The 124,831-nt window shown below is 39.3% G+C and overlaps 8 protein-coding genes and 1 pseudogene across 12 annotated transcripts; 6 read left to right on the top strand and 3 right to left on the bottom strand.

Moving 5' to 3' along the window:
* The first annotated feature begins 10,771 nt into the window (after positions 1 to 10,771).
* Positions 10,772 to 17,309, top strand: adprhl1 (ADP-ribosylhydrolase like 1). The gene is made up of 7 exons (XM_044029739.1): positions 10,772 to 11,184; positions 13,127 to 13,291; positions 13,399 to 13,524; positions 13,680 to 13,820; positions 14,843 to 14,970; positions 15,310 to 15,442; positions 15,523 to 17,309. The coding sequence occupies exons 1-7, from the start codon at positions 10,971 to 10,973 to the stop codon at positions 15,690 to 15,692; spliced, it is 1,077 nt and encodes a 358-aa protein (XP_043885674.1). The 5' UTR covers positions 10,772 to 10,970; the 3' UTR covers positions 15,693 to 17,309.
* On the top strand, positions 14,064 to 14,129 carry LOC122772904 (annotated as a pseudogene).
* Positions 17,310 to 23,569: 6,260 nt separating the features above from the next.
* Positions 23,570 to 32,639, top strand: grtp1a (growth hormone regulated TBC protein 1a). Of its 2 annotated transcripts, none has more exons than XM_044030429.1 (9): positions 23,570 to 23,651; positions 24,088 to 24,196; positions 27,103 to 27,254; positions 27,346 to 27,504; positions 28,928 to 29,052; positions 29,855 to 29,951; positions 30,849 to 31,021; positions 31,615 to 31,800; positions 31,884 to 32,639. In XM_044030429.1, the coding sequence occupies exons 2-9, from the start codon at positions 24,126 to 24,128 to the stop codon at positions 31,974 to 31,976; spliced, it is 1,056 nt and encodes a 351-aa protein (XP_043886364.1). In that variant the 5' UTR covers positions 23,570 to 23,651; positions 24,088 to 24,125; the 3' UTR covers positions 31,977 to 32,639. The 2 variants fall into 2 exon arrangements, with proteins under 2 accessions (XP_043886364.1, XP_043886363.1); XM_044030428.1 differs by having other exon boundaries at positions 23,573 to 23,918.
* A 192-nt stretch (positions 32,640 to 32,831) lies between these two features.
* lamp1a (lysosomal associated membrane protein 1a) lies at positions 32,832 to 40,447 on the bottom strand. Its single transcript, XM_044030430.1, has 5 exons — positions 40,060 to 40,447; positions 36,581 to 36,687; positions 36,286 to 36,505; positions 34,854 to 35,015; positions 32,832 to 33,374 (listed from the first exon to the last, which is right to left on the bottom strand). Exons 1-5 carry the CDS (start codon positions 40,112 to 40,114, stop codon positions 33,235 to 33,237), a joined length of 684 nt encoding a protein of 227 aa, XP_043886365.1. The 5' UTR covers positions 40,115 to 40,447; the 3' UTR covers positions 32,832 to 33,234.
* A 2,526-nt stretch (positions 40,448 to 42,973) lies between these two features.
* On the bottom strand, positions 42,974 to 55,007 carry cul4a (cullin 4A). The gene is made up of 20 exons (XM_044029894.1): positions 54,410 to 55,007; positions 52,928 to 53,043; positions 52,380 to 52,483; positions 50,294 to 50,363; positions 50,113 to 50,186; positions 49,873 to 50,035; positions 49,685 to 49,774; positions 49,497 to 49,579; positions 48,825 to 48,892; positions 48,554 to 48,672; positions 48,215 to 48,407; positions 47,994 to 48,098; positions 47,558 to 47,668; positions 46,443 to 46,528; positions 46,248 to 46,355; positions 44,918 to 45,031; positions 44,726 to 44,831; positions 44,462 to 44,634; positions 43,930 to 44,082; positions 42,974 to 43,821 (listed from the first exon to the last, which is right to left on the bottom strand). Exons 1-20 carry the CDS (start codon positions 54,549 to 54,551, stop codon positions 43,726 to 43,728), a joined length of 2,274 nt encoding a protein of 757 aa, XP_043885829.1. The 5' UTR covers positions 54,552 to 55,007; the 3' UTR covers positions 42,974 to 43,725.
* Positions 55,008 to 55,289: 282 nt separating this feature from the next.
* tgfbrap1 (transforming growth factor, beta receptor associated protein 1) lies at positions 55,290 to 66,989 on the top strand. 2 transcript variants are annotated; one of them, XM_044029892.1, is made up of 13 exons: positions 55,290 to 55,499; positions 56,582 to 57,292; positions 57,867 to 58,061; positions 59,073 to 59,227; positions 60,185 to 60,267; positions 60,863 to 61,043; positions 61,130 to 61,290; positions 61,584 to 61,641; positions 61,736 to 61,879; positions 61,962 to 62,105; positions 63,060 to 63,219; positions 63,591 to 64,057; positions 64,517 to 66,989. In XM_044029892.1, the coding sequence occupies exons 2-13, from the start codon at positions 56,596 to 56,598 to the stop codon at positions 64,703 to 64,705; spliced, it is 2,634 nt and encodes an 877-aa protein (XP_043885827.1). In that variant the 5' UTR covers positions 55,290 to 55,499; positions 56,582 to 56,595; the 3' UTR covers positions 64,706 to 66,989. The 2 variants fall into 2 exon arrangements, with proteins under 2 accessions (XP_043885827.1, XP_043885828.1); XM_044029893.1 differs by having other exon boundaries at positions 55,322 to 55,499; positions 56,577 to 57,292.
* A 6,135-nt stretch (positions 66,990 to 73,124) lies between these two features.
* Positions 73,125 to 84,707, top strand: LOC122772135 (F-box/LRR-repeat protein 3-like). Of its 2 annotated transcripts, none has more exons than XM_044029841.1 (6): positions 73,125 to 73,409; positions 77,776 to 77,980; positions 79,642 to 79,806; positions 79,938 to 80,060; positions 81,558 to 81,729; positions 82,826 to 84,707. In XM_044029841.1, the coding sequence occupies exons 2-6, from the start codon at positions 77,777 to 77,779 to the stop codon at positions 83,464 to 83,466; spliced, it is 1,305 nt and encodes a 434-aa protein (XP_043885776.1). In that variant the 5' UTR covers positions 73,125 to 73,409; position 77,776; the 3' UTR covers positions 83,467 to 84,707. The 2 variants fall into 2 exon arrangements, with proteins under 2 accessions (XP_043885776.1, XP_043885777.1); XM_044029842.1 differs by lacking the exon at positions 73,125 to 73,409 and adding an exon at positions 75,244 to 75,438.
* Positions 84,708 to 85,749: 1,042 nt separating this feature from the next.
* LOC122772136 (LIM and senescent cell antigen-like-containing domain protein 1) lies at positions 85,750 to 96,959 on the top strand. 2 transcript variants are annotated; one of them, XM_044029844.1, is made up of 10 exons: positions 85,750 to 85,923; positions 87,012 to 87,168; positions 87,299 to 87,365; positions 89,705 to 89,825; positions 90,648 to 90,797; positions 90,893 to 91,043; positions 94,234 to 94,326; positions 94,465 to 94,513; positions 94,604 to 94,679; positions 94,889 to 95,051. In XM_044029844.1, the coding sequence occupies exons 1-10, from the start codon at positions 85,895 to 85,897 to the stop codon at positions 95,025 to 95,027; spliced, it is 1,032 nt and encodes a 343-aa protein (XP_043885779.1). In that variant the 5' UTR covers positions 85,750 to 85,894; the 3' UTR covers positions 95,028 to 95,051. The 2 variants fall into 2 exon arrangements, with proteins under 2 accessions (XP_043885779.1, XP_043885778.1); XM_044029843.1 differs by lacking the exon at positions 94,889 to 95,051 and adding an exon at positions 95,787 to 96,959 and having other exon boundaries at positions 85,751 to 85,923.
* On the bottom strand, positions 96,937 to 114,061 carry nkpd1 (NTPase, KAP family P-loop domain containing 1). Its single transcript, XM_044029839.1, has 6 exons — positions 114,036 to 114,061; positions 112,990 to 113,045; positions 102,770 to 102,886; positions 100,448 to 100,770; positions 98,622 to 100,061; positions 96,937 to 98,204 (listed from the first exon to the last, which is right to left on the bottom strand). The coding sequence occupies exons 2-6, from the start codon at positions 113,006 to 113,008 to the stop codon at positions 97,917 to 97,919; spliced, it is 2,187 nt and encodes a 728-aa protein (XP_043885774.1). The 5' UTR covers positions 113,009 to 113,045; positions 114,036 to 114,061; the 3' UTR covers positions 96,937 to 97,916.
* Between the last annotated feature and the right edge of the window lie 10,770 nt (positions 114,062 to 124,831).

Raw genomic sequence — 124,831 nt, 5'->3', positions numbered from 1 at the left:
CCTCTGGATTTCCAGCTACTCTTCGCCAGATCGTACCGTTTCTACAGCGTGGCCCAAACAAAGAGACACTGATTCACTCGCCACCTTCACCAAACCACGTGGGATTCCAGGATTCTCCAGCACTCCTCCCCCTGCACATTTATTCACCGTGTCACAAATACACATTAACTTTTACTGCATTACTGAGTTTGGTGTCTTGCATTTGGGTCCGGTCCCTGTTGTAACCATAACAAGGTATTCAGTATTATGTCAACAGATAATCATCTTTACACTTCTTTATATCTACTGTTCTCAACCGTTTTTTACTTTCATTAGATGGTCCTGACACACATTTACTAAGGATGGCACTTTTTTGTGTCCGATACCGATACAATCTCAAGTATCTACCAACACTGATATCAGTCTGGTACAGTAATTTTAGACCTTTTAATCTATGAAGCTGTTAACAAAAACAATTTTGCCATTTCAAGCTATTTCAAAGGCAATATGCTAACTGTGTAATATTCTTCTCCCATAGTGGAAGGAATAAACAGCCTGCAACATGACTCAGCTAAAATGCTGTTACTGATTTTTAGATTTTTGGATCATATAGGATTTTACCGATACTGATACTGAGACTCTCCTGCACGATTGGTCTTTTAGCTGTGAGCTGTTCAAACCAGACGTGTCCGATGGAGCTGTAGCATTGTTATCTTTTTAAATTATGGTTAATAATGCTAAAGTAGTATTTCTAGTCAACAGGCTCTTTTGTATAGGCTTGGATTATAATCTGTAAAACACACTTTCTACTGGCAGTTGATTGAACATCATTTATCAGTTGCATTTAAGTGTCAATACCTGTTGATTACTAATAGTCAACAATGGATTAAATAATGGATCAAAATAAAGTGCCACTGTGATCAACTGCAGATGAACAGCAAAGAAATCTGCTTCATGATGATTGATGAACAGTTTCTTATCAAAAAGGACATGATGTATGTGAAAAGCATCGAGTGTGTAAAAAGCTTCACACGATTGTTGTCTGACTGTGTGATCTGATGTCTGTGTTTCAGGAGTGAGAACATGTGACATCCTTTTAATGTTCATTATGCTAATATGGCACGTGTTTGTTTGATTTGAAATTGTGTGGTCAACAGTCTCCAGTCATGCATATCATAAATGCAGTGTTATTTTTGTCACCAAGAAAATTATAGCAATTGTTTATGTTAAAAGAGTTGTTAATCATCAGGTTTACCTCAATCTTTTCAACTTTACATCCAATACTCAAAATGACTAAGAGTCCCCATAACTGTCATTACATTACATTACATGTCATTTAGCAGACGCTTTTATCCAAAGCGACTTACAAAAGTGCATTTAAACATTTGGGTACAACTAAGAGCTAGAAGTAAGTAAGAGCTTCAAGTAGATCCAACTATGAAATGCTAGTCATAAGTGCGATGTACTAGTTTTTTTTTTTTGTTTGTTTGTTTTTGTTATTTGTTGTCGTCTTAGTCGAGGTAGAGTCGGAAGAAATGTGTTTTTAGTCGGCGGCAGAAGATGTGGAGGCTTTCAGCTGTCCGGATGTCGATGGGGAGATCGTTCCACCATTTGGGAGCGAGGACAGTGAACAGTCTCGAGTTCATGCATGTCATGTAAATGCTTGACTGAGCACAGTAAATATGCATGTCACAAGCAAGTGAGTGTCTGTCATGTTGCAGTAATTTAAAGAAGTAGCAACAGCATAGTGTAACTGAGTCATGCTGCGGGAGATAGTTGTTTTCAAGGTCTTGCACTCTATTGCCTTATGTGGTGTTCTGCAGAAAGGGGTACATTACAAGTCAATTTATGTATCTCAAGGTACAATTTAGGCAAAAATAAGCCCTTTGGGGCTGATAATAATTGTACCTAAGTGCATGTACCTTTTTCATTGGCCAAAAAGGTTGCCAAACAATGAATGTGTACCTTTTAGATGTACAATATGTTTAAATGTACAAATATGTTCCAAAGCAGTTAAGGATACACAAATGTACCATTTCCTCAAATAAAGTGCAATATCAGGACACTGTATGTGTTAAAATCCCAGGTCTCCACCTCACCTGTCTCCTCCTCACCTGCCTCGTCACTGCCACACCTACCTGGACCACGCCCCTAACCCTATATAACCCGCCCCTTCCTCCCTTTGACCCCCCTTTTCTTCCCTCCAAACAAATCCAGGAGAACAAAGGAACACTGCTATTCCTGTGTTTAACCCTCTGCCTAAGAGAGGAGAGTAAGAGTGGATGCATTACTGATGTAAGTCTAGGACAACTTAATTTCTCATTGTATATTTGATATTTTCTATATTGTAATATTTCCTTTATCATTTTCATAGACAAAATCATCCACCATTACCCCTCATTACCTGTTTACAAATAAAATATTGGAATTTGGAAAGCTGCCTGGATCCTGTGTCTAAATGTGCACCCAACGTATGATGTTCAGCGAATCACCGCCAATATAGCCTACAGTTTTTTCATGGTCCTTCGAGCCAGAGTGAATATCTATGTTGGAAAATGGATCCACATGCTGTTTTACCTGATGACGACGACGACGACGACGGTGATGGCAGACAACAGGAAGGAAGGCCACATCGACAGAGGGCGCCACCGAAATATCTACAAGATTACCAAACCGAACTTTATGGCCGGCCCCCCCCCCCACAAACAAAAGCATGTGCAGAACCTGGAGTAGAGACTTCAGACACAGCTTTATTAAGACAGGAAGTAGCACAGTTAAGGAGTATGGTGCAAGAGTTAACTGGAAGAGTTCAACAGTATGAACAGAGTTATTCAGAGGGAGGTTCAGAGGAAGAGTTTGGCATACAGTCCCAGGAATCTCAAGCAGCATATGAATGGAACCAGCCTGTACCGACTGACACAGGAGCTCAGTGTGAGAAAGCCCAATCTGAACCTAACCTAACCGAATCAGTACCTGTGTTAAATCCTGGAAAGATTTCCCAATCAGTCCAAACACTTTTTCCTTGTGTCCATAAACCCTCCACCTTGAACGTAGAACGTGAACAGAAGAGACCTCCCTCAATTACCTTTGTGAGACATGAGCCAGAGTTTCGACAGCAGGAGCCCTCGAGTCCATTACCTTCAGTTTCATTAGTTCATGTACCACCAAACCCAGTAACTGCCTCATATATGCCTCAAAGCTCAGTCTCAAGAGCTTCCGAATCTGGTCTCTATGTGCCTGTAAGATCAGCCCTATCTTCTGATGCCCCTTCTACCCACATGCATGAAATTCGCCCTCCTTTGTCTCAACCAACACCTAGCATGCCTCCTCAAATGCTACCAACCCATATGCCACAAGCCTCTTCTTCCTATGCCCCCCCCCCTCAAACATATCCCACAGTACCAACTCTTGGGGCTGGCATAGCCTTAGCTGGCTATGGCCTCCACAGTCAGTGGCCACCAGCTCAGGGGACTCTGCCCCCCTCACGTGCAATGCAGCCTCCACCTATCCCTACACCTCAAGCTCCATCAGCCAGTTCAAGGCCGTCTGCATACCACCCAAGTAATGTAGTTTCATACCAGCATCATCATGTGCCTCACCAGCTTGTGCAACAGCCTCAACCTCAATACTCTGTATCCCAGTCAGCCCCCGTTTCATATGCCCCCCAGTTTACAGGAATTCCCCCCAATCCGAGTTTCTTGCTACCGGCGGCTCCTGTACAGCAAACCGTGAGTTACAGATATCCATCACGAGTTGAGGGACCCTCATTCCCTTATTTAATTCATAATGATCCTCATGAATTTGTAATGTTAAAGATGGCTTTTACTAATCTGCTACCTGCAGAGGAAACTGAACTGTACAAATTCCATATTCTATTGGATCATTTACGTCTCCCCTCTGCTCGCCATATTGCACTTTCCTACGCCCATGACCCACAACCTTTCACCAAGGCGCTGGCAGCCTTAGAGCGTCAGTATGGTCAGCCACATCAACTGGCCTTAACAGAGATCCAGACCCTATTAAACCTCCCAAAATTAGCTCGTGGAGATGCTGAAGGGTTTCAAAACTTTGCCGTTAGAGTGAGGTCATTGGTTGGCATGTTACAATCCCTAAAATCAAGAGAAGGTGATGCAGAACTGGCCTGTGCTTCACATGTGCAGCGACTGTTGAGTAAACTCCCAGTAGAGCTAGTTTCCAACTTTGCTAGACACACCCGCTCAGCCTCTTCCAATACTCACTACAACCTGGTGGACTTTTCTGCATGGCTGGAAGGAGAGTCAGAATGTCAGGCAGTAGTGGCACAAGCTAACAGCCTTCAAATCAGTGGTCCCCAAATTCAAAGGAGAGATGCAGGTCAAAAATTCAAATCCCCATCGGCTACCATTTTTCACAGTGCTGAACGGAGGTCACCACGAGGACAAGCTGCATCAGGATATCAGCCACAACCCCAAACGAGGTATCCTTGTGCATACTGTCAGTCAACCTCCCATTACCTCACAAACTGTGAAAGCTTGAAAGATCTGAGCACCGACAAAGTGACAAAATGGTTGAAGGAACAAAACAGATGCTGGAGATGTGGGAGGACCCACAAAGCAGCGGATTGCACCCTGAGGAAACCTTGCCCCAAATGTAATGGCCGACACCTAGGTGTATTGCATGATGTAAATAAAGTCCAAACAGTATCAAAGGTGCTGTATGTGAACCCACAGAGTACGTCACCCAAAGTACTACTAAAAATAGTTAAAGTGAGACTTTTCCACAGAAATAGGACATTTGATACATATGCCATCTTGAATGGCATATGTATCAATGCCATTCAATGCAAAGACCAGACGATTACACATAGGAGGAACTCAACGTTATGCAACCCCTTTGCTGAGGAAGAAAAATGCACCACAACTGACTGCCCCATTTGAATCGGTGATGCCACTTCTACGCCGAGCAGAGCGCAAACTTGAGAAAAACCCTAAATTGGCCGATATCTACAATAATGAGATCAACAAACTGAAGGAGACCGGTTATGTTGCAGAGCTTGATGCTGGACAGATTACAGGGTCACAAGAATCATGGTATATTCCCCATCACTTGGTAGAGCATAACGGTAAACACCGTGTTGTATTCAACTGTTCTTTTACATATGAAGACCAAACACTAAATGACCAGCTCCTCCCTGGCCCGACATTAGGTCCATCACTGCTTGGTGTACTACTGCGTTTCCGCCAACATAGAGTTGCTATGACCGGAGATATTAAAGGAATGTTCCACCAAGTAAGACTCTTACCAGAGGACAAACCACTTCTCAGGTTTTTGTGGCGTGACATGAAACGGAAAGAAAACCCAACAGTATATGAATGGCAAGTGCTCCCATTTGGTACAGCCTGTAGCCCCTGCTGCGCGACATATGCCGTCCAAAGACATGTGCAGGAGCACAGTAAAGGGAACGAGGAGGTGGTTGAAACTGTTCTCAAATCAAATCAGTTTCAGTGGTTGAAACTGTTCTCAAATCTATGTAGATAACTGCCTTAGATCACTCCCCTGCCCCAACAAAGCAAAGGAGCTCCTCCTGAAAATAAGGGCCCTGTTATCCACTGGTGGATTCGAAATTAGGCAGTGGGCAAGCAACTTTCCATCTGTTGTTGAACACCTACCAGCAGCTGCCAGATCAGACAGTGCTGAACTCTGGCTGACCCAGAAGCGGGTAGATCCTGTAGAGGGTGCTCTCGGACTCAGCTGGCATTGTGTTTTTGACACCTTGGGCTATAGGCACAGACCTATCTCCTACCAAACTCTAACCATGAGAAATGTGTATAAAGTGCTGGCCTCACAATATGACCCGTTGGGCTACATTACCCCATTTACCACCAGAGCCAAAGTCCTGCTCCAGCAGCTCTGGGTAAATAACAAGCAATGGGATCAGCCAATACCTAAAGGTGACTTACAACATGCCTGGGATGAGTGGGAGAGTGAACTTCCAAATCTGGCCCACATCTCCTTTCCCAGGTGGTACGAAGGTAACAACCCCCATGCTTCATTAACAGTAACAGAGAGAGAACTGCACATTTTTTGTGATGCTTCAGAAAAGGCATACGGTTCAGTAGCATATATGAAAACAACAAACGAGCTGGGGGAAACTAATGTCTCACTTGTAATGGCCAGATCACGTGTTGCCCCCCTGAAGCAGCTAACTATACCCCGCTTGGAGTTATCTGCAGCCCTGACTGGAGCCCAGCTAAGTAAACTGATCAAATCTGAACTAACGGTCCTCATTGACAGAACTTTCCTGTGGTCTGATTCCACTGTAGTATTAACATGGCTTTACTCTGCAGGTATAAGGTATTTGTGGCCAACAGAATTGTGGAGATACTTGAACTAACCTCAGCCAGTGACTGGAGGTATGTTGACACCAAACAAAACCCAGCAGACGATATTACCAGAGGTAAGCCGCTCAAAGAGCTGACTAGCATACATCGATGGCATAACGGTCCTGCATTCCTTCACCTCCCTTCTAGTCAATGGCCTGTCTGCCCAACCCCAGCTAAAGAGATAACCACAGAGTTGAGAAAACCCCTTTTCTGTGGTCTCACACAAACCGCTAAGCCATATGACTTACCCAATCCAAAGGAATACAGCTCCTGGACAAATCTGTTAGATGCCACCTATCAAATAATGCAAACCGCAACCTGTCTTTCAAATTCTGACCCTACAAGCATATCGAGAACCAAAGTTGAAATTGCACTAATCTCTCATGCCCAATCCCAGAGTTTCCCAGAGGAATTTCAAGCACTGAAATCCGGTAAAGAAATTTCCCCCCATAGCCATCTGTTATCTCTTTCCTCCGAGTTTGATGAAACACTGGAAGTGATAAGAGTGGGTGGAAGACTTAGACAGATTACAGATCTTGATCCTGATACTATCCATCCCATAGTACTTGACCCTAAACATCCTCTAACACAGCTTCTGATTCAGGACTATGACATGAGACTCTTGCACCCAGGACCTGATAGAGTATTTGCCGAAATACGCCGTGCTTACTGGATCCTCCGAGGCAGACAAGCTGTTAAAAAACATCAATGGTCATGTACTGAGTGCAGAAAATGGCGGGCAAAACCAGTCTATCCGAAAATGGCAGACCTACCTTCCTCCAGGCTGAGGTTATGGAAACCCCCTTTCTGGTCTACAGGAGTAGACTGTTTTGGCCCCCTAAATATTAAACTGGGACGACGGATAGAAAAAAGATGGGGAATACTGTTCAAGTGTATGACCACCAGATGCATTCATATTGAACTATTGAATAGCCTTGACTCTGACAGTTTTCTTATGTCCCTCAGGCGTTTTATTGCACGTAGAGGACAGCCCTTTGAGCTCCTTTCAGACTGTGGCACCAACTTTAAAGGAGGAAACAGAGAACTGAGAGAGGCATTTGCTGCCATGAACCCACACCTGAGAGAACAGTTAAGTAAATCCCAGATACAGTTCCACTTTAATTCTCCAAATGCCCCTCATTTTGGCGGAATGTGGGAAAGAGAAATCAGGTCCATTAAAACTGCTCTCAGAGTAACTGTAGGAAGTCAAACCGTTTCTGACGAGGTCTTGCACACAACCCTAGTGGAAATAGAAGGAATTCTGAATTCTAAGCCGATTGGATATGCATCCTCTGACATTGCAGACCCTGACCCTATAACTCCAAATATCCTTTTGATGGGGCGGCGAGACGCTTCCCTTCCACAGGCTGTGTATGCAGACACTAACATGCTTGGACGGAGACGATGGAGGCACAGTCAAATATTAGCTGATCAGTTTTGGTCCTGTTTCATTAGAAACTACCTTCCCAACCTACAAACACGGAGTAAGTGGCAAAAGGACACCCAGAATCTGAAGGAGGGGACTGTAGTACTCTTAATGGACCCCCAGTTGCCTAGAGGCTTATGGTCTGTAGGAGAAGTATCACGCATCCTACCCAGTCATGATGGAAGGACCCGAACTGTAGAGGTTACATCTAAAGACAAGAAGTTTCTTAGACCAGTGGCCCGGCTCGTCATTCTTCCACCACTTGAACCTAACTCTCACCACTAACTTGTGATTTGTAGAATTCAAATGTACCATTTGAAGGGGTGGCTGTTAAAATCCCAGGTCTCCACCTCACCTGTCTCCTCCTCACCTGCCTCGTCACTGCCACACCTACCTGGACCACGCCCCTAACCCTATATAACCCGCCCCTTCCTCCCTTTGACCCCCCTTTTCTTCCCTCCAAACAAATCCAGGAGAACAAAGGAACACTGCTATTCCTGTGTTTAACCCTCTGCCTAAGAGAGGACAGTAAGAGTGGATGCATTACTGATGTAAGTCTAGGACAACTTAATTTCTTATTGTATATTTGATATTTTCTATACTGTAATATTTCCTTTATCATTTTCATAGACAAAATCATCCACCATTACCCCTCATTACCTGTTTACATATAAAATATTGGAATTTGGAAAGCTGCCTGGATCCTGTGTCTAAATGTGCACCCAACGTATGATGTTCAGCGAATCACCGCCAATATAGCCTACAGTTTTTTCAGTATGTATGGAAACACCGGACAAGTTGAGACCCTGCATGCAGTATTGCCCACTTAGTGACTCAGTTGCTATATTTAGCGAGTATTCAGACCTCTAGTGACTCTTTTTCTAATGACAAATTTGGTGACTTTTCCTGGTGTTATTGGATGCTTTTGGAGACACTGTTGTGAAAGCACATATACTTCATGTTTTCACACTCAGCTTTTTAAAATGAAACCTTCCACCCAACAATCCCTCACCTCTGTCCATCTAAACTACAATCGCTCAGTCTCTCCTATCTGACTGACTGCAAGCGAGTGACTGAAGTAAATACCAGAAGTAAACAAATTAGTTAATTTATTTTATCGCCTAAAGAGAAAGCCATTCAGTGTGAACATTGCTCCACACATCTTGTAATTGTTTTATAGTTTTTTTTGTTTATTAAAAAGAACAGGGTTTTGGGAAACTAAACCTCACGGATCTGCTGCCGCTTTAAATGTTTTGACGGTACTGTCATCAACAACACTCATTCTGATTGGTTAGCTGTGAATCCATCGACTGTACGTCATCAACAACAATAATCGACAGATCAAAGTTCATTTGTTGTTCTAAACTTATTTAGGGTGTTCTTTACTCACTTTTTTTCCTATCTCACAAAATAATTCCTCTCTCCTGCATCATATTAGGTGATGGCGTAATTTAGCGACTTCTAGCGACATTCAGGACAACCAATAGGTACTTTTCTTATACTGTGTAGTTTTTGCAGGACTGTAAGCTAAGAAAAAACAAAGAAAATAGCCAAACACAAACGGGACAATAGCCAAACACAAATGGGACATGTTGCCTACCTGCTAACATAGCTAACATAACGTTAGCCTAGCTCAATCATGTCAGCTAACAGCTGTAGCTTGTTAGTTAAAGTTTTTTCTCGTATATTTTCTCATAGTGGCTGTAGACAGGTGACCATGGTTGGTTGATATTAACTTAAAGTTATGCCTATAGCCTGCAGGCTAACTTCTTTTTGCTACCTCAATATTAAATGTATTATTTTACAGTTTACTGAATTAATTAAATTAAGGTACACTTGAGATACAACAATGGTCCACAAGGGTACAAATCGGTACTTTAGAGGTGACAAGCCATGTAAAGGTAAAACTATACCTTCTTTTCTGAGAAGGTTTATGTAAAAGTACTTCAAATATGTTTACTTCAGCCCAGTTCCATGTAATATAAACATTATTTGTTTATAACATTTGCCCTTTACTTCTTTTAGACCACATCTATGAATAAAGTACTTTTCGTTTTTGTAGGTATATGCATTAAAAAGGAAAATCAAGGCATGAGTAACATGCATGAATAAATATGAAACAAGGTTTTTCAATATTGTTAATGTTTATTTCTTTGAACTTTCAGATCAATATGAAACTAGGACCCAGGTTGAATAACCCTTTAAGCCTTTGCAGAAATTTGTGCTCCCTGAGTGCAATCGTGTCTGTTTTTATTAGAAGTGACATTTGTTTGTCAGCAGGATTAAACACTCACTCATTTTTGAGAAAAACAAAATTATGTGAGTAGTAAATGGAAAAAATATATCTGGGAAAATGTTGTCCTTGTGTTAATACCAGCTTGGTTACAGTTGTCCCTTATCAGCTTGCATTCCTGCTGCATCTCATCATCATCACTGGCTCTTCTGGTCATTCCTAGTCTACTGTTATGTTCAGGGCAACATTCACAGACAGGTCACACATGGACACACATTTAAGTAGAGAGTTGAGTGGTGCACTGAAAAAGAGGTAAAACCTGGGAATTAAAGTAAATAGGGAAACTTGTTGATACAGTTAATGTAACTGGAGAGTCGATTGGTGATGAGTGGGAGATGATTCATGAAAAAGTTTAAAATAGTGAGGATTAGAGGGGCTCACAGAGTGGGTGGAGGGCAGGAGGTGGAGTTATCAGCTGGGATGATGCTCCAGCCTTACCCTGCTCCCATGGGGCTGGTGGCATGTCAACAAATCTGTAACCAGCTGATTCCAGCCCAGCAACACATTAACATCTCTCCCAGTTCCTCTTCCTCCTTCATATCCAACCATTCAGCTCACAGACGCTGGGGCCATGGGGATTGCCTTTTTAGGAGACACCTGATCACAGCTGAGCTCAATGCTGCCCAACACAAAGAAGCTGCACTTGATAGTGCAATGCCTTGGTGTGGGTGGGTGGGTGGATGTGTGTCCACTGTTGGTATGACATGACAAACAAGCATTAAGCACTGTGGGCCTGAGGTAGTGTGATCATCTAGAGGAGGCGGCTGAGATTCTTCAGGATTTTTTCACAGCGGTCATTGTTCTGTGACAGAAAATCTGTTGGTTGTGCAAGAACACAGGAGAAGATCTTTTTTCTTGATTTATTTATTTTGATTAGCTGGGTGAGTTAGCGTGACCAGAGCCCAGTATCATGGAGAAATTCAAAGCAGCCATGGTCTTGGGTGCTGTCGGTGATGCTTTGGGCTACAGAAAGGGCAGCTGGGAGGGCTGCACATCGGGCAAGAAGTTCCAGGAGGAACTGGCCTCTCTCGGGGGACTGGGGACCCTGAAACTGGACCCTGATAATTGGCCCCTCAGTGATGCTACACTGATGCACATGACCACAGCAGAAGCTCTGATAACAGGTAGGGATGGTGGTATTTATCTAATTCAATACCCTTAATTATCTACTAAAAATTATATTAGTCCAATACAGTCTTTTTACCTGAAATGTTTAAACTTAAAAAATGTTCACTAATTCTACATTTAACCTTGTCATCATTGCAGTTATTTATACCTAAATGTCATATGTCCTTAAAATACGAACACACCTTCACAGCTTTTAATCTTTAGAAGGACCAGAATAGCTTCAGTGTAACCACGTCATGGCAGATCAAACCAGAATGACCAAACCTGCTGACATGATGAAGTGATGTCAAAGACAAATCCTCAGTGTGAATGTCCTCAACCAAATGCCATGTCATCAGGAGTGGCTGGGCGTCAACAAGAAAAAGAGACTCTAAAATTAACCACTTTGGAAAAGCTGATCCACAGTTCTCCTCTACTGAACAATAGCAGCTCCATAATCTGCCCGGGTCATGTTTGACTGCAGATGCTGTTCAAAGCTATAGTGTCAGTGGTCCATGGGAAATGGTGATGGCTTCTTTTGAGATTAGGAGGCTCTATTTAGCCACAGTGCAAGTATATTGCACTGTGGCTAAATACAGCTCAGAATGGGCTAGGGCTAACCTAAGCCTAACCCTATTGCTTATCACAAGACTTAATCATAACCAGTTAATCAGTTATGCCTAACCACAACCTTAATAAAACCACGATGCAAATCAGTGTTTATGTCAGAATATGTCATAGAGAGGTAAGACAGCACAAACTGAGGTTTGTGCAGCTATTCTGCACTACATTGACTTCCATTCATTTGGACAGCTTAACCAGTTCCTCAGAAATGAGCTTGGTTGTCCTGAAAGAAGTTTTTTATTGTTTTGTTTTTTAAATCAGTTGATATCCACAACTGTTGTGATAAATGTCAGAAAATGTAAGAGTTTGTGAATTAAATTTGAAAAAAACAAACCAGTTAATTGTAGTTTTAAAGTTCAGCATATTAGAGGGACAGCTCAGGTTGAACAGTTTGGAAATAAAGTGAAAGAGTCATGGTTAAGATGGTTGGGTCACATGCAGAGGAGGGATAGTGATTATCTTGGATAAAGGATGCTGAAGATGGAACCGCTGTGCAGGAAGATAAGAGGAAGAGAAGATTCATTGACGTTGTGAAGGAGAACATGAGGACAGTTGGTAACAGAAGAGGACATATGGGAGAGGACACGATGGAGGCAGATGATCTGCTGTGGTGACACCTAATGGGAGAAGCCGAAAGAAGAATAAGAAGATAGACAAAAATGACAAACACTTATAATACAGAAAAACATTGAACACAGGCAAAACATTCAGATTGGTAATGTGTTATATCTTTGCCTGGACGATATTGGTATTGGACGATCACATTTGATATACATCGTGATATAAGACTGGGTGATATGGTGTGTGGATATTTTTAGGTTATATCCTGATATACAAGAACTGCAGACTATAAATACACTCTAAATGATGTATGATATGTCAAATAATTAGGCTTAAAATGATTATTACCTTATCACAATATGATATCCAAAATCTAAGGCCATATCTTGTCTCATGTCATGATATAGATAAAATATCAAATTATTGCCCAGCCCTAGTTGTATCTCAAAGTGTGTTTGTGCAATAGAAAATGATTGTGTATCTATATTGGATTACTACTAAGGAAAGTTTTAACATGATAATCTGATACTGGATTATTTCCCAGCCCACCCGTGCAGCATCAACAAGAACACATTCTAGCAGGAAAGACTCACCTAATCCATCCCATTTGATCTCATGGAGTGCAAGTGACTCCACTCACTCCACTCCCAAGGCATGCTGGTCCTAATCTGTGGTGTAGCAGGCTGAGGCTAAACTTAGCTCACTACAGCACCACTCATCTTGCACTGCATGCCAGGCATGAATGACACTCAGTCACTTTGTGTGTGTGTCTAGATTACTGGTGTCTAGAGGACCTGTACCGAGAGCTGGTGCGTCTCTATGTTGACGCCATGGTGTGTCTCCAGGGCAGAGCTCCTGATCCTGCCACAGTGGAAGGCTGCGTTTACCTCAAACCTCACAACTTCCTGCTTGCCTGGCACACACCCTTCAATGAAAAAGGTGACTGAAGACTTTCACTACAGACTGAATAAACAGTACTTTTTTGTGTTTATGCGTCCAACATATAATAATGTAATGCATTTTGTGAAAATGTGTGTCGTGTGCAGGGTCTGGGTTCGGGGCAGCAGCTAAGGCAATGTGTGTTGGTATGAGATACTGGCAGCCTGAGAGACTGGACAACCTGGTGGAGGTCAGCATCGAGACGGGCAGAATGACACACAACCACCCCACAGGTGACAATGGTTTTTTAAGCTTATCAACTTTATATTTACATCTCTATTTCCATTTTACCTGCAAGAACAATGATGTTAGACTTTGTTATTTGACCTGATGAGGTGTCACGAGGCAGAAGTGGCACTGTGACGTTATTCATCACTATTTGCTTCAGGCTTCCTCGGCTCCATGACAACGGCACTGTTCGCATCTTATGCGATTCAGGGGAAATCTCTGGTGACTTGGGGTCGAGAGCTCATGAAGGTCATCCCTCGGGCTGAGGAATACTGCAGGAAGACCATACGACACATGAGTGGTTAGGCTGTGTCTCTCTCTGTCTAAGCCCTGTTCAGATCTGGTATTAAAATCCAGATCCCGTCACATAAAGTGTCCCCAAACCCTACCCTCGGTCTGATCAACCCAAGATAAGATAAGAAGATTGTGATTATTATTTTTAAAAGATTATTATTTAAAAAATAAATAAATAAACATATATTTTTAGATCTATAAATATTTCTGAATAAGATATTTAAAATATAGATTATAATTTACAATATATATCGCTTCTCGGCCTTTTGGCTAAGATCAAGTGTAGTATAATTTACAATATAGACAGAGACTTCCTCAAATGATCTGTGGCCAGAGCCGGATTAACGCAAAGGCAAACTAGGCACGTGCCATGCGCAGACAGAGGGAAAAATTTAAATTTAAAAAAAAATATATATACACATGTCATCTACAATTTCAGTGTTAATATATCAATATTTATTAATTCACAAAAAAATAGTGACGTCGTTTATCTTAACGTTTCGCTACGTTACATTAACGCCAGTCAGTTCAGTTCAGACTTATTTTGGCATACAAAGAACCAACTCGTAACCAAATGCAAAATGTGAATTAACTTTTAAGATTAGAAAAAAATCATTTTTTCAATACTTTCTGATTTGGTGGCCCTGTTTGATACCACTCGTGGCATAAATCTTAAAGATTAGTAACTTTGGTAAGTTTCAGATTTCAATTCATAAATAACATCGATGGAGGGGGGCACAAAAATTACAGTCTGCCTAGTATAGTCCATTTATTTAATCCGGCTCTGTCTGTGGCTTTTTTTTTTACACTAATCAGTCAAAATGCTCAGCCAATAAATTTAGTGACACACGCATGAACGCGCACACACACACATAGGATGGATGTTAATAGCAGGTCTGAACGTGGCCTTAGTGTCAAGGAGTCCTGGTATTATCTGTATGTTATAAAGTATGGTCATTTACAGTTGCATGCACATGTCTGATTCTCAGCTCATGTTATTGTTGTGTTTGATTGTGCATTCACATGCAGAGTATCAGGAAAACTGGTTCTATTTTGAGGCCAAGTGGCAGTTTTACCTTGAAGAGAGAGAAATAGACCAGGAAGGACAGAATAAACCCTTGTTCCCTGATTACTATGATGCTGAGGAGACAGACAAGGTAAGCCCAGCCTCTCTGACACACCTTTAATTACACATATGGCCAATAAATTATGACATTTTTAAGAAAGATACCAGAAGACGTTAATGATGTTCACAGATTAAAATATTGATTATCTTATTATCTTATTACACCAGGAAGCCAAACCATCACCAAATCAATATGTGAACCCACCCCTACTTCCAATAGCTATTGTTCTTTTTTAACAATAAAAACAAAAAGTAGAGGACTGGCATCATTTGAGAAGTGACTCAAAATAGTAAAATGAAAATTTAATCTTGTTAAAACATTTTTTACATAAAATTTCAACAGCTCTGTGTTACTTTCTGGTGCATACAGATGTACAAACGATGGAGTTCGGAGGGCTGTGCAGGCCGCAGAGGTCATGATGCCCCCATGATAGCCTACGATGCTCTTCTGGCTGCAGGCAGTGACTGGACTGAACTGTGTAAGCGAGGAATGTTCCACGGAGGTGAGAAAAGACACGGTCCACATGTGAGAGGTTTTTGTTTATGCTATGCCTACAGTGGACATAAAACACTGTTGTTCTAGGTGAGAGAGAAGCCACAGGCCTGATCGCAGGTTGTCTCTATGGCCTCATGCACGGCCTGAACCAGGTTCCTCCAGGTCTGTACCAGGATTTGGACAAACGAGTGCGTCTGGAGGAGCTGGGAGAGGCGCTTCACAAGGCGGCCTCTGCAGAGAAATGCATAGACAAGTAATCCTATTCTTCACTGGTCTGATTCCCACTTGCTGTCAAGGGAACTGCATCTGAATCTAAAACTGCTTCCCTTATGCCCCACACTACCCCTCTCTGTATAGTTCTCTTTGGTAATGCTTCAATAGCCCTAACTGGATTACTGTCCTCTGCTCACCTACTGTATCTTGAACTCTTTTCCTTAATTTGGTGCTCCACAAGCTGCAAATCTGACATGAATGTGAACTGCTAGATCATCTTTCCCTTTCTTCATCTTGAGTCTGTTTATGACAGAGAATAAGACACAGTTCACACACAGTGTAAGGCCACCACGCTAAACTTGAAAGCAACACAATGTAGGATTTCAACCTTCAAAGATTGTCTCAAAGGAAGCAATAAAGTTACACGGGTGCAACTATTAATTAAGTGGATGTCATGGCAGAGGCTGCACAAAAACCAAAGAGGGTTAAGGAGAGTAATAGAATAAGAGAAGATATCGGTCCAGCTTTCACTCGCTGCTAGCAGAGGGCTACTCAACCTAGAGCAGGCTAGTCAATGTGCATACAATGAACAATAGATTTTATGAAAACACTAGCTACGCAAACTATAGCACTGTGGGACTTTTTTATGTTTTTTTTGGGGTTAGTTTTGTTTCTAATATCTTGAAAAATAAAACACTGTTTTCATATTTGTATAAAATGCTATAACATAGTACCTGTTCTGAAGACATGGTTGACTTCTAATGAAGACATTAGAAGTCCAGCTTCAGACTTCACAGATATTGTTGGCTCTTCAACAAATGCACATGTTACCATGGCATATACTTTATGACGGTTGTAACAAACAATACCATTTAATAACTGTGGGGGGAACCCAAGAGCAAATCCTACATTGTGCTACTTCAACTATGGGAGGATAATACCACTTTTTGTGGTATCTTTTAACAATATTATTGTAATTACCTCATTTAATCACCTTAGCTGCAGACATTTGCAGCCCTCACTTACATCCACGTCACATTACAGTGGTGGTGTTGGTGTATCTGTTTTTACAGCAAGTGGCCTGTACTTATTGAGGCATTTCAGTCATGTGTTTATTATTTTGCCTTATCTTTTTCCAATATCCAATACAGTGATTTTGGCCAATATCAGACCAATACAGATATTGAGTATTGCAAAGGTTCATACCTAATGTAAGTGACACAATTAAAAGGAAAGAAAACTCTTAAAACATTTAACCAAGAAATGTTTTCCCTCTTTTCCTTATCTTTCTCTAAAGCTAACTTCTATTAACAGCACAAAGTTATGTTGCATCTTGTAATAATTTATAAGTATTTGTGCGAATATTGTCTATTGTGACACTCTGCAATGCATACTTTATTTCCTGCTTTTATCTAAATATATTAATTGAATCAAAGGTGCTTTATGAAATAATAGTTTGCAGTGTATGTTATCCTTAGTTTTTCCAGTGAGAAATGTGTTTATTTTTTTTACTTTTAACTGTTACACATACCAGAACTGAGTAACAGAGTAACAGTTATGTTTTGTTACTATTTGTTACTGTTTGCACTGTGATATCAGGTACAGGTCACATGGTGAAACATTAATATTACAATGGCAATTAAAATGGACTGAGATATGCATGAAGTCCCTGTCTCTTTTCTTCTTAATTTTCTATCTTCTTGTGCTTTGGTTGCACACTGTCCCCTTCAATTTAATAATTTAATATTCCCTAAACTAACTGATTATAACATGTTCACGCTGCTAAAATGCTTCACTTCAAGTAAGGTACTTATCCAGTATATCCAATTTAGTATTGTTTACTCACTCACATATGGTAGAAATGTTGCATTTGCAGCTTCATGGTGGTGCCAGTTTCAGAAAGAAAAGAAAGAAAGACCCTTGGCTTCAGATGGCAACAGGGATTAAGTATTACATGTCCTCTATTCTCCATAGACCAGATTCTCTGAACACCAGTATCAGCCCTGATGCCAGTACGCTGAGGAAGTTGGTAAGAGATCGCAACTGCCGTCCAGTGCTCCGAGGGATTCTTGAGAGTCTCCTGCATTATCTGATGGAGGATCTGCCCAAGTGGTCCACTAGAAACGGGAACCTGGGGAAACCAGGAACTGGCACAATATCAATCAGAAACAAAGGACCAGATGGTCCTGGTCAGAGAATGGAGAGTTCTTTGAAACAGACTCAATTTCATACAAATTCCACAATGGATCAGTTGTATGAGGCATATACTCCCAAGACTACTTCTATGTTCCTCAAACATTCCTGGTTGAATCCTCCAAAAGGCAGATTGCCTAGCAGGTGTGAAAACTACCAAATACCAGACAATGTAATACCTCGGCGACTGACCGCATTCCAGCTCCTCCAATCTAAATTTTTAAGGTCTACACCTAAACCTCCTGTCACCCACCAAAGGGAAGTAGGAACTCTCTCTTTCAACAGAGGAGTGGCAGCTGAGGTTACCCACAAACAAGGCAGTGAGCACAGCATGCACAGGAAAGACAGGGCTAAAAGAGGACAGAAGAGAGGAGGCAGTGTTAAAGACATGGTGGCCAAGTTTGTCATGGCTGAACAGAAAGAAGGGGCGGTGAATATGCTCAAGAAAGAGCCAGTCAAACCAAGAACAATTGGAAGAGGAATTATCCTAAACGTCTTGATGGAGAGGTTTGAGACCATGGCCATTGTATGCAAGGGAAGCGACTTGAAGGGTTCACAAAAAAGATCTTCAGGGGGAATTGACAAGGATGTGACAGGTAGTGTAAAACAGAGGGTAGCTTGTTATAAAAAAGGGCAACAACAGGTGGTAGATCAAACTCTCCATAAACAAAGCACACAGAAGCAAATTGAATGCAAATCTGGTAGAGGGCAAATGAAAAGAAAACAAATGACAGAGCAACGACCAGAGCAAGCAGAAGTCATTTTTAAAAAAGAAACTTCAAACCTGGGTGGACAAAATCACTTGAAAGAAGAGCAAACAGGGGAGCAGCCATCAGATCAAAGATCTCATGGATATTGTTCATTAAAACACACAAATGGTCAAGGAAATAATAACGGTATTAAGGGTTGGGAGTCATGTGAATGTGGTAAAGATCAGACCACAGCTGATGAAACTCAACACATCAACAACAGGTTAAAATATGGACAAACAGAGTCACTCTGTCTAACGTCTGTCTCAGAGTGGTCACTACCAGAACCTCACAGACTTTTTCCACAGGTACAAGCCTCACTTAGTTGGAATGTGGCAACCATCATGACTTGCTCTACTGTGTGGTCCATATGTGTAGATTCCTCTCCTACGCAACATTTCCAAGAAAACAAGAGGCCAGTGAAGAAACCAGATGTGAAGAACAATAGTCCTTGTGAAGTTCCACAATATGCTCAAAGTGAGTTAACTGAAAGTGAACCTTCCATGACAGAAGCTGATAACACCGCAAAACCCCAAATTCATGGGCTTTTTACCAACACAGACCATGACCTTGTGACCAAAGCAGAGGAGGATCTAAATTGCTCCAGATCAGAGATGACTCAAAGAAAGCACTATCAATATGTCATCCCACGCATTTACAGACTGGATTATCAACAAGGTCCTGATCAGACTGAGTCTTCCTCTCAGTCAGCACCAGAACATAAAACTACAACCGTACCATGGCAATCTGAGACTTCTCCAGCTGCTCCCCCTAACACTTCATTAATGACAATGAAAACTTGGGAAAAGGACATTGATACAAGCCTATCTCATGACATCGCTCCTCATAGTATAACCACAATTAAACCAACAGAGACTGACGTACAAGAAAAGGACAAGAAACCTGGAGAGGAAAGAGAAAAAGTAACTCTGGTGGACATGAATGACAGTAATATGCAGCAAAGGTTAAGACTTTCTGAATACTCTGATGATGTTCATTTAGAAGGCAGCAAGATGGTTGATGTTAAAATACCTGATATTAAACCTAACCAGGATGAGCCAACAGAGAAGCCAAAGTATACAACAATCAACTATGGGGATCCTTCAATCAAACAAACATATAAACCAAAAATCATACGTTTTACCGACACCTTCACTTTTTAGGTTGATACAGACATTGATGCACAAGCTCAGACAGCATTTCCTCTCTCAGATGCTCTGATAATTGATCCTAAAGGCCTGGACACACCACCCAGCCCCGCACAAGAATATTTTCTTAACCCAGTTACGATTTCCAGCCATTACCACTGCATGTCTATGTACAGTGCCTTGAGATAATGTATGTTATTATTTGGCGCTATACAAATAAAATTGAATTGAATTGAATTGAATGTGCCTGAAAGTCCCACACTTGTCCTGGCCACTCTCGATTGTGTCCTGCACATAAACAAAAACATTGCTTCTGGCAATGTTTTTGTGGAGGATACCACACATAACAGATAACATGATTTTGGGCCTTTCATCACCATCAGTCACAATTGAGAGGACTTTCCATATGTCAGACTTGCCTTTTTGAAGTCTTTTTTCTGTCTATTCTTGTTCTCAAATCTTCTCGACTTCACCTGTGGATTCAATTCTTCATTGGAATGCTATTTTTTTCTGTCTGGCCGCTTCTGCCTGCAGCATACCACCCAATCCTGCAAGACTGACCCAATCATTTTGTATACTGCTTGTATATGAACTTTATTTTCCGTATCTTTGTTTTATTTGGACATTTGTCATATTCATATGATGAAGCAGCAACCCAGTTCAACAGGAAGGTACTCTTCTTCTCTTTGTTTTAATTGGTCAATTACAATTGCAGCAACAAAATCACAGTAGAAGCAACAGCTAACTGGTGTTGTCTCTTATAAGTTACAAAAATACATACTATTGACACGCTGGCTTTAGTGTTTTTTATTTGTAATGACTTTGTATTAAATGCCATTCAGTGTATTTCCATAGAAATTCTTGAAAAGTGTAGAGTAAGGTAAGGTACAAGGATAAAGAAAAACGATTGTTGAAACTGATATGAATTGTTTCAAACTGAACTGTCAACATAATTGTAATTATTTTACTGCACAAAAAACATCATGTTCTCTCATCAACTATTGAACCAAGATTTCTTTCCTTTTCGTCTTTTCTAACTAAAGTATGAAGATATAACCCAGTATTATATTTCAATAAAAGTGGCTTGTTTGTTTTTTCTGATGCTGCCTAATGTATTCATTATTTGTCCGAGAGGAGCGAGATTGGTTTAGTTGATTTGCTAAACATGCTTTAAATGAATATGATTTTTTGATCCAGATTTTTGTCTATACAGAATCTGTAGGGGAAGTGTCTAAATATTTAAATTTAGAGAAACTTGTTTCCCTGGAATTAGTCCACAACCTCATTTCACAACATGTTCACACACTTAAACTGAGTTAGATGACCTTGCCTGTAGAACAGTGTTCAGCACACACCTACACAGACCTGTAGTTATCACAAGTAAAGACGATTGCTCGGAACAGATGAATAGGAGAGCCAAATATGGCAGTGGTTTTAAGTTAGGAATTTCATTTATATAACACTATTATTTTCTTTCATAAAGTGCATCTGTGAGGGTGGGTTGAAATCTTCAAAGGCTGACTAAGAAGCAGAGGTGGAAAGTAATGAATTACATTTACTTGCGTTACTGTAATTGAGTAGATTTTTTTGTGTACTTGTACTGTGTAATTGTAATTTTACTTTTACTGAAGTATGTTTTTGTGGAAGTACTGTACTTCACTACGTCCTAAATCACATCTGTTGCTGAGTAAAAAAATGTTGGCCTGAAATAAAAATAAAAATAAAATTAATTCACTCAACGGAAACTTTGGCAGTGACTGATGAGGATAATTGAATTGGTGCTAATTAAGTGAGAGACCTTTGACCCATTTTGACTAGATTTTGTCAGCACTTAATTTGTAATGGTTTGCCTTTAATTAAAGACAATGAATGTGAGATTTGTATCCCCTTGTCATTTTTCACTACACAAGGAAGAACCCCAACCTTGTTAAAAAAGTAACTTTTACTCATTTTAAGTACATTTTAAGCAAGCAACTTTTTTGCTTTAACTTGAGTACATTTTTAGACCAGTACTTTTACTTGAGTAGAATATTCCAGTACTCTTTCCACCTCTGCAAAGAAGGAGCAATGAAACTTGCATACTGGCATGCATTAGATTCAGCCTTTAGTGATACTAACTGGATACTTTAATTTCTTCTAGAGACATTTTTACCAAACATCTGCAGACGAAGGGGTTCGAACCCAAGGACATTCATGCTGACAGGGTTGCTACATTAGGTCATGATGCTCCAACTTTACCAACTGTGCAAAAGTGGGAAGGTGAGGGTTCACGAGGGTTAGTTAGAGCCTTGAAGATGACCCAAGGATCTCCTGCCATAGCCACAACCCAAGAAAACATTGATGGTGTGATACCACATGGTGATGGATGGACAGATATGTGACTGTTAATCAGAGAAACAATGCTGTATGCATCTCCCGTGAAGGAGTAGAGAACATTCTGCACAACAAACTTGGCATGACAAAGATTTCGGCTCTGTGGGAGCCACAGCTTTTGACCACTGAACAAAAGCACACCAAACTGGTCATGTTGCAGGAGAATTTGGCACATTTTGAAGCAGTTTTTTTTTACATGAAAACTTCTGTGACTTTCCTAAATGTGAATATTTTCTTATGTCTTCACTACACAGTGACTCTAACCTGAATATTTGTATATATATTTATATATGAATTTTTATATATAAAATATATATTAATTCCACATTTTTCACTATTGTCTGGCATTTTATGGACCACACAATAAATTAGAGCTGCACCAATTAATTGAATATTAATCAATTATTAATCTATTACTCGACCATCAGTAAACACTGGTCAACAATTTAGTTGTATTGTTTTTTCCACTCTGTGTCCTGATATGTGCTGTATGTTTTGATAATATTAGCTCAGGAAATTAAATAGGCCATATAGTTATTGAAGCAGGTAAGAGGTAACAGGTTGTGTACAGAGCTGCTGAGCAGATGCTCATGTTGACAGACGGATGCATTTACCCGTGCTACGTGGCTGATCTGAAGAAGGCGCAGCAAGCAACATATTTTTGCTGCCTTCATGTGTTACCAGAGAAACGTACACTGTGAGCTAGCAAAAAAAGCATGTTATGTCACAGTAACTCTCTGTGTTAAAAGTTGAAATCGGTGTCAAATGTTTTCTGCCAAATAAACACTGAATGTAGTTCTAAAATATTTTTTTTTGTTGCTTAATGTCAGACAAGGGTTGCTGTGTGGTCCCTGGAGCTTTAGTTTGTATATAAAGATAAATATTGCGTAAACGTGATAAATAATTAGAAACAGTACATGGAAATGATGGCCCACTACTTAAATGTTTGTTTATGCATCATAAATTTCTTCTCAATTGTGAATTTTTACCGTTGTGCATCAAAACAAATCATGTAAAATATTGTTACAAATGTTATTTCTATATCATGATGGAATATCATGATATCATTTTAAGCTAATATTGCTAATTCTCATATAAATCTGAAGTCATTATCCTATTTAGTTTGTATTTATTTTATTTGCTTTAACTTAGTGTTATATTTCAATAGTTTTATTTGTTCAATATTTATACTTCTTATCTCTTTAAATATTTCATTCTTTTATTGTTAATCTTTGTTTACCTTGTGTTGTAAAATGTATTTTCTAGTTTGTCTATGTCTCTGTGTTGAGTTTAATGTCTCTGTTCAGTGCCTTCAATCGACCTTTATGATTGTGAAGTTTCACTAAATGAAAATTGCCTTGTTTTGCCTTCTGTCCGATACTTCGTGAATGCACCACCGGTCACATTTCTAACCCAATGAGGATTTTACGTGATTCATTTGAACGCACCAAAGTCTGATTGACGTGTGTGTCCCGGGGCAAATACGTCACGAGTGTGAAAATCCTCCATGGAGAAGAAGTGGATACTGGAAGAGAAGAAGGTTGGACATAGATTTACATCCTTGTAGCGCATAGTTGTGTTAGCTAGTTAGTTAGCAGAGCTACAGGTCAGTTAATTAGTTAGTGGGTTAGGTGTTTATAGTTACAGTCCGGGAACAGTGGGAACAACAGCAGCAGGTGCATGTGGATGGCGATTAAAGCGAAGGAAAACTCTGCCCTCTTCACAACAGCCTGAACATCGGCGGAAACATCAAATATTTGTGGCATCTTTGCCAAAACTCTTTCTTGGTTCGAGTAAAAATGCGTCTGTGAGTTTTTCGCCGCTTTTTCTTCCTCGTGAATGAGAACAGCACAAACAAAGCTGTTGCGCCTACCCCCGTTCCTGCGCACTCAAACACGCGGAGAGTTTACTTTTAGTCAAACTTACTTCGACATGCGAGACGGTTTAAAATGTGAGTATTTGTTTTGTGACGGTAGAAACATGGTGAGAAAGTAGCGCGGCTTTTCTGGAGGAGATGGAGAAGAGGAACAAGGTGACCAGCAGGGGGCGCTCCATCGGCGGAAGAGCCAGCGACAGAGTGGACAGGTAATACATTAACAGTAATATTATATTACATAAAATATTAAACTGGCATTCCCAGACTCTTGTGGAAGTTTTCTGGTCTTTAAATGTAGTTATATAAGTTCATTTAAAATGCTTTTCCAGCACTTAAATTCAAATGTATCAAACAAGACATTCTGAAATTTCAGAATAATATTAGCTTCAATATAATCAGAAAACGTTATATTGTTATTGCCTTATCCCTAGCTCAATGTAAGATACTGTGGCTTGACCAGCTAACCAAGCCTGCTAAAACCTTTTAAATACCATATTTTTTCATCAGGTCAGTTTCCTGTTTTATTCTGATTTTTTTTCACTTGTGCCTTAAAAACAGAAAATTTGATAAAATCTTGAAATATCACAAACGTTTCTATGCTTGTGGGAGGTGTGATAGCTAGTGTATTGATTGACAATGTGGAATAGGACAGATGATGGGAGGAATGTGTGGACTACTGAGGAAACTACAACATCCCTACACTACATAAAGAAGCAAATGTCACCACAACAATAAATGGAAACATCTAGAAAATTCCTCTGTGTCAACACCTGCTGGTGCCCTTTATTAAAATCCTTCTTCGTGTTGACTCAGACAATAAATTTGCCACCCACTGCTTAGCTCTGTCAAATAACCCCCAATATTTGCTGAACAGCAGTGGACGTAACATAAAATTTCCATATTGAAAATGATAGTTTGTAGGGCTCCAAGGAAAGTGTTAAAACAGAATAAAACAAAACTTTAGTTTGAGAACAAAACTAGACTTTTGAGAACCTCATCAATTCCAGGTTTGGAAAACACAATCAGCATTTTTTAACATCATGGACCAAACAACTAATCAATGAATCAAGAAAGTAATTGACTCATGAATCGCTTATGAAAATAATTGTTAATGCAGGCCTAAAAATGTCAAAAATGGTAGATACTTAACATACTTAACCATAATTTAAAAAATGTATGTACCATAATATAAAACAAACTACAAAAATCTAGGTAATAAAACCTAATAAAACAACTCTGCTTTAAGAATATATAACAAATTACATTTGATTAATGTATCCACTTGTTTTCAAAGACTAGTCTAAACCTGGACTTTTGAGATACTTTATTTTCTGTGTTCTTTTGACAACTGCCCACTTTGTCTGGTTTAGTAAATTGCAAAAAGTTTAACTTAATTGACAATTTGCGTTTTGGTTTTGTCGATGGAATTAATACTTCACTCTTCCGTGAATACTATGTGGTTATTTCTAGTGAGAAAAAGGACCGCTGTGCTGTTCAAACAATAATAAGATTAGGTAGCTTCAAGTCCCCCATTTACACTTAAACATCTGCTTTTGCTTTGTCAACAAAGACACTCCCCTGATGAGGAATGCAGTGGTTACATAATAATGTCTTTATTTTAGCCTCACTGGTAAAACCTGGACTGTTTTCTGTACACAGTAAAAGAGGGGCGGGGTTTACTGGCTCTAGGGTCTTTTTGTTTGTACTTGATGTTGAAAACTACACCACATTGCTGGTCTGTAGGTACATTTCCTCTGCAGGGATGTCTTTGTGCAAATGAAAGGGTTAAGCTGCAGGAAGATTATGGTGTTACTTACGTCAATAGGTTGACACACAGAGACATAGTCTGGTTTCCATGACTTCAGAGGACACTACATTGACTTCCATTCATTTCCTGCACACTTACTCTAACCTTAACTACCACTGGCCTAACCTAACCCTTAACATCATCATAACCATACAACATGTCTTCACTTTAAAATATAATAATTACCTCATCGGGAGTCGGTACTTTATTTTTGTTACCATAAGGAAGACACGTCTCCATAAATGACTGTGTAAAGAGATTTAGGACCATACCACATGAGTAATACCTCAATAAAACCGCAGTGTAGCTGTAGGAAAACAGATTTTAACACCTACAGCACCCTACAGCCATTATACGTACTTCAAAAATACACAATTCGCATATTGTGATATTATCTTCAATTATATAGAAGCCATAAGAATAGTTAACAGTGTAGGATAGAGAATGCGTTGTATTTAATGTCCTTCACTTTGATGTTTATAGATGAGGTAAAATTTTATGATGACACAAATAATTTACAAAGCAAGAAATATACTTAATATATACTTAACAATATACACAAAATGTTCACAGAAAGAAAATGTATTTATTTTATGAAAGTAGATAGTTTGTGGTTGTAATTGGTTTTTGGAGTTATATACAAATTAGGGATAATAGTTTATATACAGTAATATTGGATTGTATATAGGCATAGTGTTTTTATTAGTACTGTATTGATTGATTGATTGATTGATTATTTAATGACCACACAGCTAAGCTGGTGGCATTTGTTTCAGATGTTTTCCTTAGCAGTTTCCAACAATAAACAGCATTAAACATGATGCTTAAGTATTTAAGTGGGTGTAAAAGGGGTAGGAACAAATGAGTGAAAAATTCCTCCTGCTTCTTTTTGAACATGTCATGTTTAATTTGTGTGTGTAAATACAGTATGTGTATTATTAACTGAAAGTATATTTTAATGCTAAAATATTGTTGTCCATGATTTTTCAAATGTACTGTTTTACAAAAAAACTGAAAATATATTTCTTGATTAATATGTCAAATTATAGTTATTTACATAGTTTAAGTGCTTCAATTTTATGTTTCATTCATTACTGACTTCTCAGAGAATCCCAGCGAGCTGGCTTAAATATGGGTATAAAAAGGTTTTTGAAAGATTTATAAAAGATTAGTTTTCTTGTTTTGCACTGCATATATATAAATTTGTATAGTTAGGTTCAATCTTTCTAGTAAGTGTATTCCAGATAAAAATATGATTTACTGTACTTTGATGTGTTTAATCAGTTGTTTACTGTTGTTCTGGTCCAGAGTGGATCCATATGGTTTTGAGCGCTCAAAAGACTTTGATTATGAGTCATATGAGGCGCTGATGTCCGAGTATCTAGTTATACTCACCAGGCGCTCCATCAAGTGGTCCAAACTACTGAAGGGCCAGAGAAAGGTGCAGAAGAATGTAAAATGTAAGTGTCAAAACCGGTAACACACACAAGGAGTTAGTTTTGCATTAAATAAACATGGGTTTTAAACTCAAATGTTTTCTTTCTCCTTCAGTAAAGCGTTATGTGCGTAAAGGGATTCCCAATGAACACCGATCTCTTATCTGGATGGCATCCAGTGGAGCTCAAGAACAGTTAGAGAGGAACCCAGGATACTACCAGTCCCTGCTCACAGCCCAGCACGACCCCAAACTGGTGGAGACCATCCGCACAGGTCAGTGTGTCAACAGTTTCAACTGTTGTCAGGCCAATTTTAAAGAACTAAGCAGGAAAAGAAACATAATATGATGCTGCACCATAAATCTTCAGCTCTAGTTACACATGAACCTCTGTCTGACCTGATCAGGGAATGTAACCAATCCACATCTGAAGATCATCATTTATTTGAGACCAATCTGTACTAGGGCGAGGCAATACATCGATATTATATCTATATGAGATGAGACAAGATATCCTGATATTATGATAAGATATCTGTGCTGACTTTTCCTGATTTTAAATGCTGTTGCATTGATAATCTATTATTATATTTGGAATACTACATTAAAAATAGATAGAATTAATAAAAGTATATTTTGACAAGTCACATTTAATTTCAAATCTAATGATTTGTGTTATAGCAGAATTTGACTATATTTATATAATTTCATTGTTACCAACACACATTTACATATTTACAAAGAGAGGAAAGAGAAGAAGATAGAGACCAGGAGCATTTAATTTAAAAATGAATAGCATTAATAAAAATGTTTATCATCACATTATCTACATCATCTGGTCCAGGGTGTGACATGCCTCTTGCTTGGTTCCAGCGCCTCATGTGACCCTCAGAAAAGAAAAAGCATAGAAAAAGGATAGTGTGTATATATATATATATATAGTATTAGTAATAGTTATAGTTGTAATATTTGTGCTGTGGTGGTCTGGATAATTAAGTGTGGTGATTAATTTGTCCAACAAAAAGAATTGAGAATTGAGGAGAAACCTTACTCAAATGAGTAAATAAATAGAATTTCTTTGAGCACCCTGTCATGGAATTATTTATCCGTAACTGCCGCATGCGTCAGTTTGCTGATTCAGCTCAATGGTTAATGCTGACTATAGTCAATTTAGCTGCACAACACTGCAAAAACTACAGGCAACAGTCAGACACACGGGACACGATGATGCTCAACAGTTTGCTGTTTGAAAAACACAGAGAGCTGTTGGTGTTACCTCATGTTAGATAGTGACATGACTTCTCCTGGTACTGATAAAACAAGTGATAGTAATGTGTTGCTGGGGCTCAGTGGTAGAGGTGGTTCTCCATGTGTGCACATGGGTTCTCTCTGCGTACTTCAGCGTCCTCCCACAGTCAAAAACATGAGAGTGAATGGTTGTTTGTCTCTGTGTGTTTGCCCTGCGATGGACTGGTGACATGTCCAGGGTGTGACCCCACCTTTTTCCCCTATCTCAGCTGGGATTGGCTTCAGTCTCCCTACTCCTTACTGCTTCACCTGTACCCACAACATTAACACATCCACAAACATTACGGTCGGCACATTAATGTGAACATATGACTGCAGACATTCTTTTTCCTGCTGCCTCTTTTTCATTCACATCAGAGTAATGATCGCTGTCCATGTGGTTTCTTTCAGACTTGAACAGAACTTTTCCAGACAACATCCACTTCCACAGGACATCCAACCCATGTCTGCAGAAAGCTCTGTACAATGTACTATTAGCTTCTGGTTACCACAATCCCACTGTGGGCTACTGCCAGGTAACACTGGACAACTTAACACCCAACTTCATACCTGTCCTCCAATTATGGATATTTTAAGTTAACAATAGTTACTGTGATTACATTTGCTGTTGTAAAGGACCTTGGGTTTATGTGTCATGTGGGGTAGAAGATCACAGTATGTCACAGTTATATTGACTTTCACTGAACTGCAGTGAAAGGTTTGGTGTGTTGTATTATTGGATTACAACACAACTGGAGTGTTTTCTTCTTTCTCTTCCTTTTTCCTCTCAACATTTCATTCAAGGAGATTATTTATTTTACTTACAGTGACCATTTAAAAAAAATAAAAACATCTGTTCTATGCTAGAGGTGGACAAGATATATAATTGAAGATAATATCACAATATGCAAATTACATATTTAAATGACTTTGCAAAATCCAATGAAACTTGACACATTCCCTGAATACATGCAGCAGAAGCCTTCCTTGCTGCAGCAGTGAGCAACATTCAGTGTCATATGACCAATACTGGACCTACATGGTCTATAAACCCTCTGGAATGTTACTTTCTTCCCAGTAAGCTTGGTTAGTGTTTGTGTTAGTGTGGAGAACCCTGTGGTATTTATATTTCATTCATAGGAGCACATGCAGCTTGTTTTGCAATTCAAATGTTTTTATCCAGTTGGCGTGCAGCCTATTTGTGTCTCATCAAACTCCAATAGCCTTCTTTATCTTATTTCATACATCCATCCACATACCCAGTGTGTTCACTCAGCAGGATGCTTTATTTCACTGTTCTCCTCATGTGAAGTCTGTGTGTCTCTCTTTTGTCTACAGGGAATGAACTTCATAGCTGGGTATCTACTTATCATCACTAAAGATGAAGAGAAATCCTTCTGGCTGATGGATGCACTCCTTAGCAGAATCTTACCAGGTGTGTGTGCGTTTGTATCTTTGTGAGGACCAAACCAGTTTAAACCAGGGATGTTGATAGGTACACGTCCAGCATCTTTTTCCTTTGGTGTGTGTGTGTGTAACAGGTGATCTTTATGCACAGTGTTCTGTCTGTCTACAAAATATCATCGGGATGTTATGAACATCAGGGTATGACCCTGCTTTTTTGCCCTATGTCAGTTATTTTATTTGATAAGTGATACCCTCTGGAAAAAAACTCCACAAAAACCCTTGTACACGGTACATACACCTCAGGATGAGCCACAGAGGAGAGATCCCTCTCTGATGCTGTAGGTTTCATATGTACAGAAACAAGTTGAGCAGATTACAAACAAAACTTTACATTTACAGAAAGATTAAAAGATAATAATCGAGCTAGGACATTTGGGGAAAGTGAGGACATTTTGTCCAGTGCTCACAATTTTAAAGGGCCTTTTGGGGGTTAAGACCTGGTTTTAGGGTTAGAAGAAAGTTTAGGTTAGATTAGACATTAGTTGTGATGGTTAAGGTTAGGGTAAGGGGCTATCTAATGGCATTATGTCCATAAGTGTCCTCCGTAAGAATGCCTGTGTGTTTGCATTGATTTTCTGGTTGTCCCTTTGCTCTAGGCTGAGAATAATGTTGTAACAGGTCACATGGTCTTAATCTGTCTGGCATGTTAGGACCTGCACTGTTTGAATTTATGATGAACACTTACTCAAATAAGTGATGTTGCCTTTAATAACTTACTTAAAACAATTTGACAGTTACAGTATAATTTTCTGCTGTCACTTTTGCATTTAAGCTATATATAAACCTCTTTCTCAACAGTAAATGAACATAGAGCTTCATATATATATATCTCAGACAGATGTACTGTATGTCTGTGTCTGTGTAGACTACTACAGTCCGGCCATGCTGGGACTGAAGACGGACCAGGAAGTGTTAGGGGAGCTGGTGAAAATGAAAGTCCCCAGAGTGTGGCAGACCATGGTGGATCATAACGTCATGTGGACTCTTGTAGTCTCTCGATGGTTCATCTGCCTCTACATAGATGTCTTACCAGTGGAGGTGAGTGTCATGATAAAAAAAAAATGTAAAAGTCAAACATATAAGAAAGCTTAATGACAGACCTAGGGGTCATTTTGTTGCTTGCTATTTGTCAAACACTGTTTTTATGATGGTGCGGCTTTTCAGACAAATGATTCAGCCCTATAATGTACAAAGGTCTACATTGTTGCTTACTATTGCTGTGTCATTTATCATTCACTATAAATTAGGTTTAAGTTCTAAACAATTTATTGTAGCTGAGTGATGATTCAGCATTTGGGGGCACACAATATATTTGCTAGCGACATTTTTATATTAGTAATAATTATACAAATTATATAAATAAATAGACATTTGGTTTTAATGATGAAAATTCTGTGAAATATCATCATGAATAATCTTCATTGCAATACTATGATGGAATATTTTGTTATAATTTTAAGATCATATTCCCCACCCACAACTGATCCTCGACTGAACAGTTGCTTTTTTTTTCTCAACCAGCCCCCTCTTGACCAGACTACACTGCTATTGGCCTCCAGGTCATTTGAGTTTGACATCCCTGCTTTAACTTTAATTGCTGGTGGAATCTTTCTTGTTGTTTTTTTCCACAGACAGTTCTGCGAATATGGGACTGCCTGTTCTACGAGGGCTCAAAAATCCTGTTCCGTGTGGCGCTGACACTGATCCACCACAACCAGGCTCTGATTCAACAGGCCCAGTCTCTGCCAGATATCTGCCAGATCTTTAAGCAGATCACACGTGATACATTTGTTGATGAATGCCACACTTTCATGCAGGTGAGTGATAAAGTGATAAACATGCATTTGTAGTTTGGTTTTCTTGTAATTCTGTAATCCCACAGTTTCATTTCCTTTCCCAGAAAATTTTCAAGGAACCAGGAAGTCTCTCCATGGCAACCTTGACGAAGCTGCGGGCGACATGTCGATCTCGCATCATTGCAGAAAAGTCATGACATTTAAAAGACTTTCCTGTAGTTCAACACACATTCCACTGGGAGAAGAACCCAGCAGCCTGTTTGCACCTTTTAAATAGAACTATTGTCACAATTACTATCAATTTTTATCATTTACTCTTTCCATACAATCTCAATGCACTGGATATATGATCATATGTTAATGTTCTTCGTAATTTGCTGTATGAGCTGATAATTCCATTTCAAATGAGTCTGTGCTATAGTTTAAAAATATTTTCTTTAGTGAAGATGTGGAATGATGCACTTTACTCTGAAGGGTTAGAGACGGTTAAGAAAATATTGTTGATTATGATCAGATTGACATAACACAACCAGAAGAAATTGTCCACTGTATTTCAGTTAGTAATAGGCTTCGCTCTTTTTTCCAACAATGAGTTTATGAGCTTTAATTTAAAGAAAAAAAAATCATATGAAACAATATAGTGAGCTAAACCTTCCTAGTGTGATACATCAATTCAGATGTTACCGAATTGGATGGGCAGCAAATGCTGTGGTGGTAGTCTTAAGACAAAAATTTATAACCCAAATGTGCAGTGCTGAATAAAGCCAGTGGGTGGCAATAGAGGTTTATTGATAAGATGGAGCCCATGAAGCGAGTCTACTGCCCTTGCTGTTTAAGGTTAATAAAGTCAATTCTGTGTATGATATGGTCATTATTCAAAATAACTGTGTCCTAATTCTGGAGTATCAAGAAGTTGTAGAAAAGAACCAGGTTTTTGGAAATCTGCAAACAGCCGGACAGAAAATGAAATCTGTGTAATATAAACTTGGTTTAACAAATTTGAGTAAACATTTTTCATATAAAACCAGATAAAAACAAACCACAAATTGTTCTATTATGTGAAAATAGCCCAGACTTTATTATCTTTCAGTAACAGATGCATCATTATGAAATTCTGTGTACAATGTGCGTAATTTTAATTTTTTTGAAAAATAATTCAATCTAACAACAAACTGCAGTTCATTGAAATTCAACTGATTCTAAAAACAGAGTAGAGCTGAGCAGCAGATTACCTTCAAAAAAGATCAATTCAAACTGCCTCCATCATTGATCACATGACTTTTAAGCCTCATCACTTAAACAAGTATTTTTCTTCTCACAACAGAGAAAAAAATTAAATAAAATCTCCAGACGTCACATAAAAACATGCTCAACATAGGAAAAACTGCTACTTCCATTACTCATGTTCATTAACACTTTTCAGTCAATCAGGTGCAAAAGGAATGGAAGGTTTATTTAGATGGTCTGATATCCAGCATGAGTCCTCTTCCTGCCTATTAGATACGCAATGAGCACAATCAGCACCAGACCAGCAAGAGCCGCTCCGACAACGATGGGAATGAGCATATGGTCTTGGTCCATCTGACACACCTCCACTGGAACCACAAAAACAAAGGGTTATTTTACAATTTTACCTTTTTGGTGGTAGTAGAAGTACAAGCACTACTAGTAGTAGTGGTACAAAGTTACATACTGTCGTTCTGTTGCTGCTAAACAAGTTGTTGTAAGTCGGCTTCAAGAAATAAATCCTCAAATAGACAGCTTGTTAGGGTCTCACTCACTCATATTGTACCACTTTATCCTCCATATGAGGTCACGGGGGCGCTGGTGCCAATCCCAGCTGACATGGGGCGAAAGGCGGGGTACACCCTAGACAGGTCGCCAGTCCATCACAGGGCCACATAGAGACAAACAACCATTATCGAAGCTGACTGAGGGAGTGCTTGTGTATATACGCCAACAACACAGGGGTGGGCGGATACAAGAGGCTTTTATCCTGTTAAACTGCTGAATTACAGAGCAGTAAATTTCACTTCTGAATCTCTATGCGGGCACTTCTCAGCGTTTTCAGTCATATTTGCACCTATGCAAATATGGGGTGCAGTTTGGAAAGTGGCTCAAGCTGAAAATAACGTCAACATTTTGTTACATTTAGCTCTGTTAATAAACGTGCTGTGAATGTCAACTTTTTCCAGATTATCACCAATATTTGTCAACTTATAAATATATGAAATAGTTACATATAAGTATAAATCTTCTGGGTGAAACACAATAATCAGCTAATATTCAAATTCACACAATCGGTAACCAGAAGTACCAAAATAAAAGCTTGAGATGGTCAGACTGTGTTTATAGAATCAAATAATGAATTAAAATAGGGGGAATTAACTAGGGTTTTTTTTACGTGTTCTATGTTTTGGCTACTTTGACCAGCAAGATGCACCCAGACCCACTCCTGTATACGCTGCACTGTGCTGTTAACACCATACAGCGTCAGTTTTATGTCAAAAGTCATGAGAGCAGTAAATAAATCAAATACAAGAATGTTTTACACGCGTGCTTGGCTATTTTCAGGCTTACTTTTAAAGTAAAATCTGCCCACGAAGTTCAAATCTGCTCACTTGAGTGACCAGGGGGTGGAGACCAAGGAGGGCACTGGCCCTCTTATGATTGGTCACTTTCAGTGCGATCACACCTACAAAGAACTTCATGTATTTGATTGACAGCCGTCCCTACGAGACGTCCGGAGCAGAGAGGAACTGAAGCCAAGAATTTGTAATGGCTCCAACTCCGAATAAACAATTGCACAGACAAGAATTCATATTAAAGCTTATATTTCACTTCAGTTTGGAGGGTATTCCAAGCAGAAGGGGCAAAGAAAGTGTCTGAACACGGGGAGCAGACAGGTACAAAATGTCATTGGAACCTAAGGCACAGTGGTCTTTTGTTCTCTGAAGAAAAGTGCATAAATAAGCAGGAACCAAGCCAAAAAGAGCCTTATAAACCAGAGTCATCCAGTGTGTGTAGCGTCTTACATCCAAGGAAGGCATGGAAGCTTTAGCATACAGTCTCACCTGTTGGACTCAGGTCATTTCCTGGCATGTAGGCCTCGAGCCTCACATCAGAGAAGGTGACAGTGTCTCCGCCCACTCTAACAGCAGTGGGACTCACACAGCGATAGGTGGTGTTGGTCGACGCCCACATCCCAACTGAAGTGGTAAACTCAAACACCACGACTGCAACACAATCACACAGACCACGGATCAGACAAAGCAAGAGCACTTAACACAAATCGACACAAAGTTAAAGGTCACAAACACGTTATGTTACGTAATATCAAATGATCATAAGAAAACTGGGGAGTTTGTTAATACTATGTTCAGTTTAAGTTTATGTCCATTGATTTTAAAACCTAGCAGGATAATTAGTGCATATTTGATTGATAATATTTTTGTAAATACAATGAATGTAAATGCAAAAAAGAAAACTGAAAATATTGAGAACATGTTTACAGTCGGTGTGTTAACTGATTTACGTCTTCAATTTTCTGGTTACTTCCAAAGAAATGTGAACACTATGGTATAAGAGGTCTTGCACAACATTGGTTAAAAGGTTATTTAAATAATAGATTCCAGTATGTCCAAATTAATGATATTAAATCATGTTCGAGAAGAGTAACATGTGGAGTGCCACAAGGTTCAGTATTAGGACCTAAGTTATTTATACTTTATTTAAATGATATGTGCACAGTATCAGACATTTTGTGATGTTTGTGGACAATAGTAATAGCAAAGTTATTTTGTTATTATATATATAATTGAATCAGTAGAAAAGGAGTGGATCGAATTGAAAATATAGGTTTGACTTCAATAAGGCATCATTAAATGAAAATAAAACAACATTTTTGGTGGCACCAAATTTTGACATAAAGTTGAATTTAAACGTTTTTGGGAGTCATTATAGACCACAAACGTTGCTGGAAACCACACATAGACGTAAGTTATGGGTTTAAAGGATTTATTGAATAAAAATGCCTCTAAAGAGTCATTAGAATAATAAATAAAGTTGAACATCTGGAATTTTCATCGGCTCTTACATGTTAAAATTTCTAGACAGTGTGTATTCTAAAACACTCAAGGTCATTTTTTGTGTGGTGAATAAAACTCCTACTGTTTGCATTCAGACATTCTTTAAACTAAGAAAAGGAAATTGTAATTCACAAGGATTATGAACTCAATGATTAATTAAAACTGTGTAAAACTCTTTTGGGGTTCAAAACAAGTTTGAAATGTAAAATGAAAGTAAAGTGAAAGTCCAGTAGTGTCATTTTGTCATGTATTTTCTATACATTTTTGATTTTCTTGGTTTTTCCTTGTATTGTACACGGGCTTGGGACCAGCGCTAGGAGAACCATCTGCTACAAGCCAAGTTCCTTTTCCACTTAACCATGGGCTGCCCAGCAAATAATAAATAAATAAATCATTTTTGTTGAGCGTTTGTTCTCACCAGAGCTGCTTGCATCAGGGAAGGAGACAGTGTCACTCAGGTTGTACTGCAGCGTCAGGTTAGTGACGCTGTACACACTCAAGTTGGTTGTAAAGCTCAGGCCGAGAGCGTGGCCTGGTCCAAACAGCACCACCAACCGCGCCGAGCTGCTGTCTGAGCCACATGTGCTTCTGCCGACGTCAACTGTGGAAGAGTCCGGCAGAGGAAGCTGCACCGTTCTCTGAGGAGGAGACACAAGTTATAGATAGGACTGGGGATCACAGGAAGCATCACTGTCATCATGGGCTGTACTTACTGTGCTGCTGGAGGTGTTGTAAGTGATGGAGAAGGAAACAGAAAGCTCGGCTTTAATACAGGTGGAGTTTCCCTCCTTGACCTCAAAAGTAAGAGCCTGGATACCACCTGAGGATGAGACAATGAAAACAGGAGAAAACAGCATGTCAGTAAATGTCTCAGATTTCACACATTTCCACGAGATAACCTACACTTTTACTATGGCCACCACATTACTCTGTATCTGTATTGTATTTATGTGTCACTTTATTATCCCTTCATATTTATATACTGCACTTCATCTCATGTCCTTAAAAAACCTTCTCATCCATCTCAACAATATCGTATCACCATGTGACTCACACTTTCCCAAAAGTCTGAAACTCAACTCTTCTTTGATCTTCATCAGCACAGACACATATTCATACTGTACTTCCATATTGTGTTTAGACTTTAATGACAAAGAACTTACCAACTGTTTGACGCTATAAACTGGGGCCGCAATTTAGGATTACATTGTTTCCCAAAACCTCGAAATAATGAGGTTCTTAAATGTCTAATATTATTCAGTTTTAATGATTTCTTTGTTATATGAAGCAAACTAACCAGAAAATATTCACATTGAAGAAGCTGAAAAATTATAAAATGTATTGATAATGTAGCAACTCATTTACAACCATACCTGTAACACCTAATATAACTTTGAACTGGTAAATTGGTAAATTGATAAAGTAATTTCCAAAAATTAACTGAAATGATAGCAGGTTACATTAATTAAACTAATTCCATCTATCCATTATACAAACAACCATTTACTCTCATACCTATGGTCAATCTAGAGTTACACACTCATGAAACGTTTTCTTTTAAGAAAATACACTCTAAAATAAAAATGTACTAATGTTTATGATCTATATTACATGATCTTAAAATACACTTATTCCTTTTCATAATACCTGCTATTTCTTTGGCTTTTTAACATTAGAAACAATGAAATTGCCTATAAATATGGCCAAAATCTGCTATAGCACAAATAATTAAGTGTTATTAAGTGATTTTATTTCACATATAATTTTGGTCGATTCCTTGTATTTGTTCATCAATAAATAATATTTCATTTAGGAATATTATTATATTTATAAATGTGTATAAAAAGTGTATTTCACAAATGTATTCAATCATGAATATGAGCCTTTAAAACCAGGAAAAGTCATCAGAGACCATATGTTGTCTCATGTCATGCTATAAATATAATATTGATATATGGCCCAGTCTTACTAGAGAATAAATGCTGCTGCTGGTGGTTGAGCGTTGACAACGTGGTCAAAAAATAATATTTGCTATTAGTTTGACGGATATTGCAATTGGGATACAGTTCAAAATTGCTATGACTTTTCATTTTTGCATCTGAACTGTCATTTTTACACGGAAAATGATATCAGCATCATGATGATTTTACATTTTTGAAACATATGTTCTAATATGAAGAGGGCATGGCTTTTGGGCCAGTGAATTCCTGCAGCACTGCACAATTACACCATAATGCTGTTTTGGTGATTTTTACACCAGTCAGACCTCCCTGATAATCAGGGAGGAGCCTATAGAATAGTCAGTATAAATCCATACAAATCCAATAGGATCCAAAAATCTTATAAATATAAATAAAAATCAACAACAGCATATTAGCAGAGTCATGTTGTGGGCTGATTATTTCTTCTTTGTGGGAGAAGAAATGTGTGGTTGTATTGTGATTTAGATTTGGAGGCTTTTATTTCTCACATGACCAACCCCCTCCTGACCACACTAGCGTCACACACTCAGTGTCCACCGAGTCATTTGAGTTTGAGACCCCTGGGTTAGGAATCAACTGGTTTGTCTTCATGCTCTGTTTAGACTGGAGGTCAATGCAGTGACCTCAGTGGAATAGATGCACAAACTTGTGTGTGTGTGTGTGCGATCATGGTGGTCACATGGAGCTCTCAAATGACACAACACAACAAATAGAATAGGTATAATAGAATAGAATCCAATACAATAGAATAGAATAGAGTGCAGGGTCTATTGTGGTCTTGTTTTGATACAGGTACCTGAGAAAACAATAAGGCCTTTGGATTCATCAACTTTAAACATATTATTTAACTATGAAACAACCTGTGTGTTGTTTAAATGCACACAAATACTAGAAATCTTCAGACTTATGGTTATTTCCATTATTGTATTATTACTAGTGCAGTGCAAAATCTGTTTTTGTGTGTGTTTTTAGTGCGTTACTTGCCAGTCGAGCACTACGCTTCTACGTGTGAGTGAGAGGGGGAGTGGCTGCAGTAGATATCTGACTTAGATGAACACAATAACACAGCTACATTCTGTCTCAAATGTGTTTAAGAGGTAAACTTCATTGCATTTGAGGAGCAGAAGCTTCCTCAGGATGGGACGGAGTTTGGCTTCACATGTACGTTATGTTTACACTGAAGAGTAGATGTACTGTATGTGTAGTATCAGACTCAGCTGAATTGTTAAGATGTGCATTCCATTGCATTGAAAAGCAAGCAGGAAACTCCTCATTGGGGTCACGAGCATTACCTAGGACAGTTTTACAGCACGTTTATGGGCCAGTCCTGGATAAGGCTTGTTAAGGAAACACAGATACTTCCTATATTGGAACTAAGTGGTCCCCATGTCAAACCTGTTGTTTATCCAATATTTACGATCATGTGTTGTATAGGAAGAGAATGTTAGATAACCTTTAAGAAGTGTGGTCCAGCTCACAGGGGCCAGAACTGTTCCCACACCATCATGACTAAAAAGACAATTACTTCTCCAAACAACATCAAACTTGGCACTGCACTTACTCGTGCCAAGTTTGAAATGACTCGGACCATCGGTTCTGGAATTTATAGATGGATAAAATCACACAAGACTTTGCAAAATTGGGATCTACTTAAAGGTTGTGGGTTTGATTCTTGGTTCTACTTGCCAAAGCATTTGACCCATCCTAGAATTAGGAGCAGTGGGCTGCCACACTGAGTACCGGGTTGGGTACTTTGCTTAGGAGTACCCAGCCCTTTTCACCGGGTGGGGACTTGAACCAGCGACCTTTCGGTTGCAAGCCAAATTCCCTTTCCACTTGGTCATGGGCTGCCCCCTGTACTCCTCACTATGGAAGTGTGAGTGAATGGGTGAATGTAGTGTAAATACAGACCATTTAAAATAAAAGCTTGCATTATAAAATTATAAAATATAGCATTATGAATGGGTTATAATTACAGTCTAGTCATTTGTTGTAGTTTAATATATAATTGTCAGGTTTTTACATTAGGAATGGATCATTTTAATATATTATGCATAGTAATGTTACAGTTGAGATTACTGAATACTTTCATTGTGGAGCTTTATTAGTTCTGATTAGGATTAAAAATACAGACTGAAAATGCTGTGTACTATCTTTTGTTGGATTTGAATATTGTGTGAACACCAGCAGAGTGTGAAAGTCATACTCACCTGGAAGAGAAACGCAGGCGAAAGTGAACGCAAGCAGCGCATGACACACGTTCATCTTTTCACGCTTTGTAAATCCTTCAAGTAGAAAACAGCTGATGCTGATGTTGTTGTTGTGGTCGTGTCACAGCTCTACGCGCAGCTCGTGTGTCGGTGCTGCGCAGAACTAACTTGCACTTGACGTGACAGAGGCGCTGTGTCGTCACTCAGTCCTCCGTGTTGTCGTTTATGTTCCTGTGAAGAATACAAATGATGAAAAACGAGTACCCCAGCGTTCGTAGAGCAAATCCCGCGGAGAAAACGCGTTAATGTTGGTCAAAGGATCTTTGTCTGAATCATAAACCATGTCTGGTCATGTGAACAGCAGCATTAAGATCTCACTCGTCACGTGAGACCCCAAACTGTAACCGACTACGTTCACATCATCAGGTTTAAAGCGACACAACCTTCAAATAATGTCTCCAAGATTATTTTGACTGGGTGAATGTTACTATGTAACCTCTGGTTGCAAACAGTGTGCATATGGTACATGTTACACCTGTTAAATGCAGGGCATGATCTGATCTACAGGCTAAGTGTGACGTCATAAAAGTCTCTTTGTGTGGTAAATTCACATGACGTCATTCAAAACCTCTGACTTACTGATATACAATAAACAATAGGTTATATCAGCAGTTTTGCAACTTTTTTGGGGGGGTTTGATTTTGTTTCTAATATCTTGAAAAATAAATCTATGTCATCATATTTGTATTCACCCAAATGACAATGTAAATATTGACCCGAGTAAATTTGTGCCTAATGCAGAGACTAATTTACAGCCATATCATAACAATAATCAGAATTTTAATTGGAAAACCCAAACCCGAAACCCGACCTACGTTCTGTATGTTTTGTCCAAGTCTGACCCAAACCTGACACAGTTAGAATAATAACTTCTTGAAACTATTTTTTATTAACGGTTATCGTAGCCCCAACAGAATAGTTAGTGGATTGAGGAGAGTGCAATATTCACAAAATGATTTAAACTGAAATGATCAATTACATGGTGTAGTTGATTTTTGAGGACAGCATAGTTTGCGGTGTATGGGAGGTGAACATGTGACACACACACACACACACACACACACTCACAGCTGCTGCATGTGTTGCAGTCAGTCAGCTGACACCTCCATCAGTTCAGGAGGGAGTGCAAACCCTGGAAGGAAACGCAGCAGAGGCTGCACACTGCTGCTGTCTATGACTTCTCACCAGCCTGCTACATTCAGACTGCAGTCTTCAACCAAACTTCTCAACAACTTTAGAAAAATACTAACACTAGAAAGATCATTCAAGATTCAAGATCTTTCTCATTTCTATCTTTCACTTGCTGGATAATACTGTAATAATTTGGTCCGTTTTCCAGTTCCTTTCCCCTTTCTTTGCTTCAAACTAAGGATGCATCACTAACACCTTTTTAAAACTATGTTGGAAAACAAGTTCTTACAATTTGGTACTTTATAATATCATTACAGTACCTGGAGTACAGCACTTAGAAACCAACAGCAGCTACTCCAAAACACCGGTTTCTTTGTCTTTGACGTGTGTTATTTTCAAGTTTGCGTCTTCATTTCTATTTATATCAAAACGGAATTAATAACTTAAGTTATATAACATAAACATGAAGGAAAGGAAATTATAAATAATTATATTTAAGAATTAATATCCATGGATGGATAATTATATTTAAAACACCTCAACACTGAACAACTTATACCATACATTACAAAAGTCTGAAACAATGAATTGATTATTAATCTACTTCTAATCAATTTTAATAATCAATTCATTCAATTTTCCAGCTTCTTATATGTGAATATGTTCTGGTTTCTTTGCTCCCTATGACAAGAAATTATTAAAAATTAATCATTTTGTTTGTGGACATTTGAGAATATCCTAATTTTCAGGTTTGGGAAACACTGATCAACGTTTTCTGACATTTTACAGAACACACTACTAATCAATATATCAACAAAATAATCACATTAGAAGAAGACCTGGGTTCATGACCCGGTCGGAACCAGGGCTTTTCTGCATGGAGTTTGCATGTTCTCCCTGTGTGTGTGTGTGTGTGTGTGGCGGGGGGGGTTATTGATACAATATCCAGTAAAAATGTTCAATATCAGCCCACAGTAAGTGGACCTGTACAGATATCTCAAGTTTGAATTTCTACCGATATCAGTCTATAGTCTTTTACTACTTTTTAACAACTCAGCTGTTACAGATGCATTTAGCACCTAGCTACAACCGGCCACTTCAAAAACAATGCTCCAGTGCAGTGAAAAACAGGCCATTTGCAGCTCTCACTCTGGTCCATACCTTTGACAACGGTGGTGGATCTCCAAAGTGAAGCATTCATATCATTTATAGCGTTTCACTTTTTGTTATTTTTTCTGATATCCCATCCAGTGATTTTTGCCACACAGCAAAAAGACCCAGTTTTAAAACCTGGTTATGGGTTTCCTCCCAGTCCAAAAACAGGGGCCACTCTAAATTGACTGTGTGAATATCAGAATATCAGTAGGTTTGCCCTGCAATGGACTGGTGACCTGTCCAGGCTGTGACCCCACCTTTTGCCCTGTGTCATTGGGATTGGCTCCAGCTCCCCTATGACCCTCATGTAGAGAATAGAGAGTCAAGACAATTAGTGAGTGAATTTGGCTGGCTCATCACTAAAAATGCTGATATTTCCGCCTGGTTTTCACAGAAGGCCAAGTTTTGTCCACCTTTAGTTTTGAGAAGCATTAACCAATTTCACATTTGATTTGACATACTTTCAGTCCTGCCCTAAATAAAATGTAAGAGTAACAGCTTCTTTTAGTGGTGAGCTGCTGCTAAATTAATGTAAGGGAAACAAGTATTGTTATCCATGAACCACCAATTCAATCATTAAATATCCATTTATTCAGGTTCACTTTTCTCACTCATACATAGAACACAACCTGACCTACAAAATAAACGTCAACACATGACATTGGACATTTGAACATTTTGGTCAAAACATACAGGGATACCCAAAGACATACCTGCAAATTATTTAGAGTCTGCCTTACCATTAATAACTCCTCCCTCTTACCTTAACACACCAGGATTCTCAGGAATAACTTCATCCATCCTTGATGGATGTCTCTCTCTGTCCTCAACAGCTGCTCCTCTGCCAAATCAAGCAAGCGACCAACCAGGTTCACACTCAGCAGTTTTCGCGGCCATTCATGAAGAGGACACATCAGAAACAAAATCCCCAAACGTTTGACAAACCAGCTACAGTAGAAAATATTTGATTTTAGAACAAATATGGTGCAGAAAGAAAAATCCCAATCCCGAAGAGGATAAGCAAAAAAACCAAACCAAAAACAGAGGAACGTGCCAGTTATTTTCTGTTGAGTTTTGCATGAGCTGAAGTCACATAAACCAAGAATCATCGACCTGGGTCACTCCTCCAGCACCATTTCTGAGTCTCATTAAAGATATCACAGGGTGGGAACAGTGTTGTAGAGAGTCTCTCCTCTCACTGGTTACTGAGTCCAGGATTGTAGATGGAGGGAAACAATGGGCACTAGAGGATGGGTGGATGAGGGGCTGCAACGCTGTATTGGGGGGCAGGCGGACACCTGCTGTGACTGTAAAAACCCCTCAGGCAACATAGTGGTACTGGTTTGGTGTCTCCTTGTCACGCTCCATGTAGTCTCTGTCAATGAGCGACTCGATACGCTTTTTTAGGTCACCCGGCTGAGGAGAGGAAAACAAGGCAGACTCTGATTAACTCTCCATGTCAGTGTGAATTATGAATGAAAACAAAATCCACACAAAGTGGATTAGAAGTTCAAGATGCGTTACCTTGACGGGGAACTTCAGCTGGTTGTAGATCTCTGATACGAGGAGGTTGTGACTGAGGGTTTTCCTCATCTTCATAATGCGCACCACAGCTGCATCAATCTGGTACTGCCTGTCTTGAAACACACGCTCTGTGGTGCTTACCTGCTCCTCCACCTGTCAGGAAAATGAGTTTTAAAAATGGCTTAAATGCATCACAGCTGGGCAGGAGCGGGTTTTAAGGCTTTCAGAATGGACTATTTTGACATGTATTTTCACCATTGTTCTTTCTCGTTAGTGGTCTTTCTGAAACTAAGAAAACTGCAGAGGAGAGAATCTACTTTTTGTTTTTATTGACTCATGTATTCCCAGTGTACCTGCGTCACATGATGTGCATTTTAAATGTTATTATGAATGCAGGTTACTACTGACATACATATCAGAAACCTTATGTGGATGCAGATCATTTTGATCTAAAAACACTGTTTTCAAATGAAACATAGCAGGATGTAGCCTGAGAGAGAAAGAAATGTGCTGTTCTGTTTGTTTTTGTTACCGTTTCCTTCATTTGTATCTGGTTGATCTTGATGCGGAACAGTTTGTGTTTAAAATCGTTGTTTAAATTGAAGCGGTCTCCATCCTCCACATCTTTCCCTCGAGGGTTCTTGTTAAGGACACGTGCTTTTCCACAGGCCAGCGACTGCAGTGTACGTCTGAGCTCTCCTTCCTCTATGCACAAGACAAATTGATGGTGGGATATAGTAAGTACCTCTGTCCCACAAAGAAATAGTTGTAGTACATATGTTAAGACGTGTGTAACCTATGCCGGTGGCCGTGCGAATCTCCTCCATGCTGAATTCTTCTCCCTCATTAAACATCAGCAGCACCAGTGTCTGGAACAGCGAGACCTGCAGCTCCTTCTTACCCTGCAGGAGAAAGTAGTCAGTAGCTCCAGTTTGTCCATCAGTTATTTCTCTTCTGTGCGCCCTGTTAGTTTTCTTCAAGTATTTACCTCTTTAAACTCGGATTTTAATACAGCATGGCCCAATGTCGGCTGCCACTGTAGCTTCCGTCCACTGTGCTTGCCCAGATAGAACACCTTAAACACCTCCTGGAGTTTTACCATCTACCAAAACACAGAGAAAGTCAATGTGTAACACAGGTGTCCTTAACACAGTCTTTTAAGGATCAGTTAATGACCAGATTCATTAGTCATTAAAATACAGCAGATTGTGGACACAGATGCTGTGGGTCAAATGTCATACTTAAATGTTATTTTGAGTGCATATTTTAATTCCAGCCTTTGAACACGTGATTTATTTGCACACTGTAATGCAGCCAGGGAATTTCAGTGAGCCATAGTGCGGACCAAGGTAGATTTTTTTTGCTTCTGGCATGTCTTACCGATCAGAATGTGTGTCACTGATGATGTGAAATTAAAAATATTCAAATAGGCAAATACAAACAGCTACGACTGGGGCCTACAAACAGGGCCTTCCAAATCTTCAAACTGTCTAAAAGTTCAAGCTCCTGAACCAAACAAGCTCTCCTCTCTTCTTGAGTGTAGACAGTACTCTGCACTAATGGCAGTTGGTAAAAAGAAGCTTCTGAAGTGAAGAGCTTCTGCCAATTTAGCCTTGGATGCTATTTATTAGGATAGTTGACACTTACATGCAGTCTTGCTTAAACGATTTCCCATTAAAATATTAATTGATGCTACTAAACAATATTCCCATTTGCTAGAAAATTACACCAGAAATACCAAAATTGTGGCAGATAGACATTCAGAAAGCTTAAACAGGCTTGAATTCACATAAACTCAGCCATACACGTCGCCGGCCATTTTGCAATTAAAACATATTGTGAAATACATGTTCTAATTAGATTTCATATCCTTATATACAGGATCATGTGACTTAGAATGACATTCTCACAGTTTGTAACTTTTCACTGATAGCAAGCAAGTTTTGACAAGCAAACTTTGACACCTTCCAACCACCAGTGTTGGCCTCATAATCTTTTTTTTTTTCTTGAGGAATAAAACCTGCACATGGAACACTGACAAGCTAAACCTGGCCGGTCAATCTAGAGACGGGAACAAGAAGGTGTTCAGCCCCAAAATCTTGTCTCTCACAAAGAGATTCAGCATATTCAGACACATAATCTGTTTACAGAGATGATGTAGCACAAGGGTGAGGACCAGAGAGAGGAGAAGATGTTATTGGTGCCGATGATATTGTGATTACTGTGTTGCATCACACGGAGGGCACAAACAGCAGAGTAAGCGACAGCCTTGTTTAGAACAACACAACTTGTCACAGTATATTAAAGAAGCAGCTTACCTCTGAGGGCAGGTGAACCTCCATGGGTGTGTATGAAGGCCAGTATCCCATAGTGAGGATGTTGACTGTAAGTTCTATGTTGCTTGGTTCACTCTGGTTCTGGATATACTAAGTAGAAATATCATACTTATTATGGATGACAAATTACTCATTTAAAGACCCAACAAAGTGTTTGTTGTTGTTGACTTCACGTACCTGTTTGAACTGGATCATGATATCTTTGGACAGTTCCATGTCCTTGAACATTCCCTCGAGCTTACTGGTAAATGCTGCTCCACATTCTGCAAGCACAATCAAATGCTAGGTTACATTTTAGAGAAAAATTCTGTATATATACAGTACAGAACACATTTTTCAATTGAGGGAAAAATAGCTTACACCAAACACGTATATAATAGTTCATTATTAAATGGACTGCATCAAGCTTCAAGTCCATCTGTATGTTCAATAGTGGTCTTCTTCATACCGTGATTCTAACTGTTGAGTGTTTATTTAAGTTTCCGTTGCCTTTTTTAATCATCTGGAACAAGGCTCAACATTCTCCTCTGAACTCTGGCATTAACCAGGCAGTATTTCCCACAGAACTGCCACTCCACTGGATATTTTCTCTTTTATGAGTCATTCTCTTTAAACCCTAGAGATGATTGTGCACAAAGTTTCTAAAATACCCAGACCTGTATGGCACCAAAAAAGATGCAATGTGCAAGTTGTCTTGACCATCTCAATTTGCCATATGATTGGTTGATAATTTGCATTTACAACCAACTGTTTATTTTATTTTAAAATGTTTGCAGGTCTGGCTGAGGAATAACGGTTCAAGCATTTAGTTGATAAGAGGCTCATTTAATCAATGTTTTGTATTTATGGCAATTTCAAAAGCATACCCTTTGTAAAACTAGCCTGGGTGAACCAAGTCTGCTAGAGATTTAGATTTTGCTCTGCAGACACATCTGACAAGGATGCCAGTTTGGCCAACAACGTTTGTGGACACGTTTTCCGTCGCTCTGCAGACGTATCAGACGGATCATTGGTCTGATTGGTTAATTGGTCTATCCTTTTGCGTACAAACACATTTTCACTGGTCACGCATCATGGAAGTGGGAGGTGAGTATACCAGCCAGGCTAATGAAAAACATATCAGCAAAACTCTTCCTGTATGAACAACAGAGGTACAATGTGAGGCCCAGCAGATCAGTCATCACACACTGTACACACACATCCAGTATGGCCCCTGGAACTATTTATATATCTATCTGTCTGTATTGACAATTAAAAAAAAAAGCCAAAAAGATGAAATATCAAAGATTTACCATGTTTGAGCTTGGAGAGCATGGACTTCTCAGCATCAACAGAGGCACTCTTTCCAACTAGCAGACGCTTGGCCAAATCTTTCTTATAAAACGCTTCAAAGACATCTTTTCCTAGAGGGAGGAAACACAAATCAATAAACCTCAAAGTGAAACAAACCTCAAAGTGATTAGTGATGGGAATTTGTAGCAAAAATGTTCAAATATTCAATGGCTTTATTCACTGCAGCTTATTGCTGCTGCCACCTTGTGATCTTAGTTGCACCACAAATTACGTCGTCACTGGAGTAGGAAGATTTGTTTTTATGATAAAAAACATTTGTTTTGTATCTTTTTAAAATAGGAATTATGGAATACTCATGTCCATCCTTAATTAGTAATAGTCAACTACTGAAAAAGCAAACATGCTAATAGACATGCAGTTCCAAGTGTAACTGACCATGTATGAAACGGAAGATTATCATAATCTTGTCCAGGATTCTCTCGAGCTCCTCCTCTGTAGCCTCCTTGTTCCCTGCTCTTAATTTAGAATCCACATATTTAGCTGGATGGGAAAAAACAGAAAGCAAATCAAAATCTGGCATTCACAAAACCACAATAGAAATGTGCTTTGGTTGTTCAAAATTAAATGAAATAGCATAATTTCTGTGACTAGCCTACCAATAAGCTCAGCCGGTTTATTGGGCCTTCTGTTGATAAAAGTCTCAAAGGCCTCCTTCATGGCATTAATGAATCCCTCATTCCGTGTGAAGCAGCTCTGTGTGACGTTGTCCATCTTGTCCTTGAAGTCCAGCAGGTCTTGCACCATGTCCTTGTCTTTCTCTGGAGTACATACAATCTCTCCACCAAAGCTCTATGACCACAGACAGTTAAGTATTATATTTAACAGTACACTTATCTGCATACACATATACTAAATGACCATGCTTTTTGTTTGTTGTCAACACACAGAATATGTTTGTTGAGCTACAGTGTGTGTGTATATAGATTTAGATCTACCTTAATGTAATCCCTCCAGAACTGCAGCAGTGTGGGAAGTCCTCCCTTCACCTTACTGAAGAGCTGGTAGAGTAGGGCTAACTCAGTCACACGGTTCCCATCCAGCAGAATGCTCAAACCTGCCACAAAAACATGCATATGCATATAGATTCTATATACTTTAAAAAATAGACACAACATTGATGGAACAAATACTGGTGTGGGAGGGTTAAAACTTTGTGAATCTATAAACTTCACAAATGTAACATGCTAATGTAACATACATACTTACCCTTTTGTAGCACTGCAGTCATATGTTCTCCTAGAAGTTGTTTCTCAACACAGCTAATAAGTGGTTTCCTGTGAAAAAAAAAGAGAAAAAAGCATGAAGAAAATGAAAAAGTGTATTCAAAAGTTAAAATAGGTGCATAGATATTTAACAAAAATGTGCACACTGATCTTAAAAAAATCCTCAACCAAATAGTTATCCATTAGTTAAGCACATGACAAATGGAGTATCAACATAATATCCCGGCCATGTGTTTACAGTAGACAAAAAAACAAAAAAAAAAAAGAAATAATGGCCTTGTAGGTTTTAAATTGTCAGTCATGTGAGAGAGTAAAAACATATCTCAGATAACACTCTAGGAGCTTAACATGAAAATATCTGTAATAAACACAAAGCATAAAGGGCATTTAATAAAGATGACCCTTGATACTTTTTGAGTGACTCATCAAAATTCAAATTCAAATATATAACAAAATAAAAGAAATCTTTCTTTTTTTGAAAAAAAAAAGAAAAAAAGGTACAACCCACGCAACATAAACTGACTGGGAAAAAAAGGAATTATAGCTCTTAACGTTTCCATTTAAATTTGATATGCATGTGAGCATTATTAGATATTATAACAGTGAAGTTTTTCCTCAACGTTAATATAACATAATTGAACATAAAGGAAATTACTGAGTGCTCTGGTCGAGATAGCTCATAATGCGATCATTCTCCTCGTCCAACCGTCGAGCCACATGATGGAGATACTCAGGCACCTGGACATATAAAAACACACCTATTCAGTTTGCCAGCTGAGAGCATATAACAGGTGACTGATGGATGATACTTGATAATATAACATGCAGATCTGGTTCACGCACATCTCTCTCCTGCATTAGCCTCTGCCCTTCTGCTGCATACAGACGATTGGTCTCGATCAAAAATCTCTCCTCAAAGGAATCTTTGTAAACCTGAGAGAATGTGAGACAAACAGGAGATCAAAAATGATGTCACATGAGTCACATCAGTCCATGTTCTGATTGATGATGATGAACAAGCAATTAGGTACCTGCAGGTCTGACAGCATGCCCAACAGGCTCCTGAGCAGACTGCGATCCACAGTCTCCCCATTCCGCTCCAGCTCTATCTGCTCCAAAATGCCATCTACAGTGCGCTTCTGCACTGCACTGTCACTCACAATGTGGGTGCGGAACAGTTCCAACCCAGTGTCCCTGCATCATATACATAACATTAGCCTCCAAAGTATAAATAAGCAAATTTAAGCAATTTAAATAACATGTTATTTTACCATATGGAGGGAAGAAGGGAGTTCTGAAGCACATATGTACGATCCAGAAAGAGGAAGATACTTCGGATCATTATCTGTAAAGACAAAAAAAACAGTCTAAATATTGGATTCTTTTCAAAACAGAAAACTAAACAAAGTGCAGTTTTGATGAGTATGTCTGATAAATATTAAAGCAGCTTACAGTTTGTCTGCAGTTGTCCTGCCAGCAGCGATTCATTCGCTTCAGGAAGGAAAGGTTGTCCAAAGACTCTGTGAAATTCATGTTAAGGAATTTTTGTCTTCCTTTACTCACTCATGCCATTAAATTAAAAATTTAAAACTTAAAGAGCATTAATCATGGCAAATTTCTGAATTGCATTGATGTTTTAATTTTTTAAAGCAAATCATAAAACCTACAACCATAATTATATGTCCATGAAAAAAAGATATTAAACATCAATAAATAAACTTGAGGTTATGAGGACAGTTGCAGTAACAGAAAAGGACACAAGGGACAGGACAAGATGATCTGCTGTGACGACCCCGAAAGGGAGAAGCCAAAAAAACAACATGTAAACATGCCAGAATGTTAATGGTAGAGCTAAACAATATATTGCTTTTAAATCCAAATTGCAAAATGAAGACTGACAGACACAAATATACAATATGGTACAAAAAGAACAGGGACACATCGGCATGTAGACTAGCGGAGCTTTGAATCTAACCCACAACCTTCCGAGTTGAATGACTCACTCTACCACTGAGCAACCGTCGGCCCACAAATGAATGAGTCCTCCTGTCAGAGAGAGGTGTAAGTGTGACAAGTTTGTTAGTGGAGACAAAGTGTAAATCAGTCACTACATGTTTTGATTGGCAGCTTCTGTTTTACAATAAGTGAAGCCTCTTAACAGCAACTGCGCATCACAGCTGCTGCTCAATTGTGCTGGATTAACTACAATGTACAACTGCCTCCTAGTTTTATATTTACCCCTTGTGGGTTCAGTTAAGTTACATTTCTATGAATGTCTGTAGCCTACATAAACCCTTTATCGAAACGAGATACCAGCAGCAAAGGCTATTCAACTGCAGGACACCTACACTACCAGTCAAAAGTTTGGACACACCTTCTCATTGAATAGTTTTTCTTTATTTTCATAACCATTTTCATTGTAGATTCTCACTGAAGACTATGAATGAACACATATGGAATTATGTAGTAAACAAAAAAGTGTGAAATAACTCAAAACATATAGGCTCAGCATCTCTGGGAACTCCTTCAAGAATGTTGGAAAACCATTTCAGGTGACTACCTCATGAAGTTCATCGAGAGAATGCCAGGAATGTGCAAAGCAGTCATCAAAGCAAAGGGTGGCTATTTTGAAGAATCTAAAATATAAAACATGTTTTTTGGGTTATTTCACACGTTTTTGTTTTACTACATAATTTGTACTTATAATGTGTTAATTCATAGTTTTGGTGCCTTCAACGAGAACCTACAGTGTAAATAGTCATATAGTATATGAAGGAATCCGGAAGTTAATTTCAAGACTTCAAGAATTTTTAAAGACTTTTTCAAGATCTTCTCAAAATATTTTAAGACCTTATCGCCACTTCAAGCTGTAATCAGCAACACATATTTAACTTACAAAACAGTTTTAGTTTGCAATTAAATCTATAGAGCACAACCATACAAAGGAACTCATAAACTGGAAAGGAACAAAGCTCGAACAGCATTGATGCCAATCAAGGCTACACTTATCTTCTTTCTGCAATATATACAAAATGCCTCCCGGTAGTTCTCAGCAACAGGCTTCAGCCATTGCTGAAATTCAGGGATCTCCAACCAGGAGTCTGCAAACTTACATTTTCCCATGTCTGATGATTTGGAGTTTATTTTGTGTGATTTCGGACATAATTTTGTGCTAGGAGGAGCGAGTTCACTGTCGCAAGATGCCTTGAGCCGATTTTGCAGGGCAAGCATGTGCATTGTTAATTTTAACACGGAGAGGAAAATTCATGCATACTTTTTGCAGTCAACCTCTATAGACAAAATGTAATACCTCATGAAATCGCGATTAATACTTTTTAATATTTTTGAAGGGCCTTAATTTCCCCAAAACGGATTTATCAACTTTTAATACTTTTTAAGACCCCACAGACACCTTGAGTCATGAAAATAAAGAAAAACCATTAAATGAGAAAGTTTATGTCTCCCATTCGTCCTCAGCTCAGTAGGCAGTGGATTTGACACACATCTCACCTTACAAAGCTCTTGACAAAAAGGATATTCTCTGAACTGGTGGATCTGAGCTTGCACGTGATCTTCACAGACCTGTCGTAGCTGCTTGTACAGAGTAGGGGAAACTTTATAAGAACACAGATTCTCCACTGCCTAGTTTCAGAAGAAAGGAGATAAGAACACATGAGGCACAGACAGTTCATAATTTTAAACAAACAGCAATAATGCATTGTAAATACACATAGATGCCTATGCATTCCATTAATATTTAGTAAATAGATGGTAAATACATTTGTATGCAGAAAATGCTGTGAAGACTTCTGGAATTCTTCACATTTCTGTCTGATGCTGCACCCCACAATTGACAATTATTAATCACAGTTCAATTTGTTTTTGTTTGATTTTGCTGTACCTCCCAATCACATTTTGTTTATCACAGTCCTACATGTTGCTTTTCTTTACACAAACCTGCCAATGCAAGTCGTGACCCAGTGAAAAGGTTTTCAAAAACCCCCCCAGAAAAGTAAACACTCTATTTCAACTGTTTGTTTTAATCATAATGAAACATGACACTGCGTTCAGAGAAAGACAGCAAACCTGATAGAGTTCTTCCAGGTTGTACTTTATAGATGTGCTGTTCTGAATGGCTCCCACTGCATCCCGTAGCTTCAGCCATGTGTCTTCAGTGTAATTCTCTGCTAGTTTTGGCCTGTCTGTTACAAAAAAGCCAGCAATAAAGTTTATATATAGATCCCACGCATAATAAGCTCAACATGTGGCAATAATCAGCGCTAATTGTTTATGGTCCAGTGACAGTTTTTATAATAAGGCCTCTGCCAAATGCTTAAAGTTAAAAACATATTTTAATAATAGTGTGAGATTACTTTTAAATTCTTTTGAGTTACATTACAACTGCTGCTGCACAAGGCAGTACTGCTTCTGTCTTGGAAAAATAAACATTAATAGAACAACTGACAATGAACTACGGCACATTACAAATGACAAACAGGTTAGCTTGTAAATTGACATTTTTATAGTGCACAGAGTCAGTTTTCTGTCAGGAACAAGGGCCTTTGAAGTTTGCATGTTCTCCTTATGTGTGTGTGGGTCTCCAGGTTCTATGGCTTCCTCACTCTAAATTGATCATAGATCTGAATATGATAGTGAATGTCTGTTTGTCTCTGTGTGGTCCTGTGATGGACTGGCAACCTGTCTAGAGTGTTCCCTGCCTGTCATCCTATGTCAGCTGGGATTGACACCAGTGGCACCACAACCCTCATGTGGAGGGATAATCCACTAGACTGAATGAATGAATTAAGACAAGTTCTCTTCTTTTTCAGCATCTTGAATGTGAATAATATTGTCAATCTCTGTTTTTTTGCTCCATATAACAAAGATATTTTTGTTAAAACAGAATGATATATAGAGATCTTGTAGAGAAAACAAAACAACTGAAAACATTACCACTGTGACTATCTCTTGCAGCTGTAATACTGGGAATTTCCCCTTTGTGGGACATTAAAGGGACAGTACATGGTATTCAGCATAACAGGATTGAGTTTTCTGGGGATGTAGGTTATCATCCAAGCAGGAAATTGTTACATTTTGATGGTGATCAACATTCAATATATATTTAAACCGATTGTTAACCTTGTAAGATAGAGGAATGTATTTGACACTTTAGGAAACAAGTGGCCTTGGTGGATGGTTGTGCTCTGTGAGTGTTTTCTCCAATTTCGGTTGTATGTAATCTGATTTGCAAACACTACAGGTGAAGTTTGTGCGAAAACTTGGGGCAATAAAACATAGACGTCTTTCAAAATATGGAAACTCTCCATTGATGACATGATTATTTCCATCACGTGGTCATTACCTGAGGGGATGATGCTTTGGACAGTGGCTACCTCATATGTGCAAAACCCAGATGTGCAAACAGATGTTGCGAGGAGCTTGGTTAGAAAAAAACACTAACCTGAGAAGTCAACTCAATAATTTGTACTAATAGCTGTCAAAACATACAACCAGAGACAGACATGTTACCTGAATGAGCCCAAAGTTAAGTTGCATGCTGAGTCCTACCTTTGAAATTTTTGATCACTAACTTCTTTGAAGCGCCACTTTTGCCGGAGGCCACAGCTGACGTTCTGGTCAGCCCGTTGGTGTTGTGCTCCGATAGAGAAGAGAAGCTGGCCCTCTTCTCCTGTCGGGTGTCCTCTGCCATTATCAGATTAGCACTTTGGCTTAACGATGTATAGTCCGTATTTCGCTAAGTTACTGCTAGGTCTTGCTGTCACCGCTGTTTATTATACAGAAACAAAATAGTCCCTTCGTAAGGCAAAATATATTTGTTGACGACTCAAACAGCCACAGTCTACTTAAAACACATTCAAACATGCACTGACTAACGTGAGCTCAATTAACCACAAAACATAACTGCGGTGTGCACATAAACAAGCTAACAGTATGATAACACTCTTTAGCTCAGTTTTCGTCTTCTCCAAAACACTTTGGCTTATTAGGCTAGACCATGCCAGTCTGGACTATTTCCAGTTTTAAACGAATTCAATGTATGTGTTAAGCGGCAGCAAACAAAATCCTATACGTGACATATGTAGCGTTGTTATAACAGATTAATATTTTGGTGGCTTTCTTTAGCATATAGCTAGCTAGCACAACAAAATGGCTTTTCTCAGGCAGTTGGACAGGTGCATCTTGGGTGAAAAGCGACTGAGTTGCGTTTGAGGACACTTCGGACTACTACTTTCTGCAACAATATTCTAACTTTCTGGGACAGTGAATGGGCGGATTATCCTCCTTAAATCCGTTTACACAGCCATATACGTATTTATATGTGGATTACTGAACATACAAGAAGCCAGTTTGAAATGTGTTAAAAATATTCAACTTCCCTGCTTTCTTGACAGTCTTGAACGCAGCTCTAAATCACAGGCAGCCAGCAGGAGTTCAGTGTGACTGGGCGGTGTTTAATTCGGCCAAGGAAGGAGCCAACGCTACCATTCAAGCCATAATTTTCGCTTGACTGCGGTGCCGACCACAACAGCATGGGTACAGCACTGTGCAGGTGTAACTATATGCTGTGCCTGCAGTAGCAGTAAGGCTTGCCAGTTAGCGGTGGTCCCGTCTGCTGTCCTGTGCGCTGTCTTCAGCGGTACGTATGCTAAAAGCTCCAGGAGAAACTAGGTACAGAGCTGTTGCACAGATCATCACGTTAAGGGAAGGGAGGTCGTTTGGAAATGAGTTGCTTTCCCCGGACATTACACTCCATCAGTGTTGTAATGTAGCATTGTAGATTGTATGAACACATTAATAATAAGCCTTTATTTAGGCGCACAGAGGACGTGCTGTTTCCTAGCTTAAATTAGCTTGATAGCATTGGCACCACTGGAGAACAGCCACTTTCAATTAACGTTAGCTTGCTTAGCTAGCTGGCCTAGACCTCAACTTATGTACTAGAACCGCCAATGGCTTCCTTAGCATGAGCAGTTATGTAGGGTTACATGCACGTCATCCCCCTCACTGTTTACCTGCCAACTTTATTTTGTTGCCGTTGTTGGCCTTTATGGGCATCGTAAGCAAGCTAACGTGAATGCTGTTAGCTTTCACCACATTTTAGCAGTGCTCTATGTAATGATATTTTCCAAATTTGTTAAACTTGATCCCATTTGCGTGCTAAGTTCACTTTGTTAAGCATCAACTAGCAATTAATACATATGCATCAGCCTTGCCCACTGAGGTAATTGTTTAATATGCATTAAAACCTACTGTAAGTACTATCAAAACATTGTCATTTGAACCATTTCTTAACTGTCTAATATGTCAATAAATGCTTGATAGGGGACTTAAAAAAAGTATTATTGACAGTATTGCCTTACTTGACATAAACCCTTACTGTCCATCAGGAAATTAAACTGAATGACCGCTGTTTGTGATATAAAATGTCCAGGGTAGTGATAAATTCTTATCTTGTATTCATTTCCTTATTAATTAATACTCATCACACTTATGCAAGCTGTTAGCCACAAATAAATAACTTAAAACCATCAAAGGTAAATAGCTGAAGAGGTTATTCTGAATGAAGAACACTAATTTCTCAGTCAGTCTTCTCATAATGACAGTGAAATAACATCAAAATGTATTATCACCTGGTCTGCAGTATCTTTTTTCATATTTATACATTCATTTTGTTTGCAGTCTTGTTGACTTTTGCCTGTTTTGTGTCATCTAGTGTAGATGCCTTTGTTGAGATGAGTGTGAAGGCTTTTGAGCTTGTCCCCGCTGTGGAGCGAGATCTCCTCATGGGCGACAAGGCTCGCATCAACATCGAGTGCATTGAATGTTGTGGGAAGCACTTGTACGTGGGTACCAATGACTGCTTCATCCACCACTTCCTGTTGGACGAAGTCACTTCCTCCAAAGGAAAACTGAGTTACTCGGCTCAAAAGCTACTGCACAAATACCTGGGCCTCAAGAAACCAGTTGCTGAGCTGCGGGCTGCTTCTGCCTTGGAGCGTCTGATAGTGCTTTGTGATGGAATAGTGTTTCTCATCGATATGGTGACACTGGAGACTGTGCCTTCAGCAGCAGGTGGTGGAGCCAAGATCAGAGGTGTGACGGCGTTTTGCATTAATGAGAACCCAGTAAATGGTGATCCCTTCTGTGTGGAAATGTGTGTACTCTCCTCCAAGCGGCGGACAGTGCAGATTTACATGGTATATGAGGACAGAGTCCAACTGGTCAAAGAAGTGAGCACTCCTGAGCAGCCCTGTGCTGTAAGTCTTGATGGTTACTTCTTGTGCTTGGCCCTTGCTACACAATACATGATCCTGAACTACAACTCTGGAGCCTCCCAAGACCTCTTCCCTTACAACAGTGAAGAGAGGAGGCCCATTTTAAAGAGGATTGGCAGGGAGGAGTTCCTCTTAGCAGCACCTGGTGGTCTAGGTAAGTTAGAAATATTGATTAATCTGCAGATCATTGGATGTATTAATAACAAATTCAATGTGGTGATTCCTGCTAAAAATCCTAGAAATCAGTGATGAGTGTTTTTTTCATAAATTGTATAGCAGTTCAATGTGTGGTAAGTGGTGACATTTAACAGTTCAAAATATTTTTTGAAAATATTGCACTATATTTGTATTGTACTATATGATATTGGTCAAAATCACTGGATAAAATATGAAGGATAAAAATGTAAAATCCGATATGATCCAGAAATCCTATATCGCTTACTTTACTATGCACATACTTTAATAATGTAAATACAAAAGTATTTTTGCTGAGTCATGTTGTGGGCTGCTTATTTGTTACACAGTGGGTGAATTATGTATTTGAAATTGCTTGAAATGTGTTATTAGCAGCATCATAGTATAAAATGACAGTATCAGTTGTGAAATTGGTATCGGACAAAAAGTGATATTGTGCCATCCTTATTGCTAATATTACTTATCTTTGTGTGTCTCTGTACTTGGTAGCATATGAATTATTTGACTAAATGATATCCACATTTTTCCTTTAGGAATGTTTGCCAATGCAGAGGGGGTATCTCAGCGGGCTCCAGTCAACTGGTCAGAGGGCGTGATTGGTGCCGCTGTATGTTTTCCATATGTGGTGGCCTTGGATGAGAACTTCATCACCATCCATAGCATGTTGGATCAACAGCTGAAACAGACCCTGTCATTCAGAGATGGGCACATTCTGCAAGACTTTGAAGGTATTATCACATTAATGTTGAAACCAATCAAAAATAATCGGCATAAAGAGTAATCATTTTGTTTTTTCAGGTTAGTTGGGGACAATGCTCAATAAGTTCTTGATATTATACATGCTCCCCTCTCACATTAAAAATGTAATAAAACATCAGTTGAGCTAGACCAAAGATTTTTTTTATTAAATTCAAAACCCAGAGCTTATGCCACTTATACCAATTATTTTCCTGACATTCTGGTTGAAGTTTTCTTTGTTCTTTGTTCAAAGGTTTTTATATGGGGACACACTTTTTAAAGATATCAAACTATGTTGTTCAAATTCATAGTAGAAATAAACATAAGAATATAACTTTTTTAACTCTGCTGCAATTTCTGTAACACTTACTATTATATTGACAAACTTAGAATGCTGTAAAATATTCTGCAAATGTATTTATTTTTTTAACTCCACCAGCACCAACGCTGGTTCAAGTGAACATCAACCAAGGACATTTATGAAACTGTGAGCATTTCTGTGTGAAGCTGCTAAATCCTTTTTTTCACCCATTTAACATGATGTGGAAGGAGTTAATTTTATTCCAGGAATAAAAAAAGACATTGCCTTGGATTGCTGGACTGAGACCACAAAACATTTTATAAAAATTTACTTAAAGACATCTAGAGCTGTTTACTGGACTCTTAATGGGATTTGAAGTGTGAGCAAGTATTTCCGATTACAGACCATTTTCACTACAGTAGTATTACTCACTAGAGCTTTTTTTAAAAGGGCAAGCAACTGAAAATGAAAAGCTATGAATGGAGGCACAGAAGTCAAAAGTAAAATGTATTCTTGTAGTTGATTCTCAGAAACCAAACTCTGGAACCATGTTATGACATGTTTTTTACCTCTAGTATGTGTGTCGTCATTCGTAATTGAGCCTCGTAAAGGCCATTGTGACACAGGATTAAAACTAAGCAGCTTCCTTGTAATATCATACATGTTTTGGCTACTTGAGTGTGTATTGTCTGTTTTTTAGGGAAGGTAATACTGGCCTCCACTAAAGCAGTCTATGTCCTGGTGCCCTTGCCACTGGAGAGACAGATCCAAGACTTACTGGCCAGTCACAGAGTGGAAGAGGCGCTCACCCTCACAGAGGGAGCACAGAGGAATATTCCCAAAGATAAGTTTCAGGTAATAAACAATGTCTTTTCATTTTAAGAGCTAAAGTGGGTTAAGATAACGCGGCATGTGAATCATAGACCATATAATGATATTGGTATTATAGTAATGATTATCAGTGTGATATGAATCACATAACTGACATTATTTTTGATGGAGATTAGGGCTGTCAATCTTCCTCTATAATCCCATTTTAATTCCATTACTTATTATTTTTAATATCTGAATTATATTCAAATTTTTAATTAAAATTTTACTTTTGTATTTTTTCCGGTTGTTGATGGAAAGCCAAAAACTTTCCACACATGGCTTTTTAGATGCTCAGGAGTTGTGACCTCCATCGGTGTATTATCGCCATCTGCCATTTCTGGCAATGTGAGATTGTTGTGATTCAGAAAACTTAATTGTTCTGCGGGGGTCATACCTGACCAAAGCATTTTGTTTTTCACATGTGGATGGGCAGAGCAAGCTTGTCGCCATGTTTTAACATGTGCATTAAAAAAATTAAATACAGTAATTACAGCACTCGATTATTATGCATTTTTTAATTTTCGAATTATATTTGACTCTTTCGAATTTCGTTCGATGGAGACATGCATCAGATGTAAGGCTGCAATTTTCTCCATCAATCATAAAATAGTTGGTGAATAATTTAGTAATTGATTACTCTTTGCAGCTACTGTGGGAAACAGTGATGTCATAATCCCACCTCTATCTTGTGCTTGCATTCACTGCAGCTCTCTTTGTCATCGTCTTCTTGTGCTTGGAGATTGTTTGGTCTGTTGGCTTTCCTGAGACACCCTGGTTTTCTTCATTCTGATGCTGTCTTTATGGAAGACAGCATCTTAGTTTAAGAACTAAAACGAAAAGATTGTATAGAGAAAAGTTCCTCGTCGTGTGGATAAGGCATTTGAGCAGCACCAAAAAATCCACAAGAGTCTGATATATTGTGACTGTCTGCATTAACAGGTTTTGCACAAAAGAATCCTTCAGCAGGTGGGTTTCATACAGTTCAGCCAACTTCAGTTTCGAGAAGCAAGAGAGCACTTCAGGTAAGATGCTCAATTAGTGTTTGATGATATTCTAGCTTTTGGTAAACAGATTTTTCTGGTCATGAGAATAAACTAGAATGTACAAGCCCAAGATTTTCCTAGAACTGTCTTTATGTTCCTTAACATGTATATTGTACATTCATATTGCTCTAATTTGTTGAACCTTCCATTTAAATAATATATTTGGCTGCATTTGACCCTCCCATACACACATTGAGCTGTTAATAATTTAAAGTGAAATCAATGTTGTAATAAAATTTACACCTTTGACAGCCATCATGAAATGCATCTGGTAATTAATTAATTAATTTGTGCATTCATCCATTCCTTCATTTACTTATGTATTTATTTATTTTAATTAATAATATCAGTTTTATCAAACAAACATTTAAAATTAGTCTCTTCTGTATGAACTGTTTGTTTTCCTGTTTGAAAGTTTACTTATTATCAGAAAATTGTTGGATTGATATGTCTTCATTAATCTGTCCTTAGATAATGTGATATTGAATCCAAAGAAATAAAAATATATATGTACATAGTCTTCTATTATTACAAATTTAAACCTTTTCTTGGGACCATATCATTATATTTTCAGGAAGGGTCAGCTGGATGTGCGAGAGCTGATCTCTCTCTACCCACTACTGCTGCCAGCTTCCTCTTCATTCACTCGCTGCCACCCTCCTCTCCATGAGTTTGCAGATCTCAACCACCTGGCACAAGGTGACCAGGAGAAAGTGCTTCTGTACAAGAACTTCCTCATCAGTTATTTGGGAGAGGTAAATGGAGTAAATTAACTTCACTCACATGTCATGAGTTATAGTTGGTGGTAATCACAGAAGGTTGTCTTTATCCTCACGCACAGGTACGAAACACAGAGGTGGTGAACGTTTGTAGAGAGGATGTGGACACAGCGTTGTTAAAACTGTATGCTGAACAGGATCACGAGAGCCTTCTAGACCTTCTAGCTTCAGACAATACCTGCCTGCTGACAGACAGCATCCCGTGGCTAGAGAAATATCACAAGTGTGTACACTTTCATTTTTACAGTAGGTTTGGAAAAATACTGTAAATTAAGAATGTTTTCCCAAATATAAATTCTAATTGTTTATTTTTCTGAATTTACTAAATGTGAGTGAGTGAGCTGACAGAAGAAAAATCTGAATCATATCAAAATTTTCACCACCTTTTGCAAAAACATCATTAATTATTTTAGGTACACTTTTTTTTAGGAATTTGGCAGATATGTTGTTCCAACAACAGTGTTGAGGAAACATCGCCACTGTTAATTTGCTGGTCTTGTCTCTGCCTCTCTGTAGATATTTTGCACTTGGGCTGCTCTATCATTATAATGGTCAAGACTCAGCAGCACTTCAGGTATGTATGCTTACAAATGACCTGTTACTGGTCCTCACTGTAGAATCAACCTCAAAGGATTTTAACATTTTTCCTTTGTTCATGTTGCTGTCAGTTGTGGATTCGTTTGGCAGATGGGGATCTGCAGGATTCCACAAGAACTGACCTTTTTGAGTATATTGTGGACTTTCTGTCCTCCTGCTCCAATCTGGACCTTGTATGGACGTATGCAGACTGGGCCTTGCTGAAAGACCCCACTGTAGGTTTGCCAGTACCTAAAACTGATCTGGTATTGTGTAGTGGTAGAGCTGTAGTAGTAACCTTTCCCTTCTTGTTTGCAGATAGGCATGCATATCTTTACTAAGAGGCCTCTCAGTAAGGATGTGTCGCAATTAAACCCTGATGATGTCATCACGTACCTTGGAAAACACAGCCAAGCGCTGCTTCTTTACTTGGAATACCTGGTGCTTGAGAGAAGGATACAGGTAGGGTGAAAAAATGAATGGGTCTGCTGTCAATGAGAGTGGTTAATGAATGAATAATGATGTAGTGAGAGAGAACAGGAAGATCCTGGTTCAGGTTCAAGTTGTGCTTAGACTCTAGGGTAGTCTTGTAAGATTTGAGGTCATAAATTTCATATATATGAGAGGCTGTCCACATTGTTTTTTTGGAAGTTGTCTAATAGGATTTGGGTTTCCGGACACACAAATCTGATGTGGATTCCTGGTGTAACGACATGGGCTTTGGTAGCAATGTGTGACTTTGGCACTGACTCAAAAGATACTAAGTGGCCCCCAAGTGGCAACTCTCCATGACACGGTTAAAGCTGTGTGCTGCACTCACGGGCGCTCTGCTTGCAGACATGCTAACCCGAGAGCTCACAGTTTCAGCAGCCAGGGTGTCTGATCTAAGACTCATTTGTAGTGATACAATCAAAATCTCATTTCAAACAATACATGGTTTGTATCTCACTATGGCTGGTCTATATATCAATATTCTATCTATATCGTGACATTTGAGCTTAGATTTTGGGTATCATCAGCAGAATTTGACTATGTGTATAGGCCATTTCCTTGTTTCTAACACATAAATATCCTTCATTTAACATTTAAAATCCAAATAAATAAATCAGGTATTATCTGACATGAAAGGTAATAAGTATATTTTAAGATCAAGTAATGCCGATCATAAACTGTAGATATTTTTTATTTTAAGTGTGTAGTTACAGCATATTGTCACTCTCCTTTACAAAAAAATATATTATATAATATAATATTATTGTTAAGGCTATAATAAGCAAACTGTTTCATAGACATGTCAGAAGGTATTATGGAGGTGTGGTCAAAGATGACGAAGATTAATTTTGAGGCTATGTAGTCTTTTTAGCAGCTTCCTAAAGTTAATTGAATTCATGCTTTCCTGTGTCTGTGTGGCCACAGAAAGAGAAGTTCCACACACACCTGGCTGTATTGTACCTGGAGAGGGTCTTGTCACTGCAATCACAGTCACCAACAGATGAGGCGCAGCTGACCACAGCCAGAGAGAGGCTTCAAGCCCTTCTCAGGGAGTCCAACCTATACCTTGTACAGTTACTTTTAGGTGAGCCAAATGTTTGTTTTTTTCTTTGTAAACTTTGTAAAAAAAAGCAGTTTTACAGTATTTGAACCAGCTTATTCAGGATTTTAATGAAGTTATTTATTGACTCAGAACTGCAGTATGTACCATTATGGTGATTTGCGAGTTGTTTCCTGTCTTTGTGAACAGAAATTATGTAAAATAATAATCTTAATCTTGACACATTTCGCAGCAGATCGTAGCAACATGATTGCAGTGCTGACTTGTATCCAGATTTCCGGAGAGTCCTCTAAATCAAAGACTTGTTGATTTTGATCATATGGACATATCATTCTGCAGTCGTTTATTTATTTTTTTTTTACTTCTGATATGTTGTGTTCCTCTGCTCTGCTTAGATAAGATGGAGAACTGTGAACAGCTGCTGCTAGAACGTGCAACACTATATGGCAAACTGGAGGAGCATGAGAGAGCTCTGCACATACTGGTACACCAGCTCAGAGACTTCCGCTCTGCTGAGGCCTTCTGCTTATGGGCCTCGTCTTGTCGGGACTCTGCTTACCGACAGCAGCTCTTTCACCTGCTCTTGGGGGTGTATCTCGATGGGAGCCACCGTGGACAGTCCCATGCAGTAGCAGCAGGGGGTAGTGGAGAGCTGGAGATGGCAGCAGTGGACCTCCTGAACCGTCACGGCGAGGTTTTTGACGCCATCAGTGTCCTACGGCTACTCCCTGAAAGCTGGTCACTGCAGCTGCTGCGGCCCTTCCTGGGTCGAGCAGTCAGGGCCAGTATGCATGCCTGCCGCACTTCCCAAATTGCTCTGGGGTTAGCTCACTCTGAAAACCTGCAACTGCTACATGATCGGGTAAGACACGTGTGAGACAACAAAGATATAATCAATGTGCAACATAGTTCCTCTAACTGTTAAATGTATTTAATTTTTTTTTTAAATGTTCTCTATCTTCTTGGTTTATTGATAATTGTTTGGTCCATAAAATGTCGACCAATCTATTTTAAACCTCAAAATGATGACGTCTTGTTTTGTCTACATTCACACCTATGGGCAATTTAGAGTGTCCAATTAACCTCTGCATGTTTTTGGACTGTGGGAGGAAACTGGAGAACCCGGAGAACTCCCATGTGCAAACAGGGAGAACATGCAAACTATACAGAAAGGCCCTCAGTCGGACTGGGTCACAAACATGGGTCTTCTTGCTGCAAGGCAACAATGCTCGCCACTAGTGTGCTGTGTGGTCATAATATGGTGTTGTCTTTGTGCCCATTAGTCCTTTAACTTCCTGTCGTATATCTTTGTTTTCTCCAGTTGAAAGAACGAAAGAAACAAATCCTGGTGTCTGAAAAGAAGGGATGCCATCTGTGCCACAACACCTTCAGTGAGCCTGATGTGGTGTGTCTGCCCGGCGCAGTGCCTGTCCACACTCACTGTGTCGCCCACAGAGTAAGAGACTCGCCCACAAAGAGACTGTTAACTAATAGCAGCAACCACACGTGAGACACCACCGTTTAAACTGTCACATGACCTGCGATGGTTGGAGGCACCAAAATAAAGCAGGGGCTCGCTAAGATTGGATTGGCTGAGGACTGAGGGGGGTTTAAAAAAAAAGCACAGAGCACACTTTGACAGAGAGGATCACAAAGAAAGCTGTGTATGTGTGAGGGAGAAACTGGTGATTTCAGCTATTTATTCCTGTTCTGCAGTTATGCTTCACTTTATGCCACAACTTTTATTGGTAAAAAAAGAAAAAACCTGCCTTTTTAAAATAACTTAAATGGAGAGTAAATCAAAGCTCTTGTTTGCTTGTTCCTTTTGTGTGTGTGATGTGTTCCCTTTCTTGTCTTCATTTCGTTCAGGTTTTCAACCTGAGTAACATCTCGAGTAAGATTTTGGTCCAGAAAATGTTGAAAAATGTTAACCAGTTTTTTTATAACCTCAAAATGAGGTTTTCAAATGTCTTGATTTGTACACAAACCAAAATTATTCAGTCTCAATGATTTCTTTGTTATATGAAGATGAAAATAAAACAAAGGACTTGTATTAATTATTAAATAATAAACATTCAAACCAATTAATTCACTATAAAATTAATTGTAGATCTGTTAAGTTATCGATCAGTAATGGATTCATCATCACAGCTCTACTTCAGAGCACACAATATTTAAATTATTTTGCAAATATCTTTGAACCATGTGAAGTATTAACACCTCAGGTCTGGGTGCTTCATATCACTTAAATTGATTTATTATTAGGGTAAGGGTTACTGTGAAAAACTTATCAGTGCTGATAAATGAAGAGAGTTCAGAAGTGGTTTCAGTGCTGTCGTTTATAAAACTCACGCAAATTAAATGACTGATCGTGTCAGACATTTTCTGTCATTTTATAGTAATTGAGTGAATAAAATGAGAGGGATATTTGCTGTCCAGCTGGTGTTTGCTACCCCTCTGTGGGCTGTGCAGGTACTGCAGGTGGTACATTAAAAATGAATAGTCATTTTCAGTTTTGTAATTAGTAAATAAGTTATCATTAACTGTTCTGAATCAATTAAAAAAGGTAACATGAAGTCATATATATGTATTAAAAGACTTGCATTATACAAAATGTTGATGGGGAATAGTTTTCAGGTGGGAAAAGGACAGCATGTGTGTGTTGATTGGAGTTGAGATTAAAGGTGTTGGTCACATGAGATTTGTAGAACTTTCGATTAGTGTTCTTCAGTTTGGGAATGGCTGCTACAGATAAAAATGAATCGCTTGCAGCTTCTGTCTGGACAAATCTAAGCCCCAGTCAAAATGGACTGGTGTAAACTAAAATGTATCCTTAATTGGCTTGAAACAGGTGAACAAATCTTGTGAAATCAGTACTTGCAAGAACAGGTAGTCATTTTTCAAATTGTTTACCGCTTTCATAATAATACACTTAATTTTGTTCAAGCTGTAAAAACATATGTGTCCACAAGATGGCAGTAATGTATAAAACAAATACGGTGAACAGCAGGTGTAGCAGTGGAATGAAATTATGATATTCTTCACTATTATTCTACTCGAGTCACAGGAAGAAACAACTATTATCTTTTTGGGACAAAACTATTCATCCTGTTACCACACTGGTGTTTAATAAGCTGTCTCTGGAGGTGTGCTATTGAAATACTTAAAATGATAATTCAATTATAAACTGACATCCAGTGACACGGTGTACAGAATTGGTATGTGTATGAGAATGCATGGCTGAAGCTTTCCTGCAGAAAGTAATGAATGAGACAGTGAAAAGACGAAACCTTTATCATCCATGACTTGAATGGCCCAAGAACATACGGCTTGATACATCTCTGCTTTCGTAACTGCATCCCTCAGAGTGCTGAAGTTATGGCTTTAACCTTTTAATCCTGACACCTCTCTCAGAAAATGGAAGTCAGCCCTGTTCCATCATAATGAAGCCCTAAAATTCTTTACAGACTTGTCATCACAAAGCACCACTTCGTCCTTTAGTGCTATCCTAACGTTGTGTACGTGTCAGTACGTGTCGGTCCTCGTAAACATTTCACCTGCACAGGTGCATAATGTGTCCGTGTTGCAGAATTGTCAGAGCAGTCAAATTCAGGGACGTATTTGGCTTAACCATATCAAACTGCTTCACTCTGAAAAACTGTCTTGTCCAAAGTGATGGAAAGAAGCTTCACTGTTAAAATCAGTGTGAATTCATGTAAACTTGTCTGTCTGTCTGTCTGTCCAAAGATGCTCGGCCTGATTTACGCTAAAATAAAGAAACATTGTCACTTTTACTCCTCCACAACAAATCTGTACATACTGTACAACTACAGCTGCAACTAATGATTATTTTCATGATCAAGTAATCTGACCATTTTTTTTTGTTATATGAAGCAAAGTAACTAGAAAATATTAACGTTTAAGAAGCTGAAAAATCATACGATTTCAAACAGATTATTTGTTTATCAAAATAGTTATCGATTTATTTAGTCAATTAATAATTTGTTAATTTGTGTGCAGCCTTACATACAACAAACCCTTGACAAGATGTTCATCCAAGTTAGGGATGCAACTGATGATAATGTTCATAATCGATTAATCTGTCAATTCTTTTTTTTTCAAGTAGTTTCAGAAAATGTTGAAAATTATGTTTTCTAGAGCTGAAACGATTATTAATAGATTACTACTATACAACTGTTTTTAATCGGTTTTGAAGCTAAGATTTCTTATTGTTTCAGCTTCTTAATAGTGAATATGTTCCAGTTTATTTGCTCCATATAACAATCATAACTGAATAATTTTGATTTGTGGACAAAACAAGACATTAGAGAATATCATTTCCTGGTTTGACAAATACTGATTTTACATGTTTTCTGATATTTTATGGACCAAACCATTACTCAATTTAATCGGGAATATAATTGACAGATTAATCAATTCTGAAGATAATTGTGAGTTGCAGCCCTAATGTTTTCAAATGTCTTGTTTTGTCCACAAACCAAAATGATTCAGATTTAATGATTTCTTTGTTCCATGGAGCAAAGAAAATATTCATATTTAAGAAGCTGATGAATCAGAAATTAAATTAATTTTTTCAAAAGATCAGTCTGGATTCCTCAATCAAGCCTCCAAGGACAAACTTATTTTTTCAGAGAGAAAAAGTCTTTGGAGTACTTCCAGATGTTACTCAGTTGAATGTGTATGTCACACCGACCAAAGCACATCTTTGTTGTGGGTTATGCTCATTTCTCTGGTGCCTGTGCCGTCGATGCTCACGTTTTGTGGCTGTAAACCATTTCTGCAGGGGACTGTGTGCAAACATGGACATCTGAATATTGTAGATGCAGTCAAGTGTTTTGCTTTCCATGACTGAAATCCACGGCTTCTGCAGTGTTTTTCTGTCCTAACAACGTGTTAGTGTGCATAACTAGAGTAAAAGTCCTCCTAAAAATGACTAATATTAATAATTGTAAAGTAAAAGATATAGTACAGTTCTGTGGGGAGAAAACAAATGTATTTTATAAATATATGTATACTGGTGTGTATATACTGCATTTGTACTTGGTTTGTTGCTTTCCTAATGAATACCAATGTGGATGTGTACAAACAGTACCTCTGTCCACTTTTAATAAACGGGAAACTAAACTGAACTATGAATGAACTTGTGGAGTCTCAGTTTTACACTCGAAATGAATCACATGTATGTTTTCACATGATAATTTTTAGATTGAAGGTCATGTCTTAAAACCATGGTGTATAATTGAAACAAATGTACGTATTTTATGGAAAATGGTCTGTATTGATATAGCCAGAAAGGTGACTCGCTCTACCACTGATCCACAATAATTAAGAAAGAAACACAGCAGCTGACGTGACACTCACCGTTCCAACCTTTTTAAATTTGTGTTCATCAGATGACAGATCACTCACAAAAAAATAATACAAATCTTTATTCATTGCATAGTGGAATTTGTTGAGAACAAAATCCCTCAAGAAAATTCAAGATGAGACTCAGTAGTGAGTGTCTATGCACTCCTTACAACTTACAATGTATGGGCATGCTCCTGATGAGAAGACGGATGTTCTCCTGAGGGATCTCCTCCCAGACCTGGATCAGGGCAATGGCGATTCTGCCAATCCTGGTGTTCTCTGGCAAATGCCAATCGGGCTGCACAGTGTTGAGCTGTGAGCACAGGCCCCACTTTCTGACAGTTTGAGCAGAAACATGCACATCAGTGGCCTGCTGGAGGTCATTTTGTAGGGCTCTGGCAGTGTACAAAGGAACAGATAATGGTCCTGCTGCTGGGTTGTTGTCCTCCTACGGCCCCCTCCACATCTCCTGGTGTAATGGCTCGTCTCCTGGTATCTCATCCATGCTCTTGACACTGTGTTGGGAGACTCAGCAAACCTTCTTGCCAAAGCATGCATTGTCCATATTTTCCTGGATGAGGTGCAGCAGTTGAGCAACTTCAGTGGGTTGCAGACACCGCCTCATGCTACCTCTAGTGGTGAGGGCACTGGCAAAATGCAAAAGTGACCAAAAATCAGCCAGAAAGGATGAGGACAGGGAAATGGTCTGTGGCCACCACCTGGAGAACCATTCCTTTACAGGGGTTGTCTTGCTAATTGACATTTGGAGGAAAAAAACTCCAATCCGTGGCCTCAAAATAAGTATAACTGTAGGTATATTGTTCCCAACAACAACTTTGGCAGCTGGGTAAGCAAATGAAGCGCACCCTTGCTTAAACACTACACACTACAGTATAGTTAAAAAGATATTCACAGATTCTAACTTCTGCGATCAATAACATTTAAATGAAACATATTTTTACAAACATTATTGTTATTATTATTATTTGGGAAATTCATGTGTCCAGCATGTCATATAATCTGTAGTTGCATTGGTCTATTGGTTTATCCTCCACATGAGAGTAGCGGTGTCGCTGGAGCCAATCGCAGCTGACAAAAGGCTAAAGGTGGGGTCACACCCTGGACCGGTCATCAGAGAACATACAGAAAAGAGCAACCATTCAACCTCACATTCATACCTGTGTGTCCAATTAACCTATGGGAGGCAACTGTTCAAAACCCATGGAGAGAACAAGCAACCTCCACACCGTTGAGGCAACAGCAGTGCTGCACACAATACACAAATGCATTCAATTGAACAAAAGTTTAAAAAAAGGTGTCAATTAAAATAGAATTAAAAGTACCACATTGTCCTTAAAACAAAATAATGTATTTTCCTACTATGAACAGGGTTCCAAAACATTTTTACCAATTCTTTTTCAAATGTTTTCCACAATATTTGACCCAATTTCCATGACTCACTTTAAGTAGTTTATCAGAAGTTGGCCCCTATAGTGACTATAGGGCCCAGTAATGAGGCTCTTACTTTGATAAGCTAGCCCTATCATATGCTGTGTAGCAAAAATGTAACACTGATTTTGGAATGAAATGTCTTAGACAACATCCACAGTGGACTCTGTCTCTCTTTGGAGCTACGTCTTATATTTATTATTCAGACACCACACATGATTAAAGATATACAGTACTTACCTGGCAATTCTGCAAATAGTGAGAAAATGTGAGCGACAACTGGAAACAGGTGGAAGTAGGATGTGTCAAAATAAAACAGGAAATCTAAAACAACAACAACAACAACAAAAACCCACAAAAAAAACCCTAAAAATCAGGAAAATTAAAATCCAAATAAATGAAAACACTAGAAATAATTGAAAAGTCTGGGTTAGGATTGTGACACATCGCTAATTAAAAACATTTCCAAAACATTCACTTAATTCCAAACCATTTCCAGGCCTGGAAAAATGACTGTGGCCTCTCCTACAATGGATCATCTGTCTCCATTTTGTCCTTGAACTTCATATTTAGTATAACAGCATTGTTTGCTGGATACAACAACATTGTGATCACCTGCCATTCTGTTCCAAACCACATCACAGTCACATTTTATGATTTTTGTAACGTTTTAACTACAACCTGAACACATGATAAAGAGTTACCACACACCTGGATTTTATGTTATCACAGAATCAGGATGAACAAACATCTCCTCCTTCCATCCTGTGTGCGTCAAACTGCATCAGAGTAAAGATTCATTTTAATACAAATCTGCTTCTTTGAAGGTTTTTAGTGCTTTTAAACATAGGATCTGTTTGTTCTGGGAGAGGAGGAGACATCAAACCTCTGAGGATAATTTACCTCAATAAAAACCGTGTGATAAATGAACAGTGAAGAACTCCTAAACTAAAAATAAAATGGCAATGGTAAGAGCAAAAACAACAAAATGCCCTGGCATGTTTATAGATGTTATAAATGCACAGCTGCCTGGTTTCTACTTTTATTTTGCTGGACATTATAAACTAAGTGGAAAACTAAACCACACACAGAAGGAGAACAAAACCAATTCAATAAAAACTGCAGGAAGGTGGATGAACATAGTATAGTTTTTGTCATTCAGAATTTTTATTTTATTTAATTTCACTTCTTTTTCAGACACGTAAGAAAACACAACAATAAATAATAATAATAATAATAATAATAATAAACAGACCTGACCGCTGTGCCAATTTTCAAGCGTTTTTATACACGTTAACCCCCTCAAAAATGACAAAGTAATAATAATACTCTGAAGGATAACAATAGGTTCCTCGCACAACTTCGTGCCAGGAGCCATTTCGGCCCCTGCCATTCGTTTCAAATTTGAAAACACAGTCATTGTTTACTACTTTGTCTGAAAAGGAGTAAGAAGAATTATGCTGATTAGCTCCTACCCCTTTCATTTGAATGGTTTCTTTTTTCTGTGGAAAGTTTTGTTTGCTTTTCCTCTGTCATTAATATCATGTGCATGTGAGCTTTTGAACATTTTTTAAACACTAAACACTAAATCTGTCTTTTGAAACCTTGTTTTGCAGATGACATCTAGAGACTGGAATGTAAGTATAGAGCTGAATGTGAAATTCATTTTATTTTTGATGTTAAAACAATTATGAATTGTATGGGGATGTTTATGTTAGCGTGCTTAAAGCATTTTGTTGTTAAGTAGGATAATGTTTTCCATCGTTTTACAGTAATTAAAAAAAACCCACTGTGACACACTTGCTAAAACCAACTGTTAAAAAGAAGAAATTGTTTATTATTAAATTATTGTTTTTGGTTGGAGAAAATGAGCTTCCTAATTGACAAAAATGTATAGGCTATGAATGTATGATGAAGTTCAGAGGACAACTACCTGTCTATCAGCCATTCACTGCATTTTGAAATTCCATTATTAAATGAGACATTTAGCTAGATTTGTACGGAGCCCCTAAAGGGACATAGTGAGATTTTTCTTTTGCGTTACTAAATCATTTATATGAGGTTTATGAACAAATGTCATACTTTAACCTGTTCTCATTCCATGTGACAAAGCAGCGGTTTGCAATGTGTGTTTCATGTGTATAGTGCTTGCTTTCCTCCTGATGGTCACGGCACGTTGCTTTTGCTTTGTGCTACTAGCACTGACTGGTTTTAAAACTGCAAAAAAAGGCTTGTCATTCAGTCGAGGTTTCTGGCAGTACTTCACCTACTATGAAAGTGCATGGAGATGTCTAAAAAGTAGTAAAAAAAGAGTCAAGCAACATTTTTTGCATAAGGAACAATTTGATTGTAGATAATAAGTTAAATGACTAACATCTCATACACAACAAACTAGAAACACCACAAAATGATTTAGATCTTTTTGGCCATAGGCTGTGCTTAATGTAGAATGCCTAGGCTCGGTCCTGCAGCAACATCACTCTTAATGTTCAGGGAACTTGTTACATTGTTACATTACATTGTTTCTGTGTGTAACTGAACTTTTTTTTTTTTTTCTTAAATCCAGAAAAATTGGGAATGATGAAGTCATTATTACATAAAAGAAACACGTCTTTCCTCTCTTCAACAGTTTAAATGTCTAGTTGAGATCTTGTAATTGTAAATTTCCTATTCCTAGGCCTATGATTCCATCTACATTTTACCTGATAATGAGCTAATTACACAGATTGCCCCACATGCAACTCCTATATTTGTTATTGTTATTATTATTATTATTATTATTGTTATTATTATTGTTAGTAGTAGTAGTAGTAGTATTTGGCTGGAATAAACCTCTAGAACTAGAAGTATTTAGCAAACAGTATTGGTGGAATAACCCTGTACTTGTTAATGCACTTCCAGAAATGATAATTTTGATTTGATATGATTGTATTTTAATTAATTAATGAATTAATTATGTATATATGGTTTTCTTTGACTTTTTTCAATGTTTTAGTTTATCCAGCTGTTTGTATTTTGTCATCCAAGTCATTGGGTGGCGCTGTTAGGGAAACATGTGGCCGCCTGAGACTACGGCCGCCTGAAATGATACGGTACTGCAGAGACATACTTTTGGCTCACACCACAACATATTAACGCCATCTTTATATGTGACAGGAGCGAACGAAAGAGGCTGCAGAGTTGTAAAGGGAAAGTGGGTCAGGCTCTGTGGACACGAACACGCTGTGAAATCAGCATTTAGTGAGCGTGTAGGCGGACTCGGACACGCAAACCCTGCTGTTCTATGGTCCAATGTGTTTGACCGCTTCACCACAAGCTCGTACGCAGTTGTCGTGTGTCGGTCCAGGCTGACGTTGAGCGATTTTTGACAAAATCAATACGAAGGCGACAAACAGGTACGAAAAGAGCTGAGTAATGAACTGCTGACGCTGTGGAGAAAGATAACATTAGTTTAAATTAGAGTTTTGACTTTACTGTCACCAGAACTTGTTTGCTAAGTAGTTAGCAAAGATGCTGTGCTATGCTAACTCTTTGGTTGTTTCGCTGGGTTTGTGTTTGTGTAAGTTAACCATTAAAGCGTGTATGTCCACAGATACGCAGTGAAAATGTATTTGTTTTCGCGTTACAAACTAACTTCAGTCTGTCATGTGCGGAGGTAAATTGAGGAAGGGGGGAGGCGTGTCCTCCACTCTTTTACTTCACTTGACCCTTAGGCGAACTCTGAAATCAAAACACGCTGGTGTATTTGTGGACAGACACTGTGGGCAGGAAATACTTGTTTGCTGTGCAGTTCTGCAAAATACACCCAGATGAAACACCACAGTCCTCACAAGACCACCCGCCTCTTAAATAATGTGGTATCATCTCTCCAGTAATCAACCAACCAATCAATCCTCAGTCAAACAATAATATACTTTGTGCTAAACAAATGAAGTGCATTACATGGAATAAAATGCAAACATTCAGCAACAGATTTAATAAAACATGAAATAAATCTGTACAGTAGATTAAATGTGCACTGATTTAGCCTCAATGTTTTTGTCGTGGGGTACACCCTGGAAAGTTCGCCAGTCCATCGCAGGGCCACATAGACACAAAACCATTCACTCTGACACTCACACCTACGGTGAATGTAGGGGGTCCAATTTACCTTATCCCCATATTACATGTTTTTGGACTGTGGGAGGAAGCCAGAGAACCTGGGGAAAACGCACACATGGACCATTTCTTGCCGTTTCTAAAACATAATTCTCTAGTTGTGTAACAAATATTCTTCTCCCATAAAGACAAAGACAGACCACAACATGACTCGGCTAAAATACTGTTGCTGATGTGTATTTACATGAAATGTGATCTATAGGATTTTTGGATTGGAGCAGATTTTACATTTTTATATCTGATCCAATGATTTTGACCAGTATTGGAGAAATAATATCAGCTCATCCCCAGAAACAAACATTGGACTCTCATGAGGTGAACGTCATGTCACATAGTGCACCCTTGGAAATTATATTCTCTTTAGAAATAAGCTGAACAGTGTACTGGCAACTTAAAAGTACAGGTACGCAAATAAAAAGTATTGGTACTCCCAAAGTGGTTGGTACCAGACTGGTATTTATATAGGGCTTTTCTGTTCACTCAAAACTGCTTTACACTACAGTTTTCTGTAGTGTAAAGCACATCTTTCGTATCCATACACATGTTGCTGGCACAGCTGTCAGGGACAACGTGGGGTTTAGCCTCTTGCTCAAGGACACACACACAGCATGGCGCTAAACAACTACTGGTGGGAATCATAGGGTACCACACTATATGATACGCTACGCATCATGCGATACCAATAATATCATGATACAACAATTCTGTGATAATCAATATATAGCAAGACTATATCTGTCTAACTGAAGAAAATAAAAATTACCCTGAAAAGTCATGGTGAAAGTGCAGGATTTCTCTGTTTATTCACAACATAGAGTACAAAGTGCATAAAGTCTATGTATTGATAGTTAATGGGGCATCTATTAACGTCGCTTTCTCTGCCATTATCCCGCTACAAACTTGATTTCTTCAGCCAGGTAACTTCTGCTCTTTCATTCTTGAGGAGACATCAAGTAGTGACGCCCGGCGAGTGAAACTGTCAGGAACGGTTTACTTTACAGTGCCTTAATTTGTTCATTAAAATATTATTATTATTGTTATTATTATTATTATTATTGTTATAGATTATTGTCATTTGTTTTAAAGATTATACGTTATTGAGACACCTCATATGTAAGCTAGACAGACATTTCACCTGCTCATTACTGTGCACAAATGTACTGTTATGTACGTAAGCCTATAGAGCCCCTCTGGTGCTGGCAGACACACAAAAACCTCCACTGCTACAACTCCATCCAAGAGGAAACACTGCTCTGGGAACCACAAGTAAGCCTGCATTTTGGGACCAAAGTTATCTGTTGGGATGATATGATAAAAATAGATACTCAAGGTATAATGGGGAAAAGAAAAGAAAAAAAATCTAATCTCACTTTTTGAAATTTTTGAAAGGCTCAACATGGATGACTGCCATCCTGTATGCAAAAGCAAAACTGTGTAAACGTCAGAACAAAAAATCCAAAAAGTAGGAGGAGGAGCTGCTGTTTAGATGAGTGGTCTGACCAGCTAGTTGCTTCACTAGCACACACTTTTTAGATCCTCTTGGGAGAGCTCAGTAAAACAATAAAACCCTGTGATCTCAGGAGTGGCTAAACCTTTTGTTATGAAACCTTAGGGCTTCTTTAATGAGGTAATGATGCAGATACACACCCAAAAGCAACATTAATTGGAGTTTCCGGTCTATGGGATCTTTAATTCCTTGACGATGAAGGTGCTGTTACTTTCAGTGTCCAATGATGCATACACCAGCTGTTCCTTAGATGGGTTCTTGATTGCAGATACCCACAGTGGGACAATCATGGAGGTACTGCATGACTGACCTGCTTTGGTGACATTAAGGGCTGTAACTGCAGTGATGTTATTTATGGTGTTTGGAGTTGTGCTCATCATGGACACAGCTCTTTCTTAACTCCATTTCCTCCATAGATCCAGTCATGGAGACAGGTTGGGTGTCTTTTCTTGCATTCATCATATGTGAGGCGTTGACAACACTCCTTAGCATTGTGACCAGATTTCAAGCATCTTACACAGCTTATTATTCTTCACAAATGTTCATCAATCCTCGAGAGTCTTAAGCATGAGGTCAGGTCATTTTGGCAGTTGATTGGTTTTAGTCGTTTGAGTTGTGAAGACATGGGTTGTGGGTTTAGTATTTTCCTTTGTGTTTCTTTTGTCATGGTAAGAATCACTTGAGTAAAGAGCATTTAGAGAAGTGATTGGATTGCATGCTATCTCTGCTTCCATTGTCACAAAATTGGTAAACTCCTCAAACGAGCGAAAATCTTTGCCTTCCAGTAGTTTGACAGTAACCTGACGATTCCAACGAGCTGCTAATCTATCAGGATTTTTTTTTTTATTAGCTTTTGATTTTCTTCACAGTCACTGAGTATTTCTAGCCCCCTCACATGTGGTACGGCTTGTAGGCATGCATTTAGGTAGTCTGAGAAAGCCCTTAATCCGTCAGCATCCTTTGCGTGTATTTTGGGCCATTTTGACAGTTTTTCTCTGAAAGCTCTTTGGACAACAAAGCGCTGACCACAGCGTTGGTCAAGCTTATTCCCGGCGTCCCTATATGCTTTATCATAATAATGATAAAAGGTGCCTTTGAGTCATTTGTATGCAGGCCCACTGACATGTTTTGTTTAATAAATCTAGCTAATCAGTCTTCCACTCTATATACAGAATTGGATCTCCATTGAAAACTGTGGGCATTGGTAGTGGAAGCCTGTTAATGGCTATGCTGTCTTGAATTGCTTTGGCCAAATGAGACAAATCTGTTTGAGGCAGTGGTGTACTAATTGGAGAGTTATGATGATGTATAGAGGCTAGAGACTATGAATGAGGGACAGACTGACTGAATTTGTAAGATCCATTTTACACTGAAGCTCAGCCAGTTGCTTCAATTTCATCCTTTAATTGCTGTCTGCCTTCATAGTATGGTTGATGTAGCAAACCTCTGCTTTCTTGAATTTCTGTTTGTAATTTGTGTATCTGTTTGTTTATGTCATTCATCTCAGGTGTAGATAATGCTTACCAACTAAGGCTGTAAACTCCTGGTCGACTGGTCTATTTATGAGTCGATACGTTCTGGCTCGACTAAAATTCTGATTGGTCGATTTTTTGCTGTGTTAATTTCATGCAGTATATAGTTAATTTGATTTCATCAGGAGGAAAGTACCAAACAACAGCATGTTTTCAGAGAATAACCCCTTGTTTTCACTATTTTGGATTAGCCCAACCCACTGGATGGATAGATTTAAGAACGTAGACGTTTTTTAATCTATTTTGAGCTTTTCATTTCAGGCTACTTTCAGTCCTCCAAAGTCAAAGACATCAGCAGTGTGGCAGCATTTCACAAAAATAGATGGCAGGAAAAAAGTGGAATGCAAACTTTGCCAGCAACAGTTTGCATACTACAGCTCGATTACAAACATGGCATATCATATAAAAACGTTATATAAACGTTATCGTTATGGGAGAAGAATATCTGTTACACAGTTGGAGAATGATTTAAATTGCTTCAAATGTCAATGTTAACAGATTCATAGTTGAAAAGTTCTAAAATGACTGATGTTGACTTAGTCGATTCATGTTGTGTTCAAACAGGATGAAACGAGTTCACCAGGTGAATGAGAAGAAGGATGGCGTAGGCACCAGCACTGTTTCTCAGAAGACTCTTAAACGGCCCTGTAAGCAGAGGACTGACAAAGACTTGGAGCAGGAAGGTGCCTGTTGGGAGTGTCTGCCTCAGGAGATCATGCTTCACATCTTCCAGTACTTGCCTTTACTGGACAGAGCTTATGCCTCTCAGGTAGACCTGTAATACTTTTTCATCAGTGGTTTACACATAGTGGATAATTTTTGGCAGTATGTAGTATCATTATGTCAAACAAAAATTAAAAACAAGATTATGGAAACATTTAGGTCCATCACTATTCTGGGCTGTGGCCATATTTACAAAATAGTCTACATCAACATTTGGTCACTACTTCTGCAATAGGAATTTATTCCAGCAGTGGCACTACTGAGTACATTGCTGTTAGAATTGTAAAGCTGGATGGAAAGCTAATTCACCGTCTGTACTGAATGAACAAAGAAGCCATTTATTATCATCGATGTTTACCCAGAACACAGGTGTAATACTATCAGGCCTGCAATGATTAATCGATTATTAATCAAGGTCAAATTTATTTATACGGTATATTTAAAAAAACAAAATATAAACCCTTCTCTGTCCAAAAGTGCTTTCCATGCTTAAATGAAGTTATAGGAAGTAATGAGGTACAATCCATCCATCGTCTACTGCTGCACATGAGGGCAGACCTGCCAACCTCTACACATTTTGAGTAACAGATACCTGTTTACATGCATCAGTGCAGCAGCCCACAGGCTACAGTCTATGGGGTCCAACTTTAGCCTGCTGGGCAAAGACGACTTCGACCAACCATTGCGGTGCTCGTTTCCTCCCCAGCATCAAACACAAGTGGAGAGCTGAGAGACGCCAAATTGCAAATGACCAAATCGATTTTATCCCTCTCGGTCCATCTTGATATTCTCGCTAGTTTTCCATGGGAGAACGGCTCTGAACACCGTTCCAGCGCTAAATGCACTGGGTTTGAGAATATGAAATTGTGAAGTGTTAGTTTTAATTACAGACTTTATTAGTCCCGCAGTGAGGAAATTTACAGTAAAGCTAGAAGGTAGCGATATTACAGTCTGTAGGTATGATGTTGAATATTATCTGATGTTGAATATTAAATGACATTGCTGTGTTTCAACATGACCACAGCAAGCATACAGCTCTGTATGTAAAATAGATGAACTACAGAAAAGCTACAGCAACAATAAATGTCGACTTGAATACAAACATAAAGCGAAAATGTAATTATCATACAACCAAATCATAGAAAAATCATTAGATGAAATTGTGTGTGAAACATACACCTCAAGGACAGAATATATTAAGTGGTATTTTGTTTTGGTTGCGTGTTTTATGAATCTATTTACACCTTCTCTTTTTTAATGATGTGTTATGTACCAATTTAATTTCATAGTCTCGGCCGACTCTGAATACTCAGGCAGATATTCGTGACAGCACTTGTGGGTTTTCCTAATTTCTTTTTTTGCCCCCCTAAAAGGTCTTTTACACATGAATTGTATGATTTACCACATCATTCATATTTCTCATGATTAAGTGACTAGTGAAATAGTTGCTACAGTGCAACTGATTTTATTATTCAGCATTAGACAATTGCATAATGTCATTTTGACTTTAATAACTGTTTTGTCTTGTTCTCCCGACCTTTGTGTGGAGGTGAAGGTCACTCACCTAAGGCTGAATGATCTTTATGAAATAGTATTTCAATCAATAGTTGGAGCTCAATTATGTAAGGCAGATGAAATACAAATAATTTATCTTTTATTGTTTTATTATTCTAATTAAGCTGATTAAAAATTCTGATGTCACTGCAGGTGTGTCAAAGCTGGAACCAGGCTTTTCACATGCCAGAGCTGTGGCGGTGCTTTGTGTTCGAATTAAACCAGCCTGCCACCTCCTACCTGAAGGCCACGCACCCAGACCTCATCAAACAGATCATCAAAAGACACTCCAACCATCTACAATATGTCAGCTTCAAGGTATCAATGATAGTGAGATGGAGAGTGTTTGGTGAGGCTGTTTTAAAGTGATGGAAATGTGGAATGCTGTGAATGCTTATGTCCTGCTCACAGGACATAAGAATTTCATTTTCTTTCTCTGTACTCTTCAGGTGGACAGCAGCCGAGAGTCTGCGGAGGCAGCGTGCGACATTCTCTCACAGCTCGTCAACTGTTCCCTAAAAACACTTGGGCTCATCTCCACAGCCAGGCCCAGTTTCATGGAGGTTCCCAAAGTAAGAAGACTCTTTCTTTGCACTTGCAATGTTTGCACAGGGTTCCAATGTGCTACCAAAAAGTACAACTGATTTTTTTTTCTTTGGTCACACTGGTGCACCTTACATTTTCAGAGTTTCCCATACTTTGATCAATGCATGGCGACAGAATCAACACTGACTGTCACAAATTAATTGTCTTTTGCCACGCAATCTAAAAATTCCAACATATCGTTCCATCCACTAATCTCCCTGCCTCACAGCTCTCTCTCTCTCACTCACACAGAGAATGACAGCTGATTTGTCCACCCCAACACAGCGCTTGCAGCCTATATCAAACAATAGCGCGAAGAATGATGTTCATGGTATTTTTCGTATACGAATGTCTCGTTTTGCAAGTTCGGGAGATAGCATTAGCTTGCTAGCACCCTTCTTTATTGGTAAACCCAGACACCTTAATTTTGTGCTCGTGCACCGAAAAGTTGCAACCAATGCAAAAAGTTGAGAAAGTTTGGAGTCCTGTTTACAAGTACAGCATACTGGGTGTTCTAAAACAATCCACTGGTTTCAATCGTGGAGTCATACAAGTATTTAGGTACAATATTTGACTCCAGACTCAAGTTTGACAAAAACACAGAGTCTATGGTTAAACGGGGCCAACAATGTATCCATCTACTGCGGAAGCTGAATTCTTTTAATGTTTCTAAGAGCATTTTATGCAACTTTTATCATTCCTTTATTGAAAGTCTGTTGACGTTTTCTTTTATTTGTTGATTTTATGGTCTATCTGTGAAGGAGAAGAACTGTCTCAGCAGCATCTCTGAAGTCTGTTCCAAGATCATCGGTCCAGCTAAAGGACTTAAGTTCTATCTGGAAAAAAAAGGGTCATCCAAAAAGCTAGGAAGATCATTAGTCATCCTGACCACATCCTCAGTCAGGAATTCTGCTTGATTCCCTCGGGGCAGAGTTACCTTTCCCCCCCGAGGAAGACAAACAGATTTGCAAATTCATTAATTCCTTCGGCCATCAGGCTTTTAAATGGGGCTGACAGCTAAAAGAACACAGACCAGGTATTTTTAACTTGAGTCTTGTGTATGTTTATTCTCTACTATCTATTTCTTAAATTTTTACTTGCTTCGACTGCCCATGCCCACCTGCGGTACTGAGTAGTTGCTGTATGTGTTGTTGTTTGTTGTACGTTTTATGTGACTGAGGCTGCAAACTGAATTGCCCTGCGGGGATAAATAAAGCTGCTGAATTGAATTGAATTGAATTGAATTTTCCCTTTTGGTGTCACCACAGCAGACCATCTCCCTCCTTCTTGCCCTATCCCTTGTGTCCTCTGCTGTTACACCACTTGTCTTCATGTCCTTCATAACATTCATTAACCTTTTCTGTGGTTTTTCTCTTTTACTCAACAATTCCTTGATTATAGAATTCTGCGAAGCCCAAAAGACTATACTGTATTTACTGGTGAGATTATTTTTACTCACTGTTTTTGTTTCTTCTGTTCATCAGTCTCACTTCATCTCAGCGCTGACAGTGGTTTTTGTCAATTCCAAATCCCTGTCCTCCCTAAAGATTGACGACACACCTGTGGATGACCCCTCCCTTAAAGTCCTGGTGGCAAATAACAGTGACACGCTCAAACTGCTGAAAATGAGCAGTTGCCCTCACGTTTCACCTGCAGGTACATAACTGACAAACAACTCTTAATCTTTTTCTTGCTCAGCCCTAAGACCATGGTCATAATTCCTGCGTCAACCTGTCCAGGTCTACTCTAATCCGTGTGATGTCAGTGTCCTCATCCACCCATGTCCACAGTGGTATGCAAACATGGACATGAACCTTTGTGGAACATATGAGCACCGTCACATTTTGTGACGTTAGAGATCCTACTCCTGACTGCACGTGCCTTATATAGCCCTCTACTTGGACACCGTTTTTAATTTCGGCCCCCTCTGTAATTGAGTTCTTCTAACCGCTTTATCCTCCACCAGAAGGTCGCGGGGGGTGCTGTGCCAATCTCAGCTACATCGGGCGATAGGCGGGGTACACCCTGAACAGTTCGCCAGTCCATCGCAGGGCCACACACAACTAGAGACAAACAACCATTCACCCTCACACTCACTCTTACGGTCAATTTAGAGTGCCCAATTTACCTAATCCCCACATTGCATGTTTTTGGACTGTGGGAGGAAGCCGGAGAACCCGGAGAGAACCCACGCACACACGGGGAGAACATGCAAACTCCATGCAGAAAGGCCCTTGTTCCAACCGGGGCTCGAACCCGGGTCTTCTCGCTGCAAGGCGAGAGTGCTAACCACTACACCACCGTGTACCACCCTTGGCCAAATTTTCTTGCTGGCCACTGCACTAGACTGATGCAGAGTCAGACCCTGTTTTAGTATGAATGGAATTGCAGAAGGGCCACATGGTGGTGCATGTGGCCTGGTACCCCGGTTTCCTTCCACAGTCCAAAAACATGCAGATTAGCTTAATTGAAAACTCTAAATTGACCATAGGTGTGAATGTGAGAGTGAATGGTTATTTGTCTCCGTATGTTTACCCTGTGATGGACTTGCGACCTGTGGGTGTATCCCACTTTTGTCCCTATGTCAGCGAGGATTGACTCCTCATGTGGAGGGTAAAGCAGTAGACAAAGAAATGATGAATAAATGAATGAATGGATGAACACTCTCAACACAGAATGTGGAATGTATGAACCAGGCCCTATAAGGTTGTGTGGATCTATCACCTAATTTTCATTTCTCTCTCTATCCCAGGTATCATGTGTGTGGCCGATCAGTGCCATGGTTTGAGAGAACTGGCACTCAACTACCACTTGCTGAGTGATGAACTTCTCATCGCTCTGTCCTCAGAGAAACACGTTCACCTCGAGCATCTTCGCATTGACGTGGTCAGTGAGAATCCAGGCCAACACTTCCACACCATCAAGAAGAGCAGCTGGGATGCCATGGTGCGCCACTCTCCTAAATTTAACTTGGTCATGTACTTCTTTCTCTACGAGGATGAATTTGGCCCTTTCTTCCGCGACGAAATCCCGGTCACGCACTTGTACTTCGGTCGCTCTGTCAGCAAAGACGTTCTGGGCCGTGTCGGGCTCACCTGCCCACGTCTGGTGGAGCTTGTCGTGTGTGCCAACGGGCTGCGGCCGCTAGATGAGGAGCTGATCCGCATCGCCCAACACTGCACGCAGCTGTCGGCCATTGGCTTGGGGGAGTGTGAAGTGTCCTGCAGCGCCTTTGTGGAGTTTGTCAAGATGTGTGGAGACAGACTGACGCAGTTATCCATCATGGAGGAAGTGCTGGTCCCAGATCACCGCTATGGACTGGATGATATCCATTGGGAGGTGTCCAAGCATTTGGGTCGCGTCTGGTTCCCAGACATGATGCCAACCTGGTAGAGCTCCGGATGACTGTGCGTGAATTGTGTGTGTGTGTCCCAGACACCATATGTACCCCTAAATCTCCTCAAGTATATGAAGAATTTACTCTCTTAATCTCTGGATTTTGATAAAGACATACATGTTCACTGATTTAAACTCTGCTTTGTAGTTCCATGTAAAGCTATTTTTTTATATGAATATTTATGTCTACATTTGTTTGTCTTGTTGGCACCTTGTTCTCTCTGCCATTTTTTAGGGTCTATGGAATCCAGTAGATTAGTCATGTGTTGAATTCATAGTTTTGAAATTGACCCTGGGAATGACTTGTAACGAAATGGAAGACACTAATTAAAACGATAAACTAAACATACAAATACTTGTGTAGAAATTAAACACTTTTATTTCAGTTTAATTTGAAAAACCTGACATGATTTACCAGCAGATTGTCATCATCACACATCACAGTTTGTAGTGATTTGAAGACAATTTTGTCATGGAAAATGTGTAGTACACCATTATCAGCTAATATTTTGTTTATTATAAAGATACAATTACAAAGAAATTACAAATACAGTAATACAAAAAGTGTGTATCTGTGTGTGTGTGTGTGAGTGTATATATGTATGTATATACACAAATATATAGAAGTTTCATAAATTTATGAATTAAAGTGCACCTTTGAATGTGGCAGCCATTTTGATATAATTGATCAAATGTGAATATGGTGATTACACGTGGATAATTGTGATAATTGTAGCCCTGAGGACTGGACACTGGCAGCTGAATGTAGTTGGATGAATGTTTGTTTGTCAGAATGTGTAAGCGTGATAAATATTCATATCACACTATTGTTTTGTCAGGCGAAACTATAGCTGGAAAATGAAGAAGAATTATATTGCCTGTGGACTTCAATCCTTGCAATGACATTTTTTTAAGATATTTGTGTCAAAAGGTTGATGTTATGTATTTATGTGTATTTTTTTATTGTTCATGTGAAAACAGATCAGATTAGAAAACCGATTAGATCAATATTTCAACAGTTTTTGCCCATGATCATATATTCATTTGATGTTTTCTTAATCTAAAGGTCAACATATTTATAATATATATCATTATATATTGTACAGAGACATGGTGTTGACCTTATTTTTAGCCAAACAAAGCAGCATTGTACATATATTTATTGGAAGGCGGTAACCTCTTGTACGCTTCCCAAAAGATATGTAATATTAAAGTGAACTTCATGGCCACATTAAAAATGCTTGTTTGAATACTCTGTCAGTGTCTTAGCTATAAAGACATTACTGTTGCTATAATTAATTTGCTGAATTTGGGGGGAGGGTTGTAAGGCCCTTAAAACCTGGATCATAAAAAATAAAGATAATAATAGGAATAACAATGATAATATCATTGAGGGGCCCTATAGCATAACTTAAATCTTAATATTTGACTGAGGTCCCCATTAAGACATAGGGGAGGGTTGAATAACAGCTTAAGGGGTCCTATAAAGACTTCACTGGTGTTATTTGGCTGAAGGGCCCATTTCAGATTTAAGGGGTGAATAACATAACCCATGGTATATGATTGAGGGGCCCTACTAAGATACAGTATGTCACATAACAACATCCATCTTATCTGTCTGTGCGTCCATCCATACTCTGAGGACCATGAATCCAGAGACAATGGTCTGAACTAGTAAAATGAGAAATGGAGTGACACACAGGTTTGGCTTTCTCTTTAATCTGAGGTGAAATGTGAAAAGACTACATAAAAACTTGTTATATCACTCAAGACTTTTCTTCAGATGGGTTTGCTTTGTTTTGAGTCCAAACCTCAGCTGGATCCCCCATGGGCTGTTGCTCTGCTTTTACTGCACACTGTGATCTACATTCAGCCATAATATATGAGGATTTCTGTTGCCAAATCGTCTCTAAAACCACTGAAACTTGCTGTCAGATGAAATGCATAAAAGCAACATTGTCAAAATGATTTTCTAAATGTGCCAGAAATTAACAAATCCCAAAAGTAGAGATGACTATGTCAGATGCATTGTATGTGTATTTTTCATACATTACCATATATCAGTATTTTTATTTGTATGAAGTTTCATACTTGACCATTTATCAGATGTGTTTTATGTACAGAGCTTCTTAAGCACTGCAATGAGAATGAGATACAATATTCCAGCTACCCCTCATGTCTCTCTCTATATATGTGTGTATATACGTTTATATATTCTTGTATGGGACTGTCGGTGCTTCCCAGGACACTCCCGTGCGTGGGTGGGATGAAGCCACAGCCCCTTGCCATCTTAGACTAGTCTCGGCAGGGAGGTGACAGGCGGGGGGAAGAAGAAACTTTGTTAGCTTGACGAGAAGCTTTAGCCCTCTGCTAGTTCTAGTCCCAGTTCGTCATCTTGGGTTTAATCCTGTGGTGCTGAGAAGTGATGCTGGGGGTGGCGGGAATGACGGGCAGGTACTATTTGTCTCTGCTTTGTTAGTTTTTGAAGCAACATAAACAACTGATCCTAAATTTTCAGTTAGCTTTGGCGCTAAGCCACGAGCTAAAGCTAGTGGCATAGTAGCTTGCTAACGTGGTTAACAAAGTAAATGTGATATTTTACGGTACATTTCAGTATGTGACTAGATTCAGGACAACGTGTGATAGGTTTGCTCACATTTGATTTGGTAATGCTGTTTAAGAAACACTAACAATAATAAATGTTATTCCTCGTTTGCTAGTTACCTCCAACTTCCATTTAAATCGCAACTTGTTTGCGTGTGAAACATTATGCGAAATGTCATTATTAACCTTCCCACGTCTGCAATTTACAAAATATATTCAAGTGAGTAACGTTTTAGATTAGCAGAGCCAATGTTTAAATGTCTATTATTAATAATAATAATAATGATGATAATAATAATATCTCTCAGTTTGGTTATTGATGAGTTCATGAGTATTTGTATATTTTTTGTGTGGTTGTGTTTGTATTCTTGCTGCAAATATTGCCTGTTATAATATCGTCCAATCTGCATAATTATCTTTCTTTGAATTTCCTGCAGATGCATTTGTCTGTACATTTTCAGACAATCTCAATAACTCCCAAAGTACAAAATCATGCATTCAAATGTCTTGATCTTCTTTTGGTTTAAATGTACAGAATATTAAGATTATGATCAGATGTGACAAAGGAAAGCAGCAAATCATCCCATTTGAAAAACGAATTATTTGTTTAGAAGTTAATCTTCATGATTGTTGCGGAGGAAAGAAGCAGTCTGTCCTCCCCAAATCACACACAGGAGATGCAATCTCTCAGTTAGTTTTCAGATGAGATTCTATGTATTTACCATGTTAGGTGATGATTGTGCAGTGAGCATGTGTTACTATCACCCCCACACACACACACACACACACATTTTTGTTTCTCCTCACTGACAGCAGCTGATATAAGCTCAGTAGAAGTAATGTGAGAATTGATAAACATCCGTCCTGCTTTGCATCCCAGTTATTTGGGCTCTGGGGATGTCATGTACTTTAATGTATTTTCTTTTCTTGTCTAACAGCATTGCTAATGCCCTGGCCAGTGCGGCCTGTGAGCGATGTAAAAGTGGCTTTGCTCCAACTGAGAAGATTGTAAACAGTAATGGAGAGCTGTACCATGAGCAGTGCTTTGTGTGTGCCCAGTGCTTCCAGCAGTTTCCTGAGGGACTCTTCTATGAGGTACTTCACTGACGTAGTATTTGCTATAAATTAGTCCACAAAACATTGCAATCATGGGCTGCATGTGTGGTGATGATTTGTCTGAATCATTCTCTTCAGTGAATGCACCTCAACCTTGTTCTCTCTACAGTTTGAAGGAAGAAAATATTGTGAACATGACTTCCAGATGCTCTTTGCTCCTTGCTGTCATCAGTGTGGTGAGTGTTACACACTGTCTTTATTCAGTTCTCGTCAAGGTTTGTGTCGAGACTGTTGCCACTTAGTAGAGAAGAAACATTTTGTATTCATGTCTATACCGGCTGTGTCAAGATTTAATTGAGTTGAACTGCAGTGGTGCTAGAATACATCAGAGGTGTGCGTCAAGTAATTATTTGATTAAAGTTTGCTTCCCTTGCTTTTAATTTTTTCTGAGGGATTAAAGCTACACAAAAACAACTTTTGAACTCGGCCTAAAAGAAAGAGAAAGTGTTTGCTTTGTGGGGTGAATATGAAACTGTCTATTTATTTCGTAAAGAAAAGTCGCTTTTCTTGCGATGAGGTAATTTATTTAATTCATTTATTTAGGTTGTCACGATCTTTGCTATACCACTGTTACAGCTTCTTGTCACATCCACCACAGAGTCAAACTCGCGTCACCCTCTCCCCACATATCGCTATTTTTAAGTTTCATAAATGCCTATTTATCAGATGTGTTTCTTGATTTTTTTTTTTATGCACTGGAATGGGAATGAGATAAAATATTCCAGCTACCCCTCATGTATGTATATATTTATATGTGCACAAAAGTGTTCAGACAATTGACCAATACACCAACATGGACTGCAATGACTTCCTCAAATACGTACACACTACTTTAGTATGGACACACTACAAATAATTAGACTTAAAATGAAAGTGTTATTAAGTGACTTTATTAAAATATAATTTTGAGGATTCCATGTGTTTTTTAATCGATATATTTTATTTATAGTATTTAGTGTATTTCACACATTTATTTGATATAGTAAATATAATGATAATCAATGCAAAATCCTTTAAAACCAGGAAAAGTCAGCTCAGATACATCATCCCAATATGATGACAATATCCAAATCTAAGACCATATCTTGTCTCATGTCATGATTAGGGATGCACCGACATGAAAATTGTTGACCGAAAAACATTGAAAGAAATGATTATGCCAATTCTGTACCATTGTTTTTTTTAATGGAATTTTCTTGTTATGGCTGGGACTGTCTGTACTTACCTCACTAAAGTCAAGCCATTGCAATTATTTATATAGATTAATATTTATGCTTCAAAGAATAAATCATTTAAGAATCTATTTAGGAGGATCTCATTGAACAAAACAGGGTGCATGCCAGGGTGCATGCCTCCCATCTGGGGCAGACAGACGAGCCTTTTTTTTCCTGCTGTGGAAGCTGAGATGAATGAATATTAACGTCCGCTCAGCTTCTCTGTTTTCTGTGTTTTTTTCTCAGTTTTAGAGCACACAGGACTTAGTAGAATTATCTTGAAATAATAGTATTTTGTTGGGTTTTGCAATGCTGGCTCAGTGACCAAGCAAAAGCATGGCAGTTAATACTGCAGTTGTATCAATGTTTGACAAAGTCTGATGGGCAGAATAAAATCTATACCATGGTGTCTCTGTGTCCACTAGGCTTTCCTGGGTCTTCATCAGTCTGCCAAACAATGAATCATTTTCAAATCAAAATCACTTTGAAACAATGCAATTAGCAAATCACAAAAGCTGCAATTTAGGATTTATATTAAGCAGCATATCTGACCAAGGGTTTACTGTTAATGGCTTCAGCAGTGGTAGTTCATATCTTGAAGCTTTTCTTTGCATTAGAATATAGAGTGGTTAATATTTTGATTTTTATCTTACGTGGTAATGCTCCATCACATTTTAAATTCACTGCACAATGACATTACAGCATTTCAAACCAAAGCACATTTGCAATATCTCTCAGAAAAACCACAATTAGATATTTCCATTCAGCCTGCGATTTAGCCTCTAGTTTAATCTCCATACTTTGCAAGCAGGGTGTACAACTTCCATATGCACAGCATAGTTTTCTGTGCTCCCCCAGTGCTGTTAAGACTGCACAATGGTACATGTGAGAATGTACGCAACCTGACCTTCATATAGTGTTTGTGAGCTCAGAGTGTGTCCTTACAGAACTTTAGGTATATTAATGCTCTCATTAAGAACTTCCCACTTGTGTTTAGATCCCCCAAGATACCTTTTAGTGCAATGTAAGATTAATTTAAATCCAGCTTGAGTGTATGTGAGGTGTGAGAGACATACTCTGATTAAATGAATTGCTCAATTAAAATGCATTCAGCAATCAAGTGTCACTTTGAGAACACTATAGAAAGCACCATAGTGCACTGTAAGAACTGTCTGACTCCATAATGGAGTGCTCATTATGAACTAGTGCACAGTACCAAAAGAAAACGCTTGCAGGCTCAGTAAATATCTGAAAGTAAAAGTTATACTTATTTAAATTGACCTCTTTATGTTTTCTCTCAGGAGAGTTCATCATTGGTCGTGTCATCAAGGCCATGAATAATAGTTGGCACCCTGACTGTTTCTGCTGTGACATTTGCCAAGCTGTGCTTGCAGATGTGGGATTTGTCAAAAATGCTGGGAGGCAAGTATCTCATCTTATGTCGGACTGAATTGTAACACTGCAACTGTGCTTATACACATACTGACCTGGGGTCAGTTGCACCATCTCTCACTCTCGCTCTTCTATTATACAGTTCTAGCACTACTCTTCTCGCCTGGACTCAACTTAGTTTTTTTGCTTTTCCATTAGGAATAGTACCTGGTACCTGGTGCTTTTTTGGTACCTGTTCTGGACGGTTTCAAGCAAACTGAGCCCATACAAAATTTTAAGCCACTGATTGGTCAGAGTGTCATCACTGGAAGGGTTATGGGAGTAGAGACGAGCCGAGTATTAACTAACCTTAGTAATAGTGTAAATGTTTTCCACACTCTTGGATAAAAATGGGTGGCACCACTTTTACTAGCAATTGTGTAAACTTTATAATTACTAAATATTTACACATACCCAATAGGTGGTGTAAGTCTAGCATAATGATGTCACTACAGGAGTAGAAACCGGTCATACCGTTTATTGGCTTTGAATCGTATTATCGGATATTGTCAGACACGGCGAGATTACCTGATTTAACTAATGACTAAAACAGGGTGGTTCCCCCATTTAGTAAAATGAATATTTAATTTAATTTAATTTAATTTAATTTAATTTAATTTAATTTAATTTAATTTAATTTAAGAAATAAGTAACTAATAATCATAGTTATTTAATTATTTTTAACAATAAAATTACTGCCATTTACTGTGTCTCCCAACAGTGTGGTTCATTTAAACATTTATTCTTTGAGCAGCTGGTGGCTGAGGCTGTAGACTCACTGCAGTTCACTAAGTTTACTTCTCCTCTATCCAGGCACCTATGTCGCCCGTGCCATAACCGTGAGAAAGCTCGCGGGCTGGGCAAGTATATCTGCCAGAAGTGTCACGCGATTATTGAAGAGCAGCCACTGATCTTCAAGAATGATCCCTATCATCCTGACCACTTCAACTGCAACAACTGTGGGTCAGTTGAATGATGTTGTCCAGCACACTCTCAGAATTACATTATATTTCATGTGACAAATGGTTTTATATGTATGGATGGTTCACTGTCCACAGGAAGGAGTTGACAGCAGATGCCAGGGAGCTGAAGGGAGAGCTCTTCTGTTTGCCCTGCCATGACAAGATGGGTGTACCAATCTGTGGTGCCTGCAGGAGACCCATTGAGGGTCGTGTCGTCAATGCCATGGGCAAGCAGTGGCATGTGGAGGTTTGTAAACACTTCATACCATGGCTTATTCCTTGTGTTGCCATAGTCTTATTTGTCCCGTCACAGTTTCACAATAAAAAAAGGTAGTGCTGCAGTTAATGGGGGTGTAACAGTAAATGTGTTTGTCCTGAACCGTTTGGTACAAGATGTTTCGGACCAATACAAGTGAACAAATGTTCAGTGCATACATGCATATTTTTGACAGATGTCGAGCAGTAGCTATGCTACTGCAGAGCAGAACTGATGCAAAAAGGGATTCCAGTGTGTACATCTGTCAACACCCACTGGCTCCGTTCACAGCTTAGTCAGCGTGCAGCACGGCCGGACAGGTGAAGCATTCAGTGGAATCCCGGGGTAAGGTTAGCACAGATGAGCCTTGTATGGAGAATGCAAGTGAGAAGCCAGAGCTTGAGATGCAGATAAACCGATAAATAGACATTTAAGCAGTCTTTATTAAGAATGTGGATACATCTCCTCTGTTATGATTAACAGAGAAAGATATATGAATATAACAAGTATAATTTTAAAAGGAATGTTTGTAATTCCATGCTGTGAACTAAACTGGTTCATCTATAAAACAAAAACCTGTTGAAAAGATAATCAGCAATTTGAAATTAAAACAAAATCATGACACCTGATTAAAGAGCTGACGCTACAGTGTCTTGCTGCCTTCAACTTCAAGTTTTTACTGCTGTTATTTGAGTTTTCTTTTCACTTTTTATGTCTGTTAAGAAAAGTGGCTGTAGAAAACCTACTGTCAAGTTTAAAAAAAAAAATCAGTCAAGGCTAACTACCACTTTATAGACTTTGTATCCATAAAGGCTACTGTAATTTAACTTGAGGTTCAAAGTCCAACTTTAGCTTTCTCTAAGTAACCAACACCTGTCACCTGTAAATACTGACACATCTCTGAGATTTCAGGTTGTTCGTAGCACACACACACCACTTTTTGGGGTCGTCTTCCCATCCCAACAATACACAGTAAATCTAACACTAAAACAGTGAATTTAATTATTTACATTTATCATTATTTGGGGAAATACAGACACTGTATTGTATCACATTGTTCTCATGTGATATTTATGCACAGTAAAGCAGTCTAAGTATGTTTTAGTAATCATCTTTTCTCACTCTCATCTTCTTCCGCTTTATCCTCCACATGAGGGTCGTGGAGAAGTCCTGATACATGTTTGGAAAATACTGACACACACTCAGCTGTGTATAAAAATAAAAATAACTGCGCAAATTATGTAGAAGTCGATCGATGGATAGATAGGTGGATACTTAATTGTCCCCACTGGGAAATTTGCCTTGGACTCAATAAGGCTACACCCATTAATATATGGGGACTTGACAAAAAAAGCAGAGGTACACACGAATGAGATAAAAGCAACAACATATAAAGCCAACATTAACCAACCAACAGATTGAAGTCCACTAAATAAATCAATAAAAGCACAGAGTCAACCATAGTACAGACTTCATTATACCTGTTTAAGTACACAGTGTTACACAGTTCTTACTGATTATTTTCATTATGCAAAACCTTATAAACCTTAATGTAAAAAAAAAAAAAGTTCTTAAATTGGTCCACAGAGTGTATTTTAGAGAGACTACAGGGGACAAATGTCATACAGACGACCTTTTTTATAGTTGATGATGAGGCAGTTTTGCCTTTGTACTTAAGTAAAATAAAAATCTATAATGCAATTAACATTAAGGGAACCATTACTTATGCACAGGGAAATTAATTCTTTAAATAAACTACTTTGCTACCAAAACATTGCAAATGAGATCATTTGATTTGAGGCAGTAGGAAAACTAAAGCCACCTTTAAATAAGAGTATTGTATATTGTTTTATTTTCTCAGGCAGAGCACAGTAGACGAAAAAGTTGTGTTTGTCATTTCAGATTACCAAACAATGTGGTAGAGAAGTCAGATTAACTCTCATTTCCTAGAATACATTTTGTAACCCACTACGAGGGTGAGTTGAAAAGTTAGGCTGACTATGATTCAATGATGGAATTTGATCAAACGTGCCTTATCTTTCTACATAGTCTCCCTTGTGGTCTCCAAACTTCTTCCATTGGTGTTGCAGCACTTGTCTGCCCTTGGTATAGAAACTCTCGTTGGATCTGCTTCAAAATGCAGCAGGTTCTCCTGCGACATGACCAGCCTGGTGTGCTTTTGATCAGGGGTCAAAAGCTGAGCATCATCCCCTAATGTAGCAACCATGTCAGCATGGATGTCTTTGGGTTCAAACCCTTTCTTCTGCAGATGTTTGGCCACATTTTGTGCGTGTTTGCGGATTCGGTGTGGAATTTCGAAATGTTAGGAAAAGATTTTGTGAAATTATCTAAAAAAAAAAAAGAAACCACTGTGGAAAAGTTATTTACCTACTCAACGGAGGCGGACTCATCACTGCACGGCTGCGTGAAACTGCAGTGACTTCGTTTTATATGCTACACACACAAACGAGTGACTAGTGACCTTAGACTCCTGGTAGTTGTTGGGGATAGTAGTTTTAAGTGATCTACAGTTAGGCTTGATTTCTGTGTTGGACGTCTCTTCCTGTGATGGCTCTATGGCCAGTCATCACATAGTACCTACTCGGCACACTTTTGAAACCTCGCCAGAGCAGGTACTAAAAATAGTACCTGGAACCAGGCACTATGTTAGTGGAAACGCGACTGTGTCTACTGCGATTGAAACCATGCCGTGTCGAGGTGACACGAGGTGAGGTGAAGTGAGCAGAGCCGGTGGAAATCCGACAAAAGTGTCATCTCGCCATCACTATCTTTCAGCCCACTCTGGTTATTCTTTGACTTATTTCAGTGCTAAAAATGTAGCAGTGGAGGCCACACAGTGGTGAAGTGGCTAGCATTATTGCTTCACAGCAAGATCACTGGTCCAGATCCTGGTTCAACTGAGGGCCTTTCTGTGTGGAGTTTGCATGTTCTCCCCATGTGCGTGTGGTTTCTCTGCGGGTACTTCGACTTCCTCCCAACATACAGATTAACCTCACGATCCTCATGTGGAGGATAAAGCAGTGAAAATTAATGACTGAATTAAATGTATCAGTGTTTTCTCTGTCTTTTGGTGCACTTTCACTTTTCACTGTCTTATGTTGTTGTTTTTATGATGTTTCCGTCCTTTCCTTCAGCAACACTCTTTCCTGTTGTTTTGCAGCATTTTGTGTGCGCCAAGTGTGAGAAACCGTTCCTTGGTCATCGTCACTATGAAAGAAAGGGACTGGCTTACTGTGAGACACATTATAATCAAGTAAGAAAAAGGCACAATAATTAAATAAAAAAAGCTTTCATGGACGTGATAGACATCGTAATGTTCATAAAATCTCCTCTTATTGCTGAAATGAGGATGTGTCTCCTGATTGAACGTCTTCGGTTTCCCTGTTTTCAGCTCTTTGGCGATGTCTGCTATCACTGCAACCGCGTCATTGAGGGTGATGGTGAGTATAGATATGATACATCTCATATTTAACATGGTATTTGTATTATTTTACACATTTTGTCATAAATGTTCCATCTCTTCATTGTAGTTGTATCTGCCCTCAACAAGGCCTGGTGTGTTTCTTGTTTCTCATGCTCCACCTGCCACACAAAACTCACTCTCAAGTAAGTGGTGACCATGTTCATTAACAGCTTTGTTTCTGTATTATTTATGTGTAATAACTACCACCTAATCACTGTAGTCCTCTCAGCTTTTCTCTAACAGCCCTGGCTTTGTGTGTTTCACTTCTCCCGCTCTTCCCTCTTTAACTCTTTTCCTTTTCCACTAATCTCTCCTCTTTCATGCATCACTTGCTGCGTCTCTGCTAATTCAGAGATAAGTTTGTTGAAGTTGACCTGAGGCCACTGTGCAAGCACTGCTATGAGCGCATGCCCGAGGAGCTGAAACGTCGCCTGGCTCGACGTGAGCGCGTTTCCAAAGAGTGCAAGAAAAAACCCTCTGTGTGTCTGTAGACTTCTCGTTCTCTTCAGCCGTCGGTTGGTGCTTTCTCTGCTTTCCACTTTGTCTGTGGTGCTTCTTGTTTACTAATCTGTCCTGACTGCATGATAAAAATCATCTCCTTCACAAAACCAAGATTGCAGTTGTAATGCACACTTTGTTGTGTCCTCCATTTTCACATCAAAACAACTAGGGATTGGCATGAGTATTCGATTATTGATGATAAAAACTCAATCATCTTTTGATTTGCCAACAAGACTTTACAGTTATAGTTGTATCGCTGCCTGTGTTCTAGCCCTAACCCTTCATCTTTCATGTTGATGAAAGATGAAGTTACATCTTTGAGAACGTAACGTGTGTGGACAAGGTTACTTTTAAAACCTCGGTTTTCAAAAATACCCTCCTATGTGTGGACTAGGCCTAAGAAACTTAAGCTTCCATCAAGAGTTGTTTTTTCCCTGAAATGATGAAGTAATTGCCACCTTGCAGTAAAAGGGCAAAGCTATAATAAAGATAATTTCAGTGGTTTCCATTATAAATCAGGATGAGAAGATGGTGCATTACCTCCTACAACTGTGAGACTAATTATAATCTAATTTAAAGTGAGAAGATGACGACTTGGAATAGATTTGAAATCTGCAGTGATAATAATATTTAGATATATTAAAAAAAAAAATCCATGTGGGTGGGAAATCTGAAAAGGTTAATGTAGGCAGGAGGAGAAGTCATAAGTTGACATATTTAGCGTTAACGTACACTTTTCATTGTTGCAGAAACAAGTTTGTGGAGTTTGACATGAAGCCAGTCTGTAAAAAGTGTTATGAGAAGTTTCCTCTGGAGCTGAAGAAAAGGCTGAAGAAGCTGGCGGAGGCTTTGGGACGCAAGTGAACTGCTTCAGCCAGACATCATCACCACCACCACTCTATTCCTGCTACACAGACGTGTGTCAGCTGCTTTATAACATAACAGCATAACATTGTACCATACAAAATGTAAATGAGGGATCTATGTCATTTTTTTTATGTACATTCCTAAAAAGTCTATGTTTCCTCTTGTAGCCAACAATCATACTGTTTACATTTTTTTACATGCTGAGTTGTGTCTAAAAATGTCCTGAATTTGTATTGGAATTATACTGTGTTTGAAATGTAACTGGCATATAAATGTACAGTATATACATACATGATACATTAATATACATACATGATACATGAATATTATTTGGCTAATATTAAAGAAAAATTAATGTTTCAAGAGTAAAATAAGTTATGAGCCAGTACAAATACACGGTGTTAATAAGGTTTTTTCTTATAAATGTAATGACTATAACGGTTTTCCTTTGGTACTTTGGCACAGCATGATCTGATAAGTATTTATTCAGCAACATCAATATTTCAATGCATTCATTTCTTGTCAATTTACATCAAAATCTTAATATTTTGAAAGGTGACATTTGGAGAAAATCTTAATCTTTAAACCCGTGGCTGTTTAGCCACTGGTCAATGGAATCCAGATGAAACAAACCTGCTGATGATTTTATGACAACATTTTGATGTTTAACATATTGTTGAGTCAGCACATTGATTTTATTTACATCAGTGACATACAACAAACATTATATTTGCAGGAATGAGTATTTTTTTAAAAATTATAAAATGCTTTTTCATGTTTTGTTTGAATTTGTGTTTGATTTGCATGAAATGGACATTTACCGTTTATTATTATTATACAGTATTGAGCTGTGAATGATCAATAAACTTTGCCTTAACACATGACAATGCATTTTAATTCATAAAATACCAAATGTGCAGTATACAATAATACAATAAAAATGAAAGCCTTTACAACCAGTGTGAACACTAATAAAGTGAAAAGTCATGCAGATTTGTGCGTGAATTAACTTCCCGTTTAAGTCATGTAATATGTAATTAAACGTTTTTATTGAACTGAAAAGTGGTTTCTTTCATCCCCACTAGAGGTGAATTTCGCAGTTTACCACATTTTCTTCTACAATACACAGTCATTGCTCTCTCTCAATAGTCACAGCATGTCAGGAGGAAAAGCACACATTTTACTAATAATGTTTAAATAATACATTTGTTCCATAATGTCCCACCAAGGCATGCATTTTAGTATGACGACACAGATTATATATATGTATATGTATATATATATTATAGATTATATAACACATGTTTGATTAATGCATATTAGAGTCAGTGTAGGTCCTGATAAGTCTTATATATATATCAATAAACATTTGATATATACAGTATATAATTACTATTATTAGTTTTTACTTTCCTTTTGGGTTCTCCCTCTCTAGGAGTCACTAAAAATTTTGTGGGATGCCATTCCTGACGTAACCCTCCTATTAATCTGGTCTTGGGACCAGCACCAGTACACTGAATGTGGCCCCCCGGTGGCTGGGGTCCATTTAAAATGTCAAGTTAACAATGAGAAATGGGGACTGGGTACCTTTGGGTACCCCAGCCCTTGACCTGGTGGGGATTTGAACTGGCAACAATCCCTTCCGCAGAGTCGTGGGCTGCCCCAATTCAATAACACTTCATGTTGCGAAATACTTTTCTTCAATACTTCAGTATATCAACATAACACAGTTTTCAGTACATATACATTGATGTCTTTAGATTTGTGAAATGTTTGTTCATTAAGACATTTGAAACCACAATAAACAAGACCACACGCACACATGCACACACACACATAACAAGATTGACATCAGACACATCTGTACGGTCCGACTGATGTTGAAGCGACACTTGTTCCAGCAGGTTTTTGGCACCTGATTGTTTTTTTTCTGGTTTGTCTTTTTTCTACTTTTCCAATAATAATAATACACATCATCACGAGATCACAGGAGATGCATCTAGCACCCAAATCTAGCTGTTAGCTAGACTTGGGTTGGATGAGTAATGAAAGCCAGCATGTGCTTTAAATTTGAAAAGTTGGCTCTGAGGTTTGGAAGGTGCCAGCGGCAGGTTCTTGGTCTGTGGTCGCAGGTGTGGTGGTAAACCCAGGAAGTGCAGTCTGAAAGTTGCCCACTCTCCAAAGGTCATGCCCAGGAGGTCTTTAAGGTCTTCTGAATTCCCAAACAGCAGTGCCATCCCACTGAGGCCATTGATTTTCACTATATCAACGTACTTGCTGTGGAATTCCATCCTTTCCAACTAGGAAAAAAGAAACAAGAATTAGTTACTTCAATAATTAAATCAATAATCTGATGTAAAAGCATTTGTAAAGTTCAGAACATTTAAACTGCACCATCATAAAAGGCGCTTAAATTAATCTGATAATATGGATAAATCTGGATTAATTCAATTAATTAGAATTTGGGGGGTAATGAATTTTCTATTTCTTATGAAATTATTTTCTCATTGACATAACTTCATAAGTACTGGCTTCATAAACAGTCTACTAAAGAATCTGTCTGTACACTTCCAAAGTTATGGACACGGGTTTGTCTGTAGGAACCCTGTCCTCACTACCACAGAAGTGAAATGTGGTTTTGAGCCTTACAGCGGTTTTAAAAATCGGTATTTGTCTTTGTAAATGTATCATAAAGACTTTTCCAGACAGTTTCATACCTCCTTACATACGTCCTCTGTATCCATATTGATGAGCGTTGTGATTGGCAGAGGAGCTAAATCCCTCATCCAACCAGAATCCTTCAGCCTAGACGTCCCTCTGATCTGAGCCAGCTCCTTCTTGATGGTATGATCCAGATTTACTATTGCAACTTCAAATATCTTCAAGTCCTTTACAGTGAACTGGAAGTCCACAGTGAGAAATTGCTCAAATATCTCGGGGTCTCCATCCTGCTCAAGGATGTCCTCTATCTGTTCACTCATCACATACAGCTCTGCCCTGGACTCACTAAACACTTCCCATAAAGTCTTTGAATCATCAACTTTGGCCACATTCTTACCATCGATCTCCGCTCTCTGCTGAGAGTCTTCTGCACACTGGATGATCCAGCTGAGTCGACAGGGCCATTGATTGGCTAACACCACCCATGCTGCAATGTATTCTGGACGAGGAAGCTGTTTTTTCAGGGCCATCATGATTATCACCGTCATTCGGATGGAGTTGATCACCCTCCTCAGAGACGTTGCGTCATCCGACATGTACTTGTCCAGATTTTTGTCATCACTGGTCAAGATGCTCCTCACCATCATCTCTACATCCTCATCATTTACATCCAGTGTTACCTTAGTTTTATTCATCAGTGGATTTAACTCTTCCAGAGGAACAAGTACCTCTGTTACATCTGTCTTTTGGGGGGTTCTTGATCTAATCTGATTGTTCCTAATGCTCATATTCTGGGGATATGATGAGTTGCTGGTGAGGCTTTGGAATAAACTGTATTTTGATTCATCGCTCAGTGGTGGGACTGTGAAGGCCAGCGTGACAATGCGGTTTAAAAGTGCATAAGCTCTGTCTTCTCGGCTGAAGCAGCCATCTGCAAAGTTGACTTTCTGCATAATAACATGAGGGTCTGCAGCCAGAATAGAAATGAATGGACTCTCCTCATCAGAGAGGAGAATGCTGATTGCTTCCAGAACTGCAACAATTTTCTTTGGCGCACAACGGTCCAGATTTGTGATTTTCAGCACCACTCTAATCCTTCTTCTCTCAAATATCTCCATAAACTGGATGAAGCGTGACACGAACCACAGTTCCTTCCTCACCTCATTCATGAAACCAAGTTTGCTGCTGACTCGTTGGTTGTCCATCCCCTTTTTTATGTTCAGGTCCTGGCTGTAGAGGAGGTTCTTGACCATTTGAAAGCCAAATCTGGCTGCGCTCGCTGCAGGGACTCCCAACGATGCAATGACCAGACCCTCCAGCACACCCACTTTTTTCTTCATCTCCTCTCCTGGTTTCTCCACAGCTTTGGGGAAGTCAAAGGTCAAAAGGAAAATCAGGACGGTCAGTGGAACCACAAGAACTAACAGGGCGAGGAGCCACAGAGGGCAGCAGCAAATCTTCTTGGACCTCCAGTCGTTATCGCCATTCTCTACTACCTTAAAATGTATGAATACAAAACACAAGAACAAATTAAACACAGGTTCCACACCTTCCAAAAATGCATCACCTATCCAGTGACAGATAGATTGCCACAACACTTTGCACTTGCCTATATGATACTCAGTATTGGTATCATTGGTATCAAATCAGTGGATTGGACATTGGAAAAAGAAAAAACAAATAGTTTGTCAGTTCTGCCATTCACCCATTTTCATACAGCTTGGGCTAAGTACTTTCATTATTCTTTCTTGCTCCTACTAAACGTCATTCCTCTTCCATCATCAACAAACACCTCAAACACAGTGGACCTTCATTTGTTTTGTATATGATGACAAAGCATTTTTGATTCTTTCTTTGATAAGTGAGAAACATTTGCACTTACCTTCCTCTTGATTTCATCCTCTTCATCGTATTGAGCCACACGGTAGAGAGCGAGCTGTAATTTCCCAAAGTTCCACTGCATGGCCTGAAACAGTCGTATTGCGATCCCAGCCCAGAGCAGGTCACTGCCTGCAAAGTGCCAGGCACTAAAGTCCACATACATGAACCTGATATCACGGTGCTGCTGGTTCTCCTCAGTCTGAATGGGTCTGTAGAAGATCAGCCGACCAATGAGGGCAAAGAAGCCTGTACATGAAGGCTTGACTGACCGAGGATTTCCTTTGTGCTCATTCTCAATCCTTTCAGCCTCCTCATCCATGTACACTGAAATGACGTGAGGATAAATTATGTCAATCAAGGCAGAGAAATCTTAAAACATGTAAGGGTATGTTCACGTCTAATAGACCACTTCGTTCGTCCCCACCTTTATTGTTCCGTTCACATTCACAAAGGTAAATCTAATAGCGCACTATACCAAACCAAACCAAATCATGTGATTAGAAAACCACTCAGCTATTGGTCACATATGCACACTGTAGGTTTATGTTCATCTGGTGATGAGCAGAGAGCCCTGAAGGCTGGCAGGTGGACAGTGGGCGGGTAGGGTAGAGCCGCTACAGTCTCGGTGTTGTCGTCCACGTTCCCCAGTGAGGATCGGAGAGCAGAGTCAGAGAATACATGCCGTTAAATAGCATCTATCCTCCAGGTCTGTGAGGCGTCAACTCTTCCCCAGCTAGCTAGTGCATTTAACCCCAAGCACTGCAAAACTCAGCCATGGGCAAGAGGAGCTTTGGGGTGATGATGCTTGGTTAAATGTGCTAGTTTGCCTGTGGAGGAGGAAGAGTTGGGACCTGCCAGGCTCTCCTCTGGTTCTCTTTCTCCACTTGGGCAGCCTGTGACCAAGTGGAAAGGGAACTTGGCTTGTAACCGGAAGGTCACCGGTTCAAGTCCCCAGCAGGTCAAAAGGGCTGGGGTACCCCTGAGCAAGGTACCCAACCCCCATTGCTCCCTGGGTGCTACTCAGTGGCAACCCACTGCTCCTAATTCTAGGATGGGTCAGATGTGGAAAATAATTTCCCTAAGGGGATTAATTAATTACTTAGGGATGTAGATGAGAACACTGAGGATGTACCTGTTAATACTATGCTTCCAGTAAAAGGTTTGAATAGAGTTCACACCAGATATGAACCGCTTCAGAGTTCACTTTCAAGCGGTCTGAGACCATCTCTTTAGAGCAGACCAGTGTTCGGTTGTTTGGTCTCGTACGACATACGCACTGACCCAAACGAACCATACTAAGGGGGTCAACGCACCAGGGTTCAGTTTATCCACTCTATTCATGCACCCTAAAAATACATGTTAGTGAGTTGGCTTGGATGTAGAAATGATAAAAACTAAAAGTGTTTTCCTCTGCTGGGTGATATATTATAACAACGAGTTGGTGAATTGTACTTGTTTGGCTCTCGCCAAGTGAAAAAATAACCTGAGGCAAACATTGTGTTCTAAATAGGACAACAGTCTTTGTTTTTGCAGAAATACATAATCATGATGATGTGACCATCAAGACATGTCCAACATCTGGAACACTATCTGTTAAAAAATAAAAGACTGTGACAACCTTGTGCTGCCAGACCTTCAGGGCAACACACATAAACAAGCTTCAAGTTGTCTTTTGTGTTGAGCCCTTCTATACAGCTGCACATATTTCATTGAGACTGTTCAATGTCAGGTACAGCACAGACAGAAAATAAAAACTAGTATTTTCATGTTTTTGACCTCACATATTTCTCACAATGTGACTTCATTCTCTGATGTCTCTGAATTGGTGATTTGTTATTTATTTTCTATTTAGTGCATGTTTGTTTTTTGCAAAGTGAAAAAAATGCTTATCGATTAGAAGGGTTTATCGTCAGAAAATGAATATGATTATGCATGTTTGTGAAAGTGTGTATACTCTTATAAAAGTAAAACACTTTTTATAATAACAAGCCTTTAAAGAAATCTACCATCTTGATTTCTAGATTAGATTAAATGACATCAGATTAGACTTCATTGCTCTAAGACTGGGTAAAATCACTTGTTACATTAGCGTGGGCTTTTATTTAGACTTGTGACTAATACAAAAACAATAAGATAAAAGCATAAGTAAAAATGAAGCAATATATAAATACAAATACAAAAAATCAATAGTTCGTAAAAAACATGACCTGGATGACTGAGAACCTTCACAGACGTGAGCTTTGTCGCTAATTAAAGTGAGAATCATCCAGCACATGACAAAATGCTCAGATGCAGATAGTCAGGATAAAAAAAGGTTACACACCTTCCATTTTTTCAAGAATCATGTTGTTTCGATTGTGACATGAAGAGTAGAGTCCCACAGTTGCAGGTGATGGAATCTTTGTCAGAGTCTTGGACAAGGCAAATGCATAAATATCCTCTGAAAGAAGGGCAGGAGAGAAATATAAAACAACATTTTTTTTTAACCTTTGACATTCATTTTACATTTATACATTTAGATGGATGGAATCTCTACAGAATCTTCTGGAAGGAAAAAAAACAAACCCTCATCAGTAAGCTGGTTTTTCACAAATCTGTTCAATTATGTGCCAACATGAATGCACAATAAATCTGAGAGAACAGAACCTCCAGAGAAATGTTTACACAGTAAGTTTCTGATTAACACCATACATGCTTTTCTGAAAACCCAGGTACATGACAGTTGTTCATCCAAGTGTCACACTGAGCAATTTGCACCAGTGCGAATGTAAACAGCAATGAGAATTAAACTTATCGGAGGAATGACTGGAGCTCTTTAAACACTGAATATTCATAATATATTATAGCCTGGCGGAGATGCAGTCTGGAAAGGGTGTCGTCACCTCCCACCTCCAACAGGCATGACCCATGGACATACTTGATGGATCTACAACCAATCAGACAATGATCTGGATGATGTATGCAGAGCAATGGAACACATGTCAACAAATGTGCTTATTATAGTTTGCGAGGAGCAAATATGCTATGTAGGAATGACATCTGCTTACAAAGGAAGGAACCAGATGTCAATCCAGATGACCGAAGAACACAGTGTCACAAACGATGTTAGCACGTTAGCAGGTGTTAGCTTTCCAGTTTCGGTCTGAGTTGTTTTATACATCAAACTATGATGTTTAATAAATGGCGCGGTCAAAGCCATAATCAATTGCCACCGTGTGTCCGGCTCGTCCCCCTGCATTACACCCGCTCAAAAACACAATAAAACACAATGCAGAGTCTCCGGGTGCAGAGAGGTGTCAGAGGCAATGTGCGGGGTTACATATATAATGAATTCTATTTTATATTGTTCTGCCAGCATTTGTTAACTTTGTTTTGTTTGTTTATTTATATTTTCCCAGCTGTGGCTGTGTACCAAGTGAATAATGACCTAAAAAGTTATAGATCGTCATTATGATATTTGTGGGTGGAAATATAGTTAAAAATAAATGGTCCGCCTTTGCTAGGGACACTGTAACCCTTCAAAACACTTGTGCGTTAATAGACTCCATTTTGAGAAATTACTGCTGTATCTACAGTAGGACGTGGTCTACATGGAAATTAGTTTGGTACAGTCTGAAATACTTGATAGAACATTCAGAGGCTTTGCTTTTATCCCAGCGAACAAACTCTCATATACGAATGATAAAACAATTAGACAACTACACAACAAACGGCAACTACGCAAGAGATGGAGGAAAAAAGCTAATGTGGGATGAGGTCAAACAGAAGCTTGCGAAGAAGAGAAAGGATAAAGGAAAGGAGAGACTTCTTCAAGGACCCGTTAAGGTACGCCTGACAGCTGCTTGATTAAAAACAAAGTGGGAAGCTGGCCATCTCTAAAGAAGACCTGGAACAATACGTGAAGAACCAATACACTGATTACAGCCAAAGACACACCACTCGGCCTGTCAGCCTACATACCACACCCAGCACCACCGAGTATCCCTTTCGACACCTCCCCACCAATGCTGCTCAAGATCGCAGGAGTCCTTAGGAAAGCAAGCAGTCTAGACGGCAATGCCACCTACATCAGGAAGTGGTTAGGCCTCCCTTGCTGCTTCTCAGATAAAGGTCTATTCAGTAAGAACATGCTCCAGCTTCCACTGAAGTCCGTGAGCCTCGGGTACAAGCTGGAGAAGACCTGTCTGGTATTTGAGCTGAAGGAGTCCAAGGACCACATAGTAATAGGCGCAGCAGGGGATGTCACAAGCAAAAGTGGAGGGCCCAGGCAGAGGTAGACCAAGCTGTTAGTGGGTTGCATCACAAGGAGGTCTTGGGATACGTGCAGGAAGGCCGGGCTCGAGTTGGCTGGGGAAAGTCAGGTTCTGGCCCAAAGCGTCGAGGAAGGAGAGGAAGGCCTTGATAATAGAGGAAGTCACTGGAGCTAAGCAAGAGTGCTACCTCATCACCTCATGTTCCAGGGCAAACAGGGGGTGTGGACCTGGTGGGAGGACACCATCCACAGGGTCCTTACCTGGAAGCTAGCATCCTATCAACATGTGGAGTGGCACTGGCACAGGGGTGCTTGAGATGGCGGCACAACCAGGTTCTGAGGAAGCAAGTGGAGCTCCTTGAAAAATGCAGAGTAGTTGCAAACACCTCATCAGGCAACCAAACACCAAGTGTTTCCTTTGTCTGATCGGGAGAGAGCCAGCATATCAGCAGCACACAAGCTAAAGTGGCTCAAGTACTCGGACTTACAACGCCCACTTAGCAGCAGTGGACTGCAGTAGCAGACTGCAAAGTAGCAGGTTGGGCAGCATCCATCGACCCCGTGGAGATCGGGTGTAGTGTTTTTTGTGGGCAGGTCAGTGACCCAGCTCCTCTGGGTGCCAGGAACAACAGGAACAAGTCTGCAGCGGGCCATCAAGGAGCTATAGTGGAGGAGGTGAAGAGAGCGAGCTACTGGTTGTGGCTACAGAGGAGGGACAGCATATGAGGTCAGATGCAGGGAGTGGCAGGGAGACGTCCCTGTGTAGCCACTTGGAAACGACACACATGCCGTGGAAACAATAGAGCGATCGCTCATCACATCGCCAGTCCATAAAACAGTAAAATTATTACGATTTTTGTTAAGGTACAAAAGTAAATCAGTTTCCCACTCATGCTTGTATAGTGGAACATAGTGGAGACAGACATCCAATAGTGGAGACAGACATCCAATTTTAATAGCATTCATGGAAATTTACTTATTGTGGTGTAAAGATTAGCATAGTCACCGAGATATTGTTGCTGCTCCTGATTAGGGGTCTCCACATCCTCCTCCATCTCACATTCAATCTCATGTCCTCTCTCAGCACAACCATGTACCATCATCTCAGTCTTCCTCATTTGCTCCTGCCTTGGCAACTCCATTTCTGAATCTCCTCAGCATCTCTTCCCAAACATTGTCTCAATTATTGATGGGAAGTTCGACTCTTTTTACTGACTTGGATCTTTTACTCTCGGACAGTAAATTGAACAAATCTTTTTGTCCGAGTCAGTAAAAAGAGTCGAACTTCCCATTACTAGCAGTAGCGTATGTGTCACTTCCTGTTGTTCCACTGGTGTTACGCTGTGTGTCTCCTGCTCTCTCTGCGGTGTTCTATCTACTTTAACGATAGATTAACTGAACAAGCACTGGTTTTATTGAATTGACTAATACTTTCACCCGCTACTTTTGCTTAAACTCTGTCGTTCACGTAGATTCACGTACGGTGTTTCTTTTATTTGCTAGCGATGGCTTCTCTCTCCCTCTCCTTCTCTCTCCTGTGTTGTGTGCCACACGTTTAGTTACTCCTCTGCCTCCCTTAGCGATAAAAGTACTTGTATAAAGTGTGTCTTATTGGCTAGGGTGGAGGCGAGGCTTGAGGTATAAACTCGGCTTCGCACCATAGAAGCTAAATCAGTTAGCCAGTCCCCTGTAGTCGGTGCGGACACAACATTGAAAACAACATTGTTTTTTTTAGATAACTGGCAAACCTTCTGGGGGAAACCTGGTCTCATGAGGAGAGACGACGGCCACCCCACTTTGGATGGAGCAGCTCTCTTATCTACAAGTTTAGGACATTTCATTAGAAACCCATGACAATCCAGAGCTGAGACCAGGACACAGAGTTGCAGTCTTTCATGCTTCTCTGTGCTTCTTTTTGAGCAGTCACCAATTAAAAACCCCATAGAGACTGTGTCTGTCCCTAGACCTACTAAAGTCAAAACTAAAGTAAATAAATCAATATCAAACAGAAGAGGAGTTATACATTTCAATTTAACAAATATTAATACTGACAATAAAATAATAAATATTATAATAAATAAAACCACTTTTAAATGTGGACTGTTAAATATAAGGTCACACTCCTCAAAATCTGTTTTAATAAATGATCTAATTTCTGACAATTGTATTGATTTATTCTGAGTAACTGAAACTTGGTTACTCGAAGAAGATTACGTTAGTCTAAATGAGATGTAGCAGCCATTTTTAATACTAGATTATTAATCAAACCCAAACCAGGATATTCGTCATTTGAAAGCCTTATTCTTAATCTCTCCTCCTAGTTGGAAATCACAGAAACCAATTATCATAGTCACATAACTGTTGGGGTTCTCTGCTCTCCTTGATGAGCAGTGCCTTGAGATAATGTATGTTATGATTTGGCACTATACAAATAAAATTGAATTGAATTGAGCATCATTCCCATTGTGAACTATAGCGTCTTGAGCTGTCCCACCTACACCTTTGCTTCCTGTCTCTTCAACTTTTTCCAATTCAACTGTTTCATGTTTATGCACTTGATTTCATCAACTTGCGTCACCTCTACTCTTTACATTTTTACTACACATCCATCTACATGCACATTTATAAGCAACATACAGCCTGCCCTGCTACTGCTACCCTTGCATACCTCCATTTTAACAAGCCAGCTCAACCTGTGTCAGCATGAAGGTCATTGGTTGGAATTCAGGTTTGATTGAGGGCCTTTCTGTTGAGAGTTTTCATGTTGTTAATGTATACATGGGTTTTCTCTGGGTGCTGTGGCTTCCTCCCAAAGTTCAAAGGCATGCAGATGTGTGTTAACTGGAGACTTTAAATGGACTTCAGGTATGATTCTCAAAAAAATAATTAGGAAATACTGATTAAAATAAATTAATGATTGTTTGCTGTATCAGACCTGTTATGGCCTTAGATTGTACTGTGGTGGTGTGCTCTAGTTTGTGTGTCCTTGAGTTCATTCCTAGTGACCTGCACCTATGGCTTGTTACTAATCATGGAGCAGAAGGATATACTTTATGCTGCATGGGTGAATTTTCTCTAGTAAGAAGTGTGTTTTTTCTTTAACCTCAATTTTTGGTTTTACATCATAGACTAATATGAAGATTCTTTTGGGGAGTCAACAAATACATTTACATAATTTTTTTCATGCTTTTTACATGTGCATATGTTCTAATTAATACATCAAATTAAGTTATGATTATTTTATCAAACAAATTTCTTGGAAATGTCTGTTTTACCTATTGATAATTATATTAAATGTTGCTCATGACTGATTCTGTGAATTTGGTTGCAACAGTTAGTTATATACTGATGTCTAGTATCATGGAAGTAGACAGAATGGTGGTGGGCTGTAACAAAGGTTAAAGGATGAGATTGAGGAGAGAGGAGGGTGATTGGGTGAAGAACTGTGTTCAAAAGCTTTGAACTGCGATGAAGAGGGAAGGGTAGAAGATGACACTGAGGAGAGAGGATTAAGGAAGGAGTACAATGAAATCCATCTGTGATTACAGACTTCAAAATGTGATTGGGAACTTCTAACTATGGAGGGCAGCATTGCACCTCTTAGTTTATAGCCTATATTTCTTCATCAGACACCTTACGTTCCGACAGTTTTTGCCACAACAACAACCTAGTGTGATTTCGTTAGGGCTATGGTGGGGTTAGTGCTCAGTAGTAGTGCAAGTCCTCTTTCAACTGAAGTGTTGTGCTACTCTACATACTGCTGTATCCTTGGACAAGACAACTTTCGGAAATGAGGAGGGGCATATCATGAATGACATTTGCATGTTATCAACAATTCAGAGGTCCAGTTGCTATAGTGACCTTCGGACTACTATGACCTGAATGAATGAGAATCCACGCTATTATCCGCAATAACCACATTCACAGCAGCAAAATGACCATTACATCACCCTCACTTACCTATGCCAACCAAAAGAATCACAGGGTTTAAACACTATGTTAAGGTGCTAGTCTGTAAAAATGGAGAATTCATTTAAATTAAAACAAGTTTGGGTACAAGTTCTGTACTATAAACAGAGGTTTTACACTCTTGTATCTATTATCATGCATCTGGGTTCACTTGTTACCACTACGTTAACAAAACGATCGACTTATTGTGCGAGTCCGACTAAAAGTGAACATTTTAAATCCGACTGAATTTGTACTGAATATAATTTCTCAAAGTCACACCATGATAATGCGATTGGGAGTTGAATAATTATTGACCAAATGGTCTGTGCACTCTGCACATGTCCCACAGACTTTGCCTCCAGACTTTGAATAAGAAACAATAAAGAAAAAAAGCCAGTCCACAGAAGAAGAAGACAACAGTATGAAAAACGTGACGTAACCCAGACCGGTGCCTTTTTGGAATAACAAGGGGAATTTATTCCTTCCCATCTTTGTAAGGTTGTGGTGAGTGCACAAACCAAGACTTTAAGAACAGCAGTTGTCCTTGTGTGTTTTATGATTTTCATAGCGAGAGGGAACAGAGGATCAAGGCAACATGTGCAGTAGTTCAGAGAATCTGAGTCACTGTCGGGTTTTTATGGCCTGGAGCAGCCGTTTTCTGCCCAGCAACACTCTGGACAGCAAATGGTTAGACAGAGTGTGAATACCTGGTGGTACCAGGCACCGAGTAAGAGTGTTGCTGGAGGAATGTGTGTTACAAGATTACATGAAAACGCTCATGATCATTTCACATCAGTTCATACTGTCATTTTCTATCACTTCCAACTTTTAAGAATTTAGTCATTTGTGCCTCGACTTCTATGGGATATTTACACAGATCGCAGGGGAGTGACTTTTTTCTGTCGCCCAATCAGCTGACTGTCATGGGTGGAGCCTGTCTAACTGTCCCATACCATTTTACTCTGGTACGCCAAAGGAGAGTAACAATGAATGGAATGGTTATTTTGGTACAATTCCTTATGGAAACACACAAAAAATCCGTACCAAACTATACCAAACCTAACCGTTCCACTCAGTGGAAACACATTGTTTTGAATAAAGTGAAAGAGACGGAATGAATAAAGAAAACAAAACATAACACGAAGCGAAAAGACCAAATAATCTTCAAACACAAGATGACGACAAAGATAAGCATGAGCAAAGCGCAAGAGCGAAGTGGGACTCTGCCATCATTGTTTCTCCAAAGTAACATGCCATGACATGTAGAACTGTAAATAGAAGGTCTCCATATATAAAGTTGGTTTTGCCCTCCAGGTCTGGCATTTTGAGATTTTCCCACTCGGGATCCCTTTTCAAAAAATAGTATTTTTTCAGTGCTCCTAAATCAAAATTTCCATGTGGATAAAACACTGAAACACCTCTGTAAATCTCCATGGTTACTTGTGTTGGAGAAGGCTCTGTTTGACATAATAGATCAAAACCTGTCAATGGTTCAACTACTGACCAATCAGCACTGGAAAAGCAGTCTTTATTCCTACAGACAAAACAGATGGCAAAAAAGTGAAAAGTCATGAGTGATTTTGTTTTTTGGTAGAGACTGTGTTTTTTCTTGTTATGTATATCATTGCAGCTCTGAATAACATTAGGAGACTCATTTTATGATAATGGAAGTAAAAATGAATCCCCTTGATGTCTTTTATTGCAAAAAGTATGCACACGCTGTTAAATATTTCCCACATGATTATAAATTAACAAGGCAGTCAGACTTCATCAGACATTAATTAACCACTTTTCTCTGCTGCAATTCAGTCTGACATTTAACAAAAAAAATCCCACATTTATAAGTAAAAATACTCACTCAGCATGAAACATAATTCCTGCACATATTTACAGTGAAGACTTGCTTTAATAACTTGAATTTTTTTTCTGGGGTTTCTAGTTGAATAAGTGATCATATTATTAATATTTAATCGTATTACTTTTGGTTGTTGCTATAACCAAATTTAACCTGCAGACATCACTTTCTATTCCGTTTTCAAATGAAGTATTTTATTCTTGGTTGTGAGGATTATGCAATAATGCCTCTTTTACAGTCTATACAAACTGAGTAGTAACTAGCTTTGTAATTTGACCTGGTATTAAAGTACATCATGACAGATACAAGATCGCAGTGAAGGTCAGAAAGCCCTCAATCAAACCTGCCACAATAATATCACTGGTCAGTACATGATTTATTTTTCTAAAGGTTAAAATCTTATTTCATATTACAATGTGAGCTTTGATTTACTCAAGCCTCACTCGCGCACACACACACACATGCTGACAACAGACACATATGTACAGTCAGACTCGCTAAAAATAGAATTTCATTCTCACTAACAGATATTACATCAGTGTGTATTTGAATAAAGGGTGGGAGAAGCCATATCTGATCTCATGTGGACACAGGAGACGCATCAGGCTGCATTCTAATGTCAGGTGTGAACAGTCACACTGAGCACTTCACACATATAATGGGATCACAGAGGATGGGTGTTAATACCAGGTGAAGTGAAGCCTCATAATCAGCTGTTATCCTGAGTTGATGTTGCATCACAGTGCAGGCCTCTGCTGCCTTGTTCTACGCCAGACTGTCTTTAGATCCTGCCAGGTGGAGAATTTCTTCTTACTTTTCTATTGCTTTTACCTGTGCAGTTATAGTATATTCTTATAAACTGTTGTTTCTTCACCATCGCTATGAATAAAGTTTTGAAACAAACCTGTAGTTCAAGGGCACTAGGATACTGTCTGTAATTTTCCGAGCTGAACGTAACATAAAAGGTTATTCCATAAACACGGCATCTCCCCAAAGCAACTCTAAACGCTGTCTACAGTCCTACAGTCGCGTCTACAGTCCTAAATTCATAGCTGGCATGGTGTACTGGTGTACCTAATAAAGTGACCACTGAATGTTTGTGTAATGTGGTGATTCAGTCACAAACTAATAGAAGCCCAGACCTTACTTGTCAGCAGCAATTATATATTATAATTGTTGTATTATATTGTTTTGTCATGATGTCCTGTGTTTTGTATTGACCGTCACCTGTCAAAGACTACTCAGTGGTAGAGCGAGTAGTCTTTCAACTTAAAGGTTGAGGGTTCAATTCCCAGCTCTGCTGGTCTAGATGCCCATGTGTTGTTGGGCAAGACGTCAGTGTGTGAATGTGCTTGAAAGATGATACCGCTGTATCCTCCACATGAGGGTTGCGGGGGGTGCTGTGCCAACCCCAGCTGACATAGGGTGATAGGTGGGGTTCACCCTGGAAATATCGCCAGTCCATCACAGCGCCACATAAAGAGACAAACAACCATCCACTCTCACACCTATGGTCAATTTAGAGTGTCTTGTCGTTGGACTGTGGGAGGAAACTGGAGAACCCGGAGAAAACCCACGCACACACGGGGGGAACATGCAAACTCCATGCAGAAAGGCCCTTGTTACGACCGCAGTTGGACCAGCGCCATGTGGACATTTTGAGCAACAGTCCAGGGGCATCACCTGCAACCAGCTGTCAATCACACAGGTGTCCACTCCTACAGTATGTGCTTTATCATTTATTTTCCTCTAAAGTGGAACATAATTTACAAAACTGACACCATGTTCTACTGAAGTAAAACCTATGAATGAGACAACTAACTCTTGAGAGATTGTTTCCTGATATTATAAATCAAGTGAGTTCTTTTTGCAACCAGCCGAATTTGCCTCCTAGTGGCTATTCAGTATATTGTCATTTCCTTGTTGGCTTCATAAGGGACTTAGTCAATATATTTTCCCTACGGTCTATGGTTGTGACACACAACAGTGCAACAGTTGCATCAGCACTATGGTGTGGTGTTTGTATCAGAGAACAAATACTGATGTGGACTAACTAGTTTGACAACTGGTAACACTGATTCATCGAGTGCTGTAGTTAAAACGGTAAAAAAAATGGGTAAGGAAATTGCAGAAATACTGAAATATTTTAGTATTAATGCACATTATGAAGGTTGCAAATACAGCGCTCATGTAGGCTTAGGTAGGCTCACTGTAACCTGAATGTTAAACTGATTCGTGTGAACTTTATAGAACATTAAGGATTTAATAATTTATATAAGCGGCAATAAATGACGAATCTAGGCCAGGGAGCCAGGTGAGGCAAATGAGTCAGTCACTGTGAGCGCAATTGTGATTCACACCTGACCACGCAGTACACACACAGAGGCTGTTTGTGAAAGTGAAAGTATAAGCAGAGTCCTGATGAGATGAGGCTGAAAACAGCCGTACCACATACAGTAGGTGACATTACCTGCAGGTTTCTTACCTTTTGTTGGATTATACATGATGACTGTGCAGCTTTCACAGAAAGTACTTATTGACCTGTGAAGGAAGAAAGACACAGCAGAGGTTTGAGTGCAGGCAGAGCAGCAGAGGGTGTTTGTGTGTGTGTGTGCGCGCAACTCTCTCTTTAGTTACAAGTCCCTCCTCACTTTCCCTATGTTACCAACGACAAATCAAAATCACCTCTGTATTAATATTAATTATTACTATTATAATATTATAATAATAATAATAATAATGATGATAATAATAATGGTTACTAGTATAATAATAATTACTAGTTTAAGTTTATTGATTACGAAATAATTGATTTTTGTGTAAACAGGCATTGGTCCCCACAACATGAGTAATATCCCATTTTTTACTTTGCCAGTCTCCCTCTTCACAGAACAACACAATTTAGCATAAATAAGAACACTTAGAATACAAATGTAACTTAAAAAAAACTTGACTATAAAAGTGAAGTGCTCTGGACCTGCACAGAGTCTGCCAGTGTGACAGAGAAAGGCTATTTGTCAGTGTAAAACATTCAGGGCCCTCAGGCAGTTGTCCTCTTTGCCTGTCCTGTTGCAATTGCCTGGACAAAAAAAAACAAACAACTAACAGTGTTGATCCAGATAACTCTGTGTGCGTTTAGTGTTTATGTTTGGGGGTATTCATACAGTACGTCTCAGCAGCTCAGAGGAAAATCTCCACGTGTGTGGTGATAGTCTACACAAAATCACAGGAAGTGACAGGGCAATAAAATGAACTGCTTCAGGTTTACATCCTGATACTAATGTGTAAAGAAATGGCAACAGTTGTGCTGTGTCAATGATTAGCTTGCATACCGGTTTCTTCTCTCTGCTTCTTTGTGCTCTTGTCTGAATGAGACTGATAAGTTCACTGACAGAGCAAAAAAGCAGTTATTCCATCTATAAAATGTCTCATTAGTGTGTGTAAAAGAATATTAATCTACAGCTGGAAACCCTATTCTGATTATGTTAGGTTCCCATGAAATGAGTGATAGATCTGATGAACCACACTTACCTTGTTTTGTTGCAGCAGCAGCAGCAGCAGCAGCAGCTAAGGTGTGGCGAACCTTATATCAGGATCTAAGTGCTGTAAAAACCTGAAACACTGATATGAGAGGGAAAAAAAGCCACAGGCCACGACTACAGGCTGCATACTTCACAAGAAGTGAGGTCACAAACAAGATCAAATATGAGCTGGAGCTTTACCCCAACACTTCACCTTCCAGTCTCTGTTCACACAGTCTGAGCGGTTTATTCCTGAAAGCATTACAAGGCAGAAAAATTGCCCCGGTGTAAACTGTCCAACATTTTCCATCCACAGAAAAAACCACAAATGGGTGATTTCACGTCAAAGGTTTGGCTTTGCATGATTCATGGACTCAACTCCTGGTTTTGGAATCCCTCAGGTTGAGAGAGGCTGGATTGCTCCTGCTCGGCCTGAACTGACATGCAGAGCAATTACAGAAGCAGTAGCAGAGTCTTTTTCTGCCCAGAGGAGGATTTATTTTGACAACACTGGTTGGACAAGGTTTGAAGAAAAAGAAAAAAAACAGGTTTAACTAGAGTAGTTTCTCTTTTGGTTTTCATGAGACTTCCACCATTTTTGTGTGCATGTAGCTCTCAAACAACACATACAACTACAGTAAATACACATTGTGAATGACTTCAGCATTGGTCTTACAAACATTTCAGTATATGTCTTTATACTATGAGTCAGTGGGCCTCTGGGCACAGACTGGAAAAGGCCCCACACCGGTGTGCCCCCCACATACAGGCCACGCCCATACTCAGCCCACAAATTGACAGCAGTCCAAAGATGGTGCAAAATAAGAGTTCAAATAATATTTTGGTTGTCATGTAAGGAATCTCACAGATTGTTCTAGTTTTGTCAGGCAACACCTGGCTAATAATAATGATGTGATTGAGGGGCCCATCAAGACATCACCGGTGGATAACATAGCCTAAGGGGCCTTATAAAAATTTATTTTACTTCAGGAGGTGGTCAGAGACACATTGTGACCAGATTGAACCGAAGTGTAAATGTGATGCGAGGAACTTGGTTGCTCTGAGCACAGCTAATGTGACAGCGGTGACTAAAGTGCACACCCTCCTCCTCCACTTTCGTCGGTTTTCTGCTTGTCAAAGATGACGTCTTCTCTTTCTTCGAAAAGTAAAGAAGAGTCTATACAATCAGGTTATAGGTTTAGACAGGACATTTATGAATCAGTTATGTTTATAGTACTACAATGTCATTTATACAGGCAACAGCAGAGATTGTTGAGAAAAAAATTCAAACTGGATCTGGATCCTGCAGCCTGCAAGATAAGGGACACAGAGAGTGAGAGAGAGCAGGAAGTATGTACAGGCACAAACTCATCACTTCTGCAAACACACGAAGTTCACTAACCGAATGCTAGCTGTTGCTGCCATCTTGTGGTAATTGATGTACCAGATTAGGCAGTCATTAGAGGAGGAAGATTTGTTTTTATAAATGCAATCATTGATTAAACATTTGTGTATACATACATACATATCTATACCTGTATAGATATGTTTACAGGCTTTTGACTTATACCCTTACACCTGAACAATAGCACGACCCTGCTTCTCTTAAACCTGGAGTGGAACTCTAATTAATGTTACTGGGGTAAAACCTGTGTTTGTTTCATGTTGACAAATATTTGCTGTGAAAAAGGTCTGTTAGACACACTCGAGCATTACATACACGTTGTATGAGTTTAACTCACTGATATCCGAGACCGACTCAGTCACATCGTTCCAATCCAAATGTCAGTGATCACAGAATTTGACAGACATAAACACAAAAAAGCTTGTGGTGTATTGCATGTACAGCACGTGTATATAACATACATAAATATTCTGTGGCAACAAAATGGTGAATTTTCATGTGAGCTGCTGTTGCTGACGAAGTTTAATTAGTGCACTTCTGATTAAGATTTAAAGTGCTTGGCTTGAGGGAGTCTAATTCTGTCTTGACTCCGAGTACCTGATTGTTCAACTACTTTAATTAAGTTGATTGTCATCGAGAGGCTGAGGGTGTGTGTGTGTGTGTCTGTGTGTGTGTGAGGAAGAGAGAGGTTCTCATTTATTGCTTGGCCAGAGGTCTTTTGCTAATCAATAGTGAATGAATTGGATTTTATCTCCCCTTTTATGAACCACCACACCTTTCACCTCGCAATTAAGGTTAATGAATTCACCTTCATGATTAATCCAAGATGAGTATCAGGCATAGATAAATTATATTTCAGGATTGGGAAGACTTGAGTGGATTTTTCTTTTTCCCTTTTTTGATAAAGGCAAAAGGAAATTAAACTTACACTGTAATGTGATTTTAGTCAGTAGCTGGGTGAAAATATGCACACACACCCCCCGTGTGAACTGTGATGTACGTTATGGGTTTTTCATCCAGCTCACCAACAGAGGGCACTAAAGCACTGTGCATGAAAGCAAGACCATGACATTGGAGCACAAGGAGGAGGTTTTCGCTCGAAATAGGGTGAGGCTGTGGGTTTGAGATGAGCCACAACTTCCCCCGGGATAATCTGGTGAGCATTTCATGTAAATCAGACACACATATGTACAGGCTCACACACACACACAAAACACATGCATGCAGAGCAATACTTGTATGCATTGCATCAACTTTTTTCTTCAACCAGGACTAACTTAACCCCACCTCTTTTCACCAGAAAAGGTCCTATAAACAGACACACATATATTCTTGTTCAGTAGCCGCCCCCAAACTTAAGAGTGTTGGGGCCCACTTTGAAATCCTCTGAGGCAAACCTTTAATCACGACTCTGATCAACACACGAGACACACAGATAATTATTCCCATATATACTATTATTTCCATGTGGATGTCAAAAAGTATTCAGGGCAGTTTAGTAGTCCACTTCAGTCCACTTTACCTCCTTTCTGAACTAGGGAAAGTATGATTCCCTATTAATCACGAGAGAGAGGTTACTTAGGTGGATCAATAAAGACAGTGACACCTGATATAAAGTGTAAAATAGAAAAATAACATAATTTAATGTTGGCTTCTTATAAGTGTTTCTTAAAATCTATCTCACATATATATTACATCAATTTAAAAACACTAAATGCAGCCAAATTGTCCTCACTTTCACAAAATGCCCTTGCTTCCTCTCCTTTATAGGATTTTTGGTCCTCACACAGATATGTATACAAGTGCACACACACACACACAGGTTTGTGCAGCTATTCTCTTTAGGACACAGTGTTGACTACTGTTCATTTGGACAATGCTTAATTCTAACCTTTACCTAACCACAAATTCATTCTTAGCAGTTACTCAGAAATAAGGTTCTGTTTTATTAAGACCAGGTTTTCTTCACCATGAGGACTACTGGTCCTGACAAGGTAAGTATTTATACTTAACACACACATGCACACACACACACACAAAACTGCCTTTATTCCTTATCCATTATTTCTAAGGGCAGACAAGCGTCAGTATTGACATGGAGCATGACACCAGCTTGGCCCTCACCCAGCTCTCCTGGCCTAATTGGCCTCGAGACCTCTTGTTGGTGTGATCTATTGATCAGCCTTACTGCAGATGCTGCTAAGTCACAGGGAGTGGACCGAGAAAAAGCCAGACACACTGAAATAAGCACTGCCAAATCTGGGCATGATGTCTTAAGCTTTGTTGCTCCCTGGGTAGAGCTGTGCACCAAGCAGAGATGATGATGGGGGTCTTCACCTTGAGGTGCAGGGGGTCCACACACAGACTGTCCTTTATTTGTACCAAGGGGATGATGGTACCAACAACAAATGAAGGTTTCTGAATGCTGTGACCCCCAAGATCTACAGACACGGCCTGCGTTAACAATCCCACTAGAGAGCGAGATGAGAACCTGCCTATTTTTTGTTTGATACATGTGGGGCAAATATTATGAGGGGAAACTGTGAGATTGCCCAGCAAGAGGGGAATGGTATGCATGCTGATCTTGTACCCATCATCCTATGCATTATTATTTTTGCCTGCACCTTCAACCTCCTGTCCACATTCTTATTCAGATCCCAAACCACATCATCTCATTCTCATCTGTTTCTATTCTGACTTCTTCGCATTCTCTCCCTTCTCAAAGAATACAGCCACATCAGTGTAAATAGTGTCTGTGCTCATCTGCCTCTCATTCCTCCCTCCTCTCTCTGTCCATATACGTCCGTCCTTCAAATCCCAGAAAAACACAGGGGCCTGCCACACAAGACGTCCTTTGCTGCATTGTAAAAGGCAATACATTCTTCTTTATGGGAAGCACACATTTCCTTTCCCGCACTGTGTGTGAGAGCTACATTCCCATACGGTATTACATTTATGATGCATGACATGCCTTACAATTCTCCATCTTCGCACTGCGCACTGCGAGTAAGCAGAGCTGTCCAAAAGTCATGCCTGTGACAACGGGAATCATTATACTTTTTTTTTTCTTCTCTCTTTTCTCTGTGTGGCTGCGGCTGCTGCTCAGTATTCGTGCCCAAGCCTCCTGTCTTTATCCCAGTGTGAGAGCGTCGAGCAACCATGTGCTCTGCCAGCTCCTCTCTGGATGCTGTTGTTGGTACGAGTGTCCACTCACCAACACACACACGCAAACACACACTCACACTATGTGCACACACTCACATGCCGAACCTCACTGATCCTGCCTCCTGTTTTATTGTCAATATCAGCAGTGCTGGGGGTTGTAGGGGTTGACGGCTGTTGACAGGGGCTGGATTGTGGAGGTAAGGATGATGGCAGCTCTTGCAGAGATAGAATAGCTGTATCTCGAGACCTCTTGGAGGGTGTTATTAGGCTGTTATGAAGTCTGCTCCCTGTCAGACATTCACTGAAGCACAGGGGGGAGGATATAGCTGATGCGGTGCAAAGTACAAGTGCTGACTCTCTCCCTCCAACAGCTCACATTTTCTTTTTTCTTTTGTATTTTTTTTTTTTAGTCAAGACAACCTGCTGTCTCCTTGAATACCACATGAAAGAATTGCTTCAATGTATATAAAAGGGCGCTAATTGTGTTTGTTTTATATTTCATGAATATGCCTCATCATGGCCGTGCATGGTGCCTTAAAGCACCACAATGTAGTATTTCAGTATTCAAATAATGTCTCCAATATTATTTTGTTTATCTTGTTTACAGAGTTGTTATTATTTCCTGCTTAGGAAGCCTGTGGTCTGTGCCACAAAAAGAACTACAACATTCTACTTAACATGTGTGACAGCGTCACAGGTCTTAAGGAGAGTGATATATTAAGAGGCTAAGGGAGATTATTGGTCCAAATTTCACTCGCTGGCATTCACTTTTACTCTGCTTGTGCAGGGATGCTCGACCGAGGGTTACCTGGCCCTTTTACTTTTGGACTAATAAGTATAAATAGTTTGCTTATCATCTAGTGCGTTTGAAATTGCTGTGTGGTACAGGCTGTGTTAGAGAAGACACCTCGTCCATCTCATTTATAAATCAAGTGATTCAACAATGTTGAACCCTGAACCCATCTGGATTCAGGGTTCATAAAATGGGATCTGATCTTCATCTAAGTCACAAGTAAAACAAAATGGAGAAAGTTCAGCACTGTTGCTACTCTCCCTAGGAGTGGCCTTCCTGTAACGATGACTGTAAGAGCACAGCGCAGAATGTACAATGAGGTGAAGAAGAATCCTAGAGTGTCAGCTAAGACTTACAGAAATCTCTGGCACATGCTAACATCTCTGTTGACAAATCTACGATACATAAAACATTGAACAACAATGGAGTTCAAGGGAGGACAACACGGAGGAAGCCACTGCTGTCCAAAAAACCCCATTGCTGCACGTTTGAAGTTTATGGATGAGCACCTGAATGTTTCACAGCACGACTGGCAAAACATTTTGTGGACAGATGAAACCAAAGTTGAGTTTTTTGGAGAAAAAAAGGCACAGCACACCAACATCAAAACCTCATCCCAACTGTGAAATATGGTGGGGGCTGCTTTGCTGCCTCAGGGCCTGGACCGTTTGTCACCATTAATAGAAAAATGAAAGTTTATCAAGACATTTTGCAGGAGAACTTAAGGCCACCTGTCCACCAACGGAAGCTCGACAGAGGTTGGGTGAAGCAACAGGACAACGACACAAAGCACAGAAGTAGAATGGCTTCAACAGAAGAAAATACACCTTCTGGAGTGACCCAGTCCTGACACCAACCCGACTGAGATGCTATGGTATGACCTCAAGAGAGCGATTCACACCAGACATCCCAAGAATATTGCTGAACTGAAACAGTTTTGTAAAGAGGAATGGTTCAAATTCCTATATTTCCTATAAGCCACTACTTTTTTTCCCACGCCACTGGGGGGCACTCTCTAGCAGTAAACGCAAAAGTGAGACAGACGCGGGGAAAGATTATGTGCTGAAGATGAAGACTTCAGTGGCTTTAGTGGGCAAGAAGAAGATGAAGATAGCGACCAATTTCTGGTAGACTAAAGTGTTTTCTTTTCTAACCAGGCGTGTTACTGTCGTGTTGGTGCAGTGTTTATTTTCTAACCAGGCATGTTGATGCCGTGTCGGTGCTGTTTTATTTTCTAAACATGTAGGCATGTTCACCCCGTGTTTAAATTACGTTGTTTTAATAAAAACAACAACGTAAAACCTCCGTGTAGCGTCTTTCTATGTAAATATCTCATGTTACAACCATACGCCGTGTTACAGGTGGGCCCACTTTTGTCCGTGGCCCACTCACAATCACGGACGCATCATTCAATGCTAGTCAGGCGCACTCACTCGCCATTCAAAAAGTTGATGCATTCATTAATAAACTCCTTTGATAAGAGATTGAATCCTGGCGCCGCTACTGGTTACAACATGAAAAGCTGCAGCTTATATTCAAGTGTGGCCTATATATGTACAAAATGTATTTTCTTTTAAAATTTACTTGCATATTTACTTGCATACTTAAAATTCAATTTAAAATACTCCTCCTCATATACAAAGAACTTAATAGTCAGGCCCCTTCATACCTGAACGCACTAGTTTTACCTTATCATCCTAACCAATCACGTCGGTCCCAAAATACAGGCTTACAATGGGTTCCCAGAGTCTATAAGAGTAGAATCGGAGGCAGAGCCTTCAGTTACCAGGCTCCTCTCCTGTGGAACCAGCTCCCAATGACAGTTCAGGAGGCGAACACTCTCTCTGTATTTAAAGTTAGACTTAAAACTTTCCTTTTTGATAAAGCTTATAGTTAGAGCTGGCTCATGGAAACCTGGACCATCTCTTAGTTATGCTGCTATAGACCTAGACTGCTGAGGGAATTCCTGTGGTGCACTCACACTCACTCTCTCACATGCTCAAGGTATGAATATGACTTCATTATATGTCATTAACCTTGTCCTTTCTCTTCCAAGTTTGTGTCTTTCCTTCCTGTCCTCCCTCTGTGTGTGTCCTCTTCTTGCAGGTTGCAGGATCCAGATCCAGTTTTGAGGCTATTATTATTATAATTATTATTATTATTATCATTCATATTATTATCATCACCAGTATTATTAAGTTATAATTAAAGGTGATATCAGTATATTTTTTATCAACAAAAAATGCTGCTTGTATAAATGACATTATAGTGCTATAAACATATCATCACTCACTTGAACTATCTTGTCTAAACTTATAACTTGATTCAATTGTTGTTTATCTGCTCCTGGGCTCTTTCTTCTGCCTCTACCTCACCTCCCTCTTGTCCTTTATCTTCCACACCTCTGCTTTGTCCCCCATTTTTCTTTTCACCCCAACTAGCTGTGGCAGAGTCTAGTTCTGTCAGAGATTCCTTCCTGTAAAAGGGAGTTTTTTCTTTCCACTGATGCCTAGTGCTTGCTCATTGTGTGGATTGTTGGGTTTCTCTGCTCTCGATGATGTTGTCTATGTACAGTGCCTTGAGATAATGTATGTTGTGATTCAGCGCTATACAAATAATGAATTGAATTGAATACTTGGGTATTGAGAAATGGCCTTAGTCGCTCTACTCCCCAGTGTGGCTCTGATCCGTTGCTGTGGTTTTAGTCACTGTGTTTAGAGGTTTTTCTTGTTATGGTTTACTTTTTGCCTCTGTGTTAGTTCACTATTTTTGACCTGTTAACTCCACCTTCATCACAGATGAGCAGTGAAATGAGAGCTGAACCTCCAACTGAAACGTAACTATGGGTCGTTTTGGGCGCTGGTTTTGAAAGCGTAGACAGTTCCTGCATACGACCTATATTGTATGTTGTGGTATTTTTCAACTCAAATATGCACATGTGTTACTGTGGTTAGGGTTAGGCATTAAAAATTAAAAAGGTGGTGTAGGGAGTCGAACCCTTGTCACACTCGGGTGCAGTGCTCTCGTCACTGAGCCGGCTGCCAGTGGCGACTTTGGCGAAGCTACTAGATACCACTTCCAAGGTACCAGGTTGGTGTAATGTATACAACCGCTAGGGGCGCTGGTTTTGAAAATGTAGACATGGGTGGTAATTCCTGCATACGACCTATATGTATGTTTCATTGCAGGACAGTCTCGAACCTCATGTGACTAATTGTGAGTAGAGTAAAAATGAATGGCTGACTCTATGGGAGCCGTGCCTTTTGGGTTGCACAAAAAAAAAACATGCTTGTATTTCTGATCAATACTGATAGTGAAAGAAATATATTTTCCCACCTCAGACATATAATCACACACCATTTGTGTCATTTAGAATTAGTCACTGTAAGTTATTTTGTGTTCAACCGCATCGCAGACAACTTCTAGTAGAACCATAATTAGTCCCTTGTTTAAGATATGCAGTAAAGTAAAAATCTGTTTTTACAGTGATGAGTTGTGAAATGACAGCCAAGAATGAACCTATTGTGCATCACATAGAGAGGGAGAAGATTAATGTTGGATCCAACCTGATAAACTGCATCTGCATAGTCTTTCCTAAACCTTTATTTGAAAATCTTGTAAGTATACCCAAAGGACTGAAAGGCCACCAAATTATAGAATCACCCAAATTCTGTCAGGGTGTGCGTGTGTTTGTGTTGACAGGGGAAATTTCTAAACAGCGTGTCAGGTAATATTTGTTTGAGCTTGATTTTTTGACAAAGTGACAGCCCTAATACCTGTTTTCAGGTTGTTCAGAATATCCTGCAAAGATAAGTGCTCACCTGTCTTTTCAGCACATAAGTTGGAGATAAACCCCGAAAATGTATCAGCCATTAGTACAAACAAAAACAAGAAATATGGACAATGTGGGAGGAGAGCTTGAGCATATGGTCAACACATCAGAGAGATTAGAAAAGAAAAACTAAGTCAGTCAGCAAACTTGATCTTTTGAGTGTATCAACAGCTCAGAGGAACAAAAGTCAACATTCCACTTCTGCTTGTGTTCTTTTGTTTAACTCGACACCACAGGAGTTTTCTTCATTATCATATGGATTTGTAGCACTGTAGGAAGAGAAGAGATGCTCTTTCAGTTGGTTCATCACCTCAGTCCAGACTAAAATATCTCTATTGGATGCTTTGCTATTCATGGTGCCCAGAGAATGAGTCATTGATGGAAGTGTACATATGGTACACATTTGGGGTTCCAGGATCTTCAGTATCTGGTCGACAGACAGTATTACACACAGACTGGCAGAAGTGAGGTTGAACTGCTTCAGTATCACAAATGTCATGACCTTAGCCTTGGCTGAACTGTGGCATTCTCTGTGATCATGTTAAAACGAGGGATGAGCAACATTGCTGGATCAAAAAAACGTAATAACAAAAAAAGTTTTATATGATATGGTCCATAAACTGTGTATAGAGCTCTGGTAGCTGACATCACACAACCAAGGTGACACCCACAATGGTAGAGCGAGTCATATTTCAACTTGACGGATTCTGGAGTCTGTCTACTAGCCGATATGTACTTGGGCAGGACACTTAACCCCACGTTGCTGCTGATGGCTGTGCCGGCAGCTTGTGAATGGGTATGAAAGACGTGTGATAGAAAATGCGCTATACATACATGTGCTTTATGAATGTGTGAGTGAATGGGTGAATGGCACAACCGTAGTGCAAAGCAGCCAAGAGCTAGTCTGCACAGCAATGTTAACACAGCAATTATTTACATTACTGCCAGTTGCTAATGCTAACATTATGCTACTGCATCACTTAACCGTTCCAATGACATCAATACTGTCTTTAGCCGGCAATGTTTGTCACAAAGCCAGAATGTGTCCATTTGTTTCCCTCAAGGCTCTTGTAAAATGTGTCTCTTTTAATAACATTAAGAAAACTAGAAATGCAGAGACCTTATTTAACATTCAAATACTGTTTTCCAATCTACTACCCAGTTACTGTCACAACATTCATAACACCGTCATACTGAGAAACAGAGAGAGAGAGAGAGAGACTCACTTGGACCCAAATAGCATTGGGTGAACTCACCTGCCTTTAGCTTGAATGTAACAGACATTCATGTATAGTATTTTAAAGTTACTTACAGCTTTGGGAATGGTATTGGTAATTATGTGAAATTTCCACTGAGGTGTATGTATGACCACGATATGTGGAAATCTAGCATTACGAAGCAGTACTTTGGAAGGGGCAACATGCAAATCAGGACCCATGACATAAAAACACAACCAGAAACAAATGTTAACACATAATGTGCAGCATTCATTTATGATCTTTTTTAGTATTTATTAAAAAAAAATGTTGCAATCAAACCAAAAAACACACACACACACACACAACAATATTAGTGTATACTTCATGACTGAATTTGAGCAAGCAGGGCCTG

The sequence above is a fragment of the Solea senegalensis genome, linkage group LG7 (genome assembly GCF_019176455.1).
Source record: "Solea senegalensis isolate Sse05_10M linkage group LG7, IFAPA_SoseM_1, whole genome shotgun sequence".
In the NCBI taxonomy this organism is placed as follows: Eukaryota; Metazoa; Chordata; class Actinopteri; order Pleuronectiformes; family Soleidae; genus Solea; species Solea senegalensis.
The sequence above is the reverse complement of the archived record's forward strand: the minus strand, read 5'-3'. Positions and strand labels throughout refer to the sequence as shown.

Coding starts and splice junctions, on each gene's coding strand:
- adprhl1 (XM_044029739.1), top strand. CDS start 10,971: ATGGAGAAATTCAAAGCAGCCATGGTCTTGGGTGCTGTCGGTGATGCT. Junction 13,821..14,842: donor GACCATACGACACATGAGTG/GTTAGGCTGTGT, acceptor ATTCACATGCAG/AGTATCAGGAAAACTGGTTC. Junction 15,443..15,522: donor GCGAGGAATGTTCCACGGAG/GTGAGAAAAGAC, acceptor CTGTTGTTCTAG/GTGAGAGAGAAGCCACAGGC.
- grtp1a (XM_044030429.1), top strand. CDS start 24,126: ATGGAGAAGAGGAACAAGGTGACCAGCAGGGGGCGCTCCATCGGCGGA. Junction 29,952..30,848: donor CCTTAGCAGAATCTTACCAG/GTGTGTGTGCGT, acceptor GTGTCTGTGTAG/ACTACTACAGTCCGGCCATG. Junction 31,801..31,883: donor AATGCCACACTTTCATGCAG/GTGAGTGATAAA, acceptor TTCCTTTCCCAG/AAAATTTTCAAGGAACCAGG.
- lamp1a (XM_044030430.1), bottom strand. CDS start 40,114: ATGAACGTGTGTCATGCGCTGCTTGCGTTCACTTTCGCCTGCGTTTCT. Junction 36,688..40,059: donor CGCCTGCGTTTCTCTTCCAG/GTGAGTATGACT, acceptor TCTCATCCTCAG/GTGGTATCCAGGCTCTTACT. Junction 33,375..34,853: donor AAATGACCTGAGTCCAACAG/GTGAGACTGTAT, acceptor TTGTGGTTCCAG/TGGAGGTGTGTCAGATGGAC.
- cul4a (XM_044029894.1), bottom strand. CDS start 54,551: ATGGCAGAGGACACCCGACAGGAGAAGAGGGCCAGCTTCTCTTCTCTA. Junction 47,669..47,993: donor AATCTTCCGTTTCATACATG/GTCAGTTACACT, acceptor TCCTCCCTCTAG/GAAAAGATGTCTTTGAAGCG. Junction 44,083..44,461: donor AGATACAAATGAAGGAAACG/GTAACAAAAACA, acceptor TTTTCCTGACAG/GTGGAGGAGCAGGTAAGCAC.
- tgfbrap1 (XM_044029892.1), top strand. CDS start 56,596: ATGAGTGTGAAGGCTTTTGAGCTTGTCCCCGCTGTGGAGCGAGATCTC. Junction 61,044..61,129: donor TCATCAGTTATTTGGGAGAG/GTAAATGGAGTA, acceptor CCTCACGCACAG/GTACGAAACACAGAGGTGGT. Junction 61,880..61,961: donor CCTTGCTGAAAGACCCCACT/GTAGGTTTGCCA, acceptor TCTTGTTTGCAG/ATAGGCATGCATATCTTTAC.
- LOC122772135 (XM_044029841.1), top strand. CDS start 77,777: ATGAAACGAGTTCACCAGGTGAATGAGAAGAAGGATGGCGTAGGCACC. Junction 80,061..81,557: donor GTTTCATGGAGGTTCCCAAA/GTAAGAAGACTC, acceptor TCTGTTCATCAG/TCTCACTTCATCTCAGCGCT. Junction 81,730..82,825: donor CCCTCACGTTTCACCTGCAG/GTACATAACTGA, acceptor TCTCTATCCCAG/GTATCATGTGTGTGGCCGAT.
- LOC122772136 (XM_044029844.1), top strand. CDS start 85,895: ATGCTGGGGGTGGCGGGAATGACGGGCAG. Junction 94,514..94,603: donor CCGCGTCATTGAGGGTGATG/GTGAGTATAGAT, acceptor TCTTCATTGTAG/TTGTATCTGCCCTCAACAAG. Junction 94,680..94,888: donor CACACAAAACTCACTCTCAA/GTAAGTGGTGAC, acceptor CTGCTAATTCAG/AGATAAGTTTGTTGAAGTTG.
- nkpd1 (XM_044029839.1), bottom strand. Junction 100,771..102,769: donor GATTCTTGAAAAAATGGAAG/GTGTGTAACCTT, acceptor ACGTCATTTCAG/TGTACATGGATGAGGAGGCT. Junction 100,062..100,447: donor AGGATGAAATCAAGAGGAAG/GTAAGTGCAAAT, acceptor ATACATTTTAAG/GTAGTAGAGAATGGCGATAA.